Source organism: Alosa alosa, chromosome 11 (assembly GCF_017589495.1).
Source record: "Alosa alosa isolate M-15738 ecotype Scorff River chromosome 11, AALO_Geno_1.1, whole genome shotgun sequence".
NCBI lineage: Eukaryota > Metazoa > Chordata > Actinopteri > Clupeiformes > Clupeidae > Alosa > Alosa alosa.
In genome coordinates, this window is record NC_063199.1 from 19,451,990 (window position 1) to 19,596,168 (window position 144,179).

Here is a 144,179-nt window from a genome sequence, read left to right on the forward strand (position 1 = left end):
TCAATTTCAGATCAATTTGACTGATTTAACATTAATCATATTGACCCAAGTTTTATAGTGACTACATGTCCCTGTTGAACCTCTTTACAATCACAAGCAAGCCAGCTTGTAAAGCTAAAATAGTATGAAATTATGCTCAACATGTTGGTCAAAGCCTTGACTAATTCTTGACATCAAATTGACATCAAGGTGCCCGCTGGGTAGGGTATAGCCTACACTTTTTAGGACTAGCCTATACAGGCTGCAACTTCACATGAAAAAAAGTTCACTTCCCCTCAAATAGAAGACACAATTCAAGCAAGTGGTCCACACAAAATGCACCGCACTGGTGCATCTGCCAATTTAAGACCTAAATAAATATAGGCTATTTAATATAGGCTATTTGGTTTGTGAACCACTCCGCTTCAGTCAAGGGCTCGATGGGAGCACGACACAGTCCAAACTGCAGGGTCCCCCTGGGGAATGCAAGGGGCTGAAGGCATTGAGCGCCTTTAAGAAAACTATGTATAAGTCTATGTGAATCAACAGTCAAATCCTCCACTTAGATAGATAGATAGATAGATACTTTATTGATCCCCAAGGGGAAAAAAAAAAAAAAAAAACATTAAACTTTAACATGCTATGCAGAAATGGCAGCCATGTACACAGGACCTATAGGCCTAGCCTACTTTCACAGAGGGGGCCTTACCCTAATCAAGAAAATTCTGTCATAATTTCAATATAGCCTAACAAAGGCAAAGTGTAGGCAAAACTCCTGAAGCTTCACAAATACAGGCTAGGCCTATTTTATATTTTAAATGTTAGACTTCAAAGACCTAATGAAACCCTGGATATGGTACATTCAATGTAAACCGATAACTCTTGGTTAAATTAACAGATAGCTGGTTAAACAATAATATTTGTTATTTCATTTTCTTAAAGTGAGTGCTGACCAATTAAATTGGTTGTTGAGAAAAAAAATCCATGAACAAATGAGATAGGTTATCCATTAACCAATGTGTCTTAGTTAAATTAACCAATATTTGCTTAACTAATGATGTTGGTTAATGAATAACTAATGTATTGGTTTAATAATTACCAATATGTTTGTTAAATTAACTAATATATGCTTAACCAACGATATTAGTTGTTTTTTTAACCAATCTGTTTTTAGAGTGTAGGGACTGCCCTACACTCTAAAAACAGATTGGTTAAAAAAACAACTAATATCGTTGGTTAAGCATATATTACGAAGGACCAAACAAAACATACCCCAAATGATGTTTTCAGGAAGGGATACTTGTTGGCGGCTTCAACAGCTGACATTCCACCCTGTAGCAACTCGCGTCTTTCTCCAGAGAAATGTGCACCTCATTTTTTCCTCCACAATGGCACTATCTGGTTGAATCCGTTCATACTGCATTTTAGGGGTCGACCAATTATCGGCCAGGCCGATTATTAGTCAATGTAAGTTGATGCAGAACTGTCGGCTGAGTGAAAAAAAAATTCTATCGGTCTGTCCGAGCAGAGCATTAATGTGACCACCCCATTACTGAGAGGGGTTCTTCCAGAATCGGGAAGGACAGAAGACATCACTGGAGCAGATAGACTGCACACAAGGTCTGTCTCAAATATTTTCATACTATTTCCGTGCAGTGTTGGAACTGGTCGTCTTAAGGTAGTCCTTTGGTACAACGCAATTTAAGTATTGATTTCTATCTATTTACATTGATTGATCATTGAAAATAATGTAAACCTTAACACTGTTACTCAGGATGAAGAATGTCTCTCATATAGCTAGGCCGCAAACTAGCATTGATTTTAAAAATGTCCACTGGTGCAACACACTGTCCTATAGTACAACATGAAGTCAGTTTTACTTATTTTTTTCCTTTACTCCTATCATAATGAACCTTAACATAGTGAAAGCAAACATGTAAACAAAAAAAAATGTATTACAAGATGTATTGAAACATGTGTTTAACCCTTTATAGGGCACTCATTGAAATATTTGGAAATGCTATATTTTAACCTCAGAAAGCTAATGGGGGATGGGACAGGACATTTTTAAAAAAAAAAATAACTATCAATATTTTTCACCTTTGTATTGCAAATTAAGGTCAATGAAGTTACCATATATGGGCACTTGCCCGTCTAGGGTAAAAAGAATGACTGAGAGTGAATTTTTAAAAATATGAGAAAAACACACAAACTGCAAGGAACATTTATTTAGAGACATCTCTGTCATCATCACTGGTGGTGTAGTCACAGGTACCGCGAGGGACAGCCTTCTTCTCCATCTCAGTCCTGTTGTCCCTGGCTGTTCCTGTGTACCAACAGTTTTTGCTCTTGAGGTATCGCACAATCTCTAGGCCACTAAATGTCAATGTAAATGTAATTGTCTGCAAGATGGTTTTTGGGCTGGAGGAGGACATGGTGCTGGCCAAGATGGAGACTGGCTGGCTGGGGACCCCCATGACTTGTTGGTCACGTGTCATTGGGACATTTAGGGCTGTATTTTGCACCCTGGCGCATGGCGTAAAACTTGTTTTCCACCCGGCGCAAATTCCTTATTTTGCACGTTTATTTTTTAAAGGACAAGTTCGGTATTTTACACTTAAAGCCCTGTTTTCAGATAGTTTATGATTAAATAGAACGTTTAAGATTGAAATTTGGACACATGCTGCTGTCCTGAGAATTTTCTTTGGTAGCCCCCCCACCTCCACAAAGGCTGCATAGGTGCACTGGAACAATCTTTCTAAAACACATTACACTTTCGTTTACAAAGACGTGAAACTCACCGAGTGGTCAAGGGTGTTCACTGATATGCTCACACAAAAATCGCTGCAAAAGATGCTTTCCAACATCTTCCAGTAGCAGCAACTGGAATCCATGCATTTCCACAGAATTATTTTTGGAATCTGATCCCTTATCATACCTGTTCATTCTTACTCGTCGCTCGACTTATCATGACTAAATTCAAGATGGCTGCAAACGCTAAACTTCATGAAGATACTGTCTTGTAAGTAAACTACCAGTGCTTTTTCAATGTTCTCAATGTCTCGTTTTAAATGTCAGGGCCCTCGGAAGTCTACCAATGAAGTGTGGAGATACATTGAGCCTCGTAAATGGTGTAAAACAGTGATTTATTTGCATGGCTAGCCCGATGCCGAAGCACCACCATTGAAAAAGCTGTTGGTAGCATCGGCTAAATAGCGCCAGATTTTGGAGTGCTGGGGACAAGCCGAGATGGGCTATGAGACATACGTTCACACTCGGTATCATGTTTCAACACTCTTTAGGTCAATATCACACCGGAATTCTCCTTTAAATATAGGCTATCCTAAACGTACGCATTTACACGGTCAGTTAGGCTATTCTCCGCCAAGCAAGGTCTCGTTCCTTGGCAGACGCTCAAGTATTGCTCTTTTTGTTATTACAGTTCTCTCCTCGTAAGCCTCGAGGAGAATTTGCTACTCCGCCTCTGGAAAATACGGTGCTCTTCGTTTCGCCGGTTTCACTCATGGTTTCGACTCTCAATAGATGATGCCTTTATAAGTTCGCCGTGAACACGCACAACTCTAGGTTATCTAACACAGGGTTGATTGAACTAACTGGTAACCAGTGTTTTGGAACCGACAGCTCGGGTTAAGTCGCCACAGGTTCAGACAACCCAGAGGTTAAGTTTTATCTCAGTGTTTGTTAAACCCAGTTGCGTGGTCTTTGAGATAAATAGTATCTGGGACAAACTGTTATGATAAATGTAGAGAGGGCGCCAGGGCGGTGTTATTAATTGTCACCGTCAGATAGCCTACATCTAAACACATTTTCGTTTCAGCATTTTTGTGTTATGTTTCCACACATTGTCACTGATTCAATTATTTGAAGGCGAGCCAATGAAGTTGCTGCAGGACAGGTGTTACGATGCGGGCAGCAGAGTTTTGGACTAGTTATAGTTTATGGATGGATTTGTCAGGTAAACCATAGAGGAGAGAGTTGCAATAATCTAAGTGGGAGGTGACCAGGGTGTGAACCAGAATTTCAACACTGTTGGGGGAGAGAGATGGGATTTGAAAATGTCTGGCTACGCCACGCATAGTAATGTTATACACCATTTGAAAGCTTTGACTATTAGGAATCCAAAAATGACAATATAATAAAATATATATTTTTAAAAAAAGATAATAACCATAATAATAAGAATTGTGAGTGGAAAAGGTATTTTAATGAAAAATGTATGTAAGAAGTGTTGGATAGTATAATAATGATATTACTATGCAGCTATAAGGATGAAATGAAGATTCCTTGGGTTTTATACTAATTATAATGAATGTAACCCAGACATTTGGGTGAAGTCTCTGGGTACATCTTATAGTATATAAATTACATAATTCTTGGGGGGTATGTTTGATGTGGAAATATAATTGGGGCAAACTTAATATGCCTTGGGCTTATCTATCTTATCTGTCCAACATTCTCTGAATTAAATGACATTCTTTATTTTGTTGCACCGGTGGACACATTGTAGGACTACCACACCAAAAAGTGAATAATATGCAAAATATTTGAAGAATTAGAAATGGACACATTCAGTTTTGAATTATTCACATATAAAAGGGAATATAATTATGTCATTTGACATATCTTTGAATTATTATTTTTTTCACTTTGAATTTGAGTTCACGTCAACCACCCTTTTGCCTTTTGAGTGATAACAATAGGCTCTGAAAGGGGTACTTTGCATCGATGGCAAAATGTCTCAAGTGGAACAAGATGCCGAGGGAAGTCTACTGTCTGTGGCGTGGTGATATCTTTGGGCAAGTCTGATGGAAGGTTTTTGAATTCAAGCAAGTACCCTTTTACTGCCCTTTTCTTATAGAAAGCAGTGGCCTGCGCCAGTGGCATTTCATGGACCAGCTCCTTTATTGCACTATAATCGATGAATTCACCATTCATTCGAAGTCCAACACAGCTGATGAACGTCATTTGAAGCAGCTTTGGGGACTTGCCCAAGGGTGGATGTCATCTCTCTGCTGCCTCAAGCCAAGGCATCCCATTAAACTTGAACCTGTCAAGATTTCGTGAGTTGCTTAGCCCCGTTTCTATTTCCTGGCAGATGTCGTCCCCCATCATGCTGGCCAGTTGTGCTTCCTTTGGAACTTCACACTGTTCGGCATGTACTGCCAGGAAGAGGTTTGGCACCATCCGTGCACAGTACCTCTGTGTGTCCTTCATTCGGAGAACTAGGAAGAACTTCAACCCAAGTTCCTGAAATCCCAGGACCAGGTACTCCTCCACATTGTATCCAGCCTCCTCCATCAGCTTCCTCCCACGGCTAAATGTATGAGGGAACCCAAAGCTGTACTCCGTCCCCAGCTTCTTACACAGTCTCTCCACAGTAATGCTGCCAGTGAGGGACATCCCGTCTGGCAGCTTCTCACATCTTGGACATGCTGAATGTAAACGTTGTTGGCATTTAGCATCCCCTCCCGAGACACTGAAGAAGGAGCAAGAAAATCCGACCAGCAAGTGGAGGTCTCTGTCCTTTGCCTTCATGTCCATGGCAAAATGGACAGCCTCAACTTTTTCCAGGTCCAGAAACCCCAGGTCAAACTGCCCTTCCATTTTTTGCCCAAACTTGGTGATGCTTAGCCTGGCGGGGCCATCCTATATCATTGAGATGTATAGTCTGGCATCGAACCATTCACCTCGCTTAATCCAAGGGGCGGGCAGAGAATTGTCTTTCAAACTGCCTAGGCATGCAATAGGCCAGCGCACGACCATATCCATTATCCGGTCAGCAAAGCGGCAAATACATCCTTCTGCGAAAGTAATGACTTAAGTGCATTGTGTTGCTCAACTTTCAAAGAAAAGCACAAGTCCAACTCCTCCAAAGTTGGCGTAGCGCCGATTCAAACAACCGCTCTTCGTTCGCCATAGCCACCTTCCTTGTTGTTCACAGTCTTGGGACTGTCGTTATCCTGTTAAGCCCGCCTTAAGACTCTCTAACAAAATAGGCTGTGATTGGAGAACATCCACGGTGCTAAGCCAATAGAAATCCCTATTGTTCGATACTAGACGTACAGGCTGAGCAAATTAATTTGCCGCCGCTAGGGTGCGTCTAGATTTCTAGGCTAGGTGATGCTGGGAATCAAAACAATATATTCGTCATCACTGTTTGCATGTTCGATGGCACGCTGCACATAACAAATTGCAGGTCTTGCGGCAGGACCTTAAACTTGGCGGTGTGGGAGAGGCATTGCTTCATAAGGGACGGTCTTCTCAGATCTTCTTCCGGAAGTACTTGCAGTTGCTCCAGGAAGTTTTCCCTCACTTTATTCAAAGCTTCGGTGGCAACAGTGAGGTATGCCAGTTGCTGTTCTAGGATTGGATTGGGGTTTCTTGGGTCCTTAGGCATGGCTGTCAGGTTCAAGAACAATGCCCCATCTAAATGTGCAAGAACAATCCGCAGCAATTCCGCAATGCCATCCGCCCTTTTGCCGAATAGGACTGCAAGTCCACATGCTTCCTCTGCAGTAAGTTTTGATTTCTCACCTTGAGTACTTGTGGCAAAAAGAGGTAGTGAACCCCTGATGTCACTGCTGTGACCGTTTGCAGCTGGATGTTGACACCGTCAATGTCAAAGCTGTAATCCATGAACGCCGAGGGCTGACTTACGGTACTGGCGTGAAGGGGAATCCTCACGTCGGTCCGCAAGAAGCAGTCCACGCTTTCAGCGGGAGACCAGGTGGCTTCCAGATTTTGGATGTTCTCCATGGCCGTTACAATGTGACCAATCTCCACATCTTCAAAATCCATAGCAAATTAGCAAAGTGCTACTGTGCAGCTCTGTATAGTTGCTTGGTTCTGTGCAGCTCTGAATGGCACTCAAGTCAGAGCACCCCTATTTATAACCTCTGGTTTTTAAAATAACAAATACCGAAAATAAAAATATTTTATGAAAACTGTCCTCTCCATTTAATCTTCTCATATTTGTTTCTCTATATAGAAAGGTCGTAGAGACCTGAACCCAAGTTCTACCCACACTAAATCAACCACGCCCGTTCCAACGGTGCCACTCTCGACATTACGTAAGTAGGAGTAAAGTAGCCCCATTTGGGTGCATTGTTGCCTAGGGGCCGTTACTGGAAGAGACAGTTTGAAACCGTCGTTCTTAAAAGATGCCTTCACTCCAAAGTCATGTCTTAAATGACAGCTCTCTATCATGGCAGCGAGACAGCAAGGTGATGCCTTCCGTTTCGAACAGACCCATAGATGGAGAGATGGAGAAAGGGAGGGAAAAAGGCGAAACAAAGAGTTAGAAAGAGTGTGTGCATGTGTGTGTGCGAGATCACGAGACTGTAAGCATTTCATCTGGTTCTTGGGACTTCTGAGAACAATAATTCAGATGGTGATAATGAAGACCCAGGGGATGACCCCTCACCTCACCCCCCTACTCAGGCATCACGGTCTGGGGTCGGGCACGTCAAGGCAGCCTGGTGGGGAGAGGCACTTACTGTAACCTCCATGTGATCAGAAAGACTTCTCACTGTTCAGATGGCCTTGGGAGGAAGCAGCACAACCCAGTGCTGCCTGCCAGATAGTCCTCCCGGGTCTCAGCGCAATCATTAACCCCATGCACACAGGCTGGGAGGGTGGAGGGCCCCTAAGTGCTCTCACATTGGGGTTTAATGTGATTTGGTCTCAGTTATGCTCTACAGCAGTCTCAGTATGGTAAAATCGTTACCATGTGAGCTGGTTAGTTCTGGATATAGCAAATTTCATTCATGACGGTAATCTGTTGATGCATGTTCATTGTATCTGTTGATGATAAATAAAAATCTGGCAGAAACAAATAGTTATTGTTTTTATTGATTTTTTTTATTTAAAATATAGTGTGTGTGTGTGTGTAAGTACGTGTGAGGAGTGTGTGTGTGTGTGTGTGCATGCGTGTGCCTTTTTATTTGTTTATTTTAATCATAGTAGTGATAGTATTGCTCCATCCTTCTGCAGTGCTCTCTCCACTCCATCTCTCTCCTTCCTCCTTCCCTGATCCATTCATTCCTTGGGCACTCTCCGTAGAAACCTCCTCTTCCTCCTCCTCTCTCCGGCCACCACATCTGGCCTCCTCTCCGTCCCCTGCTGTCCTACCCCTGGTACCAGCACTCTGGACTCTCATATGTCCAGGGTCCCCTCCTGGGCGCAGGTCCTCCTCCTCTGAAGGCTCTCCTCTGTCCTGCCTGTGCCTGCTGGACATGGCTATGCTGAGGTTGCTGGTCAGTCTCCATGGCCAGTGCCGGTGTGCACTCAGCTGTCTTCTTTTGTCGTTTTCTGCCCTTTCCCCTTTTGCCCCTTCTTGTTTTCTTCTTCGTCTTCATCTCCTAAGAGTTCTTTAAAGCCACTGTGAAATCATCACATTCAAAGACATGATTCAATAAGGTTCACACAATGCTAGTTAGTTTAAATCATAACGTGTGAAATACTCACATTCAGTGGTCCTTTCCTCCATGGTGCCCATGTCTTCTGTTTGTTCCTCCTCATGTAGAGCCACTGTAGAATCAAAGATATATTTAGTGAAGTTGTTATAATGGAGCTACTCTGTTAGTCAGGTCTCAGTATTGATATGTTTGGCAGTTCATGTGAAGAGCGTGTGAAGGGTACCATCTGCTAGTGTGATACTAACCCTGAGAGATGGCTGACATCATCTCCACTCCTCCATCGTCCTTCCTCTCCTCCGCTACCTCCACATCATCAATCTCCATGGCAGCCTGTTCTCCCTCCTTTCTCCACATCCGCTTCTTCTTTCTGCCCATCCTCTTTCTGACCTTCCTCACTCTCCTCCTCCTCCGGAACCTCCACATGGTCCACCTCCTTCTCATCATTAACTTCCTCCTCCTTTACCTCCACATGGTCTTTCTCCTCCTCCTCATTAACTTCCTCCTCCACTTCCACATGGTCTTTCTCCTCCTCATCATTAACTTCCTCCTCCACCTCCACATGGTCTTTCTCCTCCTCATCATTAACTTCCTCCTCATCCACATGGTCTTTCTCCTCCTCATCATTAACTTCCTCCTCCACCTGCACCTCCACATGGTCTTTCTCCTCCTCATTATTAACTTCCTCCTCCTCCACCTCCACATGGTCTTTCTCCTTATCATTAACTTCCTCCATCTCCTCCACCTCCACATGGTCTTTCTCCTTCACATCATGGCCTGCCTCCTCCATCTCCTCGTCTTTCTCGCCCTTTTCCTCTCTCCTCGTCTCTGACATCATATCCTCCTCCTTCTCATCCTTTCTCTCTGTCCCCTCCTCCTCCTTTCTCTCCTCCTACCTTCTCCTTGTCCTCCTCTCACTTTCTCTTTATCTCCCTCCTCCTTTCTATCACTTGCTTTTGAATCACTCTCTCTCTTCCCATTCTGTTACTTCTCCTTCCCTCCTCTATGAGTTCAGAGGTTACTTTTTCCTCTTCCTCATCCCTTTCGTCAACATCCAGTTTCTCCTCTCTGTCTCCATCCATTTCTGCTTTCGTCTTTTGTGGCTCATCCTGGCCAGAGCCTTCCACCTCTGCCTCCACCACCATATCAGTCCGCTCCTCTTTCTCCTTCCAGGTACCTATTGTGGCCCCAAGATCGACCCCTGGGGAACACCACAGGTCAAGGACATTGGTGTTGAGGTACAGTTTCCAATGGCAACAAAGAAACGCCTTTCTTGTAGATATGATTTCAGCCAGTTGATAACTATGCCTGTAAATCCAACCCAGTGTTCTAGTCTGTGTAGTAAAATATTGCGATCAACAGTGTCAAATGCTACACTAAGGTCCAGTAACACTAGGACTGATGTTTTACCTGAATCTGTATTGAGGTGTATGTCATTGAAAACCTTGATGAGAGCTGTTTCAGTGCTGTGATTTGCCCGAAAGCCTGACTGAAAGTAATCAAAATACCTTGATTAAAGACTACTTTTTCTGGTCTGGGAACTAGACATTCATTTTCTTGTATTTGAAACGTGGTTTACGAATGCCCAGAACCGTTTATTGGGCGCTACAAATGTCTATCAAATGTGTCTGTACGTAGCTCAAAACGGCTTCGGTGTGTCGTCATCGTCTTGCTGCCCTCCCTCCGTTCTGTGATTGGTTCCTTCGTTGAGGGTGAAAACAAAGTCCATAGAATCCGGGCTGCCTAGCAGCGTGAATAAAATCGTGCGCGTATGGCAGCATGGGAAAACCCAGGCTAAGATTGGATATGGGCCTGTAATTGTTTAGCATGGAGGCGTCCAGGTTATTCTTCTTGAAAAGGTGGCTTTACAACAGCTGTTTTCAGTGACTTAGGAAAAATGCCAGAGAGCAGTGATGAATTTACCATGCGAAGGACATCTGCTGCTATAAGGTGAAAAACAGTTTTAAAGAAATTGGTTGGCAGAATGTCTAAGCCACATGTGGAAGAGCTGAGATTCTGTACCATTTTTTCAAGTGTGTCATGGTCTATCAAGCTGAACTCTGACATCAAGTTAAGTTTTTTTTACCTTTAAAAAAAGATGAGAACTCATTGCACTGAATTTGACACATTGTGGGGAGATGCAGTCTGTCAGTTTGTATTAGTACTCCAGCTAGCCCATGAAGGACATCAGGGTATCGTAAAGACCAAGACACTGATCAGATCAAAGGTATGGTTCTCTAACATTGATCAGAAAGCAGAATCCATTGTTAAGAACTGTTTAGCCTGTCAAGCCAAAACACCGGTCACACAGTCAGAACCCCTAAGAATGTCTGAGCTGCCAGAAGCTCCCTGGCATAATATATGCACTGATTTCTATGGCCCTTTTCAGACTGGTGAATACCTCCTGGTCATCATAGACGAGTACACTCGATACCAAGTTGTTGAGATAGTCAGATCAGTCTCAGCCAATACAGTAATCCCTGTCTTGGACAAAGTGTTTGCATGTTTGGCATTCCCAGAGTTCTGAAAACAGACAATGGCCTTCCTTTTAATGGGGAACAGTTTTCTAAGTTTGCTAGATATCTAGGTTTTCAACACCGCAAAATAACACCTCTGGCCCCAAGCAAACGCAACAGCAGAACGTTTCATGCGCACACTCGGAAAGGCCATACGTGTGGCAGAGACTCAAAGCGTCCCATGGAAACAGAGACTGAACACGTTTCTCTGTGAGTACTGCTCCACACCACACAGCACTACAGATGCATCACCTGCAGAGCTGATGTTTCAGCACAAGATACACACCAAAATCCCGCTACTCACCATAGCCAGCGACAACAGCACTGATCACATCATCAGAGAGCGTGACAGGACTGCGAAAGCAAAGATGAAGTCCAACTCTGACTCACACCATCAAGCCGAGCACACTGACCCCTGGAGACACAGTACTTTGCCAACAGCCCAAGCGCAACAAGCTCACACCTCCATAATAGTGAGCCATACACTGTGTCAGAGGTCAAGGGCTCCATGGTCACAGTGACCAAAGATGGACATTCGATAACAAGGAATTCTTTTTTCAAAAAGATCAATGCTGAAACCCAAGAGGTTTAAACAGATCCGGACGATCCGGTCAATGACACGGTTGTGGTGGCAACACCAAGGTATCCATCCAGGATTAATCATTGGCTGCCATCGCATGACTCCCTACAGGCATGCGCAGGTTGTGCAGTCTGGGCAGAGCCTGCGAGCATGTGTAGCAGTAGAGATGTATGTTTGCCTCCAAACTTTAAGTAAACGACGACACTTTCTTAACATTCGGTCTGGTCATTGACTCGTATAATGAGAACATCACAGGTCTCATCAGCAATAACGATGAAACAACCAGGTCCAGCACCTTACATCATGGTGCACTGACAACAACCTGGCTCTCAACACCAAAAAGACCAAAGAGCTCATTGTGGACTTCAGGAAGTCTAAAGCTGGCACACACACCCCCATTCTCATCAATGCGACTGAGGTGGAGCGTGTCACCTGCTTCAAGTTCCTGGGTGTCCACATCTCTGAGGACCTCTCTTGGACCCTCAACACCTCTACCCTGTTCAAATAGGCTCAGTCCAGCATCTTTTCTCTCTGAGGAGACTAAAGAAAGTCCACCTGTCTCCCCAGATCCTGATGAACGTCTACCGCTGCACCTTTGAGAGCATCCTCACCAACTGTGTCAGTTTGGTATGGCAACTGCTCTGCCCATGACTGAAAAGCACTGCAGAGGGTGGTGAAAACTGCCCAACTCATTACCGGTTCCTCACTCGAGGCCATCCAGGGCGTCTCTCGGCATAAGATTCTTCTCTCACGGCACAAAGTCCACTGACTTATGCCAGCAACCATTTGACTTTGAAAATCAACTACATTTGCGTACAACATATAGGCCTACAGCAACAATAACAGAATATGGATCAAGCAGTGAGGAGAAATCTTATGCAAAGTGTCAGCCTCTAAGACTGTGCCCCATTGCCTAAATTTATGGTAGTTTATATGTTGAAGGTCAGAGTAATTACATTCCAAAACGTACCTTAATGATACTCCACAATTTATAAAGGAAAAACACAATATGGATTACACGAATAATTGACAAGGAAGTACATGATTATTCGACGGTGGCTTCTTTTCCAATAAATATAATGGGCTACATTACATATTTCAGGCCACCAGATGGCGGCATTTTACTGCACTTCGAGCCTTTTTTGGAAGTAAAAGCAAGCAGTGAAATGGCGTTATCTTGTGTCCGTGCAGCACAATAGCTTGATACAAATTCTGTTATTTTTCCTGTATAATGTTGAACGAAAATGTAGTTTGTTATCAAAGTGAAATGGTTGCTGGCATTAGTCAGCGGCGTTTAGCCTGACGAGCCAGACCCACATTAAAATGTAGGGTCTGGGCACTCACCGTTGGCAGTGCTCAGTCCGATAGGTGGGATAATTGGTTGTCTTTCAAATTCCCTCTGCACGCAATAGGACAGCTATGAGTCCCATGCGTTTTCCCACCAGCGGAGCTAGTTGGCTAGTTCAAACTTTTTTTCAAACTTAAAACAAGCTTGTCTCGTGTCACGCTGTTCGCCAATAGCAACATCAATCTTCTTTGTTTTCAAGTAGCAGGGAATTCAAGCCAAACCGTTGCAACTCTGCCATCAATCATTATGTTAAGCCCGCCTAACGTCTCTATACACGATTTGATTGGCCTGATAGAAGTTTAATTTTCCAGCTCACAAGCTAACGGAGAGTTGCTAGACTAGCCCTGGCAGAAAATGTAATTAGTAGGGTGTGTCTAGATTTCTAGGCTAAACGGTGTTAGTTTGAGCACATAATTGACATTCTGTTTACATGTGTTCAATGGAAGTCAATGGGAGCCGTAAATCGGTCAATGGCAGTGAAGAATATTTCTCTGGATGACATGACGGCGGTCTTCAAGGGCAGTGGCACCCTTTATTCTGAAAAGCATGTAGGCCTACCATTGTTCCAAGTATTGGTGTCAGAAGTTCAGTGACAGAATACTGTCAAACGATTGGATCTACCATCGTATGTGAATGTGCAAAAAATAGTCCCAGTTTTCCTTGTTGTAGGAACCGACACTTCTCCATGACAGTGTTACAGGCTACAGTAGAAATAACTGACCATGGAAAACAGATTGACATGGTAATGGCTTCAGATAATATTGACAACATTTAATTGTTATGCTGAAAGTAGCCTACATTAACATTAGGCTACCTAAAGGCCAATCAATTTCAATTTAATTTTACTTATAGAGCACCAAAACATTACACATGTCTCATGGCGCTTTACAAAGTGTTAGACAATCAGAGAAAAGAAAAGAAGGCCCATGGGTAACGGGGGTGAGGGAAAAACTCCCTAGAATTGGAGATACATAGGAAGAAACCTTGAGCAGATCCATGACTCAAGGGCCTGACCCATCTGCCTAGGGTCAGATACAGGACAGTGAGGTCTGTATACATGATAAATGCATAGTGATGTTAGTCAGATGTAGAGAATAGAACATGGTGTTTAAAGCCACTTGAGGTGTATGTTACAAGAGGTGGGATGGTTACATATCCGGTATGATAATGCATTAATCCTATTTAGTGTCAGAAAATTCAAATGGTCCAGTGTAGGAAATCGTATTGTGCAGGGGGATTAGGAGTTGTCATAGGGCAGGTGGTGGGTCGCTAGGCGGTACGGGCCAGGAATCCAGGTAGGGGGGACAGTAATAGGCGGTGAAAGGGCAGTCGGGATGGGACTTCAGGTGAGATGAGGGCCAAACACACGGATGGCTGATGACTGGTGATGGTATACCACACAAGTGATGTAAGGGGGAAGGAAGAGAGATAGAGTGGGTTAGTATTACTATGAATAAAAATGGTTAATATCAATAAGTAAATCAATGGTACTATATAGTGTTATACCATAGTGAGAATAGGCAAGAGAGGGAGAGTTGAGTTGGGGTTTGTACAGCGTGACATGCGAAAAGTCCATGACAGCACTATGCTATCCATAGACTGTATATATTGCACCGTTGCCTTATAGCCTATAGGCATTCCGACAGCCATGTAAAAAAAACACTAGCCAAACATAGGCCAATCCATTCCCTAGTTACAGACTTTCCCTAAAGAACTATAGTAAAATTATATTATTTTTATAGTAGGCTAGTTTTATGGTAATACTATGAATTTCTTTAATAGACCTAATATCCTTACCCTCTAGTGCAGTGTTTCTTCACTTTGGAGGTGCACAATTTTCAAGCCCCACCTGATTTCCCATTTTGGTTCCATGCTTTTTGGTTCCGAGATTTCCCATCTTGGACCGCTGAATATTTGAATTCATATGTCGGTCTGTTCATAGATAGATAGATACTTTATTGATCCCCAGGGGAAATTCAAGACATGACACTTATGTTTGCGTGTAGCTGTTTTGTTTTGAATTTATTTATGTTTGCGTGTAGCTGTTTTGTTTTGAATTTATGTTTTGTTTTGAATTTTTTTCTTCCTTGTCAAAAAAAAAGGTATTATTAAAGATAGACACAAAAAACAAATTCCCTCCTGTTCCTCACGCCCCACCTGTCATGTCTCTATACCCCACTAGGCTACTTCTATATTATGTCCCAAAATACTATAAGATTCATATAGTTATTTTCGTAAGAATTTACAGAGGCAGCAATCCAGGGTTCCCACAGGTTATGGAATTTCTTGAATATCATGGAATTTTAGAAAGTCTGTTCCAGACTTGGAAAGTCAGGGAATTTGATCATTCTTGGGGCAAAGTCATGGAATATCAGATAATTTTGTTGTAGCAGTTTAGGCCTACTTGCCCAAATACATTAATACAGATTTATTTCCCCGCAGAATTGGTGTATATCTAGTTATTAGCTTTACTGCTTGTTTGAGTAGGCCTACTTGTGGTTAGCCTATAACTTTGTTTATTCAATGTCGATTTATTAATCTCCCACTCTAAAAAAGTAAAAGATTCTTGAACGCTCTGCGGCTGCTCTGAGATCTGGTCGGTATGCCTATCGTAGCCCAGCGGTCCCCAACCACCGGGCCCTACGACATGAGTTAAAAAAAAAAATGCATGCAAACTAGACTAAATTTAATTCACAATAATGTCACGTTTTACATGGCATAGGCCTATATGCAGTTGTTTGATTGCACGCATGTTTGCATTTTGCAAGGTCTATTTTCTTCGTCTGTCTGTCCCGCCTTCAACACTTTTACATAGGCTATTGCCTTCAGCTCGCGCAGCCTCAGGTCAGCTTCTTCACTTGATCAGTTCTTGGCGAGCGGTAGTGTCCAGAAGTTAGCTAAACTGATAGAATGAGCAACAAAACAAACATCTTTAGCAGGTCACTGGCCAGAGTGTTTGAGTTCTATGAGCCGCTGCAGAGATTTCTTACAGGAAAAAAGTCATGGATTAGCTGCACATTTTGAGGACTGGGTGTCAAAAACTTCAAGCTTACCTGTGTGACAGGCTATTCGGGTTGCTTAATGACCATAAACCTGTCACTCAGGGGAGAATGGCGACTGTCTTTAAACTGGCAGATAAAGTAAGCTGCATTTAAAGCCAAACTTGATTTGTGGGGACGACGAGTGGACGGGGTGTATTTGATAGTTCCAAACAGTAGTGGGGGTTTGAGGCAGGGCCCTTTCTCTCACCTTGTTGCGCTTTCAAATGAGTTTGAGCGTTACTTCCCATCCTCAAAGATCCAAACCAATGAGTGGGTCCATAAACCATTTGTCCAATATTCGAATAGTCCTAACTTGTCAGGAGGAGGCGCTTTGTTGATCCGAAATTGCAAAATGACGGCGGTTTAAAGTGTGTAAGAAACCTCTCTGGTGATTTTTTTAATCAAAACCAAAGCAGAATATTCGTTGAAAACGAGAGGTTTCCAAAGTGACTGGTTCACTGTCCTTCCATCAAAACGTTTGTACCACCACTTATAGATGTAACTATAGTTGTTCAATATTCCATATTTACTTCTTCAAGTTGCGATCGTTAGGCCGGGTTTTCGGCAGGTTGGGGAATGACTGCATCTTGGAGTCATCCACTCCACTCAGTGATCTGTTTAACGCGGTTTTGTGTCATACCTATGAATACCAAATCAAAACCAAAGATACAGTTAATACAGAAAAAATTCAGACAAAAATAAAGTGATGAACAGAAAATTGGCGTAACTGGGTTCAATATCAACAAAACAAGTTTTCAGGTTTGTTTCGTAAAAAACACTGGACATTGCTGAAGAGCTGCACCTTCCTCAACTGCTTCGAAATTTTAGGCAAACCACTATGAAGCTACCACCCCAGGCAAATGGCCTGGTTATTTCCCGCGATAAGAAAAAAGCTTGTCTCAAACATAGGCTACAAAGCAGATTTATTTCTACAATAATGCAATCTAAATTAAGTTTGTAAGAATGACATCAAGTCTCGGATTCATAGCGGTGAACTTTACCAGTAATATCAAAGATAATCACTTCTCAGCTCTGGTAATACAAGGATACAAGAGGATACAAGAGTTTATTGTCACATGCATATAGTTACTGGAAGTAAGAAATGCAGTGAAATTATGTCTGGTGTCAAAAAGGCTGCGATTGGGATTGGGTGGAGGCACAACAAGGCACCAAAACAACAGGGAGCAGGAAAAAACTCCCGCCTGGAAGAAACATGGGCAGATCCACAGCTCAAAGAGTAAACCAACTACAGGGGTCTTGGGGTAGTGTGTGTTGGGGGGCATGACAGGGGAGATGGGATAGTGTGCAAACACACTGAGGGTGTCACTGTCTTCCATCACCCCCAGTATTATTATTGTGTGTGTGTGTGTGTGTGTGTGTTTTGGCGTGATGAAATAAGAAATAAATAAAAGGTCTGTAGCATAGGAGAGGATGTAAAGTGCTAAAAGTCTTGTAGGTGTGTATGGGTGTGTGTGTGTGTGTGTGGGGGGGGTCGCCTGAGGTAGACCAAATTACAAGAATCAGTATAATTATTGAAATTCAAGTTAGAAATATTTGAAGTTCTTCAGTTCTGGTAGGCGTCTTCTTGATTTCAGCGGAGGAAATTGTTAGGAAGCAGGTCTTCCAGAATCTTTTTATATTCGTGGAATAGCACGTTTAGTTCCCATGTTTTGTTCCCATATTTTGTTAAGCATGTTCACACTTGAATAGATGTAACTGGACTTGTTCAATATTCATAGTTCATATTGTTGAATTTTCATTTCCTTCTTCAAGCTGTTAGATTGACACCAGTTCACGAACTTTTTCACTGTGTCATGTTTAAGCAGATCGTTACCTTTACTGTTCATACATAACTGGAGCTAGTTCTTTTCAGTTTGGTAATGCATGCACAACACATATGGAACCCTGAACCAAACCGGGGATCCTCACAAATTCCCAGTCCATGGTACACATAAAGGTTAGGGGACCAGGAGGGATGATGTAGCCTACCATAGGTCATGGAATTTCATGGGTTTTTTTGTCACGGAAAAGTCATGGAATTTCATATTTCACTTAGAGTGGGAAGCTGTAAATCTGAGGACAGCTCAGCTGTAATGATTCATTATATATAATACAACTGACAAGAAATTCACAACAAAATCTGAAACAGAATTTCTGTAGTCTAATACGAAATTGAGAAGTTACCACGAGCCCTACAGTGCGATAGGTGGCAGTATACAATATTCACTGATAGAAGACACGCTAAGACATCAACCAGTGAAGAAAGGTTCTCTGTAGTGTTTGGTCAAGTAACTGCTGGTTACATGTGATAAAAAAGATGACCATAAGGATGCGTAAAAATAGTAAGTGAACACATGCTTTAATACATTAGTTTTTGTTTTAACTCTAATACATAGTGAAAACAAGTAGGGTGGTGTTTGAGCTGACTTCTCAAAGCAGCTACAACAACAACATAGGGAAAGATGAACTAGCTTTGCTTTGCATGCATGCATCATCTGTCATTTGGTTAATGTTAAATAGTTCATAAATATAGCTCGTAGGCAAAATGGCAGGTAAACTGCGACTTTTAGCGAGCGTAACTTTTGGTAGTTTCTTTGATTCAGTGTCGGACTTGATCTGCATGTATGGTAATGCTAGAACTGAAATGGATGGATGAATGATAACTTGTCGGTGCTGAGTAACGTTAGGGTAGTTGGCTAACCACAACAACATAATGTAACCCTCTTTCCTTTTTTTAGCTAAATAAGGTTTGGTTACGAGTAGGCTACTGAGGATCGCATCAGCAAGTAACGTAAACAGTAAGTAAACCTGTCCCTCATATGGATTCCTCTCAGCGTCTCCGTGTAGAAATTCCTCTTTTTCTTTGTTTCTTCTTTTTCACAATTGACTTGAATCTGTCCTCTTAAAAAGATGGCTTTAAGCCAGAGTGGAAGTGCAAGACACATTCTGTCCTTTTTCTATAGTGGCCTATAGGAGAGACCACAGCATCAGAGAAGTCTATGAGGAACGCTTCAAGGAAAGAGTAGTAAGTGTAAGTGGTTTTCAAAGTGGGGGCCGGGGCCTCGAGGGGGTGCCAGTGGGGCCTCAGCAAATTGGAAGGACAAATAAAAGCAACAAATAAATACATTTGAAAAATGTTAAATATACCTATTACTATGAGGGTTGTTATACAATGCCATTATAATAATTTGTCGCATATCTGAACATTATATTCCATGATAATGACTGGGAATAATAGTAGTGATGGCTCTCATATAGCAAAAAGCCCCAAATTAATTTTTTACACACTGTATGCTCCATTGCGAAGTGCTTGTGGCTAAAATAATTATTAGGATTAGCTTAATGTATTTTTACATTTGCCGTAGTATTGTCGATAGGTTTAATAACACATCAAGGGGGTCCTTGGCCAGAACTTAGTGGTATGTGGGGGGGCCTTGTTGTGGAAAAGTTTGGGAACCCCTGACCTAGGCTACCACCTGTCTTGCAGCTGACTAGTAGGCCTGTGTAAGCTATTATTTCCTTTTACACTTAACTACATTGGGTTTGCTCAACAGGCTCCTTATCAGAGGGTTGTGAGCATAGAGAGACGAGCACCTTTCCCTACTAGGACAGAGGACGACTATGACAGAGGGGATGACTATGAAGGCCAGCGTTATGTTCTACGAGGTTACCCAGTTGATGACCAAAGAGGTTACCATGGGGAAGACCAGAGAGTTTACCATGATGAAGACCAGAGAGGTTACCACAGTGAAAGTATGCACATTGGGAACGAGCGCAGAACTGCCCCTCATCATTATAAAAGGGTAAGTATATAGCATTCAGACATGGATTCTAATGGGACTATGAAAAAAGAACTTGTATTATTCTGGCACATCTAAATTACACTTGTACCCTATAGCTCAAGGTTTTCAATTTGTGACATTTTGCATTTTGTCCTTAGCATCATTCTGTGTCAAACCAAATAAGGCTGTTGCTCTAAGTCTACCGTCTTAGCCTAGACAAGGTTTGAACAAAATCTATCTTGAATGGGTCCCAAAACCAAGGCCTGTAAAATATTTCTGTTAAAATCCTGTATAAGGGTAGGTTGTGTTTTTCTGTGATTTGTAAATTATTAAAGTGGTGGTGTAGGATAGCTAGTAGACACATGAATGTAAGGATAAAGGCTATGATATGGTCCCGCGTCTGCATCCCGCGCACACGGCACTGGTGTGTGACGAGAATTGCGTCATTTTTACGGCATGCGGCACGTTTCTGAGTCGAGTTAAGACCTCGCGTCACTTTGATCGTAGACTGCGCATGTCTGAAACGGAACTGCTGTAAACACTCCCCTCCAGTAGGTGGAGCACATAGAAGAACAACACTTAAAACCTAGAAACAAACCTAGACAGAAGAAGACTTGTTTGGGTCATTCTACGTCAATTCAACCAGGGCCCATGCACTTAGGTCTCAAAAAAATCTCTTTTATGTAAGATCAATACTTTCCAAGATACAGGCAGTTTTATGGAAGGGGGGGATGTCAATTTTGTTCGCCCTCTTTTTTTTTGTAAAAGTTCAGCCCATAACGCAAGGACTAAACCATGAACGAGGCTCAAATTTTGCATGCTGGTACATAAATAGGAATAGTATATAGCAAAATCGTCACGTTTGGTCTGACTGATCCTGCATGGTCATAGCTGTCCCTCAAAGTTGATAAAAATTGTATTGGAGTTTTTGGTTGGGCAAAAGAAGACACATTTGTACTCAACATAGGCTCTTGATTTATGTTCCTTATTGAGATAAGTAGAAACACTCTCACAAAAAGCAATGAACAGAAAATAAATTCCTTCAGGGTCTGAACAGCAGACCTCACAAGTCTGAAAAATCATTTTGGTTCTCATTTTCAGAGCACCCAAACACCTTGTGAGATTTTTTTTATATTTTTTTCTTTATTCTCTATGATCCCTTATTTTCAAAAACACCAATTTGAACAAACACCAATTCTTTCTTTTTTATTTTCCACCCTGAAAATGCACCACTGAGATCAATATGTTTCATATAGAGTTACCACAGTGCCACCTGTGGTTGTATAGAGTACCCTGTGGTAACTCTATACAAAACATATTGGTCTCAATGGTGCATTGGTACACCATCTATGGTGTAGAACCCAAAGTATTTCCAGACACCACATTTTAAATGAGTTGGGGACGTAATTGTCCGCTCAGGCTGGCCTTTCTGTGCGTTATCTTCCATTTTCGAAACAGGGTGACTGGGCTGGCTCCAGTCATTATTGTGGCTTCTGGCTATTGGATATTATTGGCTTGATTTGGTCATGGGCCCTGGATAGATGGCAAACAATAAAATAAAAAAACTAATCATAGATTGTAAAAATGCGATACATATGGCACTAAAAACCGAAAAGTTTATTTATAGTTCGACTACAGATATTTCACATCATGTTCGAATATCGAATAAAAAATGACAGCCCTATTCCCTGCATAGAGAGCTGGATTAAATGCATCTTTTACAGTTTTTTTCAACTGCTTACACACTAAATCTTTGCTTGTCACACAATTTTCTAAACATGTCTTCCAAACATCATAACCCCACACCAAATCTGCAAAACTATACACTAATTCTCAATGTTTGACTCAGTTTTCAATGTACTAAAACACATTTTGCAAAACACCACACACAATGTTCTACTTAACACACAAAAATCTAACAGGAAGTAGCCTGGCCTTAATTGCCTTCCTACGTACTTCCGCTCGATTTTCATCTCCCTCCATGACTCCGTCTGGGATTCCGGCCAGTGGCCTTGCTCGCAGCGGTATATTCGACTCCGCGCCAATCAGCGAGCAGGAGGCGGGAGTTGTGAGAGACGACGTTGAGATTCTGCACTGTGTTTGAATTGTAGTCCTCGAGGAGTTGGCAATGGCATAAGTTAATGAAGCAATTCCAAATATTCAGGAATTGAAGTCCGAACAAAAGGAGTGTTTAACACATTTTATTTCGGGCAAAGATGTCGTGGCCCTACTCCCTACAGGATTTGGGAAACGTTTGATTTGTATTGTGCAGTAGCCTCGATATTAAATTACGGCGGCGTGTTTTCAATGATCACATCTAGCTTTGACAATTGTGATGATATTGTATCGCCGAGGCTATTTGCCCCCGTGTTGGCCTTTCCCCTGTGTTCCCGGCCTGTGTGTGTGTGTGTGTGTGTGTGTGTGTGTGTGTGTGTGTGTGTGTGTGTGCGCGCGCGCGCGCGCGCGCTGTTTGTGTCTCCCCACAGAATGTCTAATAAGGGGAGAACTGCCACTCTCGGAAAACTTCCTGTTTCTGAACTGGTTGCAGTTCCTTCTGTGGTTCCACATGAGGGCGCTCGTCCACGAGTGCAGAATGCATGGAGGTCTATGGAGCTGTACCCCTCAAAATCCACTTTTCTCGGGATATAATTTTTTTTCAAGTCATTTGAATATTGTATTCAAAAGGGGAGGCAAAGAAAATACATTTGGTTGAGTATTATATTTTTCAAAGTCACTTAATTGTTCTTTAAAGCCTTTCAAACGTGTCAATGACGTCACTCATTAGCACAATGCTAGCTTGTTATGGGCAACAACAACCCAACCTGTAAGAAAACAAAAGGACATAAGTACTCAATCATTCAACTTTTGACCTATAACCCATGTAGAAGTTATACAAACTACAATCAAATCTGAGATTTGTCAACGACAATCAGGTGAAAGAGACAAATTTAGCCGTCTAGCTCCATTGACTCCATTCATTCTGCACCCAGTGGAAATCGGGTGGAACTGCTACCAAAATTTGGTACAATGGGACTTAAAGGAACCATATGTAAGATTGTGGCCAAAACTGGTACTGCAATCACTTTCAAAATACTGAAGAGCGGTGTATCCCCTCCCCCTCCCCCCTGACTCGAGGTTGCACACGGGGATGGCGAAACACTACTGACTTCGTGATTAGTAGATAGGTGGAGGGTGGCGCATCAGGCCAAAACACATCATGACATGACAAAACATCAACAACAGTTGAGGGCTGCAACTTCACTTTTTAAATGACAATATCCTGGCTGGACTGCTGTTGTCAGTGATATAAGTATTTGAAATTAACATGATTTCTTAATGTCTAGTGACATATCAGGGCCATTTTATGATTAATTGAAATATTTTTCTTACATACGGTTCCTTTAATACGGAGTGGCCAGGCTCTCCGTAGACGGTCTCTGGTCTCCCTCTCCCTTATAGAATGTGTCAGTGAGTTCTGATGTGTTTTGATTGGGGGGAGGTGCCCGGGAGGGAATATTTAGGGGTTCAGATAGTATAAGGGGAGGGGAGGGAATAGAATAGGGGGTTCTAGCAGTTTAGTTTAGTAGAAGTGGATTACGTGCGAGTGATTTGTGTTGCGTTGTGTTGTTGGCCGATGATTGTGAATGACGAGTGATTGAGACCGTGATTTATCAGCAATCAGTTTGTTGTTTTGTAGTGGACACCTCCTGTTGCCCGTGCACTAGCCTGTACATCTATAGGAAATAAACTAGAGTTTTGGAACGATATCAGCCTCCCCGTCTCCTAACTTCTCATCGGCGTTACAATATGTTATCTTCAAACTTACTGTTGAATAGTAATCTGCTATTTGCTATTCTTACACTAACTCTATTTTTACCACTTTTTCGGTAACGAGTAATCTAACGCGCTACTATTTACAAACCAGTAATCAGATTAAAGTTACTTATCTAAATCACTGCGTTACTATTTTTGTAATTTTCCTTAGTAAAAATATATATATTCTTTGCTTTCTTCTTGTCTCGGGGATTAACGTCATGTAGGCTATGCCAACCTTTTCAGCATGAGGACAACTCATGTGTAAAACCACGCAGCGACACAAATGTAAACAACAATGGAGGGAGGAGAGAGATGCACGTTTTATCTACAGTCATTATTTTGAGTTTGTGTCAGCTAAACATGACAACATTAAGGTACATTGTACATTCTGTGCTGGCGACAAAGTGCTGTCTAGCTAGACATCCCAAGTCTCCCGAAGTTTTGGGAGTCTCCTACATATTGATATCCTGACGCCTGCAAATTACATAAAATCTCCCGGAAACCTAGAGCGAACAAGAGCACACAAGCCAGACCGGACTTCAAATCGTGTTAAAAAAAAGTTTAACGCACACACAACGGAGAGAGAGAGAGGAGTCGTGCGTGTGTGCCTGCAAGCGCATCCAAGACAGAGAGCATCCTGGTCTGTTTTGCTAAATCAACCAATCAGTTTTCAGTGTAGGTGGGCTTATATCTCTCTTCTCCCGAACTTCAGTTCAGTTAGTGTATCTAGGAACAGGAGCGTCATGGCAGAGTCAGTGCCCCTCAAAAAGGAACATTTAAGACCCATTTTACATCAGACTACACAAAAGTGTACCCAATTGTCTCATAAGAGTAAAACATAATGATAGTATTGCACACTGCACTGTTTGTAACAGTGATTTTAGCATTGCTCACGGCGGGTTAAATGATTGCAAAAGACTTGTTGAGGTGAGTTTAACAAGTGTAATTTCATTTGCATATTACTCAGGCCTATACTAGATGGTTATTTGCCAAGGCTACATGAAAAGGCCAAACTACCAAAATCTACATATTTTACTATCACAATTTCTATCAATAGGCCTTCCTTATTTGGTGTACTGACTAGACATTATTGAACAAACATCTGTATTTTAGTATCTAAGTAGGTTAGGTTGGGATGTCTGCTATACATTGTTGGCATTACTGTTAAAATGCACTTCCAGTATAGTGAGTATTGGCAAAACCGGTTATCATTTTTATGTTGAGGCGGTGGGGGTGTTGTCGGCAGCTGCTGAAAGTAACTAATAAAGTAACTTGTAATCTAACTTACCGGTAGTTACTTTTAAAATCAAGTAATCAGTAAAGTAACTAAGTTACTTTTTAAAGGAATAATCAGTAATCAGATTACTTTTTCAAGGTAACTGTGGCAACACTGCTCTTACATTTGTATCGCAAAGCTGGCATGGTCATTTACATCCATCTTGTTCGCTTTGGTGGGGAATGATTGTTGTGCAATTTCTGAGCGTTGTAGTGTAGCTTACTTCACGATCGAGCTGGCGCATAACATACGTCACGGCCAAACGTTAGCGATTGGGTGAAATCAGATCCAATCGTTTCAAACTTCTACAGAGTCCACGCATCCAAATTGCAAACGTTTGTCAATAGCCGAGATCCCAGACCCTTGTAGAAGTGAAGCGTACCAAGGGGGTGGCAAATGGCCAGGCTAAACAGGAAGTAACTTGATTTTGTTTTTCAAACACAACCCATCAAAATGCCACACTAAATCACCAGTGCTTCACTCTCTCTCTTCACATGTGTAAACACTCATTACTTTACAGAACTAGTGTTAATTTTGTCACCTATTTTTAATTTAGTCTTAGTCTTGTGGCAAATGTCCTTGTTAGTTTTAGTCACATTTAGTCATTCACATATCTTTTTTTCTTAGTCAAGTTTTAGTCGACTAAAAGTCTCACCATTTTAGTCTAGTTTTAGTCAAACGAGAACTCAAGGTATCTTAGTCAAGTTTTAGTCGACTATAAGTCTCGTCATTTAGTCTAGTTTTAGTCAAAAGAAAACTCAATATATCTTAAGTCAAGTTTTAGTCAAAACATTTTAGTCTTTTTTAAAATAACAAATTATTTCTGAGATTTTTTCTGATAACTATTTCAGTCAAATAGTGTTTCACATATCTCAAATATTATTTAAATGTCATAATTAAGTTACCTAACAAACTACACTTATTGAATTATTTTTTTTTAATGCAACTCTGGTTTTCTGATTTAAGAGGCACATTCACAAATGATTAACTTGTTCCGAAGAGATTTTTATTTTGAACCAACACAATTCAAAAGCTGGGGCATAACAGACTCCGACTGACAAGTTAGAAAGGTTTTTAGAACTGTTTTGGTTGCCTTGTGTCTCATTATTCTGTTATAAAATAAAATGAGCATACCCAGAAAAACTGAAAACAACAGGCCCACTGTACTGTACTGTAGGTCTAAAATACAACCTATTTACTAGGTTGGTCTTGAAATATCAAATGAGATTTAACAAGGCTTAACAATGAATATTTCTGCTGTTACTACAGCTGCTGAAACTTCCACTTGAGGTTAAACACTCAATTAGACAATCAAGTTCAAAGGCAAGATTTGCAACAGTAAGCAAAATCCATTACAAGGTAGAGTGCTAGAAAAAAGTGTGTGTTTGAATTGAGGGTTATTAAACGTGAAAACAGAAGAAAAAAACTAAACCAAACTATAACCAAAACAGTATGCAGTTAATCACTCTAGACTTTGTTAAGTTTTAGAAAAGCACTTCTTTCTAATGTAACTCTTGCTCTGTTGCGGTGGCCACTTGAAAGATCTCCAGTTAAACTAAAGACTCGCTCTGCAAAGGCTTCGGAAGCTGGCATTGCCAGAAGGTCTAATGCCAGAGGTTTCAGCAGTGGAAACATGGTGGAGCTTTGAGAAGACCAGAAATCCATGCCCGAATCGTCTGGGTTTGCATGGGACAGGGCTTCTTTGAATTTTTGTACCTCTAGTCTGATTGAGGTCTTGGAGGTCTTTGGCCTTGATGGCCGATGGGCACTCAAAAACCTGAATCTAGGCCGCTTTTGCAGAGGTGCATCTGAGACCTCTGCACTTCCAATGTCCTCATCATCTGTCGCCTCTTCCTGGTATGGTACACTGCGAGTGATGTACTCTTCAGCTTTACTGAGGAGATTCTGTATGTCGTCATTATCATTTTCGATAAGGGCCTCTGCTGACACACTGGCGTCAACAAAACAAGCAGCTGCAGCAAGAGGAGAAAACTTGCTTGCCGACACATCCAGGAAACAGCTGAAGCGTAGATCCATATCTGCAGACATCTTCTGTGCCAGTGTAGCTACATCCCTGTAGCTCCTGGCATGAACAAGGGAGAAGTCTGAAAGGTGGCTTTTCAAGTCCAGTAGTGCAGGCACAACCAGGGAGAAACAACTTGTATCACTTTCAAGCACCTTTGTGTGTTCTGCAAATGGAAGGAGCAAGTCTTTGAGGATGGCCACCTTCTGCCATTCACTGGGAAGTAGGCAATCCCAGCCCATGGTGTCAGCCACTGATGTCACATGGTCCTTTATTTCAAGTAAACGAGACAACATCAAAAAAGAACTGGACCATCTGGTTGGACAGTCTTTGATGAGAATGCGTCCACATTGTTCCAGCAACCGTTCTGTGGCAACAGATGATTTGCGAAACTGTCTCACCAGATGCCGGACCTTGTCCAGTAGACGTTTGATTGCTTGTTCCTTCTTGATCATGTTGACGACAAGCTGAAGGGTATGGACCACACATGGGGTCCTCTCCAAGGTTCCATATCTGATAGAAAATTTAACACAAAACAACAATTCTTTTCAATAATCCTACAATAACTATTATTCTATACAATAGCAAATTATCACTACATTACATTAGTTAATTAAACATATTTCAGATTATTTTTAGATTCAATATGAAATATCTATTACTGTGAATAATAACAAACACCATTCACAGACTGACCTTTCATCTGCCTCTACCTCTTCATCACTATCCTGGGAATTGCTCTCATCAGAACTGGTGTCTTCTTCTTCGTGGCGAAATGCAGAAACCATGTTGCTTCCATTATCTGTTATAATCATGAGAATTTTTTCCTTTGGGATCCCCCATTCTTCTGTGCACTCCTCCACAAGGGTAGCAATAGAATGAGCAGTGTGTGGGTGAACCATTTGCTTTAAGTTTAGGAGTATGTGTTCAGCTTTACTGTCTTGAACATTAAAATAACAAGCACTGACAGCAAGGAAGGAGGCTGTGAGCCCCTTTTTAGTCCATATGTCTATGCCAATGGTCACTTTGCGGGCCATAGCCAGTCTGTTTTTGAATTTGACCTTTTCAGCTAGGTACATTTGGTCCACTAGACTTGCAATTTTGGTCTTTTTTGGTACGGTCAGTCTTTTATCTATTTTTTCCATCATGTTGATGAATTCCTCATCTTCTACTGTCCGTGGAGGGTGGGCTGTCCGGGCTACCCATTTAGCTATAGCCTCCTCTTTAATGTGTTGTTCCCGGGAGTCTGGCTTGTACTTGATGTGAGAAAAGAGTGCACCTGACATAGATGGCCTCTCCTCAGTCCTGGCTGGTTGCTTGACCACATCTGGAATCTATGGTAAGAATAAATACAATGAGGTCTCTTTTAATGCAATAACATCAGGGTCACAAGTGTTATAGTGGAAATAAATAACTTAATGACAAGCCTAAGATCAAAACTTAAGGTGGATATATTTTTATATGACAAAGTAAAATTACCAACTTAATGCAAGTTATACATGGTAGTGCACACACCATTATTGAGGATATTTCGAGTAATATTAGATGTAATAGTTAAACTTGATTTTATTACATACATTTATTTTATGCCTAATTACATTCATTTTGATTATGGTATGAGGGCACACACGCATGTAACATTAAAAGTTCATGCTCATGCGTGTCAATTGGTTGGCTGCAGGAGTGGCTCTTGGTGAACTCCTTGAATTAACAGTTAAGATATAGAAGGATTTATGTGTGTGTTAAAGCTTTGAATAACGTTATTATTGGACAAACAAGGTATCCAGGGTCTGAGTAAAACATGTAAGGAGCAGAATATAACACAAGAATATTACATACAATACAACTAAAGCGCTCCAATCGGAGATAGACAAGCCCACCAGGGAGCCTTTTGTGCAACTAGTCAATACCATGCTGTTTTCAAGATTTTAGATTGTTAGACAACTAGTTTAACAGTCTAGGACTGAAACGATCACTTGCCAATACACTTGCCTTGCAAGTATGCAAAAGCAGCAGTGTTAACACTAATAAGGGTTATCCTTAAAAATTTTTTGTTTGCAGTAACAGCCAAAAAAATAAAATGGGTCGGTAGGTAGTAGGTCAATATTTTTTTTTTTTCAAGATCCAAAGTAAAAAAAGTTCAATTTTGGTCATGGTGATTGATTGAGGGAATGAATTTACACAAAATGTGCATATCATGACGTGAACTGACTGGGTCTTCAACCCGTGCCTTCAGGCGCACCATTGCAAACATCATTCTGATGCAGGTTATATAGTCCAGCCTTTTTCAAACTTCTTTGACCTGAGGTCCGGCCATGGCAGACTTTGGGTCATAGGGCTCATCTACATGTACCCAGAAAGAAGGCTACAATAGCTCTTGGCCACGTTATATTGAAATTTGACTATACAATACTCAATGCTATACGGTATATTATACAGTCTTTGCTCTGTTTCTAAGGAAGTTCCAAAAAAACAACGCTGCTCTATTAAGTTTAGTTAAATAAATAAATAGCCTTCCAACAGGTTGAAGCAGAGCTTGATACCAACGTTATCGATTAGTTTCAGTTTCTCTCACAAGAGGGCGATTGAATGAATGCTCATATACCACCACTTTAATTGTAGGGCTCCATGTTTAATGACATCGATAGCAGAAGCGTTTGTTTTCTTTTTTTCATCGATCCGCTGGGTTTCTTGATCACCCGCGCAGCAAATTATCACGAAGCATCGGGCCTAATTTCACTCCGACTCCTTGAACCAGCAGTCTCCATGTTGGACCCATATTTGAGAAATGCTGGAATGGAGCCACAACCAATTTCAATACTCCGACCACGGTCCGCAGCTAGACTAGGGAAAGGGATGAGAAAAGATCTGGCCACAGTTCTTCCAGAACCGTGCCAAGTTAAAAAGCGTTAATAGTTTGTGTGAATGAAGCGAAGCGTAGGCCATAGTGTGACATCGTAAAACCAATGGTGTAGAGATGGCGCCACAGGTTTTTAAGTGAGCCACGTTTGCATGTAGGCAATTTATATTCCACAATACTTGGGCCTACTAAATATTATTTTATTGCATTTGTATTGTTGTCTAGAGTAAAAAACAATCGTCGGTATTAACACAAGTTTACAACCGCAAGTCGGTCGGACTAAAAGGGGGAAAAAACAAATATTTGGTCAAGTTCTAAATTGACAGGGTCGGTCGGGTTACTGCAAACGAAAATATTTTTAAGGATGGCTCGAGGTTAGGGTGCTCCATCAGGCAGTACTTCAGCCGCTCCTTACCGGTTAGTTCGAATCGGCAACCGTTAGTTCGGGGCGTTAACCAGTAGGGTCACTGCCGCCCCTCAATTAATAGCAAAAATAACTTATCATTCATATTTCTTGTTCAATTTATTATAGGGAGTTTATAATAGTCATTCTAAAACCTTTTCTGAAACCCTAATTTAATTGCAAAGGAACAGCATAAATAATGACATGCATGGAAACTACAGTGGAGCATTACTTCAAATTGGCACAGGATCACATCAGACTTGAATTTGTATTTCTCAGACGCTTGCAACAACTCAAACAACCGCAGATGCCCTGTGAGCAGGGTGTCCAAAAAGAAATGGAGCCTGGAAAACCCAAACAGACTTCTTACTACAGACTTTAGCAGACTGGTTTAGAAATAATTTAATAGCCAGAAATATGCCTTGCACTGCCCCAACAAAATATTTGGTTAATCATGAAGTGAACCTGCTTGCACTAAAAGAAAACGCAGAGGACTAATGAACATCTGGCTTCCTCCGAAAAGCAATTCCACATACAGACATCATTTGGAAAATTATTTGGACATTTGAAGAGCATATGAACTTCCGCTGCTCAGCCAATGCCTTTTACGCCCTGTTATCAGAGTTACAGGCGATAAACAATTTTTGATGGTCACAAGTTTACTTCTCAGGTGGGAAGTGTCAGGAATTTTCTTATATGAGAGACGCCTCATTGGTGGTTAGGATATGGAGTAGGGGATTGACAGCAACATAAAATAAATCACATTATGAGAGATGCTGAATTTAACATCAACTGCGATGTTTGACAAATTAATGTAAATTTAGTCGACCGTAAGCTGGCACATGTGGGTGTCGATATTTTCCGTGGGTGCTCGAGCGCAGCACCCACCGCGCCTATGCTATCTATGATTTGTTGTCAAATATTGAAGTTAGGAGGTTTATATACTGTGTTTTGTATTATGTTTCATTCGGCCCCCATGCTGTTTCATTTGTATAGTGACAGATTAACTTAATAATGTTACAAAGATACTGCATCAATCCGTGAGTGCCTATTAGGCTACTTCGTTATTTGTTTTGGCCTACTCTTGATTTAATTTAGGCTAGGTCTTTTTTACTTTACTGTAGGCTCGCCAAACCCACGGAGGAGCCTTTATTTTGGGCAAGGCAAGGCCTTTATTTAATAAGGCTTCTGTTGGAAAGAATTGTAAAGCCTGGCTAACAGTAGCCTAATCCTCCTGCCCCGCTACCACAGCTGTGTGGCGTCCCTGGATAGTGTGACATGCTCACGCATTATATGTCTCCTCATACCAAACTTGACCTATAGTGCAACCATAAAGCGTCTTCATAAAATAACAACTTGCCAGATATGCCTTCATAGCTTTGGCTTGACTGGAAATGGCTTTTCTACATTTGCTGCCTGCTGCATCCTTTCTGTTCTTGAGTTAGTAAAGTACAAGCATTGTTTGCTGGTAACCGCCACAAATAGCCTACAGATTCTTGCATCGTACATTCTCTATTCTCCAAAAAGCGCCCGTTCTATAGGCTGGCCAAGTGTGTATTTCTCGCGGCATAAACCAGATGTATTTGTTTATTGTACAGAAAAATAAAATAACCCTGTCAAACCAGTCAATTGGCTACATTGCAGTCAAGAAGTAGGGCAAAATTAATTTCGGGAAACCAAAGCGTGGGTCATAGTTGTCCTAAGCCTCTATTAGTAGCCCTGTTAAAAGCGTTAAAGCTATAGATAGTATTAAATGCGCCAACAACAACATTGTTTTCTGCAAGCCTACCCTAGGCCAGTGGTTCTCAAAGTGGGGCCCATGTGAGGGGACCTCAAAACAAGTTGAAAAGAAAAATAAAAGCAACAAATAAATACATTTGAAATTTTTAAAAATATACTTATTACTATTAGGGTTGTTATACAATGCCATTATAATAATGTTGCATATCTGAACATTATATTTTCCATGATAATGAGTGGAATAATGGTAGAGTGATAACTCTCATATAACGAAAGCCCCAAATACAATTTTACACACTGTATGCTCCATCGCGAAGTGTTTGTGGCTAAAACTAGATGTAAGCGCGCCATAGCCCGGTACAAAATATGACCGCCACTCAGTCCTGTACATCCGTTCCACGAAAATAAATCACACTTCAATTTGTCTCCATATTTTACTCCATCCCCAGTCTTGAAACTTTTGTGTATGCTTGTTTTGGCATGCCTGAGTATTGATGATGCGACTGCACGGAAGAGTAGCACCTACTGGTGCTGAAAGGTGAATAGATTGTAGAATAAGCCAAAGAGATGTAGCATTGTTATAAAACCTTTAACATCTCTAAACAATCACAAGTAGGGCAGTTCATCACAGTTCATCCATTGCAACTGGATTGATGAAAGGTCACTTACACCTGTAGGCTACATTGTATTTGGGAAAAGCAAAAGGTATCAGCATAATGTTATTTATTTATTTATTTATAAACAAAAACATCTCTGTCAGTTCGTGCGTTTCAGCAACTATCAAAAACAAAAAGGTCATTTTGGATGGATGGATTTTTTTATGAATGTTTCTTCTTCTACATAAGATTTTTTGAGTCATCTTTAGTTCATGTAATACTTTTTGTCAATGTTTAAATTTAAATTAAGTAACAGTAGTCTGTAACAGTAGTCACAAAGAAACGTTATTGTTAATACACAAATTAAGTAACAGTAGTCTGAAATGAAATGCTGTTTTACATCTAGTGGTGCAAATAACTGACATGTCAAATGGGCCTTGATGAGAAATCATTAAGCTAGACTGTTCATACCATTTTAGCGGGCCAAAGTTGAAGAGCTGTTGTCCGTTATTGTTACCGTGCAAATATAGGCTGATTGATGTTCCCTTGCATTGTGTAACTGGGGTCCATGGCTAGTCTGGCTTTCACCAGACCAACCTCAATCTTTAAAGAAATCAAAAATAAATGGCGGGCAGATCAGGCTGGGTTCACCAAGCCTAGTCCATAGACACCCGATATTGTTCAGCTCTAGCTATTCAAATGCAAAATGCATCAGGGAGTTATGACAACTGTAACTAACACACTAGATCGAATGATAAAGCTGTTAGCTTCCTAAGCTACAGGTAGGCTTATAAAGGTAGGCCTATTTACAACATAAATTGTCAATAGGCTATGCTGGCGACACAAATAAAATCTCCTTTGGAAACCAATTCACGCCTTTACAGTATCAAAGCGGACTTAAACTTCCATATCGTGAAAAGTTGTAATAAAATTCGGCTCCATGGAGTCAAGGAAAGCTGTGAATGAAGTAGCCACTTCTAAATGGGACCCACTACACAGTAGCTTAAAGTGTGTTGCTAAAGCAGCCATAATGAAATGAAAGGTGTCATTGTTTGGATACTTCACACCTGCGTGCTTTTTTAATTTCACAGACTACAACTACCAAGCTGGAATCAAAGCACATCGATTCCCCTCTCACACCCTCAGCACTTAAAACAAAATAAACAGGCGTCTCAGTCTCCAGCATGTATAGGCAAAACTGTATCAGACCCGGTGTAGCGTTGGTATATCTTCCATTGCAGAATGATTTTTTGTAGCACATGCAACAAATGACAGTCGAAGATACAATTACAGTGCTGCTATCAATTTGCTTGGTATAACCGCATTTATAGTTTTCTACAAATGCAATCAATCAAATTGGCCTCAATCCTCAACCAAGCGTACTTGGTAACATTACCTAGGTCCTTATTGATATTATAAGATTCGCCTGCAAGTAAAAACCAAGCATGTCCGATAAACATCCTCAGATTTATTTGACGGGAAGAAGGAAATGGGAATTACATTTCATGTGAACATCATCTATCCTTATAGGCGTTCTCTGCAGTAAACTATAGTCCTTGTAGGAGCGTCCATTGTTATTCCAACCCCGTTTAACTTCCAACAAAATTACGTCTCCCCACTACCTTGAGCGCCATCTAGTGGATAGCGACTACTTATAAGCCAATACTGGAAATGCAGCCATGATGATGATGATGAATATATATATTTTAGCTTTCTTTTAATCCTACTGAATTTGCCAATTATGTATGCGGCCGTTCTAATACCGGTGATATGTAGGTGCCTGTGTGTGTGTGCATGTGTATATGTGTGCACCGCTTCATCTACAGGCCAATGAGTGTACAGTCATTAAATGTACACATAATCTATTTTTTTAAAAGACCCCCCATGGATGAAATTCTCTGAAACTTGGCATACCCCAGAGAATGCCAGGTCAATCATACAAATAAAATTTAGGTGCAGTTCTGAACATCTTAACTGAAGATAGGCGATTAAACAAAAGCGATTTTTTTCGTAAAAAAGTGTAGTGGGGCTACATACCCGCAAATTGCATGTCCCGGATTGGTTCGATTGTCCGGGTATCGTTGACCAAAAATTCAGGAGTAGATGGCCGGAACTTTGACAATCCCTAAATGACCGCTTGGCTGCTGGCCCGGTCATAATAATTAATGGGATTAGCTTAATGTATTTTTACATTTTGCCGTAGTGTTCACCGATGGGTTTTAATAACACATCAAGGGGGTCCTTAGCCCAGAACCTAGTGGTATTTGGGGGGCCTTGTGGGTGGAAAAGTTTGGGAACCCCTGCCCTAGGCTACATATTAGTTCTGAACAGTTACTTCTCCACTGGCTGAATTATCAAAAAGGTGCTTTCTCTTCGTCCTCATAGAATTAAGCGGTAAGTTCCATAAGAGAGGCGTTAGAAGATAAATTAAGCGTTTCGCGTTGACGCGTTATTGATAAGTAGGCTATAACACTAACTTTGCAAAGTTAACTTGAATGCATCAATTTTTGAACAAAGTTGTGTAGGCTACACTGCGCCAGTTGTAGTCTGCATGAACAGTTCTTAGAACACTGTTTGATTTCTGCGTGGGAGTGGGGCTGAAACCAACCTGTTTGAGGAAGGCGGTGCAAGAAGTGAATCGTGCTCTGTCCTGCACATATCTCTACCTGTGAAATAATGAGTCTAGGCCAGTGTTGGGGGTTACAAAGTACCAAAGAAATGCGTCCTGTGTTACTCTTGATATCTCTAATATATTTACTTATTGTTCCATAGGGGTGCCTAAAGTGATTGCTTATTGAAAATATATAGATTAGCCTACCAACGAGACAGCAAATTAAGATATTTTTCGCTTTTGTGGAGCAAGCACCAGTAGGCTATCAAAAGCAGATTTCAAGTTTCAGGAGCCACGCACTCTGTAGCCAAGCCCATGCCACCCAGGTAGCCGAGGCACTTTTTAATTGCATGATTATTTGGTTATTGAATCAGAGGCTGGAATTCCTCTCTCTCAACAATTATGTTTAGCAGTAGCCTCCTGTTTCAGAATAGGCTGCAGGCAGGCTACTGACAGAGTTGTACAGTGGCAGAACGACGCACAGTGGCTGCAGCGGTACTAAAGTTCCTCACGCAGTGGTAATGCAAGGACTGAAGTGGCCATTTCAAAGTAATGCCCACTGTATGACTTCACAAAATCTCACTCCAGCCAAACACCCAAAGTTGGCAACCCTGCCTTAGCTGGCCATACCACTTATTAGCCACAAGTATCCCACGCGACGTAGCTCATAGTGCCAGGGGCATGTAACCCTAGATGTTTTGTATCCCACGCCGCTTATCGTGAGCTCATAGTGCTAGGGGTAATGTAACTTTCGACAGTTTGTATCCTACGTTTATAAGTGACTCGCAAGTGCTAGCTGCTAGGGTAATGTAACTCGTTCCAGTTTGTGCCTTGCCGTCCACTAGACTAGGCCATCCTTAAATATTTTTGTTTTGCAGTAACAGCCAAAAACTAAAAATGGGTCGATGGTAGGTCAATATTTTTTTTCAAGATTCAAAGTAAAAAAAAGCACAATTTTGGTCATGGTGATTACGTAGGAATGAATTTACACAATGTGCAGCATATTCATGTGATCTAACTGACTGGTCTTCAACCTGCGCCTTCAGGCGCACTATTGCAAACCCTATTCTGATGAGTATTATATAGACCAGCCTTTCTCAAACTTCTTGACCTGAGGCCTGTCATGGCAGACTTTAACAGTAGGGCTCATCTACATGTACCCAGAAAGAAGGCTACAATAGCTCTTGGCCACGTTATTGAAATTTGACTATACAATACTCAATGCTATACAGTGTATTATACAGTCTCTGCTCTGTTTCTAAGGAAGTTCCAAAACAACGCCGCTCTATTAAGTTTCGCTATAAATAAATAGCCTTCCAACAGGTTGAAGCGGAGCTGATACCAACGTTATCGATTAGTTTCAGTTTCTCACAAGAGACGCCACACTGAATGAATGCTCATACCACCACTTAATTGTAGGGCTCCATGTTTAATGACATCGATAGCAGAAACGCTTTGTTTTCTTTTTTCGCCGATCCGCTGCTCTTTGATCAACTGCGCAGCAAATTATCAGATTTAGCGAACCGGCCTAATTTCACTCCATCGCACTCCGGACTGTTGAAGTCTCCATGTTGCGGACCCATATTTTGAGAAATGCTGAATAGACCACAACCAATTTCAATACTCCGACACGGTCACCATTAGACTAGGGGAGGAGGGATGAGAAAGATTCGGCCACAGTTCTTCCAGAACTGCGCGCGCAAAAAGCCGCTATCAGTTTGTGTGAATGAAACGGTTTAGGCTAGGTGACATGCGAAACCAATGGTGTAGAGATGACGCCACAGGTTTTTTTTTTTTTTAAGTGAGCCACGCTTGCATGTAGGCAATTTATATTCACAATACTTGGGCCTACTAAAAGAAATATTATTTTATTGCATTTGTATTGGTTGTTTAGAGTAAAAAAAACAATCGGGTCGCATTAATCTAAAGTTTACAACCGCAAGTCGGTCGGACTAAAAGGGGAAAAATAAATATTTGGGTCGGTTCTAAACTGGACAGGGTCGGTCGGGTTACTGCAAACTAAAATATTTTTAAGGATGGCTCAAGGGTTAGCTAACGCTAGCCTTTGAGATTATGTGTTTTACATGTAAATCCTGTTTCATTGCTAGCTCTAACGTGGAGCTACTAGCAGCCTTTATAGCATGTAACCTTTAATATGATAGCCAACTAGAAGGCTAACAGTTAATGTTAAACTAAAAGTGCAACATGCATAGATCCTAGGAGCTCAATCTAACTTCAAACCGACATTAGCTTGCCGTTCGTTTTTATTCCCTTCACAACTTGATAGCCAACTAGCAAGTCTGGTAAATGGCTAACGCTATAAAATATAACCTGCATAATGTATGTGCTACAACATAGCTGGCAGCTAACTGGTTGATTAAACGTTATAGTGTAGATGCCTAAAATCAACATTAGCTTATGAGACGTTAATTTAAGTTCACTTACCTGAATATGTGGGTGGTTAGCCTTAAGATGCCGCCCAGGTTAGTGGTGTTTTCCCCGACATCTTTTGTCCACACTGCTTCCATCAGTTACAATGACACATTCAGACTTTTTTTCAGTGTCATTGTAGTTTAAAGTGCTTCCAAACATCTGTACTCTCTTTCTCCCTCTCTAGCATGATGTGTTGGTCGCTGGCTCTACAGAAATCTCTGGTGTTAAGCTATCTGTATGGGTGTTGTGTGCGTTGGCTCCATGTAGTTTAGGTAATTTGCAGCCACAAGCAGCTACACGGAGCTGGCAACGGCAGCACTCATTCGGAATATTTTGAAGGCGTAACAGTTGAATATTCTATCTCGTGATGAAAAAGTAGAGGATTGTAGACCTAAACTGAAGAGAGATTTTATCTTAGTTTTTATTTTATGCAAAACATTTTAGTCTCTACTTTTTTCAACACAATAATGCATGCTAATTCTACCTTTGTCACAAGCGGAGAATAGTGCAGTCTTGTCATAGTCTCGCCTTAGTCATGAAAAAAAGGTCATGATCTAACATATTTATACAGAACACCATCCAATCATTGCATATATAGGGCTATGAATAGATATGCTCTATATGTAGGTATGGACCCTTTCAATCTGGCCCTAGAGGATTTCCGGTGAAAATGTTCAGAACCAATGCTGATACTTTTGAAAGGAATGTTCTACAAAAAGTAGACTTTATGTACAGTAAAACATGTCTTTTTTACTATATTTTTGTGTCTCCCCAAGTTACCATTAGCTCAATACATTTTTCTATAGACCTATGAATACATACACAACACCCCCCCACACACACACACATACAGACACACACACACACTTTTCTTTGGAAAAAGCAAAGTAATTTGATAGAAGTCAGTCATTTCTATCTTAGGCAAAATCAGCTTTTTCAGAACTCCATGTACATCTGGTGGTCATTGTATTTTGCTTTGCTTTGTTCTTGTTGGCTGCAAAAAATACTGTAAACCAACAGCAAATTATTTGGGAAAATCAAAACATTTTTTGTTTCAATATTGCTTGCATTTTTACTGTGTATTTCAACTTCTCTCTGTAGATACCGTAACTTTACTCTTGTATGGAAATACATAAAGCCTATGAAAGACAAAAGAGTGTTAGGTTTTGAGCAACAGTGTGTACATGATGTATCCAAAATGTCATATTATGTTTGATTTAAAGATGTGTTTATGACATTTTGAATGTTGTGTGTCATTTTGCTGGAGATTTGAGGCATTTTGCATTTTGTGTGAGAAATTGTTGGTTTTGTGTGTGGAGTTTTGAAAAATAGACACAGAGTTTTGAAAACGTGTGTAAACAGTTGTTAAAAACTGTAAAAATGAGCGTAGCCTAGCACCTATTCCTGAACAATGCTGAAATCAAATCGTGAAACTCCCCAGTAACACTTGTATTGTTGATCGAAGTGCATTCTCGCCTGTTCCGTATATATTGCGTTATCAATAATGATGATAATAATAATAATAGTAGGCTAATAAAAGGAATGTAGCCTAGACTACCTCTCCCAGGTGCACTCATTATCACCTACTCCTGAACAGTGCTGAACTCAAATCTCGAAACTCGCCTCTCAACACCGGATATAATGCGTTAATAATTGAAGGAATGTAACCAAGGCTACCTCTCGCTCTAGATGCATCCATTATCACAATGAGCCATTAACACATTATGAACACAAAGAGGCTACTTCAAAACTTTTATTGACACGTCATAATTACAGGTTTCTGGTTCATACTTTTTGGTATGAGGCAGGTGTGAAGACTCAATACAAATTTAATTGAGGACATCTGTACGTACAACTCTTTCTTGCCATGGCACTGCTGTGTTTAGAATGTCTTTACTTTATATCGCACCAACGTTGCTGCCCGAGCTGCCCTCGCGGCACCGAGTCACCGTACAGTGACTGCAAGTCTCTCAGCTACACCAACAGGTGTGTTGTGTGTGTTCTGGTGGATGATAAATGCAGCGATGCGATGGACCAACTTATCAAACTTCCCAGCAGACAGGCAAAAGTACTGGTGTTGTTTCTCCTCATCTAACAGCCGCATCTTTTGCACATAAGTGTGGAACACTCCTTCACTGGCTCTTTCTTCGTTCAGTGCTCGCACATCCCACCTTCTTTTCTTCAGGCGTTTCAGGCTTCTTTGGTGGTAGTGTCCTACTTTCAGGCTCAACGTACTGCCCCCAGTTGGTGGGGTAGAGTATCACAGTTAATTCGTAGTGCGCAGGCGCTAACCTTAATCATCTAGCGCGCATTCAGGACAACAGAAATTGGAGTATGCCTTGTGTACGCGCAAATGTGACGGAGGAGCTTACCATTTCCTTAAGTGTAGCTCAAACTAATAAAGTGTAATCTATGAATGAAACATTGTACATCATTGGAACTTTGTGCACAAAATTACTAGGATCTATTCCCACACTGATTGTCTTGTTCTTACTAGCTACCCCACATACCATTTTAGTCCTTAATTAGACCTCATTTTATCCTTAATATCTTCATGTGCATTTGTTGCAGAGACCTCAAATATCGGCATACTCCAGTCATACTAAGAACGTGTTTGTTCTCCATCCTACAAGATATTAATGCCCAAACATGGCCTCCAAGATAAGCCATTACTGAGAGTGTAAAAATGATAGAAAATCAAGGGTGAAAACATTGGAATTTAGCAAAAATATTTTTACAGGTCATAGTTTTGGGACCTAAACATTATGTCGGTAAACTTTGAGACGGTGCGGCAACCATTTTCATGGATTCTCTCTGATTTGACACTGAATGTCTATGTACTACTTATTAATAAACATTTTAATAGCATGTAAGTGAGTACACAATACATAAATAATGGTCAATTGCACAAGGTATTTGGGCATAGTAATTTTAGTGTCTGGGATAGGATCATTATTCCAGAAGAAAAACACTGTGATACAGTTAAAGCTGCAGTTGGCAAGTCTGACAGATTGAGGGGACAAAATTTTGAATGCTTACAACTCTCATGCCCTCCCCCACTACCACCGAGCACCCTCTCATCGAGTTTGTGCTCGTCAGTGCGCACCAAACTGCACCAGACTGTGATTGACAATCAGATCTCACACAGCCCTGCTCTGATTGGACCAGAAGAACCGGGAGTGGTGGATTTTTGCAAAACAACTAGTGTCGTTTTCAGTGAATATGATCAAAAAAATCAAGCCTACACTTGATATGAGTTAATAGCCTGGAATATAAGGAAACTGTAGCTTCAATTGAGCTGATTAAAGTTTTGTTAGTGATAGTGTAGTAGAGATGTTTTAATAAGGTACGCGTAATACCAAATAACTTCTGGACTTTGTACTCTAACAGGATGAACAGTATCCTTACTACCGAGGGCCCAGGGAAGATCCACCAACTGGTCGCCAGGTTGAGTTCAGGTGAATTTTCTTTAAAAAAAAAAAATGCTACATGCTGTAACGGCACACTCTCTGTTGTGTATTCTAGTCGTTGGCAAAATGCTGTTTCTTGTCACTGAGTTCAATTTCCTTGTGATTTTAGCAATTAACACATGGCCCACTTTCTCCTATGACTTTGTACCTCATGAGGAAGTGAGACTTGGCAGGGTGTAGCCAGTAAGAGCGCTTTAAAAATCTCTGCATGGCTTCACTGTGTGGCTGCCAGTCCTGAGAGGGAGCAAGTAGTCCAGCAAAACAACAGCTCTATTAACTGGCCTGCAGAGCTTCAGGCCAAGCATAGCACTGCGTGGGTGGTGCACTGCCCTCCCTACTGTACCTTGACCAAGTTTTAGAACTCACTCTAGGTACGATTTGGCTATTTGAGTTGTATTTAAAGGGCTCAGGGGGATGTCGGATGGAGTGTTTTGGAATGAGAGTGTACCTTGTTGACGAAAGAAACGGGTGGAAATTAAGTTACCTTTTTTGAAACTGTAATGCACTGCTTAGAATATGAAGGGGATGGATAACAAGCCATTGATTACTGAATTATGCTATGTGTTATGAAGTGTTATGATAGTTGATAAGCTATTTTTTCCACCAGTTTTCCCCAAACACTTAACATACCTCTGGTGATGGCAGGCTGTGGAGTGAGTTCTGATTATAACCAGCAGATGGCGATAGGCACCTTTTTTGACCAATTGTTAGGTTATGAATATAACCATGGTACTCTGAAGGAGAAAATGAGATGTTAACCAATGATGTCATCGACCTGAACCAGTCTCCAATCGCCCATCTCTGTGTATGGGGGATATTTGCATTCCAAATCAATATAGGCCCGTATATGCAGAATATTCTTCCTCTTTCCATTCTTTAGTGCCTCGAGAACCTTGAATCGGCTAAAAAAGGAAAACTCTGATCCCAATGCAAAGGACTGCTGGACTTTCGTCCCCCCACAAGCCTTGTCGCATTCCTTGCAAAAGCCTTTGTAAAGGCGGCATTTATTCCAAGATGGATGGATTCTGGCATTGCCCTACTCCCTGTGGTTGTGCTGTCCCGCCTACGGATCCCCAGGCGTTGAGAGAGGCACTCTACCTTCTGATCTGTTCAACCTGGGCGATGACGCTATGTCCTTCCTCACCTTCGATTCCAAGCAGGAAGTGGTTAGTGTTGTTCCCCAATCCCAAGCAGAAGAGGCAGTCAGCCACAAAGCGAATGATTCCTCCTCGTGCTGACTCTTGCCCTTATGGATTGGGCTACCGTGACACTAGGTATCCTGCGGCCCCCTCCTGAGCCGCCAGCAGTCTCAAGACTAGATGGCATGTTCTTTGGCGGCAGAACCCCCAAGAACAATTGTCCCCTGCCATATAGTGCCAGAGCCAGAGCTCACTCAAGAGACATCGCCGCTCCTGAGACTGCCCCTACTCGTCTCGAGCTCAGGTGCAAGTTTCTCTGCGTTCACCTCGCTCTCTGAGTCAGACAGCCTGGGTTTCTCCTCCCTGCCCAAAGTCGAGGAATCTGTGGCTCATACCTCACACCGCATGGACAATCGCCTTACGAAAGGCTCCGCCCTTCCTTCCAAGCCCTGCCGAGTTGCTGCCGCTCTCAACGAGAAGGCATACTCGTCCATCGTTCAGCCCTCAACACCACGGTACTCATGACTGTATACGCCGGTGAGATCCTCTGCCACTCAGACACCGCTCTCAGCGCGGAGGACCTCCCCGAACTCAGGAAGGTGTTAGACTTTAGCCTGAAAGCTCTGAATTGTTCAGCCATGGCTCAATGCCATACACTGGGTTTTCGAATAGCCCAGTCCCAGCATCTATGGTTGGTCTTGTCTGACCTCTCAGACAAATAACGGCTCCCCCTCCTTGATGCTCTGGTCTCACCTGGTGGTATGTTTGGCCTGGGCATCGCTACACTGAGAGCCAGGTATGAAGCTGCCCTGAAGGTGCTTCTGCCCTTCACTTGATTGTTGAAGCATGCTACATGGTGTGTTATATGCTTAAATCAACACAGTTGATAAGCTAATTATTTTTTTCACCATTCTTCCCAAAACACATAACAGCTCTGGTGACAGCAGGCTGTGGAGAGTTCCGATTATAACCAGCAGATGGCAATAGACACCTTCTTTTGACAAAACACAAATTGAATGGGGGCATTGAATTGGCAATGAGGGTCATTTTTAAACGTTGTATGTCTCCCTGTTTCTGCTAGTGCTCCACAGTCCTACAAAGACCATAAATCAAACATGACAGGCCTTTCGCCATCTTTGCATTTGACATCTGTTTGAATGGTGCGCTTGTCAGTGTCTCACAGACTAATGTGCACTGAACAACCCGCTCTGTTGGATGTGAACTCAAGATGCTGTTGACTTTGAAGGATACCTCACCAGGACTGCAAATGCAGTGATCAATCTAGGATTCAAAGCATGATGCATCATTGCATGTGCATAGCACATGTTTTTTTTTTTTTTTTTTTTTTTTTTTTGTGCAGTTCAAATCTAGACATTTGAGGTTCTTCTTCAAGCACGAGGGATGGACAATTCCCTCGTCTTCCCTCAGCATTATTGGCATGCAGTCAGCCACATCCCATGGCTGCAGGACCAAGAACCTTGCTCGCTGAAAGCCAGCATTACCTCCCCAAATCCATACGGACACATAGACACTACACTCTCATACATACCAGCCCTTTCCTTCCTGCTCGCTCATGGCCGCCCATACGGCCGTTTCTGGGCCAGCCCAAAGGACAAAGGGCACCACTGTGCGCCCCCTTGGCCAGAGCCCACGTACACACACAGCTTGCACCTGAATGGCCACCCTTTACCATGGGCCTCCGCAGAGCCTAACTTGTGTGCAGACTCAAGCAACTTGCACACACCTGGTGCAAAGGGCAATGTCTATGTCTAGTGCTATTTTATATGACTGTCCACTGTCAAGGCTGCTTTTTGAAAGCATTGGTCTCACTGGTTTGTACAGTTTTGGTGATTTGTCGGATTGACTTTATGAATACGTAAAACCGTGAGTGAAAGCTTGGACAAGTGGGTTTGATGCTGATGATTTTACTCCAGTCTCTGAGCTACAGTATGAGCCAGGCATGCTTCAAAACTGTGATACTATGGCAATTTATCAATCTTTGATCCCCGTTCAGATTTGTTTCAGTTTTGGGATTTCGAGTCACACATACAAGGGATAATCCACACTGGTATTAAATGATTTTCAAGCGCTATGGGGAGTCAAAGAATGATCCATTGTGAAGGCTTTGCCTAACTGCAGTGCTGTTTAAATATTTAGAGCAGTAAAAGACTCTTTATTTTTCCATGTCCATGAAATCATGTCAGAAGTCACTATTTGTTTGTGGAATTATTTAACAACAACCCATTACCCCCCCTTAATGTCTCATTAGATATAGTGCTTTGGTAAAAAGTTCAAAATTTGATTATTATAAAATCTATAACTACAGTCCTCTAATGCGTTTTCCACCCTTTCAGGACCATCCTGTCCTTAGTGTCTTGTGTCTTGTGAATCAGCTAAGTACCTTCCATGATGAGTTACTGCTTGGGTGATGGAGTGCGGTGTTGTGTGTGTATTTGTCCGTGCATGTCTTTCCTCCCATGTCCATTTGGCAAAATTCCTTAGGAAGCCTCAGCAGTCTTTGTGGACTCGGCCATTGGCCGGAGGTGTTTTGCAGGCCTAGTAGAGATGTGCTGGGGGCATCATCCTTTAATCCCTTTGCTTGGCCTTAATTCCTCTGAACACTGCTCAGCTTCCATAACCAGTTTTGTGACTTCTATTTAAATCACCAGTTTCATATGCACACATACCTGCACATGCCCTTAGACTGAAATGGTGAGCATCTTGGAGCTGGTGTTTCTTAATTTAGCCTGCCAGACATACGCACGTGTGCACTATGTAGCGTAATGGAATAATGCTTCCTCCCAATTTAGCTGTTGGTCCTCCAGACAGGAGTTTCCCATGGCATAGAAACACACACAGACACTCACACACAGGCGCTCGGAGAGAAAGGACCCAATGTGGTCATGTGTCTGGCAGCAGGGGTTCGGAGAGCCCACGGAGTGAGAGAAGCCACGCCACTCAATCTGGCCTTTGTGCCTCTCTCTCTCCCTCTCTCCCTTCCTCCCTCCTGCCGGACCAGACCAGACCAGATGATGAGGAGCCACTAATGAGCTCACCGGTCGCCCTGTGAAGTGCCAGAAGTACAACTAGTTGGCAACCGAACCCCCGTCTCCTCTCTCAACCATCAAAGTCACCTCACAAACCCTCACCCCGCTTTAATGGTTCGCTCTAAAGCATCCTGAAGCCATAATTACTTGTTTAATATATTGTGTGCGGGCTGGTAGCCGATGAATCTCGCTGGAGTTTAAGTCGTTAGGATGATTAAAGAGAAGGGCGTAATCAGCTGCAACTGTTGATCGGGTGAGGTTCACAATTATCTGAATTGCTGAGCGATGTACTTATTCATTTTTTCCCTTTTGTTGTTTTTTTATGTAGCCTATGTTTTTTGGTGGTTGATGCTGGGTTCACATACATTATGGCCTTCATTAACTGGCTTCCATTAACTTTCTCTTTGACAAAGCTTTCCAGAAGTCTTACAGGTGTATTTAGAGAGCAGTTCCAAATTTAGGCTGAACAGCCCAGAATCGCTGTTGCATGTTTCCCTCCTAGAACTCAGCAGTTGACCACATGAAAAAGCAGCCATGTTTCTTTTGCTTTGATGGTGTGTGAGTGTGGAGCCATCACTGTATCTCTTCTCTTCAGAGGCTCACCCGTTTCATCATTACAAGCAGACCCACATACCTGTGTCACCAGCACCTGTCCAAGCTTCCCATAGAGTCTACAAATAACCCTTCAGACCATCACACCATCCCTCACTAATGTCCCATCCCATGACAGGACACAAACAAGATGTGAAGATAAAGTTGTGTCTTTAGAATACAACCTGAGAAAGTTAAAATGGAATGTTGGTCTGACAAGATTTAAACAGTATCCATAATTAATGATTAATAGTAATATCTACCATTATGCTGTGAACTTAGTCCTTAAAGTCTCAGCATAATCTCTGCATTCGTTGATGTATGTAGAAATATGGAGGGTTTTTTTCTGTTCAGAAGACAGAGCCTCCATTCTAATAAGCTTTTTTAAAGTGAGCAGCAGCAGTGGCAGGGCCACTTCAAACGGGTCAAGCGTCATTAAAGCATGAGGCCCATGTAAAGCCTGCTCTTTGTTTGGGCTACAGGCCCAGGTCAGGCCGAGGTCGTGGAAACCAGGTGCCATTGATTTGTTTATGCCGCCAATCAGCTCTACGGCACGTCGTATAGCGGCTGATGGTCGGTCGGCCAGATCGAGAGCATTGGCCGCCAGGACAATGAAGCGACTGCCAATAAAGGCTCCAGTGATTTTACTGCTGTGTGGGGTAGATATAGCTAAACAAGACCAAGGGAAAGGCCAGAGAACCATTGTCTGGTTTGTATTAGCGCATTAGCATTTATTAGTTCACTTGTAAATTGGCAGCTCCCAGTCTGAACCAAATATTTGATGTGTGAAATTGGAGAAGGTAAGCATACTTTATGGCAGTGGTTAGCCATTACTGTGGCAAATTGAGAAGTCGGCCTGTCCGACACGGCTCAGAGCACCGCATACTGAATCTGAGGCTTATCCAGCCTATGTGGCAGGGGGCACTGGGCTCACTGACCCCCCTTGCCCCCTCCTCCGAACAGCCAGGGGGTCAGAAGGGGCACTCTCCCGTGGCAGGGTGCTTCAGGCTGACGGGCTCCTGTGTTGACTTTAAAAGCGGGGGGAGCGCTATCAAAATAAACACTCTAATTAAAGTGTAAAGGAGAGCGGCAAAGGCCACACTCAATTGCCCTCTCTCTTAACCTGACTGGGGCCGTGGAGCAACAGTTATGAGATGGCGGTAATAGTTTTCTCTCTCCCGTAATTGATCAAAAACATATTAGATATAATGTCTTCAAAAAAGGGTCTTGAGGCGGCAGTGTCTAACAATAAACCCCCGCTTTGTTTTCAAGTAATGACCCACTTCGATCCCAGAACAGCTGATGCTTTGTTCTTTTGTGGTGTATGCTTTCCAATATTTCTGTCTGGATGTGCGAGTCAGTTTGTGGGTAACATAAAATATCTTGAATTGAAAAGAAATGGCTTCCCAAATAGGATTATCCAAATTGGATTTGCATCTGCAGTTTGTACAGCAGTCATTTTCTCCATTGTGTGACGGATTCTGCCAGAATATTCAGTCGTTCCATTTTCTATGTCTGTCTGTAGGTCCAGCAGCCAGGTAGCTGCCCCGTCTGGCGTGAGGGGCCAGAGGCCGCCCCCTCCTCGCTCCATGTCCACCCCCAGTGGAGATGACACCCTGATGCAGGCCTGTCAGGAACCTCGATAGATTGTACGTCGCTCAACACTGACCACTGAAGTGATTGTTTACCAGCCAGTAGTCTCCGACTTTACTGTTTTCAGCTGTCGTACAGAGAATATTCAAATTTGATAACTGTCGGACATGTTTATGCCACATAACCAGTCAGAGTTCATCTTGATATACTCCAGCTGATGGGCTGAGAAATGTACCTACCATAGAGTAACAAGCTTCCTGTAAAGAAGACGTTCTTTAAAGCCTGATGTTCTCCTCTCTACAAGGGAAGACCACGAGGGGCCCAGACGTAAAGGCCCTGGTCCCCCAGTACATGAGCGCTCTCCAGCCAAGAGAGACATCCCTCCCTCCCCCCACAGTCGCTCGGGCTCCAGCATCAGCAGCAGAAGCTACTCCCCAGACCCTGGCAAAAGCTACTCCTATCCTAACCAACAGAAGAAGAGTAAGTGTGCACTGTGCAATCTGTTGGGAGACTATTTTAAGATATTGTGTGTAGAAAAAAAATTTTCAGCTCCCTGGCCTATGAAAACATGTGTTGCAGTCTAATGTTATGGGAACTGGCTTTATAAAATTTCGAAGCTCAACTAAGTATAAGAAAGCATTAAACTTTGAAACCAGCTGGTGTGTGTGTTTTGTATATGTGTGCAATCACAACATGCAGCTCAAGGGTATAGAGCAGCCGGTGTCTAAATGATATGGGTGTGTGCATACTCTCTTTACTTCACTGCTGTGTGGATTTATTGGTCTAACTTTTTTTTTTTTTGTCGTCTCTTCCAGGATATGAAGAACCATATGGCTCAAGTCGAGAATCTGGTAGGTCCATCAGAGAGGGAACATTTCTATTGAGGAATCCTGGTGATAGTATCCTCTACATATGAGTTTAGCCTGTTGCAATAGTGTTCAGCATTAGTTAATAGGTGCAGCTTCTCTTCCAAATAGCAGGCCTTTGCTGTAGCATAGCAGAAAACCAATGTATCTGCTTCTTATCTTGTTTTGAAACTGATTGTAGCATCGTACTATATATTGGCTTGTTGTTAAATGTCCTTCTGGAGCTGTGGTCAAAATTCCTCACGCTTTATTAGACCTACTGCCTCTTGGCTCGGCCTGATCCACGGGCTTCCATGCTGAAGGGGAACTGTTCGGAGCAGGCCTCTGTCTCTCTCAGGCTCTTCTCTCTCTCCTGGCTCACGGCTCGGCATGTCCCGAAACCCAAGCGCCTGTGACTAATCGGGCGGCGGCGCGAGCAGGGGCGTGATGAAGGCTCCGTCAGCCCTGTTGCGCAGAAACGAGGTCAGCCCGTTTCGGAGGGCTGAAACGAACCGCTGGAAGTGCCTGTCACAGGGCAGGAATGAGCAAATGTTGACTAGTTGGCCGACCAACTGTAAGCTGTAAGCTGTTCTCCTGACCGTGTCACACACCAATTGTCACACGTTCATGCTTCACAAAGCTCGGGGCCAACTCTATGGCTATGCAGTCTATGCAGCTAAACCCACTTTCAGTGGTGGTTTCAGATGGTGTCTGTTCCTGCAGTATGTAAAGGGATTGTTGCTGATATTTTGGTCTGGGAATGTTACCGAAGTATTGATACTGTCCCATAAAAAGCATAATTAGTCATGAGAAATGCACTTTCATGGCCCACATGATTTGGATATGACAAGTGAAATTGCATGCGTTGCCTGTTGTTTGCCATTATTGTCTGAGCTGTCAGAATCTGGTTCTGAATAGTTGTGACCTTATCCAATTCAGATACTATGTGGGACACATTAAAAAAGACATAAGCTCATAGAGGCCAGAAAATAAGCATGGTATGAAGTTTAAAATGTGGTAGATCTTATACAGGTTTTCAGAAATTAAAAAATTGAGGAAAGTTTAGGTTTGTGTGTATGTGTTTCCGTTTATATTCCAACAATCAAATGCACAAAGGTGAGGAAATCTTTAGTGGTTGGTTGTTCTGCTCTTTAGTGTTGAAGGTGTGAATTTTGACCGAGACAGGGGTCTGCTGGAACATGTTAAGATGCTAATTACGCACAGGGAGGCTTGGGTTTTATTGAGGAGACGAAGCTTTTGATTCGAAGTTTGACCTTTCGCTGTTTGTGAGAAAGCAACATGCTCTCTGACAGCTAGCAGATGTCCTCATGCTACAGTACTCTCCAGTAAGCTCTCTGCCCTTCACAAGACAGCCAGCCAGCCAGCCAGCCAGCCCCCAAGTCTCCCCCACCTCCCCACCCTGTCTGCCTACTTTGATGGATGCAACAGTTAAACAGTTTTGGTCCTGAAATGCTGAACTCTGGCGATGTTGCTTTAACATTTCTTGCCAGATCTCTACATCTTATAATAATTATGTTGTTATATGTTTTGTGCTCTCTCTTGCTCTGTTCCTTTTTCTATTAAATGAAAGATGCTCTGGCCAGTAAATGTGGAATCTAAGGGGAGAAAGGTTATGCCTAAGTTTAATTTGATTCACCAGTAGTCAGGACAAGTGCCGTCTTTTGCTGACTTCCAAGTGGTTCCCTCCTAAAAGCGGCTCTTTATGTGGTGCTAAGAGGGTTGGTGGGACTGTGGCCTCCTTCTCATCTCCCCTCACCTCACATTTGGGTTGAGTGTTCCACCTTCGTTTGAAGCGGCAATAAAACCAGCAGCAAACAGACGGCAGTCCCCCACCCCACCCCCCCCCTCCCCTCGGCTGTCGTGCTAATTAAGCGACACATCAAAGAACACGCACACAGAGAGAGAGAGAGAGCGGGAGAGAGAGGCCCACCAGGCAGGTAGTGGGGAATGCTGGGAGATCTGTGTTCCTGTGTCCTGCTCCCTGCGTAACGTCTGGCTCTCTACTCGTGCCCCCCCCATTCTCTCCTCCAGGGGCCTGGCCTTCTCGTCCCTGTGTTTTCCCCCTTGTGCTTTAACGCTTATCAGAACAATGCTCCTGATGCTCCTGATCGGATAAAACTCTTCTCTGCTCTGGCTGTCCATTTACAAAATGATAATGGAATCTGAGAGATGTGATTACATATAACTAGAGCAGGGCTACGTTCAAGAGCACTAACAAATGATACAGTTTACTGAGTTGTGGTAGGGGGTGTGGAGTCTCACAGATGGCTTTTGTTGCATGCGAGGAAGATGCTGCTGAAGAGAGGGTTGTGTCTTTGCCAGTCTGTTGTTTCTAAAGTGCCCTTGCTTGGTGCCAGACTGACAGGGGATGCCCATCCATCATTCCATGGCGTGCTGAGATGAAGCTTGGCATGCCTAGCACTCTGGGTGTGAGAATGTAGTGCCACACACACACACACACACACATAAACACACAGTCTCTCACTCACACATCGCATGCCAGCTGCAGCTTTTGCACATGAGGAGGTGGAATATACCATCCGGTTAGCCCCTGACTGAAAAATCTAAAATCTTGTTTCTTTTGTTTGAAAGTAGGCTTGCTTTTTATCTCCCAAACACTCATCATCTTGGACTTAAATGTTGACAGATTCGGCTGAGTCTTCACAGGCTGCATTTGCATGGCTTTGATATCGATGCGTTTCCTGAGTTTGTCATGATTCTGGTGAATCAGGATTTATTACCATCCCATTAGTATGATGCCTAATCTGCATACAAGCCCTGATGAGGCACATAATTCTGCCCACTTAGCTTCAAACAGCTTTTGATGATCATCGCGAGATTTACAATTCATGAGCATATGTCGGTGTATGGCTGACAGCATGATTTCCCCTAAAAATACAAACAACATTCTCTATGGTCAGTCTTCATTTGGAATCAGTGGTCATGACATGTTATTATTCCTTTGTTTTCAGTTTAGCGCATAGTGGTCTTTTGCATAGCCTACACATATGGTTCCTCAGTCTTGTGATGATATTATTACTGTGATTTGGTCAGTGCTTGAAAAGAGTGCTGGAACAGGAACAGGAGCAGGCTGGTTATGTGAAATAGGGTCCCTCATGTATTTTCTCTGATGTTTAGGTGTTTTGCAGTTGTATCGTTTCGGTATTGGTATTGAGATATTCCTGGCAGGTACAGCATCATATCAAAGTCATAACTTTGGTACCGTGACAACACTAGACCAGACTCTCCATCCTCCTCCTCTCAGCCACGGAGGCGGGGGAATGGGAGGCTGCTGAACGTGACTGCGCCTGGCCCAGCCCGCTGGGGCCCCTGTCATCCGAGGACTGCAATCGGGAGCGACTTGTACGTCACTCGGTGTACTATGGCCCAGAACTGCAGTTGGCCTCACGGATAATAATAGTCCACTCCTGAAATACATGTGCTCCCTCCTTAACTCCTTCCTCAGCTGAGATCCGTGTCAGAGATAGACGCCACGCAGCCAAATTCCCCCTGCACCACTGTATCTGAGCTAGGTTGCAGTTGCACAGCAGACATTATGACTAATTACTAATTATGCACATGGATTAAGATACTCAGAGAACTATAATTCTCCTCAGCCCTTAAGCTCTTACTATAATATTGACTTCAGTTTGCCTTGTGGTGTTAGTTTCAGGTCACAGTAAAAGTTTGAGAGGACATTGCCTAGTCATGGTCTTGGGACAGGATTCTGGGCTGATAAGATGGCAATGATGTCAATGTGAAAGCATAAATACCAATTTTGTGGCCAGCTTGTCATAACACAGTTAGAATGAGACCTCCGATATGAGTTGAGATTGGCAGCGTGGGACGGATGAGCTCACAGTTTCACCAGATATTATAAGGAAATGATGTCATCACAGCAATCAGCTCGAGGACATGAGGTGAGATTTGTCGGAAAGTTTTCCAGAGTAAATCAATGATTCAGTGTAGTTCTTCAGTTATATCTGGAATGCCTTTTTGATATCAAAGTCTCCCTGATAGCATGAGGCATTTTGCTATTGATGGCTTGGAGTGAACTTCCACTCTTAACTGTTGTGGTGTTCCTCTACTGTACTTAACCTGTGTTGTGGAAAGCATAGTCTTTCACTGCCACTGATGATGTTGCCTTGGGTATGCAAGATGGATTTGCTGGCACACGGTTCAAGACCCATAGGTACTAGCATCACTCACTCGTAGTAGCATATCTCTGACAGCACTGGGGAGTTCACACACGCCACACAGCTCAGTGCAGACTGGTCTCCATTAGACATGACCTCTCAGGCCTCGTGCAGAAGGATGTGTGGTATATCCACTGTATGTTCTCTGCTCCCTGAAACGCAGCCAATGGCCTCTTTTCAAAGCTTTAGCTTGCCGTTTTCCAGACTTTTTTGCAAAAACACTATCCCTGGCAAAGTTCCCATCAAAGCTGAATAGAGGCATGGTTAGAATTAGTGAAAAAAAGTGAGTGAATGAGTACATCATATTGGAGGAATAAAGTTACCTCTCTGGGCTTGTACTCAAATGTAGGGATGTACTCTAAGCAACGCCATTTTGTGAACTCGACACCCTCCCATTGCGTTAAGGCACCCAACACACACTTATTTAGTATGAAAATCTGGGTATTTGGAAAATTTAACGAGGAAAACAACGTTAAAAGCATCTTGTTTTGAGCAACTGAATGTCTGAATGTCAGGGTGGGTAGCAGCAGCCAGGAGGAATGGAACGACAGGCCGAACGTGTTTTTAATTTCACCTTGGCTGGGCTCTATTGCCACAGGAGATTTGAATAAAGAAATGGGGGGAAAAGAAGAACGCAAACGTTTTCCAGCTTGGCCTTAGTTTTATGTAATAGACATATCGGAGCCTGCAGAGCACATTGCTCAAAGCGGCACAATCCGAATGGCTCAGCCTCCATTGTTTAAGACCTCCACAGAGACTGTGTTAAGTAAACAGTTATTTGTCACTGTTTCTCCACACTTGTGAACTCGCTGCGCATTGTCCCCACCACACTTCACAATGAGTTACTGCTTAGCGGAGCAAATTGTAGAGAAAAAAAAAATGGGTCAACCCCAATGCCAATGTGTTTCCAATCCCATTTCAGAAATTGAATTAGGCTAAAACGGGTCTAATATTTCCCTGGATTGTCTTTTTTGTTTAACTTGAGTACTCTGCATCTCAAAATGTGGCTTTTGTCTTGTGGTTGTCTCTTTTGCCTCTTTCTCTGTCATTCTTCTCTCACTCTTTCTCTTTTCTCTTTCATTTCTTTCTCTATTTTCCATTTGTCTTGCAGTAGAAAGAGAGAGACCATCCAGCTACATGGTTAATGCATCTCAAGATGGATCTCCAAATAGGCCTAGCTTAGTTTTGGCCACCAAGGTAAGATATTCTCTGATTATTCTCTGATTATCATTACTTAAACATGAATATAATATTTTTTATATTGTTTTCTTTATTATCCACAATCCCTTCTTTTTAAAAACACCAATTTGACTTGTCTTATGTGAGTCTTCCATTTTTATTTTCCACACTAAATATGGACATCAATGTTATAGAAAACATATTGATCTCAATAGTGGATTTTGTCCATGTTCAGGGTGGAAAATAAAAAAGAAAGATTTGCATAAGACAAGTCAAATTGGTGTTTTTAAAAAGAAGATATCATGGAGAATAAAGAAAAAACATAATTTTGAATCTCATTTTCAGAGCACTCTAACACCTTGTGGGAGTGATTTTCAAAATGATTTTTCAGACTTGTGAGGTCTGCTGTTCTGACCCTGAAGGAATTTATTTTATGTTCATTGCTATTGTTCATTGTGAGAGTGTTTCTACTTATCTCAATAAGAAAAAAAGAGCCTATGTTACAAGTACAAATATGTCTTCTGAAGGCCTAAACAGAGCTCAGCCAAAAACTCCAATACAATTTTGATCAACTTTGAGGGACAGCTATGACCATGCAGGATCATCCAGACCCAACATGACGATTCTGCTACATACTATTCCTATTTATGTACCAGCATGCAAAATTTGAGCCTCTTACATGGTTTAGTTTTTGTGCTATGGGCTTGTGAATTTTGACACAAAAAAAAAGAGGCCGAACAAAATCGACACCCCCTTTCCCCCCTGTAAAACTGGCTCTATCTTAGAAAGTATTGGTTGAATTTTACAGTGTGTCTCCTGGGAATGACCCTTTTAGAATGTTTTTGAGAAAACTGGCCCTGTTGAAGTTGGTGGAATGACCCTTTTATTTAAAACTGTCTGTGTAGTTGGTGTCAGTAGCACTACAAAATTTGTGTTGAAATATGATGCACCAAATTGTTTTATTGCATTATTTGTACCCTGCAGACCATAAACACTTCAGTATGTATCCATACTTGCAGTATGTCGCTATACTTTCCATGCCGTTGGATCCAGCCTTTCTCCCTGTGTCCACGGACCTCTGGAGTCTTTAGTTCAGCCTCGTGAGTCTTGCTCATGACCTTAACATTTAGCACAGGGGGCCTCCCTCCCACACACCCACATCACAGCAGTGCGGTGATGAGCACTGATGAGCAGGACTGTTTGTGACAGTGATACGCCCAACATCGCCTCTTCCTCATCATCACCGTTTGATCAGGTCACTCTGTTTAAGGCCACAGTCACTTACCATGACTGAAGCAGAAGATGAAAGCCAGGGGCTGTTTGTAAACCTGACTTGAAGTGAAGCGCTCTGACTGGGCACTGCGGTTGCGCTTGTTTTGTAGCTCTGTGCCTTTGCTGGTGGTCAGAGCGAAGAGTCGCACGGAGTGTTAATGGGGATGGTTTTTATTGCCAAATGTTTGCACCACTCTTTCAGCATTATGACCATGACAACTCTGCTTGTATTGATGGATAAAAGGCCAAAGCGCGCTCAAAGCCAAACATCTTTCCAATGCACATGGTTGAGTGAAAACAGGATTCCCTGTTTTTTATGTATAAACACAAACTGTGAATCAATAATGTGTTGAGTTGTGGCTTACCTTCTCAAAGTAACTAGGTTGTAATTGTCAGGCATGCAGTGTCTTTATAAAACTGAAAGCTTTGTAGGTCTGTGAAATGTCCGCTGCGGCATTCTCATGTCGCATGTAACGTTTCAGGAGGACATTCCAGGGTTGGGTCTGGACCAAGACGACATACTCAAGGAGGATCTCATCAAGGGCACCAATGACTTCCAGGAGCGTCGCGCCCAAGCCATCGCTGGCAAAGCCCTGGAGATAGAGAAGGTTTGGAGAACCCCAACAATCCTGTCCTCATTCTCAGTCGTTCCCCCGAGCCTGTGGTGCGGACAGCGTTCCGTCCGTCGCTCCTCCACCGCCGTATCCTGTTGCAGTGTCTAAGCATCATTTAATAATGACCACTCCCGTGGGATAGCCAGATGGCTAAAGGCCTGTTGCTCTCCCAGATTATGAACTAGGATTTGGATGTGTGCAGAGGCATTTTTGTGCAGATCTTGCCGCTTTGCATGCATATGAGTTCCAGTAAGCCTGTCTCTCGGCCTCCAGTTAAACCAGGGTAGAAATTACCTCGAGGGATTCTGCCAGCCCACCCATGAAGTGGTACCTCTTCTGGCATTGAAGTTGTACTGTAACACACACGTGCACACACACACACGCATGCATTCTCTCTTTCTCTCTCTCTCTTACACTTACTCACACACACTCACTCACTCACTCACCCACCCACTCATGCAGTAGAGCACTTACTCCAACTCCAACAGAGTCTTGTGTTGGCTCTGGCCTTACCCTTCGTGTGGGCCTATTTGACATGGATCATTTGATGAAGAAAACAAGAGCTGTACCACCCAAACACCTAATCCCGCTCGCTGTGTTCTCATGTGAAATATAGCTTGGCTCAATTAAGGCCCCTCCAGGCCCAGCCCCTCCCCCCTCCCCAAGCACACATGGCCCAGTATGGGTCAGTGTTCTCTACGCACATTCAGGGAAGCCCAAAGCCTTTTATCTCAGCTGGCCCATTAATATCACACCGGAAACTCACCTCCAATTATTCCTCATGAAAACATGACATGTTTCACAATACACCCACCCTCACACTGCTTTATCTTTTTGAATCCGATCACACACACACACACACACACACATTCTGATTTATTCCTCTTGCAGTGGAGACTCATTATTGACTCTACAAGTGTGTGCCAGTGTCTGATGTCAGTCCTCTCCGCGGCGGTGGTGGTAGGAGAGACGGCCACGCCGGGCACCAATGGCCGCGGGGGAGGCCCTGGCAGAGTTTTTACGGCCGCTCGTTAAACGAGCGGCCGTAAAAACTCTGCCAGGGCCTCCCCCGGGGCCCTATCAGTGACAGCCCTGGCCAAGCAGCCCAAGCACAAAAGGAGCCTGAGCCTATTTGGCTCACGTTGTCCGCTTTGGACCTCTGCATGTGTCCGGCCACCTTCCAGAGACGCTCGTCCAGAACTAAGAACTGACGCAAGGAGAAGGGACAGCGGTATGTGCTTCACCCACCACCTCCCTCGGCCTCCCCCTTGCTGTCGTGCTCCTTCTCCCTGGCTTGCCTCTCAGGCCAAAGCTTTGTCCAGCTGCTGCTGCTCTGCAGGCCAGTTTGTTGTGGGTTGGCCTCGCTGTCTGGATGTATGGGAGCAGACAGCTGAATTACCGGTGTTGTATGCTGTAATTCTATGTGGAACATCACTGCTAACCGCAGTGTCCGGTCTGATTCTCATGTAAAGCTTAGGTTTAGGTTTGCTTGGTGTTCGTCTTCAGAGAGTGATTCAGAGAGCTATTTTAGAAGCGTCCCCTACTACATTTACCTTAGAAATTATAGCGGGAACAATGAGTCAAAATGGCACAGACACCTTTAATGCAAAGCATACCTCTCAAATCTGAAAGCATTTAATATGAAGGCTCTCCAGGCTGGCCTAAGCCCTCTCGAGGTGCCAGCTGAGAAACGAAATGCTTTAAAGTGACGTAAACTACAATGTGCTCAGTAATGAGTTTTATGTGGCAGATGTCATTTGCTGGCAGGAGAAGCACATTTAGTGAGCAGCACTTCTGACATTTGAAGTGGCCAGCATTTCTCACCATGTAAATGGTGAACTGGACTCATGAAATGCTGTCTTATTACAGTAGAATGATTCAGTAGAACTGGTCTTTTTCCATTACTAAGCTGTTGAACTTGCTGATATAAGCCATATCCTGTCAGTTTTATTTATTGGAATCATTCATTCACTCACTCACTCACTCACTCACTCACTCACTCACTTCACTGTGATGATTGCATGGTCTTTTAGAGAGTAGCCTACATTGAGCTGTGAGTCGACATGTTTTGACTGGACTCAGCTTGGTGGTAACTATAGCAATTATGCCATATGTTGTTTCTGGGAATTATATTGTGTCTATATGGCATAAATTATGGTTTATGCATTGTTGTAGACTATAGAAAACATTTATCTAAAGCGGTGATTTATGCTTCCATGATTGCAGGTTTTGGTATGAAGTGCAGTAAATGGACTCCATTCCCAGATCTTATATATGCAGAGTTGGTTTTTCTTTCCTCTGCAATGTTTCTGAGTGTAATGTGGTTAAAGTGAATCCTCCTACTTGAGGAGCCTTTGTAGCAGGAAAAGAGCATTCTTAGTGTACACCTGTCATGAAGAGGGAGCAGTTACCGTACTCTGCTATTCAGATTAAGCGTTTCATAGGTCTAGCGGGGAATGCACTCAATAATCAAAGAACCCACAGTAATCCATGGCAATCTTGGCAAGCACATTTATGTAGGCTTATGTGTCACATAGACAAAAAACTGTATATTTAAGCTCAAACAAAGTCATCTTGCCCAGGCCATACTTCTTGTGGCATTTTCTTGCTCAAAGAAAACAGAACCAAAGTTTTGTTTGGTTGATTGTATCAACGAAAACAGTGTTCTAGACTGAGGGATAAAAAGATCACCCTTAGCAGTCACCCTTGCCTTTTGCAAGTAATTATGTTATGGTTCTATTTCCACACTAAGAACTCCGGACATTCACGCATTAACTTTACATCCACTCAAGCTTTAGGTTCTTATTGTTAGGAAGTGCCTGATTGGCACATATCTCGCTCACTTCCTCTTTTCATGCTTGAGATGAATTTCAGAGGGGTCATGAATGGACAGACAGACACACACACACACACACACACACGGAGCTATCATTAGACGGGACTTCCCATTTAATCACACATCCTCATCATGTCCCCCTTGTTGCTCATTTTCACCAGAGATCAGTTTTTGGAGGCCCTTTCTTGGTTTCTGAATACTCCGGTAAATGTGAAGTAATACCCAATTGATATTTAGGGATGGCATGATCATGTTATTTTGGATTTTTGAGAAACTGCTGGATGTTTATGGCCAGCCCTCCAGCCCGAAGTGGCTGGGAGTGATTATGGAAGGCCATTCATCATTTCAATCAGTCCAAACGAAACGCATCCAGTCCAGCTATTAGCCCCTCCACGGAGTGCCCTGCTTTGCAGCTCAAGTGATTTAAATGCCTCTTTTAATATTCCCTAATGTGTACCAGCCCCAGACTAATCATCCCTACTTCCCTATTATCACAGACCCCCTGCCTGCCCCAGCATTCATTTGTGTGTGCTGTTCCCCCGAATGACTGTTAGCCTTATTTATAATGTTTTACACACCATTGCTTCTTCATATACACTTACACAAGTTCCCCACCACCCACCGACCCACCTCCCTTCCCCTCCCCCACTCTCATGCTGTGTGTGCCGCTGGGCCCCTCGCGTCTGGCCCTGCTTGTGTGGCCCTCTGCTATCGGCCCCTGAAATCAGTCCCCAGCTCCCTTGGCAGGGGAGCCGAGCCGTCGCAGGACCCCACCTCGCCAAACAAAGAGTGCACACGGGTCAAACACGGCCTTCCTGTTTTGTTGAATAACGGCCAGATGAAGTTGAAAAGCTCGCTGCTCACTCTAGGAAAAAAGACCTTCCCAGAATTACTTTTTTTTTTAATGTCATTTCTATAAATAAACTCATGTTGGGTGAGGCATTTTCCTCTCTCTCTTGAAACAAAGTGTCTCTCTCGCTCTTTTTATATCTGTGAAATGGATTACAGTTTTTGATGTTTGCATTGCTGTGGGAGTGTCAGGGGAAATCAGTTAATTAAGAGTTTATTGTTCATTGTGGGCAGTATCCTCCGTTCTGTGCTGCTACTTTGAAGCAGACAGGCTGAGTGTGTGTATGATGCGTAATGAAGTGAAACTGTAATCAGCCTGAGCAGATGCTAACACACAAAAGTCTCATGGAGAGTTTTGTTTTGAAGGATGACAAACACAATCAGTTCAAAGTAATGAAGGATGCCTAGGATATTTACCGGCCTGAGGCTTTCTGTGTTTTTTTTTTTTTTTTTTTTTTTTTTTTTAGTTGCCCCAATCTGCTCATATCCTTTTTCTAAGGCAAATTAGGTCTGGGTATCTTGCAGAAGTTATTGAAGAGAAAGAGAGGAAGCAAAAGACTAAAATAGTTGGTTTCAGTGTGTAGATGTTGCTGTGAATGTGGTTTTGACCTTTCGGTCCTTAGCATGTTTTTTTGCGTTGAAGAATGTCCTCCTTCCAGTCTGTTGTGGAGGAAGGCCACACGTGCTGAATGTCTGCAAGACGTAGTTGTAGTCAGAAAGCTGTTATTATGTGGGTGACTTGGTTGGGTCAACATAAGCGGCATTCTTATTATTGAGTCTCCTCACTTTTTTTTTTGAAAGGCCATTTTGTCCTGACAGTCAACTCAGTGAATGTGAATCATTTTGAGTGTTTTTTTTTTTTTTTTTTTTTAAGGAGGAAATAAGGACCACTAGAAAGGGAACACTTTTGTAAGAACTATTTTGCCTCCCCCAAAACATTTCATTCTTAATTGTTTCCTTGTGTGGTTTTGCATGTGATGCCAAACAAGCACATCTTCAAACTCTTCAAATGCATATTTCTGTGCTCTGAGCAAATTGGCTAAAAAAATGGTTCCATATCAGAACCAGTAAAAAACTTAAACAATATTGAAGGTGTAAAGTTTATTCCTCCTCCCATGTCTGTGGACCTAGCCTTCGATTAACAAGAACAGATGGGAATGGGAAATCATCTGTGAACCATGTCAGACAACATGCAACCTGCAGGGAATAGGCCTAATACGAAGAGACCATGAGAGATACCCCTTACAGGCCACAGTTTACCAGGCGTAATGTACTTTGTTTAGTTTATCTGAAAGAAGCAGCCTTGTTGGAAAAAATGCTTGTTTCCTTGATAGTCTGTTCTATGTCACTTACCTTTTTTCCACAATTGTCCTTCTGTAGCCTGCTTGTTTTGGGTGATTGACAGCTGAGATACAGTTGAGGAAGATAAGGACACTGGCTTTGCTTGAGTTTTTCGAAACATCTACATTGTTGTCCCACATTTTGTCAAGCCAAAAAAACTGCATTCTATTTCAATGATGATTTTTGCCTGGCTGTTCTTTTTCAGAGGTAATTGGTGAAATCAAGTCGTTTTTTCCTTAACTGGATGAGAATAGCCAGGTTCTTTTGGCTCGGTCATATGATTTTTAATTCAATTTGATTTCAACCTGCTGTGAACCTTTGGTCTTACTTGTCATCAACGATCTTGACTTTCTCCCATTGTTTTAGCTTCTTTTACTTTTCCTCCCTCGTCTTCCTCTGACCTCTCTCAGGGAGTATTGTGTTTCTTGGCCTAGTCTTTGACAGTTACCAGAGATGTCTCATACTCTACCTCCCCTTCCCCACTTGTCCGCAGTGCAGGCTATCAGAGAGGCTTGGCAGGCCCCTGTCCCCTGGTGAACTTAACAGCCAGAACAGAGCAAGAGAGTCTGGCCCTCCAGTAGCTTCCCCACACTGGAACCATGTCTCAGAACAGATGAGACTCACTGTAGTTAGGGCAACCCCCAACATTTAAACTGTGCTGTATGGGTAATCGCATTCAACTGTTTTTCTTCACTGACTGACATTGTGGCTAATGTTATTACTTTCATTGGGTGCTTATTGGTTATGCTTTTGTAGAGTCTCAACAAGTATATGCTGAGTGCTTCTTCCAAGTATGTTTTTTTTGTTTTGAAGCAAATAGTCACCTATCTTCTCTCATCTGTCATCGGGACATTATAGATAAAACCTGAAATTAGCAAACTTGCTTTCACAGCATTAAATCTGATGAGCTTGGTGCTGGGGAGCTACTGGCACAGGCAGCCCAGATTCCCAAAATGGCTGCAGGGTCTTAACATGACACAATTGTACCTCTCAGGAAGCCAGGAGCATTTGATTAAATTGCTACTTTTGGGAAGTGGGTCATTTCTCAAGCAGCTTTTTGTAGTTGTTGAGAGAAAAATTGCAGCTTTTTTGAGGTTCAGCTTGACGAGCTCTATAATTTTGTTTTGTTCCAATGATGTCTTGCTAAAGCTAATTACAGTGGTTCAAACTACATTGGTTTTGCACCCATCAAAAGAACAATTTTTACTTTTTGACACCTCAAAAACCGACCATGATTGGTGGTCCTCTGAACTTTTTGCTGAAAGGTGCTCCACATTGGTTCTCCCAGAACAAGGCCTTGTGGAGTCTGTGGTAACACTGACCTTTGATACCACCATGAGAGACTTGTCAGTCTTCATTAACCTCGCCAGAAGCTGCTAACTTAAAGGACCTCTCAAGGTGATCGTCTGGTCAGTCAGATGTGTGTTTGTGTGCCTGTGGGAACTGCAGGCCAGACCTGCCCCCTGGCAGGGATCAATTGGAGGCCCCCCCTCATCACTTTGGTTGCTAGCCCTCAGGTGATAGAGAGACCTCTGGTTTTTACACCTGGGTCACTTGGAAACCTTCATAAAACTCTTAATGGTCTGTTTTGTTTTTGTGGTGCTGGGTAGTATAACAAGCCATTAAAGGAACGGCGTGAAAGAATTCAGATATTCCCTAACTGACCCCAGCACCTTTCATGCCCTTTGTTTTTCCCTTCACAACACACCTACAACTGTTATTTATCAGGGTTACATTCTGCTTGGCCATGGTTTAGCCTTAGTTAAATTTATTTAGTCTTGGGTTTCAGTGAAGTTCACTGAGGACAGCTCTTTGTGCTTCGCCATATGAATAACCAGCCTGGTATCACCAGACTCACTCACTTTGTGAAGAAAGTCTGGGTACTCTCCATTGAGAAATTGTTCCAACCCTAACATTTTAACGGGCATAGACTTTGCATTAACTTTGGTTAGGCTGTGCCAATGATTTCAATCACATTGATCAGGGATTCCTAATGTTACTTCTTACTTCTCCAAACCTTTACAAACTAATAATAAACCGAATCGGTAGTTATGAAACAATGTATTTACTTTTGATGTATACATTTACACATTCGTAAAACGTAAGCGCATTGAGAGGAGACAGACTAGTATCTCAGTGAGATGGAAGTGAGCTGAGATATAGCCAGGCCGGGCCAAGCTAATGAATAACAGCGGTAGATAGTATGGTAGTGAACTTTTCTGTGGTGAACCACTTATCTGTTAATATCCCTGAATTCCAATATTATAGTACCGTACCTTCTCCCCACGGAAGTGTGAAGTTTTGTTCCCATACTCAGTGAGACACTATCAGTGAGAATGTTATCTTATAAAAAGACCTTTATTATGTGCTATTTTGAATATATTAATTTGTCTATATTGTTGTTGTTATTATTGTGAATTCCGTCACAGAGCTGGCTAAGTGTTTATGTCTTGGTGTAGCTGTACAGGCAGGACTGCGAGACCTTTGGCACGGTGGTGAAGATGCTGGTGTCCAAGGAGCCGGGCCTAGAGAAACAGCTGCAGGGCCCGCTGAGGGACAGTCTGGTGGAAATGCGGGAGAGGTGCCTGGAGGACCTCCGTCTCTACATCGATGAGCTGGACGAGTTGATGCTGAAGCAAGACACCGCAACCTCAACCTGAAGTCCACACCAAGCCATCTCCCTACCCATGTGAATCCCATCGCAACATCCAGCAGGCACTTTCTATCTCGTTTTGAAATGTACACAACCACCTCAGCTTCTGAACTACATGTGTGTTTTCAGGGTCTACTGTTATAATTGTTTGTTTGTGTTTTTTACAGTTCACTATTTTTACATATTTTTTAAACATTCCTCCATCCAATACATGGTGCCAGTACATAGTCGATGGAGCACAAATATGACTTTTTTTTTAATGAGACTTATGCATAGACATTCATTTCCTAACCATTCAGAAACAATAGAATCATGGGTTTGTGTTAGACCTTTTATATCCTTTCTGGATACAAATATCAGTGTTGCAATCTACTGGTGTAGAGAAACATGACAAAAATATATTGATCCAAACTTTCTGGATTATAAGCCAATACATTCCTCATTTTTGTATTTTTTAAAAAGAACACTAAACTAGGTTGCATGCTTTTTTCAGAATGTGTTGTGTTATATGGTACTCAGTTTTTGGGACCACTCCTCATTTTTTCCACTTCTAATTAAAACTGTTTGTACCTTTTCTTAATACTTGTACAGTGTTTAAGTTCTTTACTCGTGTTCTTTCTGTAAATAAACCAATGAATAGATATATAAAACCAAATTTAGATAGAGTTGTAGAAATATAGTTTATGAATAATCAGTCTTCAATAGTGGTTATGTATATTGAAAGACTGGAAACATCAAGAAAACATGCGCGTGCAACTATGGGCAATATAGAACAGTATAGAGCAGTGCTCTCCACAAAAAGATTCGTTTTTGTGCTGAAAACTGCACCAATCGAAATAACGATGGTAAGAGAATGGTCAATATCCCTAAAGGAATGCATGTCTTCACAAAAAAACAGTAGATGTTATGTTATATTAATAATGCAAATGAAAAACAAACTCTGAAATGAGATGTTATTATCATTGAGACTGCAAGGGTATACCAAAAATGCAAATTGTAGCTTACAGAAGCCGACTAATAGGTTAAGTTTATAACGTGGCCGGCCACTGAGCGTCGGCTGTGCGCACATCTAGTTTTGTTGGTAAACCGGAAACCCTTTCATAGGTTGGCTTTATTTTACCATAAGAGAATCTCAACAGCATTTGTACGAATACATTCTGACTGATTCAAGTATGTAACCCTAGGTTTATTTCTGTGTCAAAACATGCAAAGTGAGCTGAATTACTGCTGTTTAAAATTTAGCTACAGTGTTTTGATCCAGCTGAATTAATAGCTGGTCTCTCGTCACCACAGAGTTTCCAAAAATGCTGGTCATGTTAAGTTGTTAAAGGGAAAAATGGCCTGGCCACTATTAGAAATTTTAAAAATATGGTAATGTTGAAAAGCAAAATAATCAAACTTTGTTTTGAAACCTCCATAGCCTCAACACAAATACATGTTTGTGTGTAATGATATAATTTTATTATGAATTTATTTTATTAGCCTTCTTTTCCATGTTTTTTACATTTATAGAGATTATATGTTATATATATATATTATATATATATCTATTTGCAATATACCATTACCTATAAATACAACCCGACTAGGCCTGAGATAATACAAAGTTTTTGACCCCATTGATGGCCTTGGTACAAAAGAAACTCATACATGAAGATAGCATGGGTCAGAAGTAATGATCATATGTTACTTTATTATTTTTAAAACCCTGATTAACAAAAGCAGAACTCAAAACCATTACTGCAGGTCCAAAACTATTACTTGTAGCCAGAACATATAAAAACATCTTTTGAAACTCAGGGATATAAAAATATCAGTTTTACATCTTAACTTTACAGTATATACATTAATATTTGCACTGTTAAATAAGAATTTCAGTTTGTAAATGCTGTTTCATAAATATATTTTAAACCTGCCAATGATGCTTATTACTTATTAGTAAATGTCAACTGAAGTTGCATACTGAAATGCAAAAATGTTCTTAAAATGTGTTCATTGATACTCGCATTAATACATTGATACTCATACAAGGAAGTGAGGATAGGAGCAGGCTCTCCTACTTTACTATATGTACTCATACAAGGAGACATTTGGAATATGACATTTTCAGGTTTCCTACTTTTGTCAAACAGGGAGTTTAGTGTAAACACAGTTATAGAGCTCATCCAGGCCATCTCAAGTCCCCATCAACTTTAACATAAGGAAATCAATGCAGGTCTTTGAAAAGCGTAGTATTATACAGAGTGAAGAAAGCTGAAATAAAATAATAGAAGTTATAGTTGATGACCTATGAAATTATGCAATTTTTGCCCTTATGTCCCCTTTTCTTTTTGGATTTTGTTCTTGGACCAAAGTTGGGAGACACTTGGCTGGGTAGATCATCAGCGTAGTAATGGTACCTGGGTTGCCTAGGCTGCGGAATTGGCTGGCCCAGGAAGAACCCTTCCTCCTCTGATTCGGATGAAGAAGAGGAGCAGGTGGAGCACCAGTCATCATCCTCAGCCCCATAGAGCCCCAGGAACCTTTCCACAGCTGGGTTCTGCAGACCATAATCAGAGGCAGCATGGGCTTGGGACTGCTGTCCATACTGCTGTGGGTTTCCGTGCCTGTGGTGGTCCTCTCTGAAGTAGACGCGGGCCCTCTCTTTAGGGGGCATGTGCAAGGCGTTATCTGATCGCGACTTGCGACTCCTGCGCCGCCTGTGTCGGTGATGATGCTGGTGTTGCCGCTGGTCTGGCTCCTCAAAGTGATACACGCGTCGGCGAGTCCGTTCACTCATCGGTGGCTGGCGCACCTCCAGCTCGCTGTAGCGTCCATTGTCCACCACGTCATCTGAGAATTTGACCTGCTGGGGCTTGGACTGCGATCGCGTCCTACGCAGCACAGGCAGGTGAGGCAGCTTGGGCCTCGCCTCTGGTAGTGGCACAACCTCTTCTTCCTGCTCTTCCTCCACTACCTCCTCTTGCTCCAGCTCGGAGGTCATGCTCTTGAGGGAGTTGGCGCTCCTGTGGAGCATGGAGGAATTGAGAGTTCCCATGTTGCTGGTTTTCTCACAGTCCTCTACTTCAAGTTCAGGAAAGTTTTGTAATGAGTAAAGTAGTGGGCGATCTTTGCTGTCACCATCAACAGAAGCTCCTGCAATTATCAAAAGATCAGTCAAAAAAGCTACTAAAAACATGTAACATTTTTAGAAACACCAGTATAGGAAATGCATTGAGCAGCAGTCTTAGATCTTACCTGTGATATTAGACAATGCCAAAGAGTCCATTGAGTCCCTCACACTCGCCGTGTTCTGCTTCAGTTCATCAGTAATGCACTCCAGAGAGTCGTTGTACCACTGCTTATCATTCCGCTTGAAGCCACTTGCACCATGCTCTTCCAAATCCAGCTCCTGGATCTTCCTGCTGCTTGCAGGGCCAGGGTGGCTGCCATAAGCCGAGTCTCCCAGGCCATCCTGGGACTGAGCCCAGTACATGTCCACCTGGTACTTCTTACTAGCCAGGCTCTGGCTGCTGCTGCCACCACCTGGCTTGGGTTCAGCCTTCGTTTTGACCTCAGACTCGTTCATCCACAGTTCTGTTGGCCTGGCGTCCTCCTGCTGCTGGAACACTCCGTGCTCTCCGAATTTGAGCAGGAGCTGGGTCATGTAGTCTTCATGCTCAGCCCACTCCTCATGGTCCTCAGGGGCCTCCTGCTCCTGCTCCTCCCTGTTCCCCCAGAAGTGGCCATCGGGGAAGCTGAGCTGAGACAGCTTGGTAGACAGCGTGTCCTCTGCGTTTCCAGAGAAACCTGGGAACTTGTAGTTGCCAGCAGGGGAGAAGAGCAGCGACTGTCGGCACTGGTCCGCCGAGCGGCTGCTCTTTCCCATGCGCACACTGCGGCGGGATTCGCGAGACCGGGCCGACTGGAAGGCCGAGTCTGAGGAGTCCGAAGCGTGGACATCCTCTCCCATGCTGCAGGCCTTAGAGCAGTAAATCCGCCCCTGTCTCGGGAGGAAAGGACAGCCCAGCAAGGAAGTCTTGCACTGGGCACAGCTAAAACATGTCTCAGTTGCGTGCCAGTGGAGGCCATCATATGTCATCTGAGCATGGTCCACACCTGGAGTTGGGAGTAAGGGTATTGATTACAAACCGGTGGAATCTCTGTGGTACGCATACTCAATAGGTAGAAGTCAACAAAGCACAGGCCAAGAGGATTTACCAATGTGCTCTCCGCATGCCTCACAGTACTCTGCGTAGAGAGACTCAAAGCAGCCACAGCAGTAAGGCCGTCCATCCTTCATGATATACCTCTGCCCACCCAGAATGGTCTCGCATTCGAAACAGGCAAAGTGCTTCATGTGCCAGTGGCGGCCCTCTGCCTCTGTGCATTCGTCAGCAAAGATGATCTAGGAGGGTGCAGAGTTTCAGTTAGATGGGACGATGGCAAAGCTTGTATTTCACAGATTTTGGAAAAACTGTCAACTCTCTGCAAAGTCTCACTCCAGTATCTCTAGTCTGTTATTAACTTCTCTGAAGACGCAACAAATATTCTGAAAAAAAGACTTGGCTGAAACGAAGCCCTTAATTAGGCTTCGCTCTGTCATGGATGTTAGTGCCGAACAGTGGACGTAGACTCACCTCGTCACAAGCTGAGCATCGAGGCTTCAGCAATTCTGCATGATGACGACCACAATGGATCTTGCCCTCATGGTAGAAGTATATCAGGTCCACCAGGAGCTCATTGCAGGTTGAGCATGCGAAGCAGGCAGGGTGCCAGCAGAGTGCAGGCCCAGCTCTGGAGGCAAAAACGGTCATCTCGCCACCATTGATACTTTCCCCACACTGTGAAGAAAAGAAAACCAGTCCATGAGAACCAGGAATCATATAAATCACTTAAATACTTGAATTTGATTGGTTGGTGCTGTGATTTGTGATTAGTTTGACAGTTCCTGTATCAGTATATGCGACCATGTTTTTCCCTCTTAAGTTCCCTGGCTGGCTATATCTCTCAACAGTAAATGATAGCAGGTCTACATGTGGCTTGGGAGAACGGCATGCTCCATGCCTCTATGCAACCACGGCTGGTACAAGATGACATCCACAGTCGTTTCCTGTCATTAAATATGGAGGCATCGCTGGAAACTGGGGTGTCATATGGCCACAACATTTCAGTGGCCCGCTGGTGAATAACGGTGGTGTTGTATCCCCTTCCATCTGTCTGGAGCCAAGGCAGTATGTGGCATCCCCTGTCAGAAGGAATTATGGCTGCAAGCTCTGTGGTCTGTTTTCCCTTATGTCTGTATGCTATGTGGGGACACAAGCTTGCCTGTTCGCTTGGATTCTACGACAATTGGACGACTAAAGAGGGTCAGAATGGCTATGAAATGAAAGGGAAGGCATGGACCTTTTACCCCATCAGTGAACTTTGGCCGCTTCAGAGGAATATGCTTTCATAGGGTTTAATGTTTTTTTCCTCAGGCTGCTCTTCAGCCATTGTAAGAACTAACTGGATATTATTTTCTACTACATTAAGTTTAGAATCAGCACAGAGTATAAATGATACTTTTGTTTGAATGAGAGAAGACAGGCTGTGTTGTTTTAGACATAGTCAGAAAAGAAATGGAGGGGATATGTTTATGAATGTGCCAGTCAAAAGAGTAGATTTGGAACATCAGAATGGCATTGACAACGTCAACATTGATTAACTTCTTCTTTGAGCATTCAAGAACAGATTTATGCATCATGTTCCCATCCTTTGTTTTAGAAGCTCAAGTAGTAAATCTGATACTCACATGATCACAAATGGCATGTACTACTGTCCTGGGCAGCATTTTGAGTGTCCCCCTCCCGAGCGCCTCCTTCTTGCGCTGCACGCTGAACATGTGCAGCTCCTTCTTCTCCTCCTCACTGAGGGACTGGCAGTAACGCACCTGGGAGTGATAAATAGAGGGGGAAGAGTGTTGGCTTTGTCAAACACATGAGAAAGTAGTCTTTTGGCACACAGACTGACAATGATCTCTCGCCACAAATCTGGGGTGAGGTCCATAACGACACGGCCTGACCTCAGTTTACACCACCTCCTGTTTTTCTGCTATTTAACAAACACCCTTCCTCTCCTCGCCCCCAACCCCACACTAAACACCAGCCAAAGCCTTAACGAGAGTGAAAGGGGCGTTTACACAAACTGGTTCCATGTTTAGAGTGAAATCAAGAGATGGATGACAGAAAAGGGAAAAAAAAAAACAAGTGGAGATGTACAAGCGAGGCTGTCTTGCCACTCAGCCCCAGTAAACAGTGATGCCATACATTCACCCCCCACAACCCACCAGTTTAACATATACTGCCACATCAGCCTCTGCTTGTAAACTGATGTTATGCCAGGAATCTTCACACCACATGGCGAGCAGAGTCCTCCCCAGCAAACATCATAAAGTCAAGTCAAAAGAGCCTCATTCTTATGGTGCCGGCACCCATTGAGAAGGCAGATGAAAACAAAGATCCCCTCTGTGATGGCACCACCGGGAATGCTGTGGCCATTGAGCGGGCCTGAAAATCACAGGGTTTTACCAGTCGTAACAAAGCGTCCCACAGCCAGCACAGGTTCAAGGGTGTCTTTGAGGTCTTTGAGGGTGGGAAAAATGTTAGTGGGCTTGCAAATCCTTGCCCGTTACACTTTTACTAATGTGTGAGCCTGTTGTAGCATAGTTTTATGGTGCACCTTCTTCGGATTTTACTCATACCTCATTGTCGTGGGGAGGCAGTTGGTACAGGAGCTGCTTGATGCGGTATTTCTCTCCAGGGCTGTTCACGTAGGGAACCTTGTCCTCAGGCAGGCAGGAGAAATACAGCTGGACCTGTGGGAAGAGGTCAGAAACCCTCAGTTCTGTGGAGGCAAACGGCATGATGAAGTGTGTGCAAAAAACACCATGACTTGTGGCGGCAAAAAACATTGGAAGATAAAATTGAAATCGTCTATGTAATTTCCCACACAACTAACTTCAAAGCAAAGTCAAAAGGCAGCTCACGTCACACGAACATTGTTTAAATAAAACCTTTCAGTAATGTCCAAAAATAGTTATACAATCATCCTATCACAACAAACATGCCTGGTCTCTTCAGCAGTTACCAGGAAGGTTGTGTGTGTGGGGGGGGACAAGCAGCCTTTAGTTGTCACTCTGACCAGAACAGAACTGCTTGCCTGGACTGCCCCGTTGGCTCTTTGACCCGAGTGCAGTGAGGGGAGAGTGCTTTACGAGCTCTGGTCATTACAGCCCTCAAATAAAGAGGCCGAATGTGCCTGTGAGTGGAGTGGAGTGTCCATCCATGCTGCAGCTAAGACAAGCTGCTGGAATGCCATTTAGTCTCTGACAATCAGGCATCGTCGTAAATTATGCACATTTTCATGCAGCTATTAGCCCGGCCCCTCTCCGCCACTCCCTCAGGGCTGTGCTGACCCAGTCCCGGGTCTGGGTCTCACCCTTGCAATGATCACCCATAATGTGCAGAGGGGCAATCCAGGGAATGGCTGCTATAAAGACATAAGACTTTATTCCCTGCATTTTACACAAAGCCCCAGCATGTTCAGATTTTAGGGGTCTCCTGGTGCTCTGGCCCATCACTCTTGTTCACTGCAGCCCAGAGCGCTGCTGCTCAGGAGGGTGGGCAAAGAGAGAACGAGGGCCTCCCCCATTGTTTTGGGAGAGTGCCACATCACAGCGCCTCCAGACACAAGCAGACTGTGTTTGCGGACTGGCCTGTAAACGAGGAGGAGGGGGGAAAAAAAAGACGTGGCTTGCAGTGCTTTAGTGCGCTGTTAGCCAGCGGTTGGTACTCGGCCTTCGAGGCTCAGAGTCTGCCAGCTCGTGATAATCACTCACAGACTTTCCATGAACGGGTTTGTAAATAGGAAAAAACACACATCCTGTGTGTGTGAGAGAGAGAGAGAAAGAGAGAGTGACTGGAGGGGGGGGGGCCTCAGAGTTGCTCCATAAGAAAAAGAAAGGGATAGACACGGATTCCTATAAATTAGAACATGCCTTTCCAACAGAGTCATTCTCGCGCTGGCTGTGTAAATTGATAGCTATTGGAACCACGCTCTCACTGATTGATCTCATGTGCCAACTGTAAGGCTTTAATGTAATGTTCCAGATATTTGGCACAATATTTTATTTCCAACACCTCCCATAGAACAAGACGTACTCTATCCTCAAACTCTTGACACATAACTTGTATTTTTAGACAAGGCTTTTATCGTCTGTTTTGGGAGTAGTCCCAGGATTTGACAGAAATCAACACTTTGATCATTTAAAATCCACACGCATCTATGAAATGTTTTATACACTTCCAAGTCCTTTCCTGTTATACAGTGGACCACTAGGAATACTGATTAATGTTTTCAGCATGGGCTGGGCTGCCTATGACCGTTGGCTGTCAGATTTTCAATTGGTACATCTGGGGCTAAAATAGTCCATTCCGCATGGTAAAAAAAGTCACCATTCTCCTGTGACCTTTAACAATATTCTTATTGCAGCCTGTTAAAATTCACATGGTGGCAGAGTAAGTGTGTGAGTTAGTGTGACCTTCTCATAACCAACTATTTGAGGTTAAAAATAGTGTGTTGGCTTAATGACATCACCATTAGTGGGAGTAGCACTCCTGAGGACTTGGAAACAGAATCTGCTCAACTGAAATTAAAATGAATTACCATGCTAAATTCTGTGTCTAACAGAACAGAGTGTTTGAGTCATGGATACAGATTAAATTGACTAATTAAGGACATGTGTTAATCCACTGAACACATTGTTCAGTGTTATCTGTAGCATTAAAGGAAAACTCTGGCAATTTTTCAAATAGATCTCTTTTTCTCGAGGTCACCAAGTACTATTGGTACGAAACAAAATTAAACAAATCGGTGCTACCTAACAGCCTGATTTTAAAAATCTTTTTTCCCCTGAGCCATGTGAAAGTAGGCCAATGCATATTTTTAACACATTAGAACTCTATCTATGGATTCTGTTTTCAAGCGTTGACTGGTCAAAGAAAAGAAATGCCCTATATAAGAAAAGTAATGCCCTATAAGAGTGAAGTAATGCCCTATAAGAGTGCTATATTCTCACAAGAGTATTCACACACAGGAAGTGTAGGCAAGGGGAATGACGAGTTGTGACCTCACCTGCTCAGGACGCAGGCCTGGCGGCACCCAGGCGTACTCCTCCAGGGCGCAGCCGGAGTCGTCATCCGACGTGGAGCTCCGCTGGAAGCCAAAGGTGAGCTTGCTGACTTTCTGCTCCATGTCCAGTGGCCTCACGGCACCGTGGTAACCGGCTACGTTCTCCAGGTTCATCAGAGCGACCTACAGCGGCACAGCAAGTAAGAAAAACACATTGGTCAAATGTAAAGCAGCGCACACACACACACACACACACACACACACACACACACACACACACACGCATGCACACAAACTCTGATGTATGCCACAGGGCTGGGACTGCATTGTCACCACCACTGGAAGCACAATTATCCATGCAAACCTGGCTCCTCCGCAGAGAGCCCTATAAAAAGGCTTGGCCTATAAAAAGATTGCCATTTTACTGTCATAGCCAGTGTGGCAATGCATCACCCAGAGGTCGTGCCTGATGTGGTTTTGGTGACACTCCCATGTTCCAGCACATTTACGCAGGGACATTTTGTCTAGTTTAACAGCAATTTAATACAGCCCTTTTTGTCATGATGGGATTCGTCAGGAATTTTTATTGGTCTTTCCTACTAAAATGGGAGTATTTTACAATACCTCCATATATTTTGTCTTTTTTTTGATATCCTATATCTCCCCTTCATCATGCATCATGTATAATTAGCACCATCCAGACTGTAGATTTCAAAGAAGTAAGAAAAATGCTTTTGGTTTTCTCTTCCAAAGAAGAGCATCCCCAGTACCACATAGCCTACCAGTGGAAGTGCAGGCCATGTGCAAATCCAGTCACATATGGAAAGTCTCTACAAGCAGATTCCCTCTGTCCCCCAGTGCACTGTGTGCCTGAGCCGTTGTTTTCTAACCTGCCAGAAAGACTCATGGTCAGGACGCGGACAGAGGCCCATTCCTCTGCCTTTCATCTCCTGGTGCAGCTTCACAGGAGGGGCGCAGGGAAACAGGTGAGACTGGCCAGGGGAGTGCCCGGACATGGTCATCAGACCTTGACGCAATGCGGTGGTGGACACGGAGCACAGCGAGATCAAAGAGAGACACCCCCTCAGAAAACACACACACACACACACACACACTGACCCAGAGGATGGGGCCACACTTGAGATCAATGCTGCAGACCGGACTGGAATGAGGAGAAGCTGCTGTTCTCTTTGCCACTACGCAAATCACCCCTCACCCCTCCTGCACGGCTCAATCACCCAGGAGATTTATTTCATGCCCACCTTCTCATGACTGCAATAAAAAAAATTGACATCCATGTCCTTGCAGCCTCACCCAATTGATGGCCCTATATAATGTTGGCGTCAAAGCCTGTGTTATGAGTTACCCCTTACTGTGGAAAGTGAGCGGATCAATAGAAGAGCCCCATGATGCATATTGGGGAAAATAGATGGCTGTCCAGTTGTGCTTGTTGCTCAAGGCTGTAGGCTTCTGACTGTGAGGCTTCAATGGAGAATGGGCATTGGCTCCCCCACCCATTTCCCCCCCCCCCCCCCTCCCAGGGCCCGGCAGACAGCTGAAAAAACCAGCCACACTTGACTGCTGGCTTTGAAGAACACAGACAAGATGGTCAGGGCTTGAAAAATATCTTCCTTGGAATGTCGTCCATGCATTGGCTGCCTGAAAGTGTGGGTCATATACACACGCCACCCCTCTACACACACACACCAAAAAAAGAAAAACATGACGAGCAAACTGTTGACAGTGTCAGCTGTATCTGCTGCACCCTGTTCTGCGTTGGTGACGAGTCTTTCTCGGATAGCCCCACATGCCATTGCCCTGCTGATGAATGATTAGCTGCCTCCCAGGAGACAGCTACTGGCTATTCATAAACTGGCCACTCAAGGACAGGCAACAGATTCAAGTCATATCACACCACCACACAACCAACAACAACACCCAGTGTCCTCCATGGAGCACTCAGCTTTCAGCACACAGCAGAGAAATATGATAAATGCCCAAACAAAAATGTATTGTTATCAAGCCCTCACGAGAGAAACAGAGACTGACACCTTATGTGGAATTCTCTGACGTGTTCTCCATTGAGGAGTGACAGAAGACAGGGAGGCCTGCTCTATCAGGCAGCTGTTTACTTCTTCTGTCTGTTTTATCTGCTAAATGAGGCCTGTTATCTCGGCCACTGGTATTTAGAGCCCCCCAAAACCTGTCTTTAGATTGGGTCCCCAGCCAAAAGAAGAAGCTTCTTTTGTTGTATTCATGGTCATTCATGTGCTAACTACAACCCTGTTTTTAGGGTAAGTTTTTAGTACCAGCCAGTGTCTTTTTTTCTCTATTGCAACATACTTCCAAAGAACGTGAGCCAAAATGAATGTTGAATGAATGAAACTGAAACTGTCATAGGCTGGAACGTGTATCCAGTGCCACTGTGGTAGACACATTTCTTCAGCAGTTTTTATTTGGGGGTCTGAAAACTTTCTCTCAGAGAATACACAGATACAGTATTTCATCCTTGATATGCAGGCAGACCCACCAAGTTGAATTGAAGAATAAAGAACAGTCAGGGCCGACGCCCTTCCCTTGAACCACATCCTTAAGTATGCTAATTCTATCCAAAGCAGTTGTCCACAGCGTTTCCTCCATTTCCACATTCAATCAACATTACAAGAGATGGGAGACAGATTAGACGTGTTCTGTTGCAGTGTGGGGATATACTAGCAGCTGGACTGAATGAAAAACAAACATATATTTAATGATCTGTTGGCAACGATGATCGTGTAGGCCCTGCATGCAGGAAGGGAGGCTGGGGGCCAGTTCCTGTGTGTGTGTGTGTGTGTGTGTGTGTGTGTGTGTGTGTGTGTCCTCCCACACTGCTGTGAACCCCTGCTGTACTAAGTGTTTAACAGGCCCTCTCTTTTGTAGAGGTACTTGTTAACATGGCTTTTGGGAGCCTGAGATGCATATCTTTCAGGTCCACCCACAGTGGGCTTATAGACCCCAGTGAGGGGCAGAAGTGGGTGGGTGGGGGGTGGTCCAGGGACCCTAGAGGGGGTAATCGGGTGATCAAGCCTGAGAACTAGCCCTAAATCATATGGTAATAGACCCTCTCAACAATGGAGATGCATTTACACAAAAGTATGGGAAAACGATGTTTTGTAACCTTGTTGAAGTGAGGATAGAGTGCGTGCAGACTCCTTTAGTTTAGCCCATAGTTCCTACTTCACTTTCCTACAGTTTCATCTGATTTGTTTAAGTAATACCTTCGGGGGGAAATCTGTCAAAGCTTAAACCACTTCATCTAATTTGTTTAAGTAAATCCTTTAGGGAGAAATCTGTCAGCAGTTGCGACGGATGAGCCTGTGTTCACCTTCACTAAGAAGAGTTGAACCCCTGGAGCACACACTAAATCAAAAGTGCTTTAGTATATAGGCATATGATATTTTCCTTAACCCTTAAAGGTGTGGGTCTTTGAACATTCTAACATAAGATTCCTTTCCGCAACAATTGAAGGTTCTAAAATTCTATGTTGAATTCAGTGAACCCAGAAATTCTTTAGAACATTCATTTTCCAACATTCCCTTCACACCGGTGTGACGGTACACCTTTAAGAGTTAATTATAATCGAGTCCTTAGACAGCTACATACATTTGGTAGTACATCAGAATTCGGGAATTCTCCATACTGATTAGAAAACAGTTTCACAGCTTCAGCACAAGCCATATGAAAGCTCACAAATTTTAATGAGACGATTCTCACAGTGTGTATTTGAATGATGAGGCAAGATGTAGTGCTTCTGAGGGTTACTGTTTTCATCAAAAGTGTTTTATGACATGTCTGAGCTACAGATGCCACAAGATTTCCTGTGGTGTTTCTGGCACATTTTGTGACATATCTGTTGCTTCTGTTGGAAGGAACCATTTTCACACTAGATTTGCATTTAGACACGTTGGGCTTGTTTTGCTTGGAAGATAATTACTTAAAGCCAAAGGCTTGTTGGTGCTTCAAGAACACAGCACGGAGTAATGGCACAATTGTAATAGGACATTTGAACACAGGATCGGCAGAGCCAGCTTGCACAATTCATAATGGAGTCCATATGCTATTTTCCCCTACAGTGCATCCAAAAAACGTTGCAGACGCATATTGCCCAAAGCTTACAAGGTTTGACACAAAGGAAATGGAAAATTACTATTACAATATCATCAAAGCAAGACTAATGTGTGAGATGTATGTCTTATGTGTCTGCCGTGTGTGGCCAAAACTAAATATTTAATATCAGGTCTTTCAAAGAGTCTGAACTCAAAGACATGGAATAGAAATACACAAAACAGAGAGGCCACATGTGACGACTCATTTGAGATAGATGAGCCTGTCTCAATGTGGAGAGGCAAGAGGCAGCATTTCGGCTGACCCTATCAGGGCCTCATCCATCATGGAGAGTATTATTCCAAGGCCAAATGGTCGTGAGGCTTTCCCCTGTGGAGCGAGGCAGCTTGAGAGAGACCACCTGCATTCATGGCCTGACACACATGTGCTGTCGGCAGACAGCTGACAAGCACCCTCTGGTCACAATCATCAGACCCATCCAGCTGAACCATACTGCCAGTGTGTTCATACACACACCTTCCTCAACACCCTGACACCTCTTAGACTCTACAAAGCTATGTTTAAACCACAGCTAATGAATTTGCACCCCTTAGTCATGTCAACCTGCCTGGTACAAAGTGATATCCAGCAACCTGAAAGTAAGCTTGCATCTATGGCTTTAGTTTGATAGGTTTGATATCACAAAGAATTTGCTTGGAAATATTTCCTAATAATGTTGCTTAGCGCAATACTTCTACAGTGATCAAACCAACACATTTGCTGCCCTGGACAAATTTCTCCAAACTCCAAAGACTTGTCTTACCTTACTGAGCAACAGACACCTGGCTGGCAAAAGTTTTGATGTGTCCTCTGTATGCTTCCAAGTCTCGGGGCTACATGTCTTTGGGCTTTATAGCAACCACATGTACGATTGTCTACATCCAAGACAGGCAATCTCCAATCCTTGGTCCAGAACTTTTGCATCCAAAGCTGTCAGCTTGACTACATCCCATATCAAAGGGAGAGAGTGTCACACGCTCTGGCGCCTATGCCTGTATGTCTGTGCCTATGTGTGTGTGTGGTGGGGAGCAGGTCAACCAGATGGCTGTTTCCTTTACTCTACTAGTCCCACAGTGTCAGCGCCAGCTCTGAGCCACTCCCCCTGACCAGGGCTCAGCCAGTCAGGATGGGGCATTCACCCTTTGCGACCCAACCTATCGCACTTCAAACACTCTTCAAATGAGGTCCACCGGGGAGTCCGCCCCTCCTCAATAGCTCCAGTTTCTCTCCTGAAGTGAGCTTTCCTCAGAAACTCCCTTCCTAAAAATGTTGGGTTCCCTCTCTTGACGTCTGCTGCTAGTTACTTAACAGCTCACACATGTCAGTCCATGTGTTACTATGCTACATGTAAATGGTGCCATCTTGCAGAAATCCTAAAAGTTTTGTGGCTGTAAAATGATTAAGTTGTGAACAATACAAAATGAACTGGGTTTCTTCTCACAGCAGTGATGCTGTCTTTATGCTTAAATCCCTCTGTTTTACATGGGTTGACCAGTGTAGTGAGAAGTGAATGTCAAAGGCCAGAATTAGTCTGTGCTCTCTTACAAGAGGCTGAATGGGTCTCATCTAAAGTCCATCCCTTACTTCCCAAGTCAACAATGATGTCAGCAGGTCCACACCACTGTGATGGAAGAATTGCCCCCCATGGAATCTTGAGCCCTGCTTAACATATGAATGAGACATGTCCCTATCCAAATCCACCACTTCCATGAGGAAGTTTCACTATCAACCTTGTGATTGTACGAGGAAATGTATGTTGCCTTCGGGGAAAATGAGTTTGAACTTTTTATACGCCTTCCTGTGATTTACTCTCCACAGAAACCAGATTCCATTAGTCATCTTGAAGGCTTGAATCGCCACCCTGGGATTAAATGACAAATGCTGTTGGAATCATTGTGAGTCTGACAAAAGCTCCAGGCCAGACTTGGAACAAAACCTGCCTTTCTGTCCTGTGCCAAATCTGGTGCCCTAAGAAAAATGACCACAGGTCATCCATTGATGCTACAAAATAGATTGGAGGAGCCTTGGAAAAGAATCTTGTATTGCATGCATGCATCTGACTTGGCCTTGAGTTAAATTCTGCTCAAACAGAGCCAGCCATGCTTTCCATGTATAGAGCTGAGAGAGCAGAATGCCCCCAGAATTGGAAAGTAGAGGGACAGTTGACCTCATCCTCTCTCCCTCATTTCCTGTGGAATGTGAAAAAGGTGAAGGCCTTCCTGTTGTTTCAATAAACAAAGCTCAGAGTTTAGGCTCAGGTTGTGGCCACCGGAGCCCATGTCTCCTAAACGGGGGAGGAAGTTATGAAATCCAATCCCCCTTTCCTCAGGGTGGTCTTTATTGGTGACCCCAAACAATTCACTTTTCACAGCAAAGCTACAAGAGTACCATCATGCTGTGGACACTCTTAGCAAGGGTGCTTGTATGCTAGTATTAAGATTTACAGGAATGGTCAATTAACCAGTATTTCACAGTGCCCTTTGTAACTCTGACTTCAACTATATATATTTTTAAAAGCTGAAGTTTTGTATGTAATTTCGAACACATTAAAACTAGTATATGGGAAAAAGACAGAAGGAGTGAGTTTTTTCAGGTTTGTGAGGAGGTATGTGACAAAGCCATTGTTGCAGTCAAGGCCACAGAGTTCTATTCACAGCAGGCTCCAGGCTGAACTGCAGTCCTTTGTGCAAAGGCAGAGTTTGCCCCCTGTTACATTAGCAAGTCTTTAAGGGAGAAACAATTCCACATCCTGCAAGGGTGGGGTGCTTTCATGTGTTTTAAGGTAAGCATTGCAGAAAACCAAATGCTGTGGTGCCTACATGCCAAAATGAATGAGCAGAAAATACAAAGTGTAGAGCAACAACTCAAGCTGGGTGCAAAACCTAAAATCCTGAAGATAGGGATGCCTTCCAATGGCTTTTTGTTATAGGTTGAGAGACAACATTTTTTAAATTCCCATTAGGTATGACTGGTAATGTGATGGGTTGGTACTTCAATCATACAAGGAAACCATTATTGTTAACTATGCCTGCTACTAGTGGCCAGTCATGGAGGGGGGGGGGGGGGGGGCATGAATGACAATACACTAAAGAGCATTGCAGCAAATGCATCGCAGTGATCTAACAGGTTCTAATGGAAGGACAAAGACTCTTCAATTGACCATTGACACAAAACAATTTGTCCAACACCACTCAAATTCTCAAAGTACTTTAAATCAAACAATTCAGGTTAAACTACATTATTTTAACCCATCATTTACAGCTGTGCATCACACATTTAATAAAAAAGAAAGAGAAGTCATTAAGAAGAGGCTATTACATCCAAGTCTATCCAAATACACATCCACTAAAAGGGGATGGGAGTTTGGTTTGCTGGTGGCACACTAAAAGTGGAGAACTATTGTTAGAGAGGGGTCTTGTTTCACAGTTCAGGGTTCACTTGAGATACTTGTGAAATATAAAACAAGACAAGCCACATATCCCTGACCTCTGACCTTTTGTGAGCGCCCAGCGAATCGTAAATCTCTCCCCTGCTTTATGGCCCTCCACCGTCACGACTACAATGACCCCAACAGCACCTCACACCTGGCCCTCACCTCAACTGTAAAAGGAAGAATGAGAGAGGGCAAAAACCAAGGTTCTGACCCAACATGTCCCAACACCCCTGAGAGCTTGCCTGCCAACATGCTCCAACAGTTAAAGACCTGACCACTGTGGATAGCACTGGATTCTTGGACAATATAATCCCTCAGGCTCTTGGAGATCAGCAAAAAACAGACCTGCGAGGGCTCATCTCAAAATCCTCCCAGAAATAACATTTAATCAGAGCCTGGCTGGCCCAGTGATACGGTTCAGTTGTCACTGGTCAGTGGTCAAATGCAATCATTCCTAATAATAAGAATTACAGCCAGGAACAATTATTCAATAACAAAACTTCATTTTTTTCTGGCATGACTCGGATTCCTGCTCACGCATGGAGAATTGGCTGATCTACTGTAGTGTAACAACCTAATGGATTAAAGTACTTTCCTTATGTTGGGAGTGAACCATGGAAACAAGATGCACTGTAACAGCACTACGGAGGACTCTTCGTCGGAAGGTCAGAGTGCTGTATGCCCTTACATTGTATTGCTATTTACTACTGTCCCCAGCCTTTGTTGAGTGTAGCACCCAGTGATGAGAGCCATCTTATCATAAAAGTAGGGCTGTCTCAAGGCTTAAATGACTTGCCAATGGCCATTATCAGGGGGCAGCCACAACAAAAGGTGCAGTCATAAAGGACCATAAAACCCTATCACTACTGTAATAACAGCCCTTTACGCCTAAAAGAGGAAAAGGTCAACTGGTGGAGCTGACTCTGCATTGATATTGACTTAGGGAGATTGGAACTGACAAACTTAGGTCAGACAGTGTGGTGGTGACTGGTATAACCCTCAGATAACCCCTTAGACAATATCTCCCAAGGAAGACCAGCCTCAGCAGAATGTGAGCCACATACAGCTCTCCCCTGACAAACTTATGTCTAAACACAGAGCCAAATAATGAATAAGTAGGAAAACCACACTTGACCTTGCTTGAGGTCATTTCATCCTGCAGTGAATCTCACAAATCAGTTAAGGAGATGATATATCATGCTATGACCATGGCTAAACCTTTGTTAGAAATAAAACAATCAATCACTATAATCAATTTATATTGGACCAATCACCAAACCAAATCACATGTTTCATTTGAATAAATCCAGAAGTAATGGGAATATTACATTGGCCTTTATTTGTTGTGGTGGAGGTATAGCTAACAAAAACTTAGTGTGCATTTCACCTTAATTCTAATTAAATGTGAACTTATTATTAGGTTTGTGCGCTGTTTTGGCAGAGTTGGTATATTAGTATAACCTCCAAAAGCACATTACAGTGATTTAATACATGTTAAAGTGTTGCCTTATTTAGCAGTCAGTGGCTGATTTCTGTATGTGTTGCTTTTTTGAAAGAAAAAATCTATTTAAAAGTATGTTAAACCATATAGTGAATCTTAACTTCAAGTGAAACACTATTGATAAGGATGTCTTGGTTAAATCATGGGATTTAGACATCGTATTTTACCCCTTATTTGACACCCACTTACTCAGTTGTAAAATCCAGACCTCATTGGGGACAATGGGAAGTGAAGCGTCAGAGCTCCCTGAGCAATTAAAAGAAGGAAGCTCTTTTACTGGCTGACACTATAACCCCACAAAGACTATGTGGCAGTCTACACATAGACTTGGCGGATGACCTCTTCAACTGTACACACTTACACACACACACACACACACACACACACACACACACACACACACACACACACACACACACTCTCTTAGAGACATATACATTATTTCAAATCACTGTATACAAGCATATGTACTATAATACTGCATCTCGGTATGGTTAGCTTAGAAATAAATTGAACTGTAATGCTCACAATAGTGACGTATGTGATTTTGCCATTCCATTTAATGTTGTAATCAAACTCATATACAGAACTCCTTTTTACTGCAAACTTTTTAAACCTTTTTGTAAGTATTACAGACACATACATAATACCCAAACCAGATACTAATTCAGTTTAGTGGATTCTCATAAAGCGAAAATATTCAAGCACAGGGAAAGTCGATCCCCATAAAAAGACAGCACTTGACTCGGTGACACCCAATGGAGGATATATGTTTCTTTTAAATGCTTCAAGACAGAACCAAATGACTCAACAAATACATAACATCTGGCACTGTGTCTTTCCCTGCCTTGATCCTTGTTTCGACGATAAGTGCTATATCCAAGCATGTCAGGGAGACCATTTCCTGTTCGTGTTTCGCCCAGAGCGAAACTGGCACAGAGCTGTGTGGTTGTAGGTGGGTGTTAGTGCCTGGGAATCCAGTCTGTGGTGGGGCCAATAAAAATCAAGATGGCTCCTCCTGATTCCCACACATGGGAGTCTTACCTCCAGCCACAGGGCTTGGGGAGAAAAAAAAGCAGGCCAATGCTGTTAGCCAATAGTACGAAACAGTTAAATGCTTCTCAGTCGGGATCCCACTAATCATTAACATTCCTGGTGAGGCACTGCACTACAGTGCTTTATAACTGGCTAATTAAACACATGCTCCAGTGGCATTTCACAGAGGGAACAGTCACCGGGGTAAGTGGGGATGCTTCATTTTAGCCCGGCTTAATTGGGCACAATTTAAGTCATTAGGGGTGGTGGTAAAGTCAAAAGAAAAAGAGGGAGAGAAAGACTAAAGTGGCTGAATTATACCGGGGGCCCCTAAGAGAAACATCCCTGACTCTGATGTTGGCCCCTCAGTCTTTTAATGTGGAAATGGATCGCAGGTATGCCCGCTGTAGAGCTGCGGGGAAAGCGCCCTCTCATGTGAGTCCAACAGCTCCGTGATTAGGACCATTTATCCTGACACGGACACAGGGGGGAGCAGACAGTCGCGTTGACCATGGCAATGGTCTGTGATGACCTTGCTTGCCAAGTAACCAGCTGTGATAGCCATTGTTGTCAAACAAAAAAGGGCCCCTTTTATTAGGCCTGTGGCTGATGGGCTCTTTTTTTTCCTGACTCAGGAACTTAACTTCCATCCAACAGGCCGTGTTTCTTAAACACAGCATCTTCTATCAGCCTTTGCCTATGCAGTAAAAACAACATTTATCCCTTGTATTAGATCAAGAGGCCCTGCTTACTACAACAACCACCTTAGATTTAAGTCACACGGTTAAAAAGTTAAAGCCACCCGTAACTAAAGGCAGACAGCAATCCAAAAAGACATGCTTTGGCTGATGAATCACAGTACACTTTGTGTTGACAAAATACAAACCAGAGCTATTACTGGCCAAACATCTTGGAGGGGCTTTTGTGGGAAGTGAATAGAAACCAGGCTGGGGCATCTGTTATCACCGAGAGCAGATTACACATACCATGCTACCCTGCATCAGGCCTACTTTCAAACATCAGAGCCATGCTGCAACATCCCATCGTGGCATGTCTGTTAGTGTGTATGGTATGTGCTTGGATCAGTGTGTGTGTGTGTGTGTGTCTGTGTCTGTGTGTGTGTAATGATGATACGATGATGCCTGCAAGTGCACATCTGGTTGGCTGTCTCCTCGCCGCTGTTTTTCCTCATCCGCTGATCTCCAACAGGAAGGTGGTGCAGAAGCATTCCAAACACAAACAGCTCCCTTTGAACCTCGCGCTCTCCCCCTTCTCTCTGGGGGCTGCCATGTGGGCCGTGGCCAAACAGACTGGCCTTTGTCATCCCTCCGCACCATTGTGGGCCGTGGGGTTTGCTCTGCAAGCTATGTGTCGTCCGCTCGGCTCAGCTCTGCTCGTCTCGGTCAATATTGACCCACCTGTCCACCCAGCCTCGGGTCGACCATTGCTTGGACTGTAAAACCACATGAATCCACAGCATAGCGGAAGCCGGGAGTCCAAAAACAAAGACCAGCAATGACATAATACTCGCATGCTTTGAAGTGGCCGCAGTAAAGATACATTTGTTTGAATTGACCGGTCCTGTCCAACTGGTGAGGACAATCCAGATGTCGAGGCCTGAGCCTGAGGAACGGGCAATGCAGAGCGGGTCTTTACTTGTTTAGGCTCCCCCTCAGGTGTCCTAAGATGCCTTACTATGCACCCAGGAAAAGAACATGTTTTTTGGTAGCATTCTTGTTCAAGATTGTTGCATCATTTTTTTTTCTTTTCACATCAAACTAATATGAACTTACAGTGCTGACTTGACAAATTTAGTGAATATCCTGAAATCTAAAACTTAGAATGTATACATTGCTCTTCCACTAGGAGAGAGGCACCACATTTCCACCTAACTGCTGAGAGAAATATCACCAGAAATATATTCTAATATACCTTAAGTCTATTTAACCTATTTATTTAACCCCAACATATTTACTTGGGGTGGTGGACAGTCAGTACTCGAGGAAGCAAACAGTGAGATCTATTGGTGAAACCTGACATTTTTACTGTGTTATGGCCGAGCTCCTGGCTCCATGTCCAAGCATACCTGATTTCCACTGGGCTGTCCTTTATAAAGTGTGCTTGGTCATAGCCCAGCACGTGAGAAGTGGACGGTGCTATAAGCTGACTTTCACATGGAAATAGGCATTAAGGAATGTGATACCGGGCGGTCGTGCGGTCGGTTTAAAGAAAAGTTACATATTCATTTTTTCGCTCTGCTGGACTTGACTGATGAATTAGGTTATGTTTGAAAATGAGAGCACATACTAATACATTTGGGATTTGAGATCATTCTTGTTAAGAACAGAATGACTCAATAGTGGTACCAATTCTGTTACTATTTTTAGAAATTCTGACATCAGTCTTTACCAGAACAGCATATGTACAAATATGAATGTGTACAAAAAAAAAATCACACACTTTTTAAAAATAATTTGACATTTTAATCACATTACTCCGTGTGAAGAATTCAAGGAAATTGCTTGCATAGCCCTGTTCAGTGGAGTCCTTAGGTGGTTGTATTTTGATTCCTTTTGACCTTTCCCATATCATCAGTCTGGCTTGACAGATCCCCCTCTGACAATCACAACATGTTGGCTGGAATGAGGAGCACAGGAAAGGGAGGGGCACACAAGTTTGGAGCACTTTGAGCCGGGGGTCCGGAAAGTGCTGGAGGATTCTTTTTCGGCGGATAGCTCGGGGTGTTTTATGGCTCACTGGAGGCCAGATGTTTACTTTTTTTGGTCTCTCCCTGATACTATGTAATTACAACTTTCACAGTATTTGGTGTGATTCTTTTGCTGCTGTTTCCATATCCAAAAAGAAAGCCAAACAACCCCAGCACAAAAATCCTCCCTGAAATTTCCCTTTAACAGCAAATTCACATCATCTTGTCCATCAAAAAAGAACTTGAGATTTATGTGGTTTTGAGTATAATAATGGATCATCATAAAAGGTACAGGAGCATTTTACATGCAGGTGTACATTTAAAAGTGTTGATAAAATTAATGCAGGAACAAAAACATATCATATATCATATGCGCTTTGCATGGCTGTGATCTGGAATATGTGTGAGTCTGCATATGATATGTTAGCGCTCTGTTGGGGATAGACTTCAGCTCCTCAGCTGCTGCCTTCAAGGGTCTACACATGTGTGGAGCATTCATCACCATGGTGGTCTGATGCTTAGCCACATTTATGCTGCGCAGCACTGGATTACCGCAGACCTGGTGTGACATTAAACTCGCCGCCAAGGATGTGTTCCAGCAGCATTAACTTTCAAGTGCTCGTAAACAGCCAAGGCTGGAAGCGCTAAATCACTGGCCACCTCTAATCAGCTGCAAATAATATGCCTCTTCCCCATGTGTTTTCAACATGGAGGTTCTCCCTGTCTCTCCTCGATGTTCAGTCATCCAGTTTCGAAGTTGGACAGCGCAGCGTGAAGAGAGACAGGCCCTGCATGCTCATAGCCTGACCACTGGTGATTACGCCACCAGCATCTGATGTTGGGTTTATTTTGTTCCCGGTTCAGTGACCACAGTGTAAGACCACGCCTGATGTTAAAGGGGGCCAAGCGTGGCAGCTGACGTGTGGAGGGAGTGACCACGTGCGCACACACACACACAGACACACATAGACCACCATTTCGACAGGCCACATATTACGGGGTCCTGCTGCAGCCCCACCGCAGAGAGGCATTTACGGGGCGATGAGCTCCAGGGCTCTCCGCTGGGCCGCCAGGCGGAAGTGCGCTGCCCGTCACAGGCACTCTTCATCTCTGCCATGAAAGACAGTGTTATTCCGAGAGGTCCGAGTGGAGTCTGGCTGGCTCCACTGCCATCCCCTACCCGCCCCCCCCCCCAACAGCCTCATCCATCCACACACACACACACACACACACACACACACACACACTTCTTCTCTGGGTTGGCTTGAGCCCAGTCTTGGGATAAAAGCCTGCCAGAGTGTTTGGGTTTAGGGCGATTTACACGGCTGCAAGGTGATTAATTCTGGCTCCGCACAAACATGCCTCTGTGTGCGTCTTGTGGGTGCAAGGCCCTAAATCAACAGCGTATACATGCTGGTACTGCATTTACACTTTCATCACTCACATATGCACACACACACACATGCGTGTGCACCCCCTAACTCCCCCTCCACACACACACACACACACACACACACACACAGACATATATAGACAGACACACACACACACACACAGCCTGCATGGCCCTTTGGCCCACAAGGACATGGGTTCCTCTGTTTATGTTCCCTGTCCAGCTTACTTTTTGTAATCTCGGTGAAGCCACACATGTCGCTGTAACATACACAAATGAACTCACACACAGCAATGATGTGCCGATGTGCATCCACTCGACAACTTGGCATATATATCAAACAAAACACATCTGCAATCAGGAGGGCTTATGCAAGAATTATCACTGTCCCGTGGCTGTTAAACAGTTGATAACATTTCAGGAGAACTGCTCTCAAATGTGGTCATGGCTATTCACCATTTGTTTGTTCATAGCCCCAGTCATAATCACAATCCAAAATGGACAATGTCACATTGTTATCAACTTTAAATATTACTTTAAAGAGATACGTTTAAGAATAAGTGTGTGTGCAATACGTGATATTTTTAAGCTGCAGAAAGGGAAACAAAATCCAAAAATCAGAATTTCCAAGAAATCTAAATACATTTATTTAGCTTCCTTCTAACCAATATATCAGATAAGGTATCTCATTAAGCTCGTTAGTTTGCACAATATGAAGAAAACTACTCCTTCTTCCTCCTTGCGTTTCAATGTTGACTTCATACTCCGCGTATGGCATCTTTCTCTACTCCAAACGAATGTGCGGATCACAAATAAGACCCTTGCAGCCACCAACATGTCCACTAGAGGGCATTACTATATAGGCTTCTCGTATGCTCAATCCTACACCATCTGACTCACTTATACAGTCCCACCTTTTCCCTGAACAATTGCTTGTCATGAAGTCGTGAGCAGTTTGACACTGTCTTGAAAGTTATACCACAAAATAGAACGGACACATGGGAGGCTCCAAATAAAGGGCCCAGTTTATGGGGGGTAAATAATCAACCCTGGATCAAATCCCCAAACTCCTTTAAATGTAGATGTGCATAGGCTCAATCATGTAAAGTGACCATACAGTAAAGAGCCCTTAAGAGACTGAATCTGTTTTGCGGTTTCTCACTTCCCTAGTCTACAGCCTCCGCGTTGCTGCACTGGGACTTGCAGAGCGTCAGAGCAACAATGTTCTTTCTCCTGTCTCTTCAGCTGCGACTGTAGTGACAGATTTTGGGCCGGTGGTATGGACATATACCATTCAGCGAACAGGCTTAGCTATTCTCCTATTCATTGTATTCAGAGGGCTTTTAATGAGTCATAATGGATCATTGATGCGTTTTCCTTCACACCCTGACTAAAGGTTAAAATAGGCTAAAGGTTGAAACAAAAACATTATAGGCCTATTTACATCTGAAGTTTCATTGAGTCCTCATGAGGAACAGTTACTGAAAAGTTGAAGTTGAAATCAAATTGTTGCTTTGTTTGTCTGTGGTTTCGCCTATTGTAATGGTCGTCGTACATTCGTCGTAAGAATATGAAGTTTACTTTAAAGTGGATAAAAATCCTCACAAGGGACCGATACACGTATGTGAAGACTCGAGGTTGGTACACGACAGACAGACAGCAAACTCGCTGCGCCGACCAGTTGTCACCAAAGTGACAGGCAACAGCTGAGTCCATACATCTGGAACCCTGGGCAGCGGCACTGCATTGCCTACACCCGATATGCTCTAACACCCAGTTTGAAGTTACCCACAGAAGAAAATCTTCTTTCATTTAGCCTATTTACCCCAAATGAATCCTGTGACTTTCCATTTGAATTATCATACAAATTGGAGAGACAACACACATTCTCGGATTTAAATAAATCAATGCATGAAGTTGTGGGAAAAGTTGGTAGGCTAACAGTAGAATACTTTTGTAGTAGAATACTTTTGCCTACTAACCAGCAATATCACACAAATTCGTTAAAACTGCGTAGTAATTTATTCAAAACCCAGCTAAACCCTGATACTGATGAAAACATGTCATAACAACACTATCAAAGATGAACTGTAAACTCACCTATTATGTCTTGTTTCTCGGCGGCAGTCAAAGTATCCCGAGCCAGATATTCCTTTAATTGAAGACGCAGTTTACTTTGGGTCTCATTTGACTTATACGTGTCCACGAAGTCAAGATAAACGTGTCTGTCTCCTCGGAGCAATTATAATCGATATCAAAATCGGCTGAATGTAGGACATGGCATGCTTGAATGACACCAAAACACAGACAACTTCAGATGTCACTGAATTCATGAGTATACAACTCGCCAGTGGTCCCGGGGCTTTACGCACACTGAAATGACATTAACATTGCTCCCAGCCTATTGGTTTAAACATGCAACCCCCCCCACACCGCGGAGTCCGCGCAAGAGAGAGAAAGAGAGACGCACACATTTTTGTCTTCCAGAATAGGCAGAAATGTTGACGTTTTCGTAACGCTGTATGCAAAAAGAGTGGATAGATGTGGGCTAAATACCTTTCCATAGGACTTAGCGTGGTCACTTTCCATATATTTTTTTTATTGGAGGACGATGCAAATAAGTGATAAACATACCCTCAACTTATTTTCGCAGAGAAAACGATGATCGCTATCGCTTTTTAATACTACCCACAATACCACATGGCTAGGTACAAAAAGACCTGTTCGGGTACGTGTGTAGATGTAATATACTATTCCTGTCGTAATTATTCTGCATTCGGATTCATTCATGGGTAGTAAACAAGGTTTCTCTGTGTGCAGTTGTCATTAATGTAGCCTACAATAAGTTCTTACAAAGACGGTTTCCTAAATGTTCTCCTTTCTTGTGCATTCTGTGCATCATACTTCTCTGTGTACACCTCGAAACTGTTTAATGTAAGCTGTTTTCAGTTTCCTGAAACAATGAATTGAACTACTTAAAATTTCCCCTTAGAATTATGACATCGTTATTGCCGGTTTGGAAGAATATTTACTTTCCAGAAAAAATGGTACCAGCCTACAATACACAACTCATATTTTCTGAACAGTGATGCCAAATCTGTATTGCACCCCACCCCCATGTTTTTTTTCCCTCTCTCTCCTCTCACCTTTCTCCCTTACTTATCTCTGAAGTGGCTGCCCTGCTGTGACACCCCCCCCCCAACACACACACACACACACACACACACACACACACACACACACACACACAGTGTGATGCTCAGTTGCAGTCAGGCTGAAACCCAATCGCGTTCAGAAGCCGTGTCAACCATTTTTCACCCATCCAGAGTGGCCCCTTACCACCCAAAATGAGCTGGCCACAGTGCTCTTTCTTCTCTGCACCTCTCGCTGTAACACAACACCTATTTACAGTGCAACATGAAAGGTAAATCTAGATGCACACTTTCAAAGTAGACCTGGTCACTGCAGGTTAGATAGATGATCCTGGATGATTTAAGTGCTGCAGTTGCCAATGTCACTGCTCATAAATCAGTCTCAATATCAATAGTGTTGCAGACACAAATACGGCAGACAAGAAAAGAGTGCACAAAGCGCTGACAAAATGACTCATGTCCAACCAGAAATGAGGCTGCTGGTTCTGGCTGTTTGATTAGGAGGCTGTGTGGGTTGAAAACTCACACAGGAATTCAACCATTAGGCATCTCTACTGTGGCACAGAAACAACAATATGACTCTCTCGCTTTTCCCTAAATGAATCCTGTATGTGAGAAATTACTTATTGGATTTTTTTGTGGCATTTAACCCAGAAACCCAGAATCATCCCATGCTAGTGCAGGCTCTGGCCCTGGGGGTGACCCATGGACCACCTTCCTCCCATCTGTGTCAGAGCTCCATAAGAGGGACCAATGTTGTTTGGCCAGCCAAAACGCGTCAATTAAGCACCAGATTGCTCCGTGCCCTGCAGAGTTGAGCACAAGAGAAGCACGTAAACTTTGATAGCCTCATGCAGGATGGCAGCTTTAGCTGATGTCTGTGTCTCCCCTGTCCCTATCCTGTACTCTAGGGAAAGAATACGGCGAAGCTCAGAACTGTGTGCTCGGGCCCAGGGCCCACACACCGTCTCAGCCCCTGCAAGGACCTTCAGGCAGGAATGAGAGCTATTCTCACAGTATTTTTCCTATGTCAACCTGCAGGCGGCTGGCAGTCACGAATAAGTCACAAATCCACCGGCTGGCTTGAATGAGTCAGCCATTCCAGTCAGAAATGACACAGGCACAGATATCATATCTGTCAGCCTCGAGATTTAGACTGACCCATCTGCTCTGGAACATGTTAAACCATTAGTCTTGAACACACTCTCATTCACAGCCTCTTATCTCCTCCCTTACTCTCTTTCTATGGCTTATCTTGACCTTATCTCCCTTAATATTTATGGCGGCACGCTGTAAAAATGCTTTCAACAGTTAGTTGAGCTGTAAACCTTAAATGGCCCTGCCTGCTTTACTTTTCAATTTGTTTCCCTTGTAATGGTTAAGATAACCACAATTTAACGAGTGTCAGAGAAATTACAAGGCTCCGACAAATTTGCCACATAATTCATTCAAATGAGTATGTGGGCTCTTGTATGCTTTTGGCTAGACCATCTCTTATTCAAGTAATGTTAGCAGTAAATCTAATTAATGAAGTGACCAGTTAAGCCAGAGAAAATGTTGGATGTGGTCTATAACTTGTTTCCACACTCAGTGGATGTGGATGGACTGTGTTTATTCCCGAAACATCCCCAGCTGTGTCATGCATGAGGCTCTCCTAACAAGTATTTTTTTAATCAAGTCTACAACGTTGCTAATCCTCATAATCACTCATTGGGCTTGATTCTGCTTGTGTGGTCATACCAGATTGATGTACACAAATGAGAGATTTGAGAGCAAAGGATTCAATTCAACTTTTTGAGGGGAGGAAGGAGCATGAGGGATTGTGAAACACCCATCTCTCCTTGCACGTGTACGTACCTCGGTTTCCTCTCGCTTGGCCCAGGTTCCCTGATGTGTTGGCTAAATCTTTAATCCCTTTAACAAGATTAGGAGCTCATGGCAGTCCCCGTAGTGATAGCGCTCCGGCTAACCTGTTCTAATTAGGAATGGGATGGCATTTCACCGTGGAACGCTCCCAAAACTTCCAATTGGAGGCCTGACACAAGAGCCCTCTCCAAATAACTTTTTGGGGAGTGCTGCTTCCCTCCTTGTCCTCTGTTTGTCTCTGGGCAGGCTGCACTCTTCTAGAGGAGCTGTTTAGCTCTTCGTTGTCTGTCTTTCGACATATCTAATTGAGCCGAGGTTTCCGGCGTGAATCTGGCTTGCTACCATGAAGACAATAACAGCGTAGCATGCCCCAAGTCAAGCCGCTAACGATAAATCTCTGCCCCAGTTGTGGCCTTGAGGGAGAGAAGCAGTCTGCCTCACAGGAAGCGGAGGAGCATGTATATTTTAAAAGGGACATGCTTCAGTAGTAAAAAATGTGTAGAAAAGTTAAGAGCCAGTGAAAACAATGGGCGAGCCCATAAAAATGTTACGGGTCTACTTGGAAATGCAACAGCAATGACCTAGAAACGAGTCGTGTGATATCAGTGAAAGTTTATTTGTATTGTTGTGTAAAAGCACTTAGATATATGAGAAGCCCTGGCCCCACAGTCTGTCAGAAGTCATTGTGCCTCTAAACCGTGCTGTCAGGTGTTGGGAAAATGCTTTGTATTGTTTGCTCACAACTATGTACATACCTATCATACGAGGTAAACAAATAGAACATAATGACCTCAGAATTGAATAAATAGCTTTTTGATTTTGAAAATTGGAATAGCTCTCTGACGAGGAGTCTGCAGCAGTAGACATTTTGGAATTGTATTGGGTAGACTGTTGAATGTTGCTTGCATGGGTTGGGTTACAAGGTTAGTTGGTCACTTTCAGTTTTGTTGGAGTTGCCCTGACTCTGGCACATCTCTGTCCAGAAGTCAAAACATTCACCCAAGACTGCAGAATTATAAATAAACCCCTCTGGCGTTTTGGTCGTAATGGACGCAACCCTATGCCACAGAAAGCGATCTCATGGCTCTGAGTTTACACAGGAAATCTCCAGAACAAACAAAAGCAGGAAGACAAACAAACAGAGGGAGGGATGGAAGCGGCGACCGAAGCCGGCCTTGGCAGCTGGCCTCCCCCCACACAAGTCACCTGGCCGTGCTCCATGCTCAAACTCTGGCCAATTAAGAGCTACCATGCTGAGCCCAGCTCTGTCCATTTACCAGATTTGTTGGCTCAGCGCTTGTCACTAAATGACAAATGGCTTCGTATTACTGAAAACAAACCAACTAATGCAGTTGTTTAACAACAAATGGCTTCATGCTACTTGGAGAAGCATGTATACCTGCACTGGCCGCCCAGTTAATATATAGACATAGTACATTTTGGGTCATTATAGTATGAATGACCTATACTTAAATATAATGTAGAGAAAGGAGCGGGTCCAATGACCTACACAACTTTTTGTATACAAGAATGGATTTTGTATGGACTGGTGCTTACAGAGACATTTGAATTTCCTAACTGATCAATGCATATTTTTTTTATATAGTTTATGTCATATCATGGCCTAGTGCAGGTTCAAAAGGAAACTCAAAAATGCTAATTCTTAACTTAAGTCCCTCTAATCTGATGGTAACTGTCCTTATACAGTGTGTTTCCACAGCAGAGAGATCTGGCATCTGTTGGACCCCAGCATGAGTCCCTGAGGCTGAGAGATGCTGTTAGGAGAAGCAGCTCTTCGCCCCCACATCCCCCTCAGCAAAGTCTGGAGGGCTTAGGGGTAAATCGTTTTGACAGCCACCTAAAATTTAATCACCTTTCTCACCTCTCTGCTCCTGTTTACCGGGTTTGCTGTCTTTCCCCTCTTACAGCCAGTGGAGTCACCCATGTTATTACGTGTGATGTGTCTCTTCCATTCAAATCCTGACATACTTAACTGAGGGTAGCTTTTTCCCACCCAATTAGTATTTATCCTCAGGGGAACAGATGGGCCATTCTTTGTTGGTATCGACTGTTGGAAAGATAATGATATGACTTTACTGTTGTCATCAGCAAATGGAGACTAAATCTGTGTGCAAATCTGCAAAGATCTAGTGCATAACACTGGACATGCACCAGTAGTTATTATGAACACATCATACAGAAAGCATACATGGATCAAGCTCAATGTGTATTACAGCAGCACCTATACAAATTTGACCTTTGTATGATGATCTTTGTTGCCCCTAAAGCAACCTACACTGATTATACATCAGCAAATCTCCCCCTTGGGCTGCTTACACAGAGGGCACATAGACGTGAGGGTTACTGTGTATTTTCATTTGCATACTCCGCCTTTGATCCTTCGTTCTTCTGGTGCTTTTTGCCAAACGTTCTGCCGCTGATGTCTAACTTTCCGTGCTGTGACTGGGAGAGTGGAAAGGAGGAGGGGGTTGGTGTGTGCATTTTTCAGGTCTGGACCTGAGGGTACACAATGCTCCCCCTATACCACTGCAGCCCACATTGCACAGCCCTCTGTCAGGACACCAGGGAGATGGAGTGAGGACTGAGGCTAGGAGTGGTGGTTGGGGGGCAGCGAGGAGGGAAGAAAAATATGCTATGCACTCAACGCAGCTTGCTCTGCCCAAACTGACTCCTGGTAAAAAAAATTTTATAATGGAATGTTAATGCTATACCAGCTAAACTGTTTGCGCGATGATAAGAGTCGTGGTTCTACGGTCGTTATTTTTTAAAGCTAGCTTTTTTTGTGTGTGTGTGCTTTGCTGGTAAAATGCCTACTGATTTTCTTCGCTGTGCACAATGTAGATACAGACCTCAGGAGTACATCAGACTGACAGACTGGAGAAATTCCGCTGCCCCCGTGAACGGGCTTCAGTTACAATTCCAGACAGTGCAACATTTCTGCCATTAACCCCAAAAGGGCACAGGAGCTCTTTTGTGTGCTCTGCGTACTCCATGTCGGCCCACTGCCACCTGAGAGATTGGCCGGCACAGAACCTGCCAGACAATTACAATTCCTAATGTTACCACGATGAATGCGTTCAAAGGGTCTCTCTGCAACCCCTTTCCTCTCCTCGCTTTCTCTCAGTCTCTCCTCCTTCCATTTCTCTCAACCCATCTTTTTCCTCCGCTCAGGAGAACAGCTGGGGCAGGGGAGGACTGAGTAAATAAATCTCTCCTCCTGGGTTTGTGCTCAGGCTCACTGTAACTTGTTCTTCACGACTCCCCAAACCGTGGCAAATCATTCTCCTACCTCGGGGTCAGGCTGTTTTCCCCCTCTGGTTCATTCTGTATCACACAGATATCCTGAGTTATCTGGAACTTCCCTAGAAAAAAAACATAATTTAGGGCAAAATTGAGAAAAACTTCATCAAACTTTATCAATCTGAAATCAATATGTTGAAGAAACATCTCTTCAGCAAAATCAGTCCGCTGTGCATTATTGAATATGATCTCAGTAAGTGGTAGTGTGGGCTAAATTTAAACAAACAGCAGAGTAGAGGGCGAGGTCCAGTTCACAAGGGCCAAGAGATGGAGGAATTGATTATTTTTGGATTGTAAGTTGAAGTAAGTTCTTTGAAGTTTTGTGTAATGGTCAATTCCAGTATTTTGTAAACCAAATAGCTCACCATAGAGGCGCCACATTCACTGGGAGTGTACCACAGTATGAGTCCAACTTCTTCAGCTCCATGAATGCAAAGTAATGACTTGCAACATAAATTACAGAGATAAAACGGTCGTTTACCCGTAAATATTAATTTTTAAAACCACACTGGTTATTGTTGCGTGTATAATTTAAGATTTAGGCCAAGCACTTCTGGAACAGTTGTATATCAGCTTAATAGAATTCACTGTACAAAACACAATATATATGTGAAATATCTTCCCAGCCTAAAGGCTGCGGTGGTGGAAATATCTCGTTCAAACAATTTTTCTTGTCTCGACTTAAAAAATAAACAGCCTCTCGTTTCACATGGATTGCCGGCCCATTTTCTGCTTCCCCCATAAAATTGTCTGTATATCTTTGGCTGCAATCGTGTACAGCTTTCAGCAGTGGCAGGCTGTAATTTAAAAGTGTGCCTCCGGAATTCACTGCAGGGTCTCACTGCTGCTGCGGAAAAAAATACCATCAACAGCTTTGTTCCGGCACAAAAATACTCAAGGCATCAGATGAGGACAGTGGCACTTCTAGGCAGCAGCCTCTGCACCAAGCACATTACATTTGACCAACTTGTAATGGTGGAACAACCAAATAACTGGATTTGGAGCTCTTTGTTAACCTCACTGTATCTGGCCTCGCAGGCAGATATGTAGTCTCCGTTATTTTTTCGTCTTTAAACAGCAGTGTACTGCTTGTGGAATGAAGCAGTGCAATGTGTCTTTCCACACTAGACATTCTGCTGTTCCTGTCGATGGCTATCCTGAGGTCCATCAGCCTGGCTCGGGGCCACGGAGCCTCTGTCTGCACCTCACATATTGGGGAGAAGTCAGACTGGGGCCGGTGCGGAGAAGGAGAAGGAGGAGGAGGAGGTGGAGGTAAAAGGGGGAGAGGCAGACGGAAAGGTAATGGCCCTCCAGAGGAACTGGCCTATTCTCCATTCCCGACGTTCTTGGCTCGGTTCCCGCTTAGAACATGTGTTCCTCCTTCCTTCTTGTCTTTGATGGGGCTCCGCCACTCACCATGGCTGAGTGGGCTCTCAAGAGTGTGTGTGTGTGTGTGTGTGTGTGTGTGTGTGTGTGTTGGATATTCTAAGTTTCAACTGAAAGTTTGAGGCCACTGATTCAGCTGATGACTTATGCAAAGCTGCAGTGTTAACCAATCTTCATCCTCTCACACCTTGTCCCTTTGTTTTCGTGCCCGAGCATAGATGGAGGTGAGGTGGGCAAAGTGTGAACACATTTGCCTGCACATCCCATTATGGAGGACCTGTGGGCCACTTTTGAGAACCCCCTGCCCGTTTCCCCTCTCTCGTTCCTCATGCACCCAATTCCTACAAACCCCTCCGAAACAGCATGACCAAATGTGGCATTAGTCACCCATACAACGTAAACAGATTGTCATAACAGCTCCGTGAGAGTAGAGGACAGATCACTCTCATTGTCTTGCTTGCCCTGGCCTATTCTGTGCGGCTTCCCTCCCTACAGTGGTGGGATAGAAAGTATGTCAGGGATATATAAAACACTCCAAGCACTGACTCGGGGACTGTGGCCGCGGGGTCGAGTTACGCTATGAGTTTGGGGGCTTGGGGACATTGCTGAGATTGAGTGGCCCTTGGGGGGAGAAGACCCGCTGTCACTCACAAGACTGATTAGTGTGTGGCACGGCATTGCTGAACATGGCCCACCAATGGTGACTGGGCCTGGGGGAGATGTGTGTGCTAATTCGGCCTCAGCTAACATAGCCCAGTCCCCTCTGTGCGAGTGAGCTCAGGGCCCCGGGCCCGTGGAGCTGGGAGTGTCAGTCATCAGATGATGATGCAGAGGCTGTGTGAACCACCGAGCGTGGGAGAGTTTCTCTTTCCTACCGTTGTGGTCTCGTGTGGTCTCTCTCGCTTGGGTTTGTGTGGTGGTGTCAGTGGCTCAGCTGGAATCTCATGGCTGTGAAAAGGGAATCTGGAGATCACAGTTTGTGTAGTATTCTTCGTGGATAACACATGAACCTGAGAGAGTTAGTTCACCTTCCTGTCTAAATCCCTCTATGGCTCATAAATACAGTATTGTGGGACTAAATGAACCCTGATTGCAGACAAAATGGGTGAAATTATGGTTAACTTCCTGCCAGAAAAATGCTTAATTGCATATAAACAGTGTGACAGAGGCTATTTGTACTAAGAGACTTGGTATAGTGAGGCTTGGATGAATGATGGTGGAATTGCAGATGAGCATCTATTTGTTTGCTTTGGCACTGATGCGTCCTGCGATCCACATGGCTAAGAGCAAATGAGGCGCTACGGCTCCTAGCGCGCTAGCAGCTCAGCACTAACAGGCAGATGTGTCCCGCTGGCTGTGGCGTCATGGGCAGAGGCAGGTGCCACTCATTGGCTGCTCCTGTCCCCAGGTGCTGCACTGTTTCTCCCAGCAGCTGCACTGAGCGCTAAGGGGCCGCGGAGGAAGGATAATCCCTCTACGCGCAGAGGTGTCCTGCTAATCACCCGCTAGCATAATCAGGCTTCATTACAGGAACAAGTCTGTCTGTAGAACTGTGTTGTGCTGCTACCAAACGCGGAGGGGGCTGAAGACAGGCACACTGAAATACAAAAACAGAATGTTCAAGGATCATCTTATGTATATGTATTTCAAAGGTTGTGGCTACTGACATAGAGGCTCCCATACAACAGAGTAGAAACTGGAGCTGCATGAGGTTTGGACTAGTTGGGCAACTAACATACAACCTTTCAAGAGCCTGATTCTAATTCTTTTTTTTTTTTTTTAAGTATATTTTTTGGGGGCTTTTATGCCTTTAATGCAACAGGACAGTGGAGAGTGACAGGAAGCAAGTGGGAGAGAGAGTCGGGGTAGGATCCGGAAAGGACCACGGGGTGGGAATCGAACCTGGGTCACCAGCGTACGGTGCAGGTGCCCCAGCCAGTTGCGCCACGGCTGGGGCCAAGACTGATTCTAATTCTAAGTCCTAAAATAATCAGCTGGAAATAACTTTAACATCCTGCAGGAAGTATTGTTTTCAAGAATGTATTGAAAGCCACAACACACAAACACACAAATAATGGTTGCTTCTCCTGTTCAGCTTGTGGAATTGTGTGGGATTACCTCATTTTTAAGACAAAATATATGAGATGACACTCATCTGATCTCATGTGATACCAAACTCCTCTTTCAAATAAAATTAAATGGATGTGTGCAAAAATAGAAGCCCTTCCCTTAAGTGCGCCATTATAGATACACTGTAAATCATCTGATGGTGACGCTCAAGTCCTATGCTTCTCGCCTAGGGCCATGTGTATCTCGCTTACCATTTACCAAGTACCGCCCACAGTAATTGCCAGAGCACCTTGACATCACTCATTTTAATACTGGGTGTCAGGATGACATAGCTTTTCTTTTCTTTTTTCCCCTCGTAATTCTGCCTGGTCTCCAGATTGTTCTCCAGCAAATGCTGACTGATGCCTCTGAAATGATACGGCCTTGTGCTGAATTAAGATGCTAATGTGTGAATGCGCGCTGCTGGTCCAGCTGACTTGTCTTATTGTTCCTGACTGTGTATGTGTGTGTGTGTGTGAGAGAGAGTGTGCATTCATGTGTGTGTGTGTGTGTGTGTGTGTGTGTGTGTGCATGTGTTTGTGTGTGTGTGTGTGTGTGTGTGTGAGAGAGAGTGTGCATTCATGTGTGTATGTGTGTGTGTATGTGTGTGTGTCTGTGTGTTTCTGTGTGTGTGTGTGTGTGTGTGTGTGTGTGTGTGTGTAGGGGATGGAGGTGGCCCTCATTCAGGCTCAGTCAGCCTTCTGTGACGTCTGGAGCCTCCAATCATTATCATATTTCTCCATCGCTCAGAGACGCTGACACAACGTGGCATGACTCTCGCCTGGCTCTGCTGTGCCTGGGAAAACAGACGGTGTGACTCAGGGAAATGACGGGGGAGATGGATGTGTTGTGTTGGCACTGCGTTGCTGGTCTCCAATAGCAGTACCATAACAAAGCAAGGCAACAGCGTCAGCACGTCATATTGTGCACTCATTAATTGTCTTGCTGACGTCATAGTCTTCTGACATAAAATTACCCTGGGCATGCTCTGAATAAAAAAAGTACCTATGACTTACAGATAGTAAACATTAGTTGTAAACATTCCATTTTGGGCCCTTTAAGATTATATATAACTCTGTTTTCTATTCTACATGCCATATTATATGTTTGTTATAACCTTTATGTGTGGTCCATTGAGTCATTTAACCCTGGAGAATAGCATCTCCTTTGTGTGAATCTGTATGAGTAAGCATTAGGAGGAAAATGGCATTCATTACACATAGAGACAGCACACCTGCACCCTGATATATGTGAAGTTTTGATGTGCAGAGGGGGGTTCCTCCATCAGAAATCTGACACACAGACACAGTTAAATGAGCCCGATAGACATGGCGAGTTTCAAGACGAGAGCAATTTAAAATCAGTTATGGTGAGCACAAAAGGTGTTGTCACCCAGGTGGTGTAGCATGACGCTTGTGTATACATCCCCCGTCAATGGATGTCTCCCGGCTCTAAAGACATGCATTCATCATGCCAGAGGCAGCCCGCCCTTCTCATCTTAGTCCCCCATCCATCCTCATGTGGACTGAACCTGAAACTGCAGTGATGGATAGTAGTGCTTCATTTAGGAACCCAAAGCCGTGGTAGGGGTAGGGATGTTTCGAGCCCCCTTGGGTGACGAGCACTTGAGACACTCGGCAGTGCATGACTGGCCTATCCACCATCCCCGACCCCCCCACCCCCTCTTCAGTCAGCTATCAAAGTTCTTTTCAGGGGGGCGGGGGGTGTCCATCATCAGGGATATAGCCTGTCAACGACAGAATAGTCATTGCATTTTAAAGCTGCGTCTGACAAAAAGAGGGGTCCTGTAACAAAATCCTGCACACATTCACCATAGAAGTATTTTCATTGGATGCGAGTGTTCCACAGTGAGCCTTCTACTGTGACACGATGAAAGCTCACAAAATAACTAATTAGGCTACTCTGAAGATGGATGCGTGCATTTCCATGACATTTTCAGGAAATATATTTTAAAGTCAGACCATAGCCATTGTTCCGGACTATATTGGGAGGCTATTTACCCAGCATGGGATCCCACAACAGCCAACGTCAAGCTGAGAATGGTAGAACTGGTCTTCATGATGTTGTGCTATAATCAGACAGAACTGCAATCCGTTGAGCAAATCCAGAGCACACTCTGAAGCAGCTGGGAAATGGCCCCTGCAGACTAGAGTCTCCTAACAAGCCTGAAATTTTGTTTGACTTTGTGGTCAGTATTGCTACACATAAGCAATGTGTCTTCTTGTTTAATGCATTTGAGAAAGATGGCTGTGCTCGCATTCTCAAGCTAAGCCAATATATCCAAAAACAATGAATGTAATGAATCTTTTCTCAATGCTGGTGCTATTGCAACACACAGCAACAGCAGCACACAGCTGAAGTATATCGGAAGTGATTTGTCATTATGCAGTGGTAGGTCTTGCGCACAGTTGTGTGTGAGTGTGCTTGGAACACAAACATTGAAATCCAGGGCGGGTCCATTTTCACTATCAGAGAATTTGGTTCTAGCAAAAGGCTCCAGTTGCCTTTGTGATCCACATGTCAGCCAAGGTCTCTGGCCCGTTTTGCTCTGCGCCGTGCCTTTGGGCGTCTGATGTGTGAATCCCGACTGTGCTGGAGCGGTGGTGAGTCACTCACCTCTCCGCGTCTGCACATCCCTAACTGCCTCGCGTCCATCTGCTCTGACTCAAGATCTGGCCCAGGTCATCGGATTGCCTGGAACCCAGGAGGTAGGGGCAGAGGGAGAAGATCATGTCTGCACAATGAAAGGAGCGGCCATGAGAACATCTTCTTACTGTGAATAGATGGGTGAGATATGTCTGTCTCTGTGTGTGTGTGTGTGTGTGTGTGTGTGTGTGTGTGTGTGTGTGTGTGTGTTTGTGAGTGTGAGTGTGTAAGTCTTTCTGTGGCTGTTTTAATGAGTGTGGAGAGGGATAGAAAGTGATGATTTACTCCTTTGTTTACTGACTGTGACACTGTGCATGTGCAGCAGTAACAGCTAGAGACACCAAACTAGACACCAGTGGGAAAGGTTATCGCACATGTTGCTTTGTGACTGTCTCTGTTTAGAATTCCGATATATTTTTCTAATATCCTCTCAAAAGCTCAGGTCAACATGGTTCAGCAGCCAATGCAGTTTCTGTGGAGAATTCAAATGCTTCCTCTATACTACATTTACTTCGAAATATTTTCTTGTACTGTTTGCTATTAGAGCTTAGAAACAACTTTTCAAAGAAAAGAAAGTAAGCTTCTTTTCATGGTGAACTTTTGAAAGTTCGTAAGCTGGAAAAAAGGAAGCACAGAAACGCATGCAAGATCTAAGTCTAACGGGCAACCTTCTGTTCCCCATAAAGCTTTGTGTTCACATGGTTCATTTTGGCCTTCTTCTTTACAGATGAGTTGTAGAACCTCAGCGTTGTTGCTCCGTCACACAAGTGTGCACGTTTCTCATGACATCTTTGCTCGCCCTTGACCCGAGGGCCGGCCGGCAGGTGTGGTTCTCCTCCTCCTCCGGTCCTCCGTGCACATGGCTCCATGGAGCCCATACATGGCCTGTCATGCTACAGTAATGTCTGCTGTGGACATCTGCAGCCACCCCCCCATCTCCTCCATGCTCTGCTTCCACCTCAGTCACTGGGTCACAGAGTCACCGCAGTGGGGGTGGGGGGGGGGGTACCTTCAGAAACCTCGCCAGGCTTCACTGGACGTCATGACGGTTAGCTTAATTAAGCCAGGAGTCTCCTTTGGCAATGAAGCCAGGGAGGGAGGAATATTAAGACCAGAGCAGTGCTCCTCAGATAACATGTGCCTCTCATTTCACTGGATGCAGGATGAAAAGCAAACATGGTGGATGGCAAACGTAAACAAGGGAACACTAATTCAAAACACTGATGAGCAAATGGCTTATCTGGTTCTGGGTAAGTGGTAAAGGGAGGGGGGCGTAACGCCTTTCTTCCCTTTCCCCTACACCCCCACCGTGCCTTGAAAACAACAGGCCCCCCAAAGGGTATCAGCATCTGGATGGAGGTGGATCCGGATATTACAAAAGGACTGGGAGTATGACTTTGACAAATTGAATGTCACTAATGAATAATGATGGCCAGTCCTCTGGTCAGAGCAACCTGCGGTAGGAAGGGCTGCCAAGGGGCGCTGATGCGTGAGGCCTGAACTCAAAAGAAATGTCCTAAAAATACTTTTAAATGCAAAACAGAGAGGGCTGAAGCCCAAGGAAGCGAGCATTTCTTTAAGGATCGGGTCTCATTCAGAGAGTTATTGCTCTAGCACACGAGAACCCATTAAACTCTCAATTCACTGTTTAATTTTTCAGGAAAGTCATTCAGATTCATAGCATTCATGAATGATTTATTGAATAGTATATTAATAGTAAATTGTTATTTTTAAAAAATGCTGAATGATACCTTTCAGACTAGCATAGTAGTCTCTAATTCCTGTTGCTATGACAGATTAGAATGTGATGTGTAGTTTAACAATTGATATTAAACCCTTACGGCATTTGATTAAGTAATATGAAGCTCTGACAGTTCTGGGAATCCATCTCCCTCCTGCAGCTCCATGGAACAATGCTGGAATACCTCTGACATGGCGTCAAGCATTTTGGCTTTGCATGGAAGCATGTAGAACCAATGCCCTCAGGGCATGCAATAGTCAAATGTACACGGTGGCTTCAGATTTCCATATCTTTTGACAGCAATCTGTCAGCATCCCCCACAAGTATGTAAACAGTGCAACTGCCGACCAAACGCACCGAGAATCTAATCTCTCCACACGCTGTGGTCTGAGAATATCCCTTTAAACAACCACAACAGAAGGCATGGTGCACCTTCTTTCAAATGTGTGAAAATGCATTACGTAAACTTGCTGTTGGAGTTTGTCAAACAGTAGACTTCAGGTTGAGAGTACCCTGGTGTCCTTCACACACAGACACACACAAACACACAGAGACACACACACACATTTTTCCTCTCCCTCTCTCTCTCTCTCTCTCTCTCTCTCTACACCGGTGATGTTGTAAAGAACATGGCTGGGTAACATCTCATATGGTTCCACTTAGTTGATGCACTTTCTACATGCACTTTGCAAAGCTCCTGTTTCCATTCTTGTAGGTGTGGTTTGCTATTTAGGTCACAACAGAACTCCACGGAGCCTTTATCCTTGGAGTCAGGAGGGATTTTATGAACTGCATAGCAACTGCAATGAGGCGTGTCAGCTTACATTTACATTATGCCACAACTGTGAATAGCTCCTCATGTGGACTAACTTGGGTTGTGGGGGAGAAACTTAGGTCATTTAGCTTATTTATTGAAATATTTGTGACAATAAAAATAAAAAGGCTGTTGTAACATTAAATGCCCACATTCTACAGTACATAGAGTATGAAATAAAAAAAGACTTTTTGAATTTTGTGTCCATTAAGGCACATTTTCCAGTGTGTGTGTGTGTTTGGGTAATACATGGGAGTATGTGGGGACCCTGAGTTATGACAAGTGTTTATCAAAGCAGACAGGCCACCTTCCAAGTATTGCTGATGTAAAAAGAGTATGGTTTACAGGTTAGGACCAGACAGGAGTGCTTCAGCGTATACTGCTGATAATCCACTTGGAGAGTGGTCCTTGATGAAGACGGTGTGGTCTCAAACCATTTTATTAAAAAAGCACCACAGGCCTGTGAAAACAAGATGCATCACAGCTCAAATTCACACGGCAGTCTGAATTACTTTGGTCGACCACTGTGTTTGCACTCTGGTCGCACACAGATGCCCAGTGAAGGGGGCTGGACTTGTGTTCCGGGAGCTTCAGTTACTGGGTGAGTCATGCCAGAGACAGCCCCCACACAACCTGTCCTCTCTGCTCTGTTAGGGCACCCTGTCACAGGCTGCCCCAACTTGAGCAAATAATAAGATATGGAACCCTCTGGAAAGAAATCAACCTATTTTAGGCATTTTGGGAAGGGAAGACATTACAGACATACTCAAAAGTGGAGCAAGTTGTAGAGTTGTATTGGAAACTGTTTTTACTAACCATACTAACTACTAAGTCAACTGCAGAAAAAAAATCACAATGTGATACAAAAACAGCATCTTTGTTATTTTCGTAATTGGCTGGGTAAATGAGGAACCCAATGAAAAACTTTTTTTAGTCCTTTGGACCTACTAATTACTATTTGCCACTCTACTGAATTCTTAAATAACTAACAAGAAGTAGGAAAGTAACAACCACAAGATTTTAATTTGAAGTGTCAGAGTTTCCTGGCTGTGGTGTGAACATATTGGCTCTGGAGAGTGTATAACATCCCTCTGCTTTTCCAGCTCTGAGTCTGTAACATGCCTCCCATAGGTAGGGTATGTACTATAAATGATTCCTTATAAGGATGTTCAGCATCCACGCTGCCTTTTGAGGGATAGTTTGGTTTGCCAATGACTATGGGCACTGGGATGTCTCTATGCATGTGTGTGTGTGTGTGTGTGTATGTGTGTGTGTGAGTTTGGGTGTGTGTCTGTCTGTCTGTCCATGTGTATGTCTGTCTGTCCATGTGTGTGTGTTTTTGTGAGTGAGTCAGTGTGTGTGTGTGTGTGTGTTTGTCTGTCAGTGTGTGTGTATGTGTTTGTCTGTCCCTGTGTGTGTGTCTGTCTGTCTGTCCATCCATGTGTGTGTGTTTGTATGTGTGTGTGTGTCTGTCTGTCCATGTGTGTGTGTGTGTGTGTGTGTGTGTGTGTGTGTGTGTGTGTGTCTGTCTGTCCATGTGTGTGAGTGAGTGAGTGTGTGTCTGTCTGTCCATGTGTGTGTGTGTGTGTGTGTGTGTTTTGTGTGTGAGTGAGTGAGTGTGTGTGTGTGTGTGTGTGTGTGTCTTGTCTGTCCATGTGTGTGAGTGAGTGAGTGTGTGTCTGTCTGTCCATGTGTGTGTGTTTGCGTGTGCGCGCACACCCTTTGGGGTGGCTGGATTAGCCTGGGCTAGACTGGCTCTCGTCAGCACACGCCGGGCCGTTTGCACTGAGGCCCACCATTCATTCCGCTTTGTTTTCCTTCCCCCACTCTCGGTGCATGTGCAAAAAAGTGTGTTTTCACTAGCTGTGGCACCACTGAAAAAAACGACTCACTCACACACAGACACCCACACCTGGATTGAGACCTTTCATTCAATACTGTGCACTTTGAATGTTATGCATGTATGGGGCCAAGAATATGCCCATTTCAAGTTAAGACCTCTTGTGACCAATATAGACCAGGAGAGATATGTAAACACACACACACACACACTGTATACACACACATTAATTAAACTTGTCTCCTCAGCCCTTCTTGTCATAATAAATTGTGTTAGACTGCAAGGTTAGATAAGTGCATAGAGCGCGCTCCAATACACCCCAACACTGTGGTCTACGTCCACTCCATTTCAGAAGCACTGCAACATATAATTTAAAGGGAAAACAAAGTGAATAACATAAATATACATTTTCATAAACTATGACACTTGACTTATGATGCTGGAGGCTTTCTTTACATGTTTATTCTGCTATATATCATTTTACCATTTTCTCCACTTTAATTCTCTCGTCTCATGCACCTACTGTAATCTCTGACTACTTCACTGCCAGGGTTTATGTCAGTGAATGAAATTAGACTATGTATTGAGCTGTGATATCTACTACATCTGTTTGGAGCAAAGCGTGAATCATTCTCACATTTCAAAGGGCACATTTGATTGTGACTAATACTGACAGTCTGCTCTCTGGGTGCTTCTTGGGATGATAAGGGAGGCAGTCTGGATTCCCGAAGCAGTCGAATGCAATTCAACATTAGGCGTGTTCATCTATTTGGATTAGACTACATCAGTGGCTGACATGAAGCCAATGGACTGTATAAACAGTGCTTTAAAATGAAATCCTCTGTGTATCTTTAATTCATGTTTAGTCTGCAATGCTGCTCTTGGTTTTCTTCTGAAATGGGCTGTTAAGGCTTTCAACACTGCAATTTTCCCCAAATTAACATCTCATTCGAATGAGACACTGTGCTCTGTGGAAGGAGACACTGAATGAATTAATCTGTTTGGAAGGAGAGCTGAGCAATCAGCTCTTCAGACATATTAGTTAGATGTGAAGGGTTATACAATCCATAAAGTCTGTGAAAATAATTATCAGGGAATCTCCTACGCCCTTTCTTAGAAGCATCCAGACGTAGCTCGGCTATATATAAAAAAACACCACCAGCACTGTTTCTGAAAATACTTGGCATGCAGGTCCACGGTGATGGGATTTTGCCTGCAGCACTGTATATGGTTGGCTGGTAAGTCATGAATCATCACTGGCACTAGCACAGACCTTACAGCCATCTCCACCGTTTGCCCAAACTACATGACGGTACTCGGAGGACCGGAGCTTGTCCCCTGTCCAAAGAGATAACGTTGCGCTTCATCCTACACAAATGTGTTCGAAACCGACCCAATTTGCAGCTCAAGGCTCGGCTATTCGATGTTTGAATTTCTCGATGTTGACAACCACATTGGAGTCAGAGGGTTCATGCAGGTACTCTTCAGCTCAGATCAATCAAATAAACGTCTCGGTTCCCACTAGGACTGCCGGTGAGTCATTCCCATCCTCCACCTCCCAAAATGGCTTTGCCTGATACCTGCATCCACTGATGGCACCTGACATCCTCTCTGAGTGTGGGAGAGCACAAGGCCCAGACATCAGATCGCCTGATCCTGATCTCTTCCCCATGACTGTGCGCATCCACTGGTGCCATGCACAAAGGGTCACCCCTATGGAAAGAGTTGCACAAGTTAGAAATGTCATGCCACAAAGATATGCTATAATGAATTATTTGTCAGCAGGGTGCCACACACATGCACACACAAACACAAACACACACACATGTGCATATGGACTAACAATCACACACAGATAAGCAGACCAACAGACAGATACACACACACACACACATACCGGTATGCATATGGACTAACAATCACAGAGACAAGCAGACCGACTGACAGACACACACACACACAGACACACACACAGTCTCAGTAGTCTCTTTGTTTATTTTATACGCACTATTGGAGGTACATGAAAAACCTCTCGGCTCTCTGTAGCAGGAAGTCGGTGCTTTTGGGAGGCTGTTTTGGAGAAGTATGGCAATAAGTGAACATCAGTGGTGGATTTTTCATCTGTTATTCCACTCTCTCATGCACAGGGTACTCGCATGCCAAGTCCTCAGAAGAAAATTTCCAAAAAGGGGAATATGGAAATGTTGGAAATATATTCCCAGAGCAGAATCTTGATATCATTCACAGCTCTGTTTCCAGCGGATGTCTGCCTGGGTGCTTCCCGCTAGCTGGCCTAGAAACGGAGGCAGCGTGGGGCTTTGTTGTGGAGAGAAACGGTGCTATCCCACTGGCGATCTCCCTCTCTCGCGCGCACAGTCAAGGATTTTCTCAGGGCATCCAACAAGAGAGCCTTTGAAAAAACAGTAACCTGTGCTGGTTGCCATAATGCCATGACACTTCCTCATGGGCGGAAACTGATCCCATCTCCTTATCGTGGCTGTTTGTGTACCCATATTTTTCTCATTTCGTGTGCTGGTTATGTACAGAGGGCTAACTGTAAAAAAGGATATGACATCACAACAAGCAATCGGGAAGACACTGAAGGCATTCAGTATTCACAGTGAGTGAAATTCATCCCTATGGAGATTGGTACTGATGAGATACATGCAACCATCACAGATGCAAACTCGACAGGCACAGATCAATTCCACAATTCAGTCTGTGAAAAAGTTACTGTGTTAAATGACCATGGTAGATAAAGGCCCTGGCAAGAAACTCCTAACAGTTTAAGACTTGAAAGCATGCTGGTGCAGGTCCATTAGGGAAGAGCTTAGGACCACACAGACTTTGGGTTGGATTCTCTACAGCATTTACTGCCAAAGATATCAACTACATGATCATTTTAACACTCCTTGACAACTTCTAACTCTTCCACAGCAACACAGTGTTTTGATTCTTGGTACAATTACGACACCGTACGGAATAATCTAGAATCCACAAAATACTACCACATTGCCAATTTCAAGCAATTAATCAGAAGTTTTCGAAAATCTCTTCCAATCTTTTCTATTTGTCTGGCATAAACTAATTAAGTATGCAGCAAATGAAGTGGAACACTTCTCACCAAAGATTCTAGAGCGCTACGCGCAAGATGGATTACTGGCTGGAAAATACATTCTGGTATCTTTGCTTCTCACGCTGGTCTTTTATCATAGACTATTCTAGTATTCCTTGAGGTTAAGAAACAAACAGCCTTGCAGTCAAACCTAAGCAAACCTGCTGAATTACGGGTCTATGTCTCACTTCTCGCTCAAGGTCTATTTAGTTCTCAGCTAGCCAGTGTTAGCTGCCCTCTGTGACACAAAGTTCAACAGAGAGTGAACCCAGTGACTCAGGGTCAGGGGTCACCAGCCTTGTGGCAATGCAGGACCACTGTCTGAAGGGGAGACACAAGGGATCCTGGGAAACTGGACAGAAGATTAATGCACTCTGTAAATTAGGTGGAAAGTCACAATGTTCTGGCTGTGAAGTGACCACATATATTAAAAAAATATATATATTGTAACCTTCAGTCTGACTCGATTTCCACTGCGTTCTTGCCCGTGCAGGCTGTTCTGCCTGCATGTTGTCCTATCTAAATGTGCTTTGGTGAAATGATGGCAAAAGGTTAATGACCATTTAAACATGAGCGACAACAAAAACAAAGTGGACCCAATGCAAATCTTGTTGAGCTTCTTGAGAGCATGTCCATAACATTGGTGACCCCAGGGTAGAGTAAACATTCCATTTGCCCTTCATGACTCGCATGTAATTGCCCAGACGCCCCCGAGGCATGGCTGCATTCATTTACTGCGAAACACAAAAAAGAGGCGGAATTTCCTCCTGGCCCGGAGCTGCCAGGATCCAGACAGGGACCTATAAATGTGGCCAAATGTAGAGAGAAAAACACTGCAGTCTCCACTGACGAGAAATAAAACACATTTGACTCCCCAGCTCACACCATTCTCTGATTGGTTTATCCTCTAATTTAATGAAGTTCATTTTGCTAATTGTTATAGTAATGCTGTTAAGTAATAGAGGTGTAATTTGCAAGGGAGACACAGCTGCTGAAGCAATTCTCTACACTTATCAAGCATTTAGCTATAATTTGCCCTTTTGACATGCTTCTTGCTAGAAGCTACACAATGCAGTTTAGGAGTCATCTTGTCTCCAAGAACAAATTCTAATCTTTTCTTCTACTTGGCAGCGTCCTGTATCCGTCTGTCCACCTCTGGACATAATGTGTGCACAGAGGAGTTGACTGCTAGCCTTTTCCATGAGGTGAAACAGTCAAGGTGAGCCCAGTGGTTGTTTTCCAGTCTGGTGTGTGCGGCCGCGTTGACCCTGTGGATGATGCAGGGCTTGCTCACATGGCGCTGTGTGTTAGCGTCTGTCTGCTGCGCTGCACACTGATGTGATTGTCCAGTGCCTGGCTCCACTCTCCTATTATCTGTAGGGGTGTTACTGTCTGTGACCTCGGCATGACTGCACTGGGACCGCGGTCCTCGGGCCGTGTGTCGTGCTGTGGTTGCTAAACATTTTAACTCTTGGAGATCAGTGATGGGGCTAAACTAACACAAGATGAGGCTAAACTAACACAACATGTGATCTGGAAGTGTTGGAGTTTATTGTTCCCTTTGGCCAATTGATTGTAACAGGAATGCTGGCAGATTTGTTTATTTTATATTAGTACCAAGAACTGTTCACTGATATTGCGAGACTATTGGACATCCATATGGCATGACATTCCCATTCCGCTCAAACTTGTGCAATAGTGTGCACAGGAGAGGGATTGTAGGGATTTTTGATTAATAACTCTTTCCCCTATTTCAAGCCAAAAGCTCTCCCCTCAAACAGTTTCATCAGGCCCACCCCTGAGCACAGGACATGAGGTGTGGTAAGCCCTCACTCTGTCTGTCTGTGTGAGATTGTCAGTGTGTGTGTTTCCCCCCGGAGCACATGAGTCATGCTGGTGGATTAACATAAGGGGAACTGCAGGAGTCCAACGGGGATGCTCATAAAGTTACATTTTTATTTGGGGACGTTCTAGGTTGTGCCAAGACAAAGAAACACCTGGGGTTTGGCTTGGTTTAATATTCCATTTCTGAGGGGATTCTTCTCCACGTGTCGCACTCTTATCATAATGGCAGTGGTCCACTTGTGTCCTTCTGAACATGCCCAACCCCGTCTCTTTTGCTAAGATGATACTTTTGGTGCATGGACTTGAATCTTAATGACAATTCAATGTGGTCTTCTTGAAAACACCTCATTCTGGGCTTTATGTGGAATAAATGAGTGGTCTGAAAGAAAAACGCCTTAGCCACAAAAATGAGAGCGCAACAACCGCTGTCTACTTTTTTATACAGCCCTCTTTGTCAGACCTTTTCCTTTGCTGTCAACCAATCCAGTCAAGCAGTTCTTAAGTGTTTTGTCAAGAGCCTAATGGACTGGCTGTTAGCTTGATGGATGTCTGTTTCCTGACCACGAGTTTGATGATGCTATGCATCATTTTAACCAGCTCAGACTGGACAATGGCCTGTGATAATTAAAACCTAAAAGCTTGGCAAATTAGTTGCTAAGCCACTGGAAAACAGTGACAATAGCTGTTGTGCTGACAAAATATTCCTGACCTCAAACTTGTATTATGAGCATTCTGCAGTGATTATGGACTCTGATTCATCACAGTTCACTTTAGGCAACTAATTCAGCACATTCAGTCTCATATTGTAACATATAAGTGTAGTTTCTTCCATATCAAAATCTTGAAAGCCTTTCTTCAACAGCTAGAATGATATAATAGTACAATACAATAGTAATATACATATATCAATACTATTGTTGTGCATAGCAACATTGACAGTGCATGAGAAGGTACCATAAAACAGACACCCCATTCATAACAAGATGGCTAAACTGAAATTAGAGAAAAACCCCACAAAGATTCCTAACAAAAATGTACTTCTACATAATTTAACATGAAGTTCATCTATAGGGGGGATGTATAGTAAAAAGGCTCTTGCAAAAGACTGATGGCACAAGTCTGAATAAGCTTACTGTTCACACCAGCCAGGCTCTGGGTAAATATTTATACAGGAGGTCACATGGTAATAGTAAAAAAAATCATTTTTTGAGGCTGATTTACCTAAAACACGAGTTAACAATCTTGCAACTGAGCAAATTTGCCTCGTCTTGTGAGGAAAGAGAATATGTTGGCGACAATTTTAGTCCCATGTTTCACTGTAGGACGGTCTGTGCTGTAAATTTAGGGCCACATTATTAGTGTAGTCCATCAATGTTGTGTGTTTATACAAGGGAACGTGAACACTATTACTGCATGGATAAATCAATCAGTCTAAGTACACATGGATTTCTTGGCCATGCAACCACCACTGAGGGACTTTAAAAGGTCCTTGTTGAAAATAATTTCTCACAGTGCACACAATCTGGGTGAAGAAATGTGACATAGTTGTGCTCGCCTCCTTTGAGATAGGATTTGTTTTGGTCCAGATGAGACGATAAGTTTTAATTACAAAGAGATGGTTATGGTTTAAAAAGAACATGTCTGGTCCTTGGGCATATCTAGCAGGTCAGATATGGAGAATTTTCCATGATCGTGTCCACACACACACACACACACACACACACACACACACACACACACACACACATACACACACAGTCTATATGTAAATAGAAAGAGTGGCTCTGATGGGCTTTGCCAGGCTTGGGCTCTCGCAGCTTTGGCCTTATATGGATGCCGGCCGGGTGATTCTCTGAGCAGACCCTGGATATTTGATCCACAGAGACAAATGGAAAAACAGTCATGCTGTTTCAGCCATGTTGGAGTGGGGACAAGGGGTGGCCCTGACACACCTATTGTTGCACAGCTTGGGACTCCAGGTTAAGGAGGTTCTGAGTGAGTGGCGAGATAGTGCTTCTGGTTAGAGAAATCACAGGACACATTAAGTACAGACTAACTGCTCTCCTTTAATCTTCACAGGTTTTTTTTTACATTGAGATGAGCACATGAAAAGTGTTGTCAGTGTCATTGAAGTGTGTGTTTTCTCTGCATTTACTCTGAAATCAGTAGGCCTACGTTATCAAACTCAAAATCCAGATAGAAAATTATAACACCCACAAGGTGGGGAGTAAAAGGTAAAACATAGTGATGTAGAACGGACTGAAGTCAGTTAATTAACAGTTAATTAACACTACTCATGTCATTGAACCAGGAAAATCGAGTGGTGAAAGCAAATAAACTAACTTGAATGTTGTAATGATTCAGTGCTTTGACTAGATACTGTAAATAAAAGGCTTTGGTCGTGACAGCATTGTGCTGTTTAATGTAGCCTGTTTTACAAATCATCACTTTGTAGTCTACTGTGCATGTAAAATGTTTAATAATGCAGTGCACGCTATGTAAATGGCACGAGGAAACTGGCTACTGAGTGAGTCATTTCAGTCTCACACTGTATGTAATCAAACGGTTATCATGGTGCTCGACAGGTTTGAGTGATCAGCTGATCCCATAAGCCACTGCAATTTCTAGTGCATAGATTAGAATATCTATGCAAATCCATTCGCAATGGAAAGTATTATATTATACATATCATACAAGTACTGTTATCTTGGTAGTTATGTTAGATGTTTGGGAGTGAATTATATAAGTATAAGTATACTCTTTTGATCCCGTGATTTTGATCCCGATCTCTGCATTTATCCCAATCCGTGAATTAGTGAAACACACAGTGAGGTGAAGACACACACTAATCCCGGCGCAGTGAGCTGCATGCAACAACAGCGGCGCTCGGGGAGCAGTGAGGGGTTAGGTGCCTTGCTCAAGGGCACTTCAACCGTGCCTACTGGTCAGGGTTCGAACCGGCAACCCTCCAGTTACAAGTCCGAAACGCTAACCAGTAGGCCACGGCTGCCCTGAATTACCTGTATGTGGGTTACTCTCAGTTGCTGTGCTGCAAGACCTATGTGCAAGTCCATGAAATCAACTGAGTGATCGATCCCATAAGCCATTGCAATGTGATTGCGCAGAGACTGACAATAGGTTAGTGGAGTGTACAATAACAAAATAGCAATGGCCACCTACTTCAGACCCAAGACCAAGGCAACTTCACTGGAGTTTGTGTCTGAAACAATATCTTGGAGCGGCTACATGGGTGGGAAGGTAGGCAGATGTAGGTAGAAGTTGACTCTTCTTCCAAAGTGGTCACTTTTACATACATGGATTGCAGAAAGACATGGAAGAAAAATGCAGAAGATGTGTTTCTAGTGGTTCTTGGTTGTTGCCACCCCTCACTCAAGACCACGAGCCAGCGGGAATGTGCCTGGTCTGGCCTGGTGTCAAGGGGAATGCTGAACGTTTCTTTCCCTGTGCCATCACCCCAGGATGAAAGGGAAGAATCTGTACACTCACTGGAGCTGTTGACAGCAGATCTCACTTCCAAGTCAACATCAGTGTCTGCTACGAAGACAGGGTCCGTGGAGCTCTGACTGGGACAACAGGTGTCCCTCAACCCCCCACTACAAACCCTAGCTTGCTCCTCCTTAACCCCACTCTACACAGACCCCCACACCCTCCTCCTTAAGCCTCCCTGTCCAACAACCAGGTCAAGACACCATATGATTGCTTAAACAGAAACATGTGCTACTTACTTGAGAATTTGGTGAAATGTCATCTTAAATACATTGATTCACCAGCCTGAAAAGAATGACCTGACTGACTTTTTTTTCCAAAATAGAATAGAATTGCCTTTTCACTTCATACAGATTAATGATGCAGTCCACAGTTTGGTTTTAATTTCTCAAATGGTTGTTGATATCTTAGCTCAGCAGCCAATCAAATTTGCACTCCCCATCCTTGCTCCGGAGGATTGTTTGTGGCCATGAGCCACTTTGATTGTTTTCCAATAGAGCAAGGACTGTGTATGAACATCTGAAGACTAAACAGACAGCTAGAAGAGTTGAGCAATTAGCTGAATTTGAAAACATGTGTCGGGGATCAGACTTACAGATGTACTTTTAAGAAAATCTGTTCATAAAACTGAGTTTTACATACCCTAAAAGGCAGCAGGCAGACAAATGGCTTTAATGTATTTCTTAAACGACCTTGTTTAAACACAGTTTGCAAACAAAGGCAAATGAAGCACACCTGAGTTTGCTTGCCTCACACCAAATGAGCTGCAGCTGTGCCACAATTGCTGTAATCTCTTAGAACATCTGCGCTATGAAAGCATTCCAATCATCCTGTGACACTGTTGCGATAAAGAAAAACAATTGCTTCACTGGTTCATTGATCAAGCCCGCAGACAACTGTAGCCCTGATACTGTCACACAAGCCTTATCTGCCGTTGTTTTCATCTGCGGGACCGCGGAGGAGTGAGGGCTTTGGATGATGTCAGCCACGGTGCCCGGACCTCGCTGAACCCCCTCGCTATGCGCAAGCAAGTGGTGTGAAAATGTGTCGTTAACTCTCCTCGAGACTGGGGGTCCTGTTGTTGTCACGCAGCTGCTTGGGCCCCTAGCTCTTGTAGGGCAGGTGCTGGGGACCACCCAGCTGCAGCGCAGGGGCCCGGCCCACAGTCCCCCTCCCAGTCGCTTACTCTCTTGACGGCGCAGGTGTATGCGCTGGCCGGGGCAGCTAAAAGACATGGCTGGATGCCGGCCAGGCCTTTTACAGCGCCTGGTTGGCCGCCAAACGCAAGAAGAAAAAAACATTTAAATGATTAATGAATGCCTATTCTGTCGCCGTAATTTATAGGGGGATTATGCTGTCTGATCAAGCCGTTTAAAGGCCTGGTTTTCTCTGAAGTGCTCTGTTGTGTTGGATTAGCTTGCGGCTAGTGGCAGCAGTTCACCTGACAGCTCAGGTAGGAGATAATGTTTCAGTCGGGAGCTCAATGGCTGCCTGCTGAATGCTTGCCTGTCACAAACTGACAGAGATCCTTTAATGCACTCTAACAATGCAAAACAGTGGACAGTGATTGAATTAGTATTTTGCTACAAGGGAGAATGCTTGTATAAGGATTCACAAAAGGATTTATGTATACCTGAATTGTAACTAAACAGCACATTTGCAGTCTTTATGGTTAATATTTACTTTCTACATTTTATCATGTAGCAGACACTTTTATTCCAATAGACAAATACGAGGAAGGCTCACATTTCATGCCTACACTCGTATCAAATCCCTGTCTTGTTATTATGTCTCAGTTACTCAGCTACAGCAACAGACTGATAATTACTCAATGTAAATGAGCGTTAAACAAACAACTGATCTGTAATTGTCTTCTGTTGGTTGATATTTCCCTCAGCTCTGTTATGGCAAGTGTTCTGGAATAATGTCAATGGTTTTTATTTATATATAGATCATTGGAAGACAATGATAGATTTTACTGCCTGCTTAATGATTTTAATAATTAACTGAGGGTATAAACTTAGCCAAGACTCTTAATGCCAAATACATCATTTGTCACTGCAACATGCAGGGTTAATCTCGAAAGGCTTAAAAGTAATCATTAAAGATTCAAGTGCGTAACCCCCCGCCCCCCATTTTTAATGTGACAAGGCTGCAGGCACATGGGCCGCTGTGTGAAGTTGCATATGGCCGTGACATAATCTTTATTTTTATCCGGTGCTGGTGTCCCGCCGAGCGCACAGCGAGGGCCCCGCGCCCTACTCGCGGACAGAGAGGCAGACGCCAGCCCTGAATGACTGCTCGCCGCCCGGCTTTTCCCCATCCGGGGGGACGGTGACAGCTGGTCCACGGAGCAGGGGACACAAAGCGGCAGAGAGGAGCCGGGGCCCCAGCCGAGATGCACCAGGCTGCTCTCTTCTGCGGCGTCTTCCCAGGGGGAGGACCTCTGTGGCAGCCGTGGAGCCTCTGCCGGGAGCCACGGGTTAAACTCTTAATCCCTACCCCCCCCCTCAATTCTCAATGGCAATGGGATTAGCCTCGCCAGCACTCACACTTTTGGTTGAAAGGGGAATCTGAGGACCTTGTTTTTTTTCCATCCGATCCACTCTGAGGGGGGTAACTCAGGGCTATATGTCATTTACATTGCCATAAGGACCTCTGCGTATTTCAATCCAGGATCCTGTCCCTGTAAGTAAAACACAAATGATGGCCTGAGGCAAGGTGCCGTGTATCAGAGATCTGCTCATCACTGTGTAACACGTTTACCAACAGCCCTGTTGACCCTTACATCAGCTTTGTTTGCCTGAGCAGAGTGGCATATAAATATTTAATTGCCTGTTAGCTGTGAGTGGCGCTAATCCTCTCTATGCACAGGTCAGCGATGAACATATCTGCGGACAGCTGGATTGGAGGCCACCGCAAGCCCAATATAGACCTACTGTAACCATCATACAACGCAGTGAGTGATAAAAGCAAGTGACAACAGTATAATGTGTGAATGGGTATTCACTTGACTTGGAAGTGAGGTTAAAGGTCAAATAGCACAATCATAGATGTCTATGTTATGTTGGATGTATTTATGACCTGTATAAATGTGTTTATGTAAAGACATCTGCTTTTATGCAATCCTAATCATTTTTTAGTATATATTCATCCATCATTGTCTTTCTTAAATAGTGATCAGAAGAAAACTTGACATCCTGAATACATTAAAGTGTCCATTGGTAAATATCCAGATACAATTACAAGAATTGCAATTGGGAATGTGATCAAAGACTTTTCACAAAGTAGGTCCTTCAAAAAAATCTTCCGTAAAATATTTTTTTAAAATCAAGAATAAATCAGTTTAAACCGTCTGAGATAACCACCAAAGCAAGTGAAAAAGTCTGTGAAGAATAGGTTTTGGGAAAGTCAGTCCTCTTAAATAACAAATCCACTCCAAATGCATCCAGTGAAGATCAAACCCTGTGCATGCCCTTGAAAACCTCTCATATGTCCACGCGAGCCTGATGGAGACTGAGGTCATATTTCTCCTCCTGTAAAATCACACCAGAGTGCATGACTGCTTGGCACAGAGACCAGCAGAGATGGATAGCCACCCAGGGGATTCTTTTCAAATATTCATTTCATTTCAGTCTAGAAAATAACTGTAGTTTATGTCTTATAGTGATATAAACATCCAGTGTGGCCCTTTGCTGTATTATTTACAGTACATAATATAGAGTTATTTCAGCAATGCGACATCGTTCTGCACTCGTTAAAATGACTTTCTATAAGGTTAGTAGTACTGGCGTGTGGAAATTCAATGACCTCCACTCATCCTAAAATGTAAGCACAGGCATAAAACAAAGCATTGAGAATTAAAGTGGATATTTAAAGATGTCGCTCCCAGAAGCAGAGATTACTCTATACTTAGAGCCCATCAACAGAGTTTGTCAGTATACTGTATGAAAGCTCTCAGTGACGGCAAGAAAATATTAACATTCTTGTGCTCTGGAGAAAAGACATACTGATTGGCCATAATGCAGCAGGATATAAGAGTGTTTATTGGCTTAAGTATGTGAATTCTGTAATGTTAAAGTGGAAACAGGTGCCCTCGGCCCATGTGGTTTGAGGCCGGGGTACAGTAGAGTGGTGAAAGTGCTGCGCTTTCACGGTATGCGTGAGTAAGCATTGTTCATTCATTCATTGGAAGTACATCATCTGGTGTCTATTTGATTGGTAAAAGTAGTTGGAAATTTGGGAATCTGCAGTCAAGGGGAACGATAAACACGTCTAACCAGCCTCCCCCCCCGCCCCCATTGTCCAATAGCAAATGTAGATTTTGAATTGGTTTAGGTAATTATAGACACATTTACATATCAAGTGTCTAGAAACAAATTGAGTATAGTTATTGGTCCCCCAGGTGTACGACAGACGACAGCATTCGGGCATAGCAGAAAATAATGCATGTTTATGTTGTGTTACGTTACGTTGTGTGTTTATGGCAATGTGGCCATAAGTGGAGTGTCTGTTACACCTACAGTATGTCCGAGTCACAGTTGTGGGGATATCCTATGCAAACCCTAATTCTGTCTAAATCTGTTCACGTATTGCAATGGTATTGCTGTGCTCTAGATAGCCTACTTATTATACAGACCAATTATTTCATGCCAAAATATTATCTCTGAATATCAAAACCCATTCAGTTTAACAGAATACATGTAACTGCTGGAGCGGAGTATTTATTTATTGAAGTGTATCACCACCACAGACTTATACAAAGAAAAATGAAGAACATTCCTTTCACTCCATGTCAGTCTGAATGTGCTCCATGCCTTTCATATGATACTTTGATTGCTCAAAAAAAAGGGTCCTTCCCCCATCTGTAGCATTTGTCATCACTGAGCAACACCAAAAAACGTTTCCTGTGTCGGAGATAAAACGATATTTCACTGCATAGCTCTCTTTCAGTTCTGCAGTAAATCACACAATAAGGCTGGAATTCAGAGCATCAGGTTTCTATTGGTATAGAAAGGAGAACGAGACAGAGACAGATCCCCAGCATTTGCATGAGATGGTTTTGGAAGTTGGCCTTATGGATAGTAGAAATGGTTTTGGAAGCTGGCCTTATGGACAGTAGAAATGGTTTTGGAAGCTGGCCTTATGGGCAGCAGAGAGAGCCAGGGATGTCAGCGCGGCAGCCAAGCTGGCTTTGCGAGCCCCTCTGTAAGCCACACCGAAACCAGAGCAAAGTGTCACCCCAGATTGTTTATTGTTGAGAGGATTAAGGTATTGCCAGGTTAAGACCAACTCTGATCACGCCAGATGTCTCCGGGGGCACTGGAAAAGCCGGCCATAAGCCTCACCAACAATTATGCTAGGGCTCATTAGATTAGGACTCTGTTTCGAACTCCTCCCTCCCCTGGTGTCCCTTTGATAAGGACCTACTGCACTGCACTGCAGCCATGATGGCAGGGAGCCTGAGACGGCAGCCACAAATCCACCGGACAGCCAGCCAGCCGACCGACTGAGCGAACGAGCCTGGCGGGGTCGCATTCCTGACAGAGGACCAGGGGAGATACCCGTCAGGAAGTGGTCAGGGTGGGCCAGAGTGAAAGGCCCTTTAAAGCACTGGGTGGCTCTCTCTCTCGCGCTCTCTCCGCACGGAGGGCCTCAGATCAACTCCTGATCTGATTTTATCTCCCAGCACTTAGCGTGCTCCAGATAGGCTATTTTCTGCTCTCTCCCAAGGCGCATTCCTGCCTATTGAAACACGGAGATTGAATTGTGGCTCGGCAGTAGTCTGGGCTCTCATTTTGTTACAGTGCATGAGGAGACAAGAATAGCATCTCACTTTTACTTTACCTACTACACTGTGAAACGGATGTAAACATACACCGTGTAAATAATGTGAGCCTATCATTCATCTGAAAGTGAAATTAGATTGTCAGACCCAATGAAAAACATGCAATTAGAGATATAAATATGAATACACATATGAATAATGGTTTTGAATTGTGCTGAGGAGGTATGGTTTCTATACGTTACTACTCAGCCCAAGAAAAGATTTATTTCAATGTACATGTCCATTTAAAAGTCTCTTCTAGGGTTTGGGCATGGGTGGGTCCTAACTGTGTCTCCCAAACCAAGATGAATCGGAGGCGTGAGTGACTATAATGGGGTTTTTTGTAAGGCGTATAATCCCCTTTCATTCCACACACGACAAGGATCCTTCCAAAATAAATTGTGCCTAGTTCATTTGTCACATTCACTTTCAGGCTTGCAGCATTTTTCAAGCCAAGAGTGCCTGTAGTCTTAAGGCATGGCCTTTTTTCTAGCCATTTCAGTGCCTCTGAAACATACAGCCTTCATGCAAAATAAATAAACTTCTATTTTCCTTTGCACTACCCCCCCTCCCCTGAGTCGATGGCCACGTGGGTTTTATTATGAACCTGGCTGAATGGACTGTAAATTCCAAAGTCTGTATCCCTGAGAAAAAGACTGAACATGGGCGCTCTTCCAATTCGGAGATGTAGCTCCAAAATGCTCTTTTTTCTCACAAAAGACAATTACACATGAAACAAAGTCAAAGTCAAAATGCTATAAACACACACAAAAACACAAAAAGAGTAGGTTATAGATGCACTTTATTGGTTTTTGTTCAAGTTCTAACTCGCCATCTTTACAGCATTTGCCTTTATGAGCAACTCTCAAAGAGAGGATTCTCAAAGACATTCTCGAGAAGAATTCCACTGAACTGAACTGCCCCAGAGGAAAACTCACATTTTTGCATGGCTGTCCTCCAACACACGGAAGCAGCAACACTTTAAAAGCAACCAATTAAAACAGAAAATAAATTTACCCGCGTGCGGGTGCAGAACACTCAACTCACATGATAATTGACTGCATGTCTCTGTGTCTAATTGGTCCGGGACAGTTAAAATTAGAACATGACATCCAGGGGCTTGACCTCAGGGCTTCACTGCTCTTGATGCCCCCCCCCCCTCCCCCCCAACCACCACCATAATATCCATGTGTGTGCCGGAGGAGGGCTGTAAACAAAATGGCTTCGGGTCATGGGAAGGTCGCACTTACCTGAACACAGGGAAGTGGAGTTGAATGCAAAGTAGATTTTGGGTGATAGTGAGGTAATGTTTAGGTTGGGACTGGGGTCAGGGTCAGGTGAGGTCACCGGTACATGCGGTATCAGTGGCCGGTCACTCATGGCTGGTAATCCTTTGAAGCCTCACAAGAACAATTATTTGGAGCCAAACCTGGCTAACGGAGGCAAAGCCTGTCTCTCTCTCTCTCTCTGTTCCCCTCACATGTCAGCGATGAAACACTAAAGATCTCAGTTCCTTATAGTTTTGAGTGAGGCGCTACAACAAGGCGGAGAAATATCATGCATTGGAAGTATTATTCCCCAGCATGTGGTTCCCATCACTATGGCAATTCCCTTAGCTAACTAATCTCATGACTTTAGATGTTGGTCGGTCTAGAGCAGTTGTGTTTATCAGCAGGAAGCATTTTTAATGCATAGCACATTCTGTTGCTCTTTCTCTCACCACATCTTGTCAGTGTGGCTATGGATAGAGTTTGAATGTAAATAATTGAATGGAAACATTCCCAGACCGGTCATGCAGTGGAATGGACCCGCTGACAGATGCTGACTACGTAGAAAACAGACTCAACCTGACATGAGGACATGTCATGGGAAAAAATGGGGCTTTTGGAGCTGCCTTGTCAGGTTGAAATTAATGTATTCTTTTTTGCCCTGCTACTTCTGTTGGTATTTGCATGTGTAGTTCTGCCTGACTAAGACTCGCAATACTTAATCAAATTAAACCACTGTCAAACGCTAAAACTAATAGTCATAGCATTAGCGTATAATTGTTTTCAAAATAGCTCAAATACGCAGTAAAGGCATTGAACTGAATAAGATTACCACTAGAGCTCACTTCAGTACAAGGCCCACATAATGGCCAATACAATGACCAAGCTTGTTAAAATACACCCATATCTTTATCCTCCATAAACACAAAAACAGGACAAACCGAGTTTATCACTCCCTAAACCTCCTATTTGTGCATATTAATTCCATTATCTGCACTCTGCATTAAAAATAATGGGGAGTTAATTACCATCTGTGGCAGTCTCATTACCATGATGAAGCCACCGTGACATTTGGATGCCAGCACACTATGACTGACTCCTGGAATAACACGCCTCTTAACCCGGCAGGCGTGGAATCCCTCTGACGGCACTTAGTTCCTCGAGTAACAGTGAGCGTGGAGATAAGGAAGAGACGGTAAGGGAGCGCGACGGCCACAGCTACAGAGTTTAAATAACGCCGCTGACAGCCCAGACAGACTGGCCCGAGCCAGACGGAGGGCAGACGCAGGGGCCGAGGGGGCGTGTGCGGGGTTGAACAGAGTGCAACCAGAGGTGAAAGCTGAGCTTTATATCTCGGGGGGAGGCCGGGGAGGAGGCCTTTGCTCTTTTCATGTCTTACTCTTGATGTAGAGTACATGTGGTTTAAATGACAATGCTCAAGATTCCTCATGTTGAAAGGGGAAAAAAGGACCCTTCAAGTGGATGTATTAAAATGTTTTTAAACCTGTAATTAACAATGCTATGTAATTATTATGCAAGTACAAAATATTCCATGTTACTAACCCAACCCTGAACCTGATCTTAACTGTAATCTCACTTGTTCCTTGTATACATTAATAAACAGGGCATTGAGCTAAATTAATCTTGAAAAAGCACAGAAATGTTAAAAACTCTCAATATGAATTGGGGAAATAAGAAGTCAATATGAATTGAACTAAGTGTAGACTAAACTGATAAATAATAACAAGTAATAGAAATAAACTCTTCAGCACCCTTAGCTCTTTAAAAGCCAATACCTTTCTAATGCACCGAAAACCATCCTCAGTCAACTACCTTGCACCTTTACACTTTCCACTACCTTACTTCAAACCATAATGGCCACCTGGCTTGATTATTAACCATATCAATGGCCATAAATCCATTCAGTTTCGATCCACATCACTTTTGTATATCTAAAAACTCTTCACATCCGATTAAATTGTGATGAACTTCACAAGCTTCTACCGGTCTGCACTAACAGTAGAAAAACATGGGCAGCTTTCTGTCGCGGAGCGAAAGCCGGAGCGGACCGTGGACGAGACAGCGCGAGGGCAGGGCTGATTCACTCACGGCTATCCTGCTCCGGCTGAGAAAACACCAAGCCACCGCGGACTTCTTTTGGAGGCACATGCAATGTTTAGCAAAGGATTTGCGGATATTTTCATAAACACAGCAGGCAGTGCACGGATTTGCACACACGTTGAGCACTTAAGTCCTGGGATATACCCGGATAATCCCTGACCCTTCATTTACCTGTGACTGCGCTCTCTCATATGGAACAATTGAGGCAAAAATACCATATGTCACTCCATTCTGACCCCAATTATAAAGGCCCACCACAGCCAGTTACATGTAACAGCCTATTATTCTATTCTTTTGAAAAAGTATATATATATATATGTAATAGTATACAATACTGCATTGTATAATATCCTTGCTATTGAGTACACTGTATGTGTACTCAATCATGTATTGAAAATTAATCTAAACTTGAGCAGGGTTTTATATTTCAGATGAATGGACTGTATCGGGCAAAGCCACACATAAACTATTGGTCATGGGTTCAGTTCCCAAAGAGTACATATGCTGACTGAACCTTCATTGTAAATCAGTTGGGAAGAAAGTGACCACTAACTGACATCCTCTGAAGAATAATTGCAGAGTAACACAACCTATTTACATTGACCCATTCTGTATGTGCTTGTGGTTTCTAGAGCAAAGACACTAGAGTCCCGTCACTTCTAAGGCGACAAAAATTGCTGACTTGGATGTCCCCGTGACACCATAGAGACTTGCATCCTGGGGCTTGATCATTTGGATGTGCTGTGACACCATAGAGACTTGCATCCTGGGGCTTGATCATTTGCATCAGAGAAAGGCCACACGTGTTCTTCCTCCTTATGTTGCATAGCCAGGCCAGAGTATAACAAGATATTATTGGTTCGGAAATGTTTTTAAGCTGTGTGCCCATCTGGCATTTTACTTTTACTTGCGTTTCACTCGTAAAAAGAAACTTGTTTGTTCAAGGGAGGAAGTAACTCATTTGTGAGCATCTCTTCCACATTCACTGACAGACCCCGCAATTCAAGGACTCACAGATTCTCTTTTCTCTCAAGCCCCACTAGAACACTGCCAGGGGAAACAGAGACACAGCCATACAGACTACAACAGACTCTTCACTTTCAGATATGTCACTTCAGTCTTAGTGGAATATAAAACATAGTTGTGTGCTACACTCATAAATCTAAGGCCCTTATGGCAAAATTCATTGCTGAGATGCTGTGGATGAATCACTAAAAATTGTGCAGTCACACATTAAGAAAAGTATGTTAAGATAGATAGATACTTTATTAATCCTCAAGGGGAAATTCAAGATAGTTAATATAATAAAGTTAATATACCCAATGCATACAATTAGGGAAAAGCCACAACTGTAAACACACTTAACAATGTTTATCAGTAAGTATAGTTCTATTAAAGAACCATGACAAATAGAGATGGGGAAACTACTGTCGCATCTTGCTGCTGCCCCATATAAAGATGCCCACTCTGAATATTTGAAACCTTTTAATCTCCTCCAATCTCCATTAAAAAAAGTTCTGTTGGAGGACTGCGAGCGTGCTTTACAGCTGAGGTTGGTAAAGGAAAAGCACAGTGGAGAGCACATGAAGTCAATTACAAGGGATGGCTATTTCTCCCCCCACTGCTCTTAAAACAAATAGCTGACATCACCACTCATCCTCCATTGTTTCCCAACGCAAGAGAACGTTGGGACCGCGGCCCGCACTTTCCCCCCTCAGCCCCTGCCATGTGATACGCAGCTTGCTTTAGTTGCGCCGTACATTTCGCTGACAGTATGAGCAATGACATAAGAGGTTGGCTTTAATTACCTGCCGTGCAGAAAGGGGGTAGGGATAGTGACAGCCATTGCCTCGGGGGGCAGAGCGTGTTGTTTTCTGTCCTTAACACTCGCTATAGGCTTCTCTTTTCTTCCATAGTCTGTCAAGTCATCAGAAGAAGTTTTTCTTTTCTGTTTTTTCATTCCAGTCAAAAGTAGGGCTTTGAGAATGCCTTGATGGTTATGAACAGAGGAGAAGAAATGTCTGCAGCACCCTTTATGAAATTTTTCATGGAAAAAAGTCTGAGTTTTTTGTCCATGGTGAGTCTCTGACAGTCAATGAGTGGTGAAAGTGTGGAAGACACTGCGCAGTTCTCCATGTTTTGAGGCAGTTTTGGTGTCTTTTTCTTGGCCTGTATCTCTGAGTTGCCTGGCAACATTTTGGCAAATATCTTATGAGCTGCCACTCTGCAGAGCTTTCATCGCCCTCTAAAGTTTTACCCCCTCTAATTGCTTAAAGATGCTGACGCTGTCCTTCTGAGTGGATACACTTAGTGGGATTTTCCTCTGTGGTTAACAAAACAGGCATAATGTGTTTGGCAAATCAAGGGTGGCAGATACTTGTTTGATGGCACTAAAACTGACACTGCATCGCCTGATGATAATCCCTGGCAGACTAAAACCCTGTTTTCCTGTTTTCTCTCTCCAGACCACCATAACTAACTTTGTGGAACAATATGACTATTAAGTCAACTCAGACTTGAGACAAGCGTAAAGTGGTCAGGGCATTGACGTGGGTCATCCCTGAGAGGCTCTGCGACAAACGAATGACCCCTCGCTGTCATCTGGACCCTGACGCCTGCCCTGTAGGCCATCACAGCCTCATGCTGTGTGACTCTCCAAGTCGTGCTCCAGAGTGGCATTTGAAGAATGCCTGCCCACCGCCACAATTTACTGCCCATGAACAGGAAGATTGGCAGTCCCAGAGAAAATGTCCTCTACCTTAAATATCTGTTCGGTCCATCAACTCTATGTCACACGGCAATTTTTTCTCCCATAACCACTCATTCAGATGGAATCTGAGTTCTTAAATGCTAGCTTAAGTGCACATTCATCCAAATCCCGGACACCTCTGAACATGAGAGAGCTGTTGTTCACTCAGGTCGAATTTCAAGACTCCACTTACGGTGAGAACACCTCTTTTCCACAATAGCAGCCATGGACTTCACAGACCAAAACTACAACTGATAATGGCCATAATAATACATTTATTAAAATCTATTCAGACTTTTATTTCATGGACCCTCCTAAGGCACGTGACAAAGCGATGAAAAATGTGTCTACAGTAAGAATGTCATTATCAATGTCACAAGGCTTTTTCCTTCCCCAATGGCTCTAGTGCCGATCCAAAAGTGATAAATGACCATTCTCTTGGGTTTTATCGTCTGAGCGGGGGAGAGCCAGGAAGGAAGCATAAAAGTCAGCCACTCGGCTGGATGACCCTATAGTACCACTGTTAAAAACAATCCCTGCTCAGCTGACGTCTACCCGAAACTACTCCTTCACGACGTGTAAAAAATTCTTTGTGGTCTCTAGGTGCCTGTCCAGCCTTGTTAACAGGCCTAATGCAGCACATGCTAAATGCATTCAGGGCTTCGAGTTCTCCAACTTTGGTAAGAGAAAATGCCTGACATGCACTTGCCTCTCCCTTAATCTGCATCACTTTAAATTCCATACATGTTTGCCGGGTGATGTGCTTCCCGCCTGCAATCATGTGTTTACCCTTTTTGTGGTAAGAGGTAGACACTTCCAGGTGATTTACAGTACACGTGCAGTTGAAAAGCTAAAGAGTGCAAATTTTGGGGCAAAGATCTTCAGATAATCTGTGAGATGTCTGCCCTCTGTCTCTTTGAAAACAGCTGATAGAATCTCATTTGGCATCTGCAATGGCCCAGCATGTTAAAGGTGCATTGAGTGTTCTTTCCAAACAATTAAATGCCATTAGCAAGGCCTCAGTAGAGACGCTTTCATCCCCTCCAGTTCCTCAGGATATTATAGGGGTAAGTGCATTGTTACTTGACAACAAGCATATCTAAGCTTCTATAGCACACAATGCTCTGGCTATTAAATAGCCTTAGTTGCTGAAAGGGCCTTAAATTAAACAAACAAACAAACAAACCTGACAACAAGCCAGGGGAAAAGAAACAACTCAATACACGTGTAATGTCATATACATTCAAACCATTTACTGTACCAGTTGTATTCAAAAACACAACATAAACACAAAGTTTTATTTTAGTAGTTTTAGCGTTTATTAAATAGGTAGAGCTCACTAAATGTAATTACTTTAATTAAAAATATTCAAAAGCTCATTTTATGTAGATCCCAAGTTGGTGTCCAGTCATTCTTCATATTGCAGTGGCAATGATTAGGATTCAGAATGAGAGTTTTTGGAGGTCCGATAATTCCGATTGGAGATTCCATTTTGTGCATCTGATTCAAGTCTTTCACATTATTCTGCAAGTTGTCCATTCGTGTACCGCAACTGAACTTCATTAAATGTGAAATTCCATACGTTGCTATGCAACATCTGAAACTTTCAAATCTGGCAAACTATTTGCGTCAGGTTCCTGTTTGCCCTGTCGGAACTTATTTTCCGATTATGACTGGCGGACAATACATTATTCCTCACTAAATGCACATATCAGTACCATTGTGCTTTAGATGAAATACTGATATTTGCTGTGTTATGATTTCAAAAGTATTATGGTATCAGAGAGCACTAGTGCTCTCCAGGGTTGTATATCAGAATAACCAAATTGCTCGCACTGGGAGATTTCTCAGTGTCACAGCATGTCAAGAGAAGAAGGGGCAGTCTCCCCTCCATCAGTCTCCTAGTGACAGGATGTCTCAGAGCACATAATGCCCAACCCTCACTTTCCAGTCCCTTTCTGGTGTCTGCCAATTCAAAATGCAAGTTATCCAAACCCAGGTCAAGAGGAGGCCTGCTAAATATACCTGAGAGGTTAATCAGATGAGCATGTTGCTCACCCTACCTTTTCCAGCTACAATGTAGCATACATGTATTAGTGGGTTAAAATGATGCTCCCACACTGAGCATTCGCTAAATCTATCTCACCTACTGTAGTTCTAAGGAAGAAAATATCTACAACTCATCTACATATCAGAAGAACCACAAATGTCCTTAAAGCTCTACATGTGTTGCATTCCTAGATAGGTCTCTCTTGTATCAGATATGGCTGATAAAAATCACTCAACCACGCAGTGTTGGATTTCTATGGCTCCTGCCAAGCTATCTTACCTGGCATCAAGAGTGCAGCAGTCTTTGAGCTTCTTAAACCTATTTGAACGTTGACGTAATCTGAGCCTCCAGTTATGCCCTGATCTGGTGGAGCCATTGCAGCCACTTAATAAGGTTTCCCTCTGTGCAAGGCTCTCTTGTAAAATACTAATGGAGACCATTAAATGCTTGTGACATGTGCAATTAAATAAAAGAGTCTATTTTTAGTGGCCAAAAAGGCAACTTCCACAATAAACTAAGCTAGGACCATGGATGTGTTGACCACCCCCCCTAGACGCAAGGAAATGAGATTTATGTGGCTCTAACACAAATACGACATGCAAAATGGAGGAGAGGTCTAAACTTGCCATTGTTAACTTACACACCTACTTAAATCAGTTTGACATTTAATTACTTTTCAATTTTCATGTGTATGTTCAGTATATACTGAGTCTACATCAAGTCAAATAACTTGCGTAAACAATGGCTCCTACAGTGTTCAACTGTATATGCATGACAATTATTTAACGCATAGGGTTTTCTGACCATGTTGACATTTTGCCTGTGCAAACCAAAACCGAAGAGAACTCCCCCACGTCTCACATGGCCTTGAATATTTTCGTTTAGCTTTTCTGTGACTAATCTAAGCTTTTGTCTGCTCAGGTGTTTGGTCCTGTGCCTTGAGATATTCACCTGCGTATTAGTGTGAAGATTTATGGACTAATAACATTCCTGCCCTATAAATCGCATACCACACATAACAGTTAACTGGAACCAGCTCCTCAACTGTCAATATTCTGGTGACAAATAACAAAGGGAACAAATCTGTGCTGTGCTTTACTGTTAGCCTCTTACACATACAGTACATTGAAATCAACTAATTAAATTGTAAATTAAATAACAACAATGAACAATTTTACATTTAAATTGCTTTTACATTCATTTGTAGTATGAGGACAGATTGTGTTCTCATGTTAAAGGATCCTCTGGCTTTTTCTTCATATTAATAAATTGATGTGCTACTTATTTACAGTACAATACCATGGAATGCATATCATTTTTACTAAGGAACATACATTTGGAAGGAAAATAGTTGAATCGCAGCCAATGGGAATGAAGGTGTATGAATGTCTTTTTGATCTTCATAGGGGAAAAAAATTAGATTTAAATTCAAAACAGTAATCTTTACTTGTTATTCTAAAATTTGACAGTTGTCAAAGTTTGGCAATTGTCTGAAAAACAAAAAGAAAAAATGTGCACACTGGAACAAATGTAACTCTTCATCTGGTAAAGATTATGGAGAACCTTTGTCATAAAAGCCCAGCCAAGACCACAGGATAACCCTCCGGCAGGGGCCGATGACATAATCATTTTGGGGGCCTCAGAAACAAGTGTTTGCTCATGCTCCTTGGCAGTCCAAGACAAAGAGGTTTTCTCTGACAGAGCCCGACATGTTTACCTCATCTGAGCAATTGAAATTCCTTGGTGAGCCTTTCAAGTTGCTCTGAGGGTTTCTAACTGGATGTTCCTGCTATTGTATACCATCATATACACCAAACAGCATAGCTTTTGTCCCTGACAGTTCTTGCCCCTTCCATGAGAGCACCACAGGAGGATCATGGGGAAAGACATCTCTCTCTACTGTCTGTTAATCACAATGAAGCCCAGAGAGAGCAGATGGCCTTCTGGAGTTTGGAATTTGTTTAAGACTTTAATTCAAACCATCTGATTGGAGATAAGGTCTTTAGGGGGGTCAGTGGTACCAGAGCGGTCCTCTCTGTTGCACGACTCACATCAAAGGTGCTTCAAGTCAGCAGGCTGCTAGTAATGGATTTGTGGAGAAGAAACAGCTGGATTGTGTGGAATCCAAACATGGAGTTCTGAAGAGTTTGCTGGATCTTCTCACTGTGGCAGCGGCCACCAGACCTAAATCTACGCGCGGACTCATCAGAGCTGGCGTCCGAGCAGACGGAGGCCACCATCAACAGGAAAAGAAGAAAGAATGCAGGATGACCTTCAGTCCAGGGGGTCCGACATGCCTGGGAAACCACCACGAGCCTGGACGTCTTCCTTCACAGACACCGTTACTGTACACCGCCCTGTCTTTTCCAATTGGGGTGTCCTTGAATTTATGGCACAAGCCCAAATCCCATTTTTAGTGGAATATTTCTCCCTATCAGTAAACAGCAATGGCAGAAATATTACAGCAACAAAGAGGAGAGAGTCATATGTTACTGTCTAATTCAGGAAATGATACTGAGCAAGGAAGACAGAGAGAGTGAGAGTGAGAGAGAAAGAGGAGAGAGAGAAAAAAAACAACCTCAGCAGGAAGAGTGGAGTGGCATTATATTCTCCTGGCTCTGTAAGTTTTGGAGCGGGTCCACTGTGAGCTGAAGGAAGATCAGTCATGACGACAGGCCCCCCACCGTGTTTTAGAGAGTGTGTGGTGAGATACTGCAGTAATCCGCTCCACAATCACACACTTTTGCCACTCGGCAGGGCCAACACAGAGACACTCATTGCAGCAACATCGTCTCCACACCCCCTAACCCCCCATATCTCTCCCACTCACACACCTCCACAAGTACAGTAAAACTGGGACATGTATCAGACTCATGGGTCCCACTGAGGATCCCCCTCTCCGCCTGACTATCTCTCTAAGGCACCACACAGTCGCTTCTCTACCACACTTTGAAAACAACATGCAGCAATCCAGGAAAGCACTAAATAGGTTCGATTTCATATCGCACACTGAGGAATTCTAACAATTAGGAGCAAATGTATCACAAAAGTGTTCCAAATGTATGATCAAGCACAAGTTCATCATGTTTATAGCCCTGTTATGCTTTAAAAAGGATTTCAATTTACTTTGAAGATGAGAAAATAGTGATTGTTTTTATATTTTTTTCATCTTTACTTCTTCCTCATAAAGCTTTGGATTCAACTGTAATACCAGTCAGAAAAGAGGAGGCACCAATCCTGTTATGTGTTCAGAGGGCACATCCTTTCATACAGCTGTCTCACAATGATAGCAGAAGGTCAAGGTCGAATGCCAAATGTAAAACCTGGTCATGTTTTATCCCCTTTCTACAAGTATATGTCTGACATACACAATCCCTATACTGCAACCAGTCTTCAAAAACAAGTGCTGAAACTTGTATCTAGTTTACCAGTGCTTCTGGGTGGGAGTGAGGATGCAGGAATGCTCATATTCCAGAGGGAGTCTGTTCAGTGATCAAAGTTGTTGTTTTCTTTGAATCTCTTTCTATCTCTCTCTCTTTCTGTCCCTCTCTTTCTCTACCAAAAAAGAGTGCAATGTTTATTTGTAGCGAGGGCATAATTTGCACTGAAAAAGATGACTGCATGGCAGAGTGGTGTGTGTTGAAACTCAAACTAGCATTGCCATACTGTAATATTCCCAACCAGGTCCTGTGCAGGGTTAACAAGATAAGACAACTGTGCACAGGATTAGAGTGTATTATGTTAATTAATATGACAGTATTATAAGTGATTACTGCGTCATGTAGTAGGCTTTGCTGGAAATGTTTAATTCTCTTATGGTCATTTGAGGACATTTGCTTGATTAATAGGTCTAATTGCAATAGACCCATCTTCAGCATCTACTCGCGTTTCACTGTGGTTTTTATTGAATTGATTTTTTGGACCCAACGCAAGCAGTCCAAGACGAGGCCAAAGACGCACATCAGATTCCATCTTCCGTCATGCAGAAGGTGATAGCCTAGTAACAGGGGAAGAGGAAGCGGCTGTTTGGCTGGAGGGGGTGACAGACTGCGGAGGTGTTGGTTCTGCTGTGTGCGGGGGCTTAACGGGCTTCCGTGGCTTGCCCGGAGGGGCCCCCCGATGCCACAAGGCCACAGAGAGAGATGAGCAGGCAGGCGAGCGCAGGGTGACATCACCACCGGGCAGATCAGCTAGCCACAGCAACCCACATGTCACCGCGGCCAGGGCCCCCCAAACTAAGCCACGGAGGCAGCCTGGTGTCAGAGGAGAGCTGGAGATTATGTCCCGACAGAGGCGAGCTGAGCTGGCCTGAAACACCTCCCGCAGCACCACCACGCTGGAACGCCTCCATCTGGGGACCGGAATCAACTGAATCAGTTCCAACCAGGCAACAGAGACTGCAGCAGAGCACAGCCAACCACGTCATCTTTAGAGAAGAGAGTGAGAAGCTGTTTTGAATTAAGCCAAAGCTGGCATTTCGATTACTTTTTTTCTTTACTACATTGTTAATGTTATCACTCACTGCATAGAAAAAGGCAAATTTCTTGCGTACCCACGTTTAAACTGGGAAATGTATTCAACAATATGGTTGCACATAGATGAGATGTCTAGTTTAATGCCACATGCAAACATTTCAGTCTATGTCCCACACTTCATTATGGATATATTGCAACAACTGTCAATAGTTTAGCATCATTGCAAAATAAGAAATACAAACCCAAAATAACTATTTCTATATGGCATCAGTGCCCCCTCACCACAGAAACAGGATCATTTTATGACTGTTATCAGGGCTCTGCAGCTGTGTGGCCCAGACCCTGTTGGGTGGCAGTGCTGTGGGCCCACTAAACAGCCTTGGGCATGGCTGTCTCACAGGCACATTGGCCCACTCGCAACTTCTGCCAGTGTCAGATTCACATAACACTTTTCAAACTGTGAATTCTGACGACTCTTTGACATGACAAATCTTTTTCGGAGTGTCTATTTACACCCCTGGTACGAATAGCCTTGGCCACACAGCTGAGCTATTCACACCCTGTGTGACATAACAACAAAAAGATGTTGCTCACGAACACAAAAAACATGGCAGACATTCGTTTTTTCGTCAGCAGAAAGGTTACGGCACTAATATCTGTTTAGATTAAGTTTTAGATTGAAAAGTTGTGTTTTATTTTCATAATCTTGGTTCAGTGAACACATACAACCGTCAGTTTGTTAGTTCAAAGAAATTTCGTGAATATGACGTTCAGGCCTATAAACTATAAGTTTACCTGCAAACACAATATTCTTGTGGAAGAAGAAAGTGCAGTGGTCACAGACATGGGTTAGCATGTAGGAGACCGGGATTCGATTCCCGTGTGATGCGTTTTGGCAGAGTGAGTGTGCATGTGTACCAACATCTCTGGAGAGAAGGCGCGCAATTTGAACAAGAAATCGGTTCTCAAACGGACGTTTTGATTGCAACAATTAGCTAGTTCATGCACCAGGGTGTAAATAGCATACAGTACTATATACACCAGGGTACGAATAGCATCCACTTCTAACTATACATTGATGCAAACAGCATACCTTATTCAGAGTGTCTATTACACAGCTGAGCTATTCACACCCTGTTGTTATTGTAACAACAAAAAAACATGTTGCTTGTTTTTTTTATTATTATTACATTGTGTGATCAATATGCCAGAATAAATGCACAGGGGTGAAAATAGCATACACTGATATTTGTACCAGACGGGGTATTAATAGAACACATTGCTGTGTGCACCGGGGTACGAATAGAATTTACTTCTGATTGCACCAGGGTACAATTAGCATACACTGCTAATTGTACCAGGGGTACAAATAGCCTTACCCTATAGTTTTCAGTAGGATGTAGCTTTTCAATGAGACCATGGAAAGGAATGAAAATCGGCTAATTATATTTCACAAGATATGTTACAGTGGTTTGTATTACTACTCTATAGTTAAGGAAGAAGCCAAGCAAACTGTTTCCTTGCATAAGCAGGTGGTAAAGGGTAAAAGGAGCATGCGGTTCAACTGGATCTGTCAGCGATAAAACAAGCCCATACCTCAACAGTCAGTCAGGTGTTTTCTTGTCTTGACTGAACTCAAAAACATTCTCTCTGTTTCTTTTTCTCTCTCTTGTTTCCCCATCTCTCTAATGTTGCTAGTCCAGGCACACAACCCTACATTTCCATTTTTGGACTGGGCCTGTGCATTTCTGGAGATTATGATCTTTACAGTCTTCTTTTAAATGGAGAATTCATTGCATACAGCTGTCAAAGTCCTTTTAAATAGCCAACATTCTAAGCCTGTGAACTCCCTTTGGGCAAAGCAAGGCCAGGACTTTTTAAACCCAAAGAAAACAGGTGTTCAAGTCTATAAATGCATTGACATGAATATTGAAAAATTGCTCAATCATTGGAGGTAACTCCACACAAATGGAATGAAAGATACTGTGTCACGCCTCACTTTATAAGTGAAACTGGCCCTTTTTTCCCCACAAGATTGCTTTCAGTTTTTCACAAGACTAGATGTACCACAGAGCGGTACAAAATATGACCGCCGCCCAGTCCAGCACATGTTTTCCACAAAAATAAGTCACGCTGAAAGGCATATGTGATTCTAACTGTCTCACTGAATTGCATTATGCACACTCAATTCTCACTGGTATCTGCTAGACAACAAGTACCAAAACATGATTAGTTCATAGATTTCAGATGTAATATACATTTTATACAACCCCACCCCCATCTTGCCTGTTCATAATTCTGAGAAATTCTTGAATTGTGTGCATGTGTGCGTGTACATGTTTATGTTTATGTGTGTGTGGGTGTGTGTGTGTGCATGCATGTGCATGTGCTTGTGTGTTTGCCTGTTTATGTGCCTGTGTGTGTGCATGTGCATGCATGCGTATATATGTCTACTGTGTGAGTATGTGTCATACGTAGGATTACTGTGAATGTATGTGTGTGTGTGTGTGTGTGTATCTGTTTGTGCACATGTGTGCACATGAAATGGGTTAACATGACCCCTGGAGGCAAACATAAGGAAAAAAATGGTCCTAGGCCCTACAGTTCTCAAGATATTCACAGAGAACTGTGTCTGCCCTACCCTCCTTCCGGGGGGTCCAGTCCAGCGGGGGGGCTACAGATCAAAACGAAAAATGACGGTTCCATGCTATCCATGTGGGGGTACAGTACATGCCCACCAAGTTTTGTGTACCCGGTCTTTCAGTGTCGGGAATCCTTGTTGGTGTAATGGGTCACTAAATGTACACATAAATAATTTTATTGTAAGGCCCCCCATGAACGAAAGTCCACAAAACTTGGCATGCATTCGGAGGGTGTCATAATGATCCTACACTTTTAATTTCGTGCAGTTTTGACCTTGTCAGCCAGAGATATTGTGATGAAAACACCTAATTTTTTGCTTTTTCATTTTTTAACTAGGTGGTGCTATACATGAAATAAGTGGTAATGGGATGGGTTGACATGCCCCCTTAAGACCAACATACAAAAAAGGTGGACCTCCTAGGCCCCACGGTTTCGAGATATTCACAGAAAACTGTCTCCGCCACGGGGGCTACAGATCAAAACCAAACGATGGTTCCATGCTATCCATGTGGGGTTACATAAATGTATTTATTGTGTGGCCCCCATGAACTTTCAATGTGCATTCAGAGGGGGTGTCATAAATGATCCTACACTTCCAATTTCGTGCAGTTTTGACTATGTTAGGTCACAGATACCTGAGATTACAACACCTCATTTTTTACTTTTTGTGTTTAACTAGGTGGCGCTTATACATGAAATGAGTGGTTATGCAATGGGTTGACATGGCCCCTTGAGATCAACATACAAAAAAATGGTCCTCCTCCTAAACCCCACGGTTCTCGAGATATTCACAGAAAACTGTGTCTGGCTACAGATCAAAAACAAAAAAAGGAGGTTCCATGCTATCCACCCCGGGTCTTTCAATGTCCGGGGAATCATTGGACGGAAATTTAAAAAGAAAAAAAAGACAACAAAAAAAAAATCTGACTAAACCTATATGACCGCTGCTTTGGCTGCGGGCGGTCATAATAAGGCAATATCAAGGGTAGAGGCCACTCTTAAGGAGCCATATTCCACCTCAATGTTAACGGAATGGTTTGATGTAAACAACCTAGTCTATTTCTGGATGATACACCTACCAAACAAACATACTGTAGCAACAAAATGGGATGGTGAAGATATAGGCATTATTGCATTTTACATTATTATGATGACCGCCGCAGCGAAGCGGCGGTCATATAGGTTTAGTCAGATTTTTTTTTTTTTTTTTTTTTTTTTTTTTTTTCGCATGCCCAAATTTCCGCCAATGATTCCCGGACACTGAAAGACCGGGGTACATGAAACTTGGTGGGCATGTAACCCCACATGGATAGCATGGAACCATCGTTTTTCGTTTTGATCTGTAGCCCCCTGCTGGACTGGACCCAAAGGAGGGTAGGGCAGACACAGTTTTCTGTGAATATCTCGAAAACCGTAGGGTTTAGGAGGACCATTTTTTTTTATATGTTGATCTCTCAAGGCCATGTCAACCCATTCCATAACCACTCATTTCATGTATAGCGCCACCTAGTTAAACACAAAAAAGTAAAAAATGAGGTGTTGTAATTGAAGGTATCTGTGACCCAACATAGTCAAAACTGCACGAAATTGAAGTGTAGGATCATTATGACACCCTCTGTATGCACGCCAAGTTTTGTGGAATTCCGTTCATGGGGGGCTACACAATGAATTAATTTATGTTACTATACACCAACTGGCCTGTAGGTGGCGGAGACAGTTTTCTGTGAATATCTCGAGAACCGTAGGGCCTAGGAGGTCCACCTTTTTTATGTATGTTGGTCTTAAGGGGCATGTCAACCCATCCCATTACCACTTATTTCATGTATAGCGCCACCTAGTTAAAAAAATTAAAAGCAAAAAATTAGGTGTTTTCATCACAATATCTTTGGCTGACAAGGTCAAAACTGCACGAAATTAAAAGTGCAGGATCATTATGACACCCTCCTCGAATGCATGCCAAGTTTTGTGTACTTTCGTTCATGGGGGCCTTACAATAAAATAATTTATGTGTACATTTAGTGGCGTACACCAACAAGGATTCGGGACACTGAAAGACCGGGTACACAAAACTTGGTGGACATGTACTCCCACATGGATAGCATGGAACCGCCATTCTTCGTTTTGATCTGTAGCCCCCCCCCCCCCCCCCCCTGGATTGGACCCCCGAAAGGAGGGTGGGGCAGACACAGTTCTCTGTGAATATCTTGAGAACTGTAGGAAGGATGACCATTTTTTCCGTATGTTTGCCTCCAGGGTCATGTTAACCCATTCCATGTGCACACATGTGCATAAACAGATACACACGCACACACATACATTTACAGTAATCATAATGTATGACACATACTCACACAGTAGACATATGTACATGCATGCACATGCACAAACACACATACGCAGGCAAACACACAAGCACGCACATACACACACACACACACACACACACCCACACACATAAACATAAATTTGTACACGCACACATGCACACAATTCAAGAATTTTTCCCGTCATCTACTCCCTGAATTTTTGGTCATTGATACCGGGACACCTAAACCACCAGGTACATGAAATTTGGTGGGTATGTAGCCCCACTAGACTTTTACGAAAAAATTTCATTTCGTCCCATTGAGGGGACCACAAACAACAACCCCGTGCTGGGCCCCTGAACCGCGAAAAAAAACAGTTTTTCCTAAATAACTACCTGAACCGTGGCACTGAGGATGAAGAATCTTTTATGGTATGTTGGTCTCAAGGGCCCACATCAACCTGGCATTCATTTGTGATTTGCACCCCCCCCCCGGTAAAAAAAGAAAATGCAATATTATTCTGCTTTAGCACACATATACACATGCACACACACAGGCACCCACATACTATCGGTATTAGAACGGCCGATACATAATTACAAATTCAGTAGGATTAAAAGAAAGCCAAAATAAATATTCATCAACATCATCATGGCTGCATTTTCAGTATTGGCGAGAAGTAGTCGTTTGTCCACTAGATGGCGCATCGTTGCAGTGAGACGTAATTTTGTTGGAAGTTAAAAGTGGGTTGGAAAAAACAATGGACGCTTCATACAAGGACTGTTATTGACCGCATGAACATCTAATAAGGATAGGGCCGATGTTCACATGAAGGGTAATTCCCATTTCTTCTTGAAGCCGAAATAAATCTGAGGATGTTTATCGGACATGCTTGGTTTTTACTGCAGGTACGTTAATCTTTTAATATCAATAAGGACCTAGGTAATGTTACCGTTAGCGTTGGCTGAGTGATGGAGGCATTTGATTTATTGCATTTGTAGAAAACTATAAATGCGGTTATACCAAGCAAATGTATAGCAGCACTGTTTGTATCTTTCGACTGTCATTTATTGCACGTGCTACAAAATCATTCTGTGCAATGGAAGATTTACCAACGTTACACCGATCTGATACAGTTTTGCCTATACTGTACATGCGTGAGACTGAGACGCCTGTTTATTTTGTTTTAAGTGCGTGCAGGGTGTGAGAGGGGAATCGATGTGCTTTGATTACAGCTTGGTAGTTGTAGTCTGTGAAATTAAAAAGCACGTGTGTGTGAAGTATCCAAACAATGACACCTTCATTTCATTATGGCTGCTTTAGCAAAACACCTTAAGCTACTGTGTAGTGGGTCCCATTTAGAAGTGGCTACTTCATTCGCGCTTTCCTTGACTCATGGAGCTGCGTGAATGTTATTACAACTTTTCGCCACGATATGACAGTTTAAGCCCGCTTGATACTGTAAGGCGTAAGCCATTGGTTTCCAAAGGAGATTGTATTTGTGTCGCCAGCATAGCCTATTGACAATTTATGTTGTAAATAGGCCTACCTTATAATCCTACCTGTAGCTTAGGGAAGCTAACAGCTTTCTATTAGGATCTAGTTTGTTAGTTACCGTTTTGTCATAACTCCTGATGCATTTTGCATTTAGAATAGCCAGAAGCGTGTATATCTCAATCGAAAATTAAACAATATCGGGTGCCTATGGACTAGGCTGGGTGAACCCAGCCTGATCTGCCCGCTATTTATTTTTTTTGATTTCTTAAAAGATTGAGCTTGGTCTGATGAAAGCCAGACTAGCAATGGACCTCAGTTAAACAATGCAAGGGAACATGAATCAGCCTATATTTGCACTAACAATAACGGACAAAAGCTCTTCAACTTTGGCCCCGTTAAAATGTGTATGAACAGTCTAGCGGCGCATTTCATCAAGGCCCATTTGGACATGTCAGTTATTTGCACCACTGGTTAGATGTAAAACAGCATTTTGTTTCAGACTAGGCTACTGTTACTTAATTTGTGCATTAACAATAACGTTTCAGACTACTGTTACTTAATTTGTGCATTGACATAAAGTATTACATGAACTAAAGATGACTAAAATCTTATGTAGAAGAAGAAACATTCACAAAAAATCCATCCATCCAAAATGACCTTTGTTTTGATAGCTGTTGAAAACGGCATGGAACTGACAGAGATGTTTTTGTTTAAAAATACATAAAAAAAACAAATAAATAAATAAATAAATAACATTATGCTGATACCTTTTGCTTTTCCCAAATACAATGTAGCCTACAGGTGTAAGTGACCTTTTCATCAATCCAGTTGCAATGGATGAACTGTGATGAACTGCCCTACTTGTGATTGTTTAGAGATTTTAAAGGTTTTATAACAATGCTACATCTTCTTTGGCTATTCTACAATCTATTCACCTTTTCAGCAACAGTAGGCTACTTTCTGTGCAGCCGCACACACACACTCAGGCATGCCAAACAAGCAAACACAAAAGTTTCAAGAGTGGGGGATGGAGTAAAATATGGAGACAAATTGAAGTGTGATTTATTTTCGCGGAACAGATGTACAGGACTGAGCGGCGGTCATATTTTGTACCGCTATGCGGTACATCTAGTTAATTTGCGGCATTGCACATTTATTGCAGAACTGAGCTCAGATGCTATCATTTATGTATCGGTCCAGATGTTTTTATCCATCCAGTGAGAATTGTTATTTGCTTGTTTCCAAATATGCCTTTAGAATAAATTATTAGAAACTGAACCTTACTATATCGTAATCAGTATTTGGCTGGGCCATCTTTTCTCATTTCTAGGAGACGAGCAGGCAAGATTTAGGAACCTGAGAGATAATGTTTATTTACATTTTGATTTATGGTTTCAACTGTAAAGGTTAGATATGTTACAATATATGTTATAATCTGATCTGATATGGATGGCAAGCCTAAACAGTATAACAGAAAGGCCAACGGGGAGCCATCTTTGTCCACTGAAGCTGGATTGGAGTTATTTCTGAAACATAATGAAATTCATCTCCCTTGGTATCCTCTAATTGCTCTGCTCATAACACTGTCCCACTTAGGGCCCTCTGAATATGTGAACAGCAGAAGTGGGCAATAGCCCAGTGGCCTGCACTGGCAGAACTCAGCAACTGAATCTGGAAAATAAGAGAAAAAAATGTTTCTACACACCCTACCCCTCTCTCACGAAACCTGCTTAATTTCCATAGAAAAACTCACAAATAGTCCCTCACTCGGGAGACTTCCTGTCTCCGATAACAACGTTCCAGGAACTGGAGAGTTTGGTGGGGAAGGATAACACAATAAACTGTACATTTACACATTTTGGTGTGACACATAAGGCGCAGAGTGAGGGAGGGAGGGAGGGGTGGGTGGATGTTTGTGGAGGAGCATCCCTGATGTCTCAGCATGTGGTCAACTGAGCGAGGCAGAAAACTTGCAGCAAGTTGGAGGAAGTGGCTACGCAACGGAGGGGGAGACTATGCTTTTCATTAACCAGCATCAGTAACACATGCTAGCAAGGAGGCCTTCTCGGTGAAGGCGCAACTTTAGTCACACGCACTCATTCATTTCACCAATGCGGCCCACATCTTGAGACAATTTCAGAGATGGCATATTGACTACTGTGGTCACGCAGAGTCAGCCAATGTAAAAAGAGGGGGTTTGTTTCATGCCCTCCTGCTGGGCTTATACTTTCGACGAGGTTCATGTCTGCGATCCCAGCTGAGGGCGAGGTGCAACCTAGCTAATCTGCTTGGGTGTCAATGATTTGGTGTGGAAAAGCTATTTCTCAGCCCTTAGTGCAATCATTGTGTTTTGTAATCCTCTTTAACCCCTTTGAAAATAACACCACACCTCTCCGATAGCAAGTCGAACGCTTAGAGTCGGTTCAGACACGCTAAGCTCTCTGTGCCTCGATCCCACCTGATTGTCACATGCAAAGTGATCAGAATGAAACATGCCCCTGTTATCTTCGAGAATTTGGTTATTTCAAGTCAATTAAATCCATAAGAGGCTTGGGAATAGATGGCTGACAGGTTAACCATTTGGATTTCATGGTCAGTGAATGGCATGGGGGGGATTAGATATTTAGGTTAATGTGTCAGTTTTAAAAACTGGTCTTATTTCTGTGTTTCATGGTTTGTTTCATAAACAAACTGTCCTGAACAGCTCACTGACTTGGATTCAACTTCTGTAGTGAAAGTATGCTGAAACATTTTGTGATATAGCCATTGCTTGGCAAGATAATGCTCTGTTGTTTCTGTCGATTGAGACAGGGAAAGGAAACTCCAATTTCTGCATGGTGGCTGAATCAGTTCCACTGATCTTCCCAAAAGGCCTGAATCTACCACAGCCAAGGCCAACTGCCTACATGCAAAATGTCCACAAAATCACCCTGTCAACATCTCCCAATATCACACCACTAGTTGTTTGCCCAACAGACTGATGTCTGTTGCTGAAGTGACCCGCTCTAAGTGAAGAGCCACTCATTTTGAAACAAAGAGGGATGGAGGAAGAGAATTACTAGATAGATAGATAGATAGATAGATAGATAGATACTTTATTGATCCCCAAGGGGAAATTCAAGGTCTCAGTAGCATACAGACATCACACACACATTCACTAACAGCATAAAAAAGTAATTAAAAGTATATAATATAAAAAACACAACTAAGCAATAAGGACAGTATAAAATAAAGAATATACCAAAATACAAATTATACTAAATAACACTTAATCTAAATAAATTCTAAAAACAGTATCCACATAGTGGGTGATTAATCAAGAGGCGCTTGCAATGACTGAGGCAAGGACTGAGCCTGTGATTCTCTGTGCATAGTAAGGTAAGGTGCTCTGTGTGAGTGAGTGTCATGGTGATGGTGAAAATGAGTAAGTCCAACAGTGCAACAGTGCAAGAATAAAGTCTAGAGACCAGCATAAAATAAATATGGACATATCAGAGTAGGCAAGGTAATAAAAAAAAACTATAGAAAAAAAACTATATAAAAAATATAATAATATTATATATATTATATATATATATATATATATATATATATATATATATATATATATATATATATATATATATATATATATATTAAGAAAAGGTATAAGTGTGGCCACAATCCGGCTGTGGCATGGAGGGAGGAGTTTAATGGTCCTGGGGACAAATGACTTCCTCAGTCTGTCTGTTGTGCAAGGCAGTGAGCGAAGTCTCCAGCTGATCAGGCTCTTCTGCTTTACAATAGTGCTGTGGAGTGGATGCCACTTATTGTCAAAGATGTTGATTCAGTTTGTTCAGGGTCCTTTTGTCAGATATTGAAGTGATGCACTCCAGTTCAGCTCCCACTACAGAGCCAGCTTTCCTTACCAGCCTGTCAAGTCGCCCAGCATCCTTCTTTTTTGCTTCTTTGTTAGATGAAGAAAAATTATCAGTTGAATGCAGTGAATTGAAATGTTGATGACAACCAGGGTCATTTTAAATGCAAGGAGTGTTTGTGAGCTAAACTGTTATATTGGTAAAGTAGTAACTGTTATAGTAAGCCAGCCTGGAGCCATAGGAGAAACTATATCCTGAATCTGTACATCCCCCTCCTTGCAGCCAATTTGGTTCCTGGCTTGATATCCAGGGTGTAAGCTCTAGGCCTCTGCTATCTCCATCCAGCAGAATCGTAAAGACTGATCTCAAGAATGACCACAAACAGAGCCTACATCAAAGCTTTGGCCATGTTTCATTATTATGTTTGTAACGTTTCTCTTTGGGATTTAAATCGTTTAATCTATTCCCTATTCTGACACTCGATGACAAGAATAGTAAGGTGGCAATTACTGCTGACCCTTGATGTCAGGCAGGTGCTCCAACTGATGATGCAGTGTCTGCAAGTACCACTTAGTGTGTTCTGGTTGACATGTGTAGAACAGTGTGTTCAGCATGTTCATATGCTATTTTTAATAAAGACACATTTGCATGATTTGACATGTCAAACATAGTATTGGATAATTATCTATAATTAAAGCTGAGAGGGGCCATGTGGCAGAATCCATTCTCAAAATATATGTTCTTTTTTGGGGTTTGCTCATAAATAAATTCATCCGAAACCATGCTGTGCTTATCATAATGGATATAATATGTAATAAATATGGTAATAAGCTCTGACCACTGGTTTGAAAATCAATGCTACTGTGCCACTTTGTCCTATATTATAGCCTCAGACACTGGTCTGAACCGAAAACATATATCTAACTAACATATTTCAAATACCTCAAGCTGATTATCTCGGCCAGATGGAGCGCTTTGTCCTGGTTCCTTAGATGTCAGCATTCTTGCTCTTATCAAAAAATGTGCTTACTTGCAAGAAGTTATTAAAGGCAAAAATCAATAGGGGGAATGGATTAACGGAGGCAACGATCTATTATCTGCGTCGGGTAAACGTTAATCCGCACATGAAAGTGCTTGGTGTCTCGCCTAACACAGTGTGACAGCCGCATAATGGGGTTCCCCCCAGAGCGTCATCGCCTAAAACTTACAAGCCAATGTCATCTTTTGTCGGCTCCCGATCCGCTCCCATTCTCCGTACATGGCTGAAATTTCAGGCTAGGCCACGGGGATTTGGGAGCAAAGCTGGTCTCTCGGCCCTGGAACAATGCCATGCGCCTGTCTTGAAAGGCCAAGGCTGGGCTGGCAGCTCGCCACGTCACTTCCCTGAGCCTCTCTCCTGCCTCTCGGCATCACATAATGAAGCGAGCAGGATTGGCGTGCCCAACATATGCCCGAGAAATAAAGACTTGGAGGAGGAGGAGGGCGAGAAGCGAAAGAGAACCTTGAATCCAGTTTTAATCAGAGCCATTTTCGGCTTGAGGATATACAGTATACTTTTGATCTCACTCTGTGTGTG

The 144,179-nt window shown here is 43.1% G+C and overlaps 2 protein-coding genes across 3 annotated transcripts; one reads left to right on the top strand and one right to left on the bottom strand.

The window, feature by feature from the left end:
• Positions 1 to 18,139: 18,139 nt before the first annotated feature.
• Positions 18,140 to 63,644, top strand: LOC125303955 (periphilin-1-like). The gene is given in 12 exon segments (XM_048257953.1): positions 18,140 to 18,241; positions 18,638 to 18,697; positions 18,863 to 18,930; positions 19,454 to 19,702; positions 40,830 to 40,897; positions 47,212 to 47,314; positions 47,316 to 47,335; positions 47,584 to 47,759; positions 48,095 to 48,130; positions 53,453 to 53,538; positions 55,275 to 55,400; positions 62,892 to 63,644. Coding segments are annotated over 11 exon segments (1,134 nt in total). The 5' UTR covers positions 18,140 to 18,241; positions 18,638 to 18,696; the 3' UTR covers positions 63,093 to 63,644.
• Positions 63,645 to 64,758: 1,114 nt separating this feature from the next.
• Positions 64,759 to 88,802, bottom strand: prickle1a (prickle homolog 1a). Of its 2 annotated transcripts, none has more exons than XM_048257959.1 (8): positions 88,548 to 88,802; positions 72,239 to 72,418; positions 69,807 to 69,920; positions 68,859 to 68,996; positions 67,705 to 67,908; positions 67,286 to 67,472; positions 66,323 to 67,183; positions 64,759 to 66,220 (listed from the first exon to the last, which is right to left on the bottom strand). In XM_048257959.1, the coding sequence occupies exons 2-8, from the start codon at positions 72,407 to 72,409 to the stop codon at positions 65,373 to 65,375; spliced, it is 2,523 nt and encodes an 840-aa protein (XP_048113916.1). In that variant the 5' UTR covers positions 72,410 to 72,418; positions 88,548 to 88,802; the 3' UTR covers positions 64,759 to 65,372. The 2 variants fall into 2 exon arrangements, with proteins under 2 accessions (XP_048113916.1, XP_048113917.1); XM_048257960.1 differs by lacking the exon at positions 88,548 to 88,802 and adding an exon at positions 77,142 to 77,404.
• Positions 88,803 to 144,179: the final 55,377 nt, after the last annotated feature.

What these genes read in the sequence shown, in the direction of transcription:
- prickle1a (XM_048257959.1), bottom strand. Translation starts at nt 72,409, where the DNA reads ATGAACCTGGAGAACGTAGCCGGTTACCACGGTGCCGTGAGGCCACTG. An exon ending in GGCATGCGGAGAGCACATTG is followed by an intron (nt 67,184 to 67,285) that starts GTAAATCCTCTT and finishes TCCCAACTCCAG; the next exon opens with GTGTGGACCATGCTCAGATG. An exon ending in GGCATTGTCTAATATCACAG is followed by an intron (nt 66,221 to 66,322) that starts GTAAGATCTAAG and finishes TGATAATTGCAG; the next exon opens with GAGCTTCTGTTGATGGTGAC.